Source organism: Eumetopias jubatus, unplaced genomic scaffold (assembly GCF_037043125.1).
Source record: "Eumetopias jubatus isolate StellerSeaLion01/CBP00866 unplaced genomic scaffold, mEumJub1_p1.0 scaffold_7, whole genome shotgun sequence".
Taxonomy (NCBI): domain Eukaryota; kingdom Metazoa; phylum Chordata; class Mammalia; order Carnivora; family Otariidae; genus Eumetopias; species Eumetopias jubatus.
Window position 1 is genome coordinate 98,243,342 of NW_028274813.1, and position 137,726 is coordinate 98,381,067.

The 137,726-nt window shown below is 46.0% G+C and overlaps 1 protein-coding gene across 2 annotated transcripts; it reads left to right on the plus strand.

Annotated features, from left to right (window-relative positions):
- Positions 1-10,899: 10,899 nt before the first annotated feature.
- CGNL1 (cingulin like 1) lies at positions 10,900-106,174 on the plus strand. 2 transcript variants are annotated; one of them, XM_028100325.2, is made up of 18 exons: positions 10,900-12,477; positions 13,233-13,327; positions 15,327-15,432; positions 18,264-18,365; positions 18,912-19,060; positions 20,434-20,569; positions 29,063-29,275; positions 76,713-76,919; positions 77,782-77,886; positions 83,677-83,829; positions 84,737-84,907; positions 88,126-88,287; positions 91,186-91,275; positions 102,579-102,662; positions 103,359-103,483; positions 104,412-104,520; positions 104,825-104,988; positions 106,042-106,174. In XM_028100325.2, exons 1-18 carry the CDS (start codon positions 10,900-10,902, stop codon positions 106,172-106,174), a joined length of 3,882 nt encoding a protein of 1,293 aa, XP_027956126.2. The 2 variants fall into 2 exon arrangements, with proteins under 2 accessions (XP_027956126.2, XP_027956127.2); XM_028100326.2 differs by having other exon boundaries at positions 10,900-12,469; positions 13,219-13,327.
- The last annotated feature ends 31,552 nt before the right edge of the window (positions 106,175-137,726 follow it).

The following is a 137,726-nucleotide window of genomic DNA, read 5'->3' on the forward strand; positions in this document are numbered from 1 at the left end:
CAGAAGGCGAAGAGCAGAAGGTGGAGATGGAGGTGGGGTGGGAGTGCTTCAGGGGGAAGGGTAGAGAGGACTTCAGAAATGCTCAGATTATCTAAAAGAACTTTCCGTTCTCCAGTTACCTAAGTAACCAGTGAGAGCAAGATGCAGCATGTTTGGCGTGACTTTGGGCCCTGGGATAGTTCCCCCTTCCCCTGCCGCCCGTTTATCGGACTTGTGGTGCCATCAGACGCTGGGGGTGATAACTGAATGAATAACAGACAACCTGTATTTACACATGTGGGAATCTGCTAGGTTTCTACTTTAGGTTTACTTTAATTTTATATTGTAAGATTTTTTGGGTGGCTACCCAGTGTTACCTTCTGTTTGTTTTTAGCAGTGTGGGACTCAGTAAGCTTCTGTGGGCAAATCCAGGTGCCTGTCATTTATAGCCTCATCTTTCTGGGTCCTGTGCAAACAACTGAGGGGTGCATTTAGGGCACTTGGTTGGTTTCTGAATTGATGGCTGCAGGGAGGTGGGGAGGCTGCATGCCACAGACCCTTCCTGGGTGCCTCTGGGTTTTGCAGTCATTTGGCAAGGTTTGCTCAGGATGCCGACTCCTACCATCTTTTCCCTGGTGAGGACAAAGATGGACAGATTGCCCTGGTTAATCTTACTTTGAGTGACCAAGAAGAGATACTTTGCAGAAGGCATTACATATATCCCAGGGGAGAATGTTTAGCTTTGGAATTCACTTTGCAGACATCGTGTTTGAGGAGGTTCTGGGAATCAGGCTTGTTACAGCGGGCATTGTTGGAATTCCAGTGTCCCTTTCACCTCCCTGAGGAGATGCTTGATAACCCAGGGCCCATTTTCTACTTTTGAAGTATGCACATCTTATAAACATAGCTGCTGGGGTGGGGAAAAAAGCCACAGCGATCTGATGATCAGGTTCTAGTGTTTAGAACGGTGACACAGGAGTACCTGGGTGGCTCGGTCGGTTAAGCGTCTTGCCTTCAGCTCGGGTCATGATCGTGAGCTCAGGGTCTTGGGATTGAGCCTGGAGTCAGGCTCCCTGCTCTGCAGGCGGTCTGCTTCTCCCTCTCCCTCTTCCTCTGCTACCCCTGCTCCCCGCTCATGTGCACTCTCTCTCTCTCTCTCAAATGAATAAATAAAATCTTTAAAAAAAAACCCACAACATTGACACACACGACAGCTGGAGGCAGGAGCACGCGTGAAGGTTGTTCAGATTTTAGAAGGCTACATGCATTGTGCATACTTTATTAATTAGTTCATTCACTTATTCATCTGGTGCCTGCTATGTGCAAGACACTGCCCTGGGTGCCAGAGGAAGGCCTCCTCGGAGAGTAACACTGCTCCTGACACCTGACAGTCCAGAGGCTGGCTTGCTGGATGCCAGTGCAGTGGGACATAGGGGCGCGTTTTCCACAGCCACCCGATGACCACACCAGTGTGATTGTGTCAGATGCTGTGGGAGGCAGAAAAATGAAAACGTGGTCCCTGCACCAGAAAGAGCTCAGGTCTTTGGGACAGAAGGTCTGGGCCTAAATCCATCACTGCCCCCAAGCCACGTGTGACGTTGGGGGAAATTACTGGCCCATCAAGCATCGACATATCTCTAAAAGGGAGAAAATAGGGGCTGCGAGGCTCTGAGCGACGAGATGGTACAAAGAAAGCCTCCCACACGGGCCCTGGCACGGCGCAACCACATTTGAAAAAGTTAAAATGCAGTTGTTGGGACAAAACCCATCAAGAGAAGAACCACTGTCGGAGATCCTGTATGGAGCTGCGTAAGGCAGACTGTCCTGAAATCCAGAGCAGGCAGGTGATGAGCCTGAAGAAGGAATAGGGTTTTTGTAGCAGAAGGGAGATCGTTTTTTACTGGAGCAAGAAAATGTTGAAAGTCGAGGTTGTAAGAACAGGGTGAGGATCGAAGCTTCTCTTGCTGGGTGCAAGGGTTCCCTTCCTCTTGGTGGCCTGGTAGAATATTTTAATGGCAATAAGGTGAATGTGAGCATAAAGTATGCACGGAGTTTGAGGAGCATCCCGGTGTTTAGAGTTGCCTATGATGTAGTTAGTGACAAGCCTGGAGAAATTTCTCTGGAAATGTAAGAAGACTCCCGTAGGTCTTAGGAGGTTAATTTCTTGGCTTCAGTGTAGATAGTTTTAGGTAAGTATCATGTGTCAGGATTGGCAAGTAGGTTTTATTTTATGTCTACACGGATTGTCAGTGACTAAGGGAGTGTGGTGTTGAGGATTTTGAGGCTAGATTTTGGCTTATAGAAAAAAGGCAGTGGTAGATAACCTTGTGTTTATGTGTTTGGGCTTACGCTCCATATAGGAAACTACGGGACAAATGTCATGGATCTCTCTGGTTAAGGTCTTTTCCGTGTGCCTGGCAACCTAAAGACATTCATTTATTCTTACAGCATTTATTTACTGAATTTCCACTAAGGACACAGCACTGTACTTTAGAATCTCAGCTGTTGTCTGGGTTCTTAATTAGTTAATTATTTCAGGATGTTGGTGGTTAATGCTGTTTGGTTAACCAGTGGGGTTTTTAGCATCTGCCTCATATTTAAAAACATTTTAGGATCAAAGTTAGCTTTCTTTTTTTTTAATTTTAATTTAAATTCTTTATTTTCTTTATTTTTAGAGAGGGAGTGGGAGGAGGGGCAGAGGGAGGTGGGGGGGGAGAGAGAGAGAGAGAGAGAGAAAATCTTGGCGTGGAATCCAACATGGGGCTCCATCTCACAACCCTGAGATCATGACCTGAGCTAAAATCAAGAGTCAGATGCTTAACTGATTGAGCCATCCAGGCGCCCCAAGAAGTTAGCTTTCTTGTGGCCATAAGCGCCATAATAAATTTTTTTCACTTACTGTTGTTATTTCCTTTAGCCTGCAATTTATGATTTAAATTCTCAATTACCTTATGCAGTAATCATCAGTAATCTGACTTTAGAGAGAGGGAAACACAGAGATGTTAAAGAACCTGTCCAGAGCCAGGATTTGACTTGAGTCGAATAGCAGACACGTTCCCCACCCCTGCACCTGGGTGCTGGGCTCTGTTACTTGTCGTCACAATCGCAGACTTCCATCTCTTAGCCCTGCATTGGTGGGAGAACTTTTTAGAAATCGTTTCAGGGTCAAGAGGTGAAAAAGGATGAATAATATATCTTCAACATTGTTTGGACATGAATTCTGTATTTTTTTTTCAGAGACCATGTAGAATATAAAAGGTCAGTCACCGAATTTTAGAATTAAAGTTAGGAAGGAAAGGTGCGCCTGGGTGGCTTTGTCGGTTAAGCATCTGCCTTGGGCTCAGGTCATGATCCCAGGGTCTTGGGATCGAGCCCTGCATCAGGCTCCTTGTTCAGCGGGGAGTCTGCTTCTCCCTCTGCCTGTCGCTCCCCCTGCTTGTGCTCACTCTCTCTCTGTCAAATAAATAAATAAACAAAATCTTAAAAAAATAAAGTTAGGAAGAAAAGAACATTATAAATTTATTGGTAACACACATGCTGACCAGGTAAGGAAAGAGGAGTGGGATCAAAATGGACAAAAATGGAACAGAGATGGATGTAGTGGGACCATCCATGGCAGACTTCCAGAGGAGACGTGGGGGCCCCTGGAAAGCCAGCTTGGCACCCGTGCTCCTGTCTGAGTGTGGTCAGATTGGTTAGTCCTAGATCCTTAGACTCCTGGCTGATTCTCCAAAGCATCCATCCTTTGCATAAAAGGAGCCTTTCTACAGGCTTTTTCCTCCCCCTTCTCTTTATCCACTTTACGTTTTGTGTGAGGTGGGTGGATTTAGGGGGAAGCCACAGCACTCAATATTAAAAATTTAATTTTTCCCCCCAAATGGAAAACTTTTGGTCGTCATTCTCATTTAAAGATGTTGGTTGTCATTCTCATCTTATTCAAACCATACTGAACTTTGTAGGTTAGCCAGCAAACTCTGCTGTCATTTTCAAACCTCAGAGCTTATTTTTGAAATTGTTTTCCCAGGGAGTTCCAAAGGCTTGACTATGTGAAGACATTTCCTTTGAAATCTTAAAAGTTTGTTCAGTTTCCTGTGTTGGCACCACAGAACTGATAGGTAGACAGGAAGGAAGAAAAGAAAGAATGTAAGGCTTAGTTTAGGTAAGACTGCCTCTCTCGGTCATGTTTGGGAATATGCACATTTAAAAAACCAGTATGCATTTTGCTACTCTTTGGCTTTTCACACTCTGATTTTTCACTTTCATCTAGTTGAAGTTCTACTACGGATATTACCCCTAAAATTCAGTCTTCCCACCTGTGCTACAAGCAAGTCTTAGGAGTGAACATTTTGTCCACTCTTTAGAAGTGTTAGCTTGTGTATCATCAGACTGGTAGTAGCTTCCCTCTGAGCGGGACAGCCACAGAATCCCATTCAGGGGAAATGACTTTTTGGTTTGGGACTCACTTCTTATTTCCTGGAATGAAGCTCAAGACCTGTGAGGAGGCTCATTAGCTCCCTACCCCTGTTTTAGATACTCTTTTAAATGACTTGTACGATAAAACAGGAGGAGTAACTCATTCCAAGCAAACATACACAGAATCCCTTTCCCATGCCAGGTGCCTTGCTGGGTGATTGGGCCAGCCTGGCCTCGCTCGTGGGGACTGTTAGCCTCAGGAGGGAGGGCAAGCCATGGTGGAGACGTTTCCGAATGCCTGACTCTGTTTCCACGGTAGTTGGCAGGGCCTTTGGAGGGTCTGGTGCATAGGCTTCCAGGTCTTAGGGGTGCCACAGGGAATTAGAGCAATGAGGTGGGGATGTGTGGCCCGGCATTGTGACTAATCTCTGTGCCCAGCTGATAACATGTGATGTCCCAGAGAGAGGAACTGTTTCTGTCTGGCATATGTTCATCGTTCTTTCAAGTGCTAAGCTCTTTGTTCTTACCCAGAAACACACTCATTGATCTCGCTAACTAAAGCAATTATCATCATTTAGTGGTCTTTTCCAAAGGCATTATTTCCACTCCAAAACACCACTTTTATTTGCCAAGTGCCACAATGTTACATCCTGGCAATTGGTCTGCATTTATTGCCAAATTATGTAAGTTCTTGGTTGGGCTTAGTCCCCAACCAAGCAAGTGTGTCCTGTGGAGCGTATTAGGATGGTGGTGTGGCTTGGTGTCTGAAAATGAACAGCTGTCCTTAAATTCATTCATTAATTCAGTGTTTACACTGTGATTGGGAAGGAAATCCACATTTGTTTAAAACACCAGTGCCCAGCTGAGAAATGTCATTCTGCAAAAATATTGGATTGAGGTTTGTTGTCAAGGAAATGTAAATTGTGGACATTTCATGAAATTCAAATATGCGGATTAATTTGCTAACAGGGAGCTAAGACTATAATAAACTGAGGTGGCCTTATTCAAAGATTGAAATGTAATTAGTGTTGACTATAGTAGCAGCAGCTAATGAAAAGGGCTGTAAAACCCTAGAAAAGAATTTTATTAATAAATATTAAGGAGAAATATTTTCATAGAAAACTGAAGAGTCAGCGCAGAAGAGATTATTGGTGAGTAAAATGTGACCCCATTTAGCAAATATCATAAACAAAGCATTGCAGTGAACACATTTGTTTGTTCAGAAACTCTTCTGTGAAAAAAGTATTTGTTATAAACTTTAACGAGTGCAAACACTTCTAGAGATCCAGAATAACACAAGCCAGTGTTGCTCCACACAGGATTGGGACACACCCAGGCATTCTGGTCTTGGCCTCTGTGCATTGCTTCCTCCGTCTAAGACACACTTGCTGTTCTTGGTCTAGTACTGAAGTGTTCTATAAATATTATTAGCCTTGTCAAGCTAGATCAGTTTACAAGCAGGGGATTTATCCCTTTTCAAAATCCCACTGAAAAGATAGTAAAGGCGCAAAAATGTTTCAAGCTACGAAGACAAAGAATGTCAGACCTCGTGGAGGAGAGCTTGCTCACAAATGGAAGAGAGACCATTGATTTGGTGGTGGTGGAGAAACGAGGTGACTTCCCTGCAGAGCCACTGGGAGGCTCAAAGATGGAAGGCATCGGTTGGTTGCCCTAGGAGGCAGGGATGAGGGACTGAAACCTAGGGAATTATGTGAGTGCCTTGAACAGCTAGCCCTCCAGGGCCCTCTCTACACCTTGGTATCTAGACACCCATCTGCCTCTGCTCCCCTCCCCACTGGAGGAGGTCAATCAGCAGACTGGAGGTCTGTTCCCTGGAGAAACTGAACTGGAGTAATCTTGGAAGGAGGTATGGATGGCTGAAAACAGGATTGAATGAGAGCTGGGACCTCCATGCCCTTCCCCTGCCCTGTCCCATAATGCCAGCAGCCAGGCTTGTGCAGCCCCAGCAATGGATTGGAAGATTCTTTCCTTGAGAAATCAAACCAATCCAGAAAAAAATGCCCCAGATACTGAAATGTGCGTGTCCCTCATTGGAAATCTTGGTATACCCCCATTCCTTGAAGCTCGTCAGCTAATAACTCCTCTTCCCACTTGCAGAGGCTCCAATCTGCTTTTAGTACTTTACTGTTAAATAGGATCAGGTAGCCAAGGATCTGAGTCCTAAGTCTTAGGAAAGGCTTCAACAGGAAAGAAAGGACCAAAACAAACCAGCAAAGAGAAACCTTACAGAAGATGGAGATACTGCAGAAAGCAGAAAAAAAATATTTTCTTTTGAAAAAAGTTATAGTCAGTGTCTTCAAAGAGAGAGAGAGAGAGAGAGAGAAGCTATTTCATGTCTAAAATGAGAATAGCATTTATGAAACAGGACCAGTTAGAGAACAAGAAGGAGATAATGGGGATTACAAATTAAATACTTGAATTTTAAAAGAAGTTGAGGATGTAGCTCTCAAAAAGTAAAATGAAAAGGACAGAGTTGAAAAGTAGATGAAGAAAAAAATCCAAAAAATTGAAACTCAGTCTAAAAGATGCAACATTACTAATATCTTAGATGCAAAAACCAAAACCAAAATAAAATGCTTCTTTGAACATTATCACAGAAATAATACCAGAACATTTCATAGCACTAATGACATGAATTTCCAAATTGAGGAAGTATATTAAGTGCCCATGTTTTATAAAACCCTCACTCAGATACTCATGGTGACATTTCAGCCACAGTAGGGACAAAGAAAAGGTCCTAAAAGCTGTCAGAGGAAAGTACACAGGGCACACACAGAGGAAAGGATGTCTTGATAGAAGAATTCTTAACGGCATCCCCGGAAGCTGCAAGATAATGGAGTAATACTTTAAAAAATCAGAGGGAAAATTATTTCTAACCTGGATTCTAAATCCAGCTAGACTATCAAAAGTAAGCATAGAATAAAGACATTTTTCAAAACACAAGGACTCAAAAAGTTTACTCCCTTGGACCTCTTAAAAAGCTACCGGAGGGCGCCTGGGTGACTCAGTCAGTTAAGCATCTGCCTTTGGCTCAGGTCCTGGGATTGAGTCCCACATAGGGCTGTGTGCTCGGTGGGGAGCCTGCTTCTCCCTCTCCCGCTCCCCCTGCTTGTGCTCTCTCTCCTCTCTCTCTCTCTGTCTGTCAAATAAATAAATAAAATCTTAAAAAAAAAAAAAAGCTACTGGAAGTGGGCTCCCTCAGACCAGTTGGGTAAATTAAGAAAGAGGAAACTTAGGAAACAATATGGCACAGAAGGAAGAGAGCAACCAGACCCTAATATAAGGCGGGAGGATGGAAGGCTGCAGAAGGGAGGGCACCAGGGGAAAAGATCACCACATTATCTGATAGTTTGGTTGTTTTGAAATTAGTACTGGTAAGCATCTAACCTGTGATGTCCCTGATGAAAAGATTTAAGGATAGGTATGTGTATTGAAAAGAAGACAAGTGAGAATAGCAATCAGATATTAACCCTAGAAAAGTTAAAGTTTTGTAAGGGAAGATGGCCAGAGTCTACAGTTTGGCTTTTTAATGAATAAATATTTCTATAGTCATAACAATATATATCAAAATAATATAAATAATGTATAATCATAATATAAATAATATTGAGAAGCTAACAGAATGAGAAATTTGCATGTATGGTGTGTCATCTCCCGTATGTAAAACTGATAAGTTAGGCAATTGCAGCTAGGCATATTACTGGGCAACATGAAGGTGAGTACCAGAGAAATAGCTACAATTTGCAATTAGTTTCCTCTGGGGAATGTGACTGGGTGGGGAAGGGAAGCTGGAGAGTCCAAGTTTTCATTATATCTTGTTTTACTTCGATTAAAAATGGAATTGCCGAATACTGTTAGGATAACTCTGAAAATACAAGTAGGCATCATGAAATCATTGGGGTTGGTGAGTTAATAATGGATTTGCAGATGAATGTCCTTCTCTAATTGTTCCCATTTGTAAAATTGGGGGTGATGATGTCTAACATGTTCTACATTTAGAAGAATAATCACCAAGCAGAAGTGACAGCACCAGGCTAGTAGGAGACAGATGTGTCCAGGCAGACCCAAGACAAATTGGAAAGACAAAATAAGTCAGGATGTACTATAGCTGAATAAATAATTAGTAAAGTTGTATGGATATATTTTGAATTCTATGCCTTAAAAAAGAGACTACACCCATGATCCTTTAAATGTTGACAAAAACTATCCATACGTTTGCCCACAAAGGAAACCTCAATACATTTAAAAAGGAAGGAGTAATAGAAACTTAATTTTTTGACTACAGTACACGTAGAAATTCACAACATACAGAAATAAGGACCCTCCAAGCCAAAACAACACAACAGCAAACATACTGGATATGAAAAGACTTTCTTGAAAACAACTCATGGGTCAAAGAAGAAATCAAATCCATAGATTGAGACTCTGTAGGAAATAATGATAGAAACATTACTGTGGTAGAAATTATTGGCTGCCTTCCCAGCGTTAACAGGACATTGATTTTGTTGAGAGTGTCAATGACCAGCTAAACATCCCTGTTTCTCAATCTGTCCTTGTAGATGGGGGTGGCCATATGATTAAGTTCTCACCAATGAGATAGATATAAAATAATAGTGGTGGGTGGGACTTCCAGGGAAGCTCCTTAAAAAGGTTGACTCAGCTGACCTAATAAACCTTTGGCATATGTGATGCTGGGTTAACCACTTTTTTTTTTTTTAAGATTCTTTTTTTTTTTTAAGATTTTATTTATTTATTCGAGAGAGAGAGAATGAGAGATAGAGAACACGAGAGGGAAGAGGATCAGAGGGAGAAGCAGACTCCCTGCTGAGCAAGGAGCCCGATGTGGGACTCGATCCCGGGACTCCAGGATCATGACCTGAGCCGAAGGCAGTCGCTTAACCAACTGAGCCACCCAGGCGCCCCTGGGTTAACCATTTTGTAATCCTAGGGTGTCTAATCCATGCTAAAAGTAGATGAGTGGAAAGATAAAAGAGGTATTCCTCAGAAATATACTGCCATCCATTCTGGCCTTGGACTTCCTGTCTCTGGGGAAAAAAAAAATCCTAACTCTAAAGTTGCTATTTTGGGTCTCTTTGTTAGTAGGAGCCAACACAGTTCCTAACTGACAGTCAGATATCAGAATTCATGGGATGTAATTAAAGAATAAAAATAAATAAATGAAGCATGCAAGTCAAGAAATTGGAAACCGAAGAAAACAAAGGAGAGCAGAAGGAAATAATAAAGATCAAGCTAGAACTCAATAAGAAAATTAAGAAAGAGAAATGATTGCAAAATCTCGAGAGCTACTCTTTAGGAGAACAATTATTTTTTAAAAATATATATAGATACACATTTTACTTGCTCAGTCAAGAATTAGGTGAAGAAGCACAAATACACACAACTGGATAGTGAGAAATTATAAAGGAGATGAAATGATTTATATTTTGTAGAATTCTGTGCAAATAAACTTGAAAATGTGGATCAGATAGATGATTTTCTTGGAAAATGTGCTACTAGACTGACTCCGGGATAGAAAGAAAACTGAAAAAGGCCCCTAGCAGTGAAAGAAATGAGACAGCTGTCATGTGTGACCAGTTGTTACTGCTCTTCCTGGGGCTTCTTTGCTGTTGGGATTCTCTAGTAGGGGTGGAAGTGAACTTCTGGTGGGAGGCCTCAGAGTGTGGGGCGAGTTGTGCGTCCTGCCTGGCGATCTGTGTTCTGTCTCTGACAACGGTGGCCATGCCCCAGAAAGGTGATGGCACTGATTCTTGGCATTAGGACACATCCCAAAATAAGGGGCCCCAATTCTTTAGTTTTTTGTAACATTTTTCAGATCCATGTATTACTGGAACCTTTTTGGTAAGAAAAAAATGATGAAAAACTATTTTTAATCATTTGTTCTCATTGGCAGTCTCAGGAACAAATTAAAACAATGTTCTGAACATCATATCCAAATAAATAGAAAGATTTCAAAGCAAGATTGTGCATAAAAAAGGTTGAAAGTGCTTTTCCAACAGGAAGATCAGTAGTACAGGAGAAAAGAGAAAATGGTGAACATCAGAGTGCCTTTGGACTTCATCGTTTCATGGAAAAGTACCTTGTTCTCAAATGCTAGTAACTGGAACATCCTATTGGTTAAAAATAAATAGCATAAGGTGTGAGGAAACCAACTAAGGAAAAAACAAAGCAACCAGAATGGCCTGTCAGCTAGAAACAGAATAAGGAGGTTATGCCAAAGGTGTCAGGTTCTTATGCCTGTCGTCCCCCCAGAGGCCAGGGTTCAAGCCCGGTGTTGACAACACCATGGTCAACGGAGGGCATCCAGAAAGGCCTGTTTGGATGAGCATTTGGTTGGAGTGTCCTTGCTGGTTAAAGTGTTCTGTTTTCTTGGAACTTTCCCCTCATCATCTTCATTTAAACAGCTGTAATTCTAACCTAATGTCCTCTTTTTACCCCATCTTTCTCTGGTAGAGGGAACAGTGAACCATGGAGCTGTATTTCGGTGAATATCAACATGTGCAGCAAGAATATGGCGTCCATCTGAGACTCGCAAGTGATGATAGCAAAAAATCAAGGAATTCCCAACACTCTAAGGCAGGCTCCTATGGTGTCAGTATCCGGGTGCAGGGAATTGATGGCCACCCCTACATAGTCCTGAATAACACGGAGCGGTGTCTGACAGGCACATCTTTTCCTGAAAATGGGCCACCGTTTCCATCTCCAATGATAAATAACCTGGCCCTGCATTCCAGCAATGGGTCTGTGCTGGAGGAGAGCAGCGCAGAAGAATTGCAGCTCCCAGAAAATCCTTATGCCCAGCCCAGCCCAGTAAGAAACCTGAAACAGTCCTCTCTCTTTGAGGGCAAGAATGGGGTTCTAGAATGCAAAGAGGGGCCAGTGAAACCATCCCACATGTTGAACTTTCAGAGGCATCCAGAGCTTTTGCAGCCCTATGACCCTGAAAAGAATGAATTGAACTTGCAAAATCATCAGCCTCCTGAGAGTAATTGGCTAAACACTTTAACAGAAGAAGGTTCCAACAATAAGAAGGCTTGGACTTGCTTCCCCAAACCTGGTAGTTCCCAGCCTACCAGCCCTCCTTTGGAAGATGTGGGCAAATCCAGCGTGACGGCCATTCGTTTGTGCAGCTCTGTGGTCATCGATGACCCCAAGAAGCAGACCTCAGTGTGCGTAAATGTTCAGAGCTGTGCCAAGGAGGGGCTTGTGGAGGAGGCCCTTTCCCCTAGTGGGAGGTCCCTGACGGCCCACAGCCCACACACCCATCCCGAAACCAAGAAAGCCAGGCCGGACGTGCTTCCCTTCCGGCGACAGGATTCAGCGGGACCTGTCCTGGATGGAGCTCGGTCCCGGAGGTCCTCTTCCTCATCGGCAACTCCCACTTCGGCCAACTCTTTGTACAGATTTTTACTTGATGATCAGGAATGTGCCATCCATGCTGACAATGTAAATCGTCATGAAAACAGGCGGTATATCCCCTTCTTGCCAGGAACTGGGCGGGATATTGATACAGGATCAATTCCTGGTGTGGATCAATTGATTGAAAAGTTTGACCAAAAACCTGGGCTCCAGAGGAGAGGAAGGTCTGGGAAGCGAAACAGAATCAACCCAGAAGACAGGAAGCGGTCCAGAAGCGTGGATAGCGCCTTTCCTTTTGGTCTCCAGGGGAATGCCGAGTACCTAAACGAATTTAGCCGGAACCTGGGCAAGTCCAGTGAACACCTCCTCCGCCCATCGCAGGTGTGCCCACAGAGGTCACCTGCTCAGGAGCACCGGCGGAGACAGAGCGTGGGCCGGGCCTTTGCCAAGCTGCAGGGGGCCCACCTCAGGCCTCCCCAGCAGAGCAAGGATGGGAAAGTTCCAGAAAACAAAGTTGGTCGGCAGAGTACAAACACGCATGCATCTTCCCTCCCAGCACAGAATAAAAAGGAGGAGGAAATCAAAACAGCCACTGCGACGCTGATGTTACAGAATCGGGCGCTAGCAACTTCGCCTGACTCCGGTGCCAAGAGGATTTCTGTGAAGACATTTACTTCTGGTACTCAGGTAATGCTCAGGTGGGCCTGAGGTAATGCTCAGGTAATGCTAGCTGTAGGAGGCTACAGGAATGCAGACCCTCCGTCTTGAATCACTAACTGCATATCTGATTTGTGTCAGTTTTCCCCTACTGCCAATTGTATGGTTTTCCAAGTTAACTCAGGTACAACTAGAATCCCATTGTGGTCCTGTCTGTCAAGTGACCTGTCAGACACTATATGCTTGATTTCTCTGTGTGTGTGTGACATCTGAAGGTGTGCAGAGTTTGTTGCCACACAGAGGTTCAGTGCTTAGGTTTGTGTAGATATACTGACTTTTCTCATGACATTGAGTGACTGGGTTAATATCTGGCCTGAGAAATTAGGTTAATTTTAATTTAGGTGGATCCTAAAGTGACGGAATTTACTTAAGTGGTATATTTAGTGTTTTGGTAGTACCAATAAAAAATAATGATAGTGGTAAAAATGATGATAAGGTTGGTAAGTGTCAGGCACTATTTGTTATAGATTCTAGGACTGCACCAACCCTATGAAGGTAGGTACTATTAATCTTCATTTACAGGTAAGAAAATTGAGGTGAGGCAAAGTTAAGTAACTTGCCCAAGGTTACAGAGCTACTAAGTGGTGGAGCCAGTTGTAATGAGGATCCTTACCTGAGGAATTGTTTTTGGAAAGTAGGAATGTGTTTGGAAGCTTCTGCATCAGGGTTTTGCCTTCTTCCTGGAAACTTCATCCTGTGGTCTAATAACAGGCTTTATGTTCCAGGCCACACCGGATCTGTTGAAAGGCCAGCAAGAGCTTACTCAACAAACCAATGAGGAGACGGCCAAGCAGATACTTTACAATTACCTCAAAGAGGGGTTAGTGATTTTCCTTAAAGGAGCAAAATCTTGTCCTTTCTGGGGGGGGCGGGCGGCTCTTAGTTTCCTTTTCTGAGACCTTGTGTTTTCCCCTCCCTTCCTGCCCTGTGCAAACTCTTTGAGGCTTAGGAGTCAATGGCTGAAGTTTGCATAACAGTATTTGAGTCATGGGTGGTGGGTGTGAAGAGCAGGGGGAAAATGAATATATATATATATATATATATATATATAATTTATTTATTTATTTATTTTTTTTAAAGATTTTATTTATTTATTTGAGAGAGAGAGAGAGAATGAGAGATAGAAAGCACGAGAGGGTAGAGGGTCAGAGGGTCAGAGGGAGAAGCAGACTCCCTGCTGAGTAGGAAGCCCGATGTGGGACTCGATCCCGGGACTCCAGAATCATGACCTGAGCCGAAGGCAGTCGCTTAACCAACTGAGCCACCCAGGTGCCCTATATAATTTATTTTTTTTGAGTAATCTCTGCATCCAATGTGGGGCTAGAACTCACGACCTCAAGATCAAGAGTCATGCTCTTACGACTGGGCCATCCACGGGCCCCTATTTTTCAAATGACTCCTTATTGTTTAAAAAGAAGTTCAAAGGTGGGAAGAATGTCTACTCTTCAGTTTTGACTTGAGTCTGCCACCTTGAGTTCTTCATGCATATAGTAGTTATCAATCGTCCCCTTATTAGCAGTTATAAATAAAACCACTTCTTCCCCTCCCTGGAGTTGACATTGGCCAGGAACCCCTGCTTCCATGATTTTTAAAGCATGTATGAGTCATTTAAAAGCACTGCTTTTCGCATACTTATCTTGGAGGTTGAGTTTGAGTAATCTGGTTTTCAGTCCTTGCTTAGATATTAGGTCAGGAATTCGCAGTTTCTGTTTCCATTGTCTCATCAGAAAGGATTAAAAAGGAAAAAAAGCTTTACAACCTGACGTGACTGCAAGTCACTTGGCAAGTACTCACTGGTATCAAAACACTTCCTATTTTTGCATCGTACCTTACACTTAAAGAGCTGACAAAATAGGTTCAGAATGTAAGAGAGGAGCCCTTTTTGGCGTGGGGGTGGGGGTGCGGAGTAACCAAGCAGATTCTTCTAGCTAAGAACTAGTTGTTGCTGTATTTTTTTGCTCATGCTGTATTGAGAGACTGGTGAAACAGACTTTAATAGAGGTGACTATTTGAGGAAACTTCTTTAAAATCTTTTTCCTAACTGCCAGGTATGTGTGATAGAAGGTGTGGTCGATGTTAGTAAAACTCTATCTGGGGGCACCTGGGTGGCTCATTTGGTTAAGCATCTGCCTTTGGCCTCAGGTCATGATCTCGGGGTCCTGGGATTGAGCCTTGTGTCGGGCTCCCTACTCAGTGGGGAGTCTGCTTCTCCCTTCCCTCTGTGCTCTCTCTCTCTCGCTCTCTCTCTCTCGCTTGCTTGTAAATAAATGAAATCTTTAAAAAACAAACACACAACAAACTTTACCTGTGAAAGTGTAGACGAAGAGCTGGGGTATTGACAATCTCCTCTTCGGCGATGTATTTTTTTAAACACGGGCTAAAAACCAGTTAAGAGTCACTGTAGATCATTCTTAGCATAAGATTTACAAGTGAAGTGTGGCTGTGGGTTGTGTGTGAGAGAGACACACACACAAGAAAGTCCTTGCTGGAATGAATGTAAAGTCAGTTGAGTCAAACAACAAATTACTGAATTTTCACTGTATGTTTTCTCCAGGCTTAGAATGTGGGTACATCTCTTTCACATGCTTGGAAATGGGACCCCTCGTCCCAAATTGAGTGTTAGCATAGAACAGTTTATTTGAAGAGAAGTACACCATCCATCTTGTTCTCACACTGGCTTTGCCTGCAGCCTTAATTAATTCATACCTCTTGCAGTTTATCTTCTTAAGCGGCTCTGTTGTTTGTATGTTGTGGCACCTAAAGTATCCTGGGGCCCCTGGGTGTACCCCTCACTGTTTTTTCTGCTGCCTCTTTTCCAGAAGCACCGATAATGATGATGCGACTAAACGGAAAGTCAACCTGGTCTTTGAGAAAATCCAGACTTTAAAGTCTCGAGCAGCAGGGAGCACACAAGGAAATAATCAAGTAAATTGGAGTTCTGTATTCTGCAGAGGGCATTTAACTTGGAATGTGGCAAACAAATTGCTCTTTCTTCAGCCTGTACATTCCTGTACATTTGGTTATTGCAGTAAGTGGGAAGTTACCTGAGTAGGGAGTAGGACCTAAGACGGAAGATCATGTTGTAAATATTATTGTGCACCTGCCTTTTTTTAGCAAGGTTTTTAAGAGATTTTATTTAAAAAAATATATAACATATAACACGATGAAACAAAAAGGTGGTGAGCTTTAGAAAGAGAAAATAAGGGCGCCTGGGTGGCTCAGTTGGTTAAGCGACTGCTTTTGGCTCAGGTCGTTGTCCTGGAGTCCCGGGATCGAGTCCCACATCGGGCTCCCTGCTCAGCAGGGAGTCTGCTTCTGCCTCTGACCCTCTCTCCTCTCGTGTTCTCTCTCTCATTCTCTCTCTCTCTCTCAGATAAATAAATAAAATCTGAAAAAAAAAAGAGAGAGAGAAAATAAGAATAGGAAGAATGAAATGGAATCATGGACGGAGAACCCTAACATATCCAAGGTATCGAAGGAAGCTCTAGAACTTCAGAAAATAAATAAGAGGATAAGAACAGGAGAATAAGGAATAGAGACTGGTGAAGCCAACCAGCATGGGTGGAAGAGAAAGGAAGAAGTGGAGTGGGGCCAAATTCTTTTAAAAAAACTGCCTGTTTCGTTTATTGTACTGAATTCCAGTTGGGATGTGGAGATTTTTTTGGTTGTTAAAGGAGTCATCTCATGTTTGATGAACATCTGCTACATGCCAGACACACCTTGTGCCCTGACAGGAAGCAACATTTGAGAGGGACGACTAAAAGCTTGTTCCTCAATCCTGCACCACCTTGAATTGGCACCCACTTCTACCTTGTGTGTCTTCTCTTTCCCTCCCGGGGAATTCTGCGTGGAAAGGAAAGAGTATACCAGAGACAGTTCACAGGAAGTTTGCCTATAGCTTCGTTGTAACTTTGGAAACATAGGTATACAGGATGTTCTTAGGCATCCGCTTCCTCTTTTCTCTACTGTTCAGCACTCAGCTAACCCATGACTGCTGCTGTGGCATCCAGTAGAACGATTAAACACACACACACACACACACACACACACACACTATTCCCATGGGGGAATCTTTAAATTATACACCTTGCTTCTAGGCAGGCTTAAGGGGCTCTACATAGTTCTTAAAATTGGTGTAGGAGTTTTGTGCTAAAACTCTTAAATCCAAATTATCACTGTGACTCTTGCTTTTCACTCACCTGCATATTTTTAGGGTGAACACATCCTTTGGCCTTGATGTTAAGATTGTCATTGTGGGTCACAGACTATGGGTATCCAGACCAAACTAGGGAAGTTAGGTTAAGCCCTCTGGAATCTGGGACACTAACAGTGTCTCAAAAGAGTAAAGAAGTCTCTGGGAGAAGAAGGGAAGATAGAGTGTTCTAGGTAGAGGGACCAGCGTGAACAAATACAAAGAGGTACGTGTTCGCTATGTTTAGGGGACTGGAGGTGATTTAGTGTAGCCGGAGCAGAGAGCCAGGGTGTGGAGAGGAAGTGCCAGATGGAAAGGACCTTGGAAATCACAGAAGTTTCCATTTTCGGCTGATGGTGATGGGCCATCACCGATGGGCTTTGAACAGGAATGAATAGTGTGGTGTTTGTAGAAATTCATTCACCATGACTGCTTAATTGCCCAGACTTTTCTACTCCTGTTCTCTCCCTGTTATTTTCTGAATCTGATTATCTGTGGGCAAAGGCTTTGGAGTTTTATCTTTTTGGTGTGAGTTGAGTGATTTCCTGTGAGAGAAGGAAAGACCATACTGGAAATAGCAGAGTAGGTAGAGTTTTCGTTTGGGCGAGAACAATGTACAATTTCCCTCATTCGGTTGAATTTAGATTTCCATAATGGATTATTCTCATTTTGCCTAAGAAAATAGGAAATCCTGTGTTTTGTTGATGGTTGGGTTCGGTTAACTTCACAGGAGTAGGTGAGGAAGTACCTCATTCCAAGTTCATCACACACAACTCACACCTGGATTCAGGCGCGTGAGAGCCAAGACATGGCTTTTTCTAGCTTTGATTCCTGCTTTTATCCCTTTTCCTCCCCCTTTGTGGTGTTCTAACCACTTTGCTGTAGGATTTTAGCCAAATCCTTTTGAGAGCATCATCCTGTTATTATATCCATGGAAGAAAAAAGATGAGATCATTAATATTCATACTCTGATCAGAGTCTGTTTTCTAATAGACTCTCTAATCAGACCCCTCTTTGTTATATCTCCCTTCATTACGGAAATGTAGCATCTAAAAGAAGAAAGCCAATTCAGCCAACTACATTTATTTACTACTTGTACACAGGCATATGCAGAGAGTGAGAAAATCTCAGGTTCTAGAACAATGATTCCCAGTGCAATGGAAGTTCTGTAATAGATGGATTGTACGAAGGGCCTTGGGAACACAGAAACATGGGCTTTGGTTGTAACCTTAGGCAGTGGAGGGATCTTCAACAAATACTTATTGTTTATCTTTTTACATTGTTTTATTGGGGTATGACTTATATACAGTAAATCGCACAACTCTTAACTGTCTAGTTCATTGAAGTTTTAGTATAGGTGTGTGTCCATGCACACACCACCCTGATCAAGATACAGAGCACTCCGATCACCCCCAGAAGCTTTCTTTGTGCCCCTTTCTCTAGAGGGGTTTACATTTGAATTGGGTCTTAAGATTTTGATGTTACTGCTCGCATTACATTTTGGGAGAAAGAAAATAAAGCATCTCGAACATGTACATTAGGGTATCTCTGCAATTAATTACAGGCTTCTAATTCTTCGCCTGAAGTCAGAAACCTGTTGGAACAGAAAAACAAGTTGACCACAGAAGTGGCTGAACTTCAGAGAAAGCTTCAACTAGAAGTCAAGGTATCTGGTTTTTCCTTTTATGTTATTTTTTAAATTTCTGTCTTGCAAAGAATATTTTAAGCAAATCTGGGTGCTCAAGTGAAGCGAAAGCCAGTTTTTTTTCCCCCCAAAAGAAACATTCCTCTCATCACTGAGTAAATTCCTGTATATTTGGCTCCTGCTGTCCAAAGAACTTTTTTTTTAATTTTTAATTTTTTTTAAAGTAATCGAAGCCCATAGACACCGTTTGCTTTGACAGAGTAAAACGCTGTTGGATTCAGGCAGGCCAGTAGGAAACTAAATGCATATCAAATATCCAAACTGAGTAATAGAAATAGCAGACTGAGGTTTAGCTGTCTTTGTATTTTTCTTAGAAGTATTACAACTCATTCAGTATTTAATGTTCTTTCTAGTTGCAAACTCCCAAGTCCTAGTCATACAGGTTGATTAAGTTGTTTAATAAATGAGTGCAAAGACATGGAGTCCATTAGAGTTTTGAGGTAGTCTTCTGTGGGATTGCATTAACGTTCAGTGGAGGTACTTGAAAATCACATGTATTCATCTTAGAATCAGCAGAACATGAAAGAAGAGAGAGAGAGAATGAGAACAAGCTTGGAAGAGCTCCAGGGCCGGCACGACAGTAAAGTGGAAGAGAATTCCGTGCTGCAGCAGCGCCTGGAAGAGAGTGAAGGGGAGCTCCGGAAGAACCTGGAGGAGTGAGTTCTGGGCCAAGAGCCTTAGTTCCTGCGTCCGATGTAGCCAGAATCTTTTTGTCTGTTTAATACTACCCAGCCTTCCGAATATTTAGAGGGGCTGCTGACCCTTCCTTTTCTCCCTCTTTCCTTGTAAAATTGAGAAGCTGGTGACACATGCAGACTGGTAAGCAGAAAGGTTCATAATTTCAAAATTCGTTGTGTACCTTGAAGGATGCCTTGTAAAGTTTTAGGCCCGAGAGTAGCTCCTGGAGCTGATATGCGAGAAGCAGGGAATACTGAGTGGTGATATCTATAGACAGAGATTTCAAGGAGCCTGGACCCAGCCTCCCAAACGCACATGTCCTATGACTTCTGTAATCTCCCAATTTGTGAATTTTATCCTGAATGCTGCTGACCAGTGCTTATGCCTCTGTTGAGTCTGCAGAGAGGGAAAGTCAAAGCCAAGATGGCCCTGCCATTGCATTATATTAAAATCTGTGAAAAAGGGATCTAAAGCCAAAGTCTGCAAACGTGCAGTGCTCTGAAGCTCTGCGGCCGTGGTGGAGGTCTTAAGTGAAGGTCTAAGCAGGAGTGAAATCCAGAAGGAAATTCAAGAAAAATATAATAAAATCATTTGATTGCCTTTGCAATTTTGATGATGTAGTTTTTGCTTTAAAAACATTCCTAGAGGTTAGTTTTAGAAAAATTGGTGGGAAAAAACCCAAAATTTAGGGTGTAGTAAAGACTTTACAAAATCAAAAGGTAAAATCGTGAGTTTGATTTAGAGCAGAGGTTGGCAAACTTTTTCTGTCAGGTAGTAAATACTTTATGGTTTATGGGCCATATGGTCTTTGTTGGACCCCTTAAGTTCTGCCATTGTATTGTGCAAATGACCATGTGTAATACATAAATGAATGAGCATAGCTCTATTCCGATAAAACTTTATTTATAAAAATTGGCCGTGGGCCAGATAGGCCAAGTAGGCCGTAATTTGCTGACTCTTCTGGGGCTGGGGGCGGGGTGGGGGTCGGGAGTGGGGTGGCTTTAGTGAAGGCATTATCAAAGAGGTTCTGCTTTTTTGGGTCAGTTTCTTATCAACTAAATTCTAGTACCCTACGGTCTCCTTTTGGGGAGAAACTGTCACTGCATAACTTTCCCCATTACATTGGTTTGAGTTCTCACTTGCCTTCTTGTTGGACAAATTAGACTGTAGACATGAGTGCCTACCAGTGCCTTTTCTGGTTTGTGATTCCTTGTTCAGTATAGAACGGAGAATGGGAGGCTCCTTGGGGCTGCAGAGGACTCTGCTTGACCCTCTGAAGGTTTGAAATCCGACTGGATGAAACAGTGCAAGGCTTAGCACAGTCTCTCTGATGGGTTTCCTCCCCTGCTAGACTGTTCCAGGTAAAGATGGAACGGGAGCAGCACCAGACCGAGATCAGGGATCTCCAGGACCAGCTCTCAGAAATGCATGATGAATTGGACAGCGCCAAACGAGCTGAGGACAGGGAAAAGGGAGCTCTGATTGAGGTAAGGGGGGGAGGGCGCGGGATCTTCCTGGAGAGGATGGGAGGGGTGGGGGCGGCGGGGTCTGGATACTGCGAGCCATGTTCCACGGTGCCTATGGCTAGATTCCATAAAAGCATCATCTGTAATAGTTTTAAAACTTTGTCTTAGGAAGAATTTCAACCATACAGAAAAGTAGAAAAAAGTAATTCATTAACTCCCATAGAGCCCCAACCCAAATCCAATGGTTGTCAACATTTTGTCATACCCCATTTCTTTATGTCCATTCATTTATCCTATTATTTTTTTCATCTGTCCATGTATTCATCTTTGCTGAACCATTTCAAAATAAATTACAGATAATACCACACTTCACCCCTAAATTCTTTGGCATGCATCTTTAAAAAATTAGGGAATTTTGTTATAAGCACAATACTATTATTATACCTAAAACAATGAATAATTCCTATAATATAACAATAATTATAATACCTGGTCCTTATTCAGAATTTGTAGTTGTCCCTCAAGTATATTTTACAGTTGTTTCCTCCACCCCCAAGCCAGGATCCAGTCAAGAATTCCATATTGCCTTCATTGTTCTCTTTCTCTGCCACCAATTTCTTATTCCCTGCTCTCTTTCTTCCATCCCGTTGATTTTCCAAAGAGACCAGACCAATGGCCCACATTCTGGATTTGTCTGATTCTTTCCTCATGGTGTCCATTAACTTGTGCCATTATCTCCTGCATTTCCGGTAAATGTGAAGTTAGATCTAAACACTAATAGTTTCAGGTTAAACTTTAGGTAAAAACACTTTGTAAGTAATGCTAGTAATGGGAAAGCATTTTAAAGATGCTCATGCCCATACAGCACTTATCACAGTTTTTTTTTAAGGCCCCCACAAGAGTGTAAGCTCCAGGAGGCAGGGTTGGTGATGGTTGGCTTAGTGTTTTCTCCTCATGAGCTGTTCCAGTGCCTGGGACATAGAGCACTTGGCAAATATTTGGTGGATGGTTGGATGGATTCATTATGAATAAATGAATGAGTGAATGAATGAATGAACGCTTTTGCTATGTACACAGGCTGTGTCCATCTGGCTTCTGCCCATATCGGTATATTCCCTATTGACTATTTAGTTCTTATCAGTCCACTAATCAGTGAATGAAGTTGACTCTTTCCTCTGCTTAGCATTTGTTAATTATTGTGTGGTTTCCTAAAGATAGTCATTATGTCTTCCCTGAATTAGACTGCCATCCTGTTAAGGTGGTAGATACATACATAGGCTGTGAACGTCTACATTTTTTTTTTGGTCAGAGATGGGTAAAGTTGAAGATCAGAAATAGAACTTGTATCTCTGTGTCCATTTAGATGTTTTGATATTGGCTCTAATTATCATAACCTGTATTTTTGGCATAGTTTTGAAGCTTATTACCTTATAAGCTTCGGTTTGTACCGGTGTGTACTTGATACACAATTTAGAACAATGCAAAAAAATAAAAAGAAGAAACGATTAAAAAAATAAAATAGTAAAGGTACTTTGTCAGCATTTACTTCTCATTTTCTATAGCTTTCCCCCTAACGGCCTGGATCTTTGTTCTGGTCTTAGAGTTCAAGTTTCTGGCTACCTCCAAGTCTCAGCCGTCAAGTGTTTTCTCACTTCCTTCCTTGTTTCGTTTTGGAGTAATTCCCTGGAGGGATTTTAGGTCTTGCTCTTTAGAACTTAGAGTCTCTTCCCTGTGACTTGGTGGTAGCAAAGAGCAGAGCGCTGGTGGCTACCCAGTTATAGGTGTTATCACAAATTCATTTACCATATGGGCAGAGGGGAATTGTTTCTCTTCTCCCACATGAGCGTCTATCTCTCTGTCTCCACTTAGACCTTTTCTCCTGAGAAAGCCTTGGACCTGTTCCACAGCACCTCTTTTTATCCAATGACCTTTATCTTAAAAACCAGCACATTCATGGTATTATATTGCTTCTCGTGGTTCCGCCTTCTTCTTGGGGCTGAGATACAAAGACAAGGTACATTAGAATGGGGCTTTGAAAATGGTGTATTTGTTGCTGAAATATTAAAACATCATAAAATGGGGGAGTCTGGGTGGCTCAGTCGGTGAAGTCCAACTCTTGATTTCAGCTCAGGTCATGATCTCAGGGTTGTGAGATGGAGCTCTGCATCAGGCTCTGTGCTGAGCATGGAGCCTGCTTAGGATTCTCCCTCTCCCTCTGCCCCTCTTCCCTTGCTCACGTGCTCTCTTTCTCTCTCTCAAAAAAAAAAAATTTTTTTTTTTAATTATAAAATGAAATTTTAAAATGGAGGGGTGGTAGAAACATTTTCCTAACATCTTAATGACTATTTTTATTTCTACATTTTCTATTTTTATATCTACATTTATTTCTTCACTGCCTCCCTATCCATTGTTAGCTTTCATCTACCCTTCTGTAATTTAGGGACAATTATAGTGTCCCTACAACTTTGATACCTGCCTTTAAAAATTCATTTGTCAAGGGGCATCTGGGTGCTATAGTCGGTTGAGCATCTGACTCTTGGTTTTGGCTCAGGTCGTGATCTTGGGGTCATAGGTCGAGCCCTGCTTCAGGCTCCGCACTCATTGTGGAGTCTTTTTAGGATTCTCTCTCCCTCTCCCTCTGCCCCTTCCTTGCACATGAGTGCTCTCACTCTTTCAAATAAATAAATAAATCTTTTAAAAAGTTCATTTGTCAGAAACGCTTTTCCTTATTATAATCTATAGTCTTCGTATTTCATTTTTTAGGGAGATAAACCATAATAAATTTCATCATCCTATATTGTTTCTCTCTCTCTTTTTTTCAATTACATAAAAATGTGTTGAATGTTTTTCACATGTATCCTTTTACTTCTTGAGAAAAATTTCCTAAGGATAAGTTCCCAGAAATGATGTCACTGAACAGTTTATGACTTCCAATAAAAATGTAGCTTCACAAACAAATTTAAATAGAAGACTTTGCCATATCCTGTGATACTTGTGTGGACACTTTATTGATTTGAAAAAGGGAAGGTGTTATCTTTGCTGTTGGGAAGTCTTTTAAGTTGCTGGATTTTCTCACTAACAGAAACCTCTAATTGTTAATTGTCCTTTCAGCTGAAATGCTGTTTCCTTATAGGTTCATTTTAGCGCATTTGAGCTTGCTCTATTTTATATCTGTCCATTTCTTCTACTAGCCAGTTAGTTCAAGAACATGTCGGCTTTGCTTCTTCCCCCATTTCATGCCTCACACAGTGCCAAGCAACAGAGCAAATGAATAAATAAATTTCAGTATTTAAATTATTTTAGAACTGTCACCATTTAAGAAAAGGGAATAATTCTGAATTGAGCCACATGCTTCTTTGCCTTTTTAAGCACAATGCACCGAGCATATATTATTGAATAAAATTTAATTAATTAAAATAGTCTGACTTATTTATAGTGGTAACTAGGATAAAGATATGAGCCTCAGTTTTGGTGATGTGTTTTCAGGCTGGTAATGAGAGACACAGAAAAGGAAACAGAGCACATCTGCTCTTAAAATAGCCGATATTGCTGGCTTTCTGATTATTTGCCTCTTTCCTGTAACAGGAGGAATATCATCTACTGCTGTCTTTCTGCAAGATGAGTTAGGGCACAGTTAGTTTCCCTTTGTCAGATTGGGTTTCTCTGGAGGTTCATCCTCACTGTTTCAATCAGGTTCCTTTGACTTGTCAGCAATAGTTAAAACATGATCTATGGTTTCTATAGCACTAATAAAATAGACCCTATCTCCTTGTCACATTCAATTTATTCTTCATATCTTAATAAAAAGTGGCCTGGGGGAATCTGATAACAGATTATAGTTATGGCCAAGTTTTCCATGGCATTTGGCTTAGAACAGGCTCTTAAACACAACGAGTATTAAGCACTCCTGCTTTTGAGTGTTTGAAAAAAGGTTGAAGGCTTTTTATTTTGGGAGGCTTGCCAAATGCACAAGATTTTTCATGAAATCTCTTTTAATTTTTTACATTTTGTTAAGTAACATTGGACACTAACACAAAATCAGTAAAGTAACAGTAAGAGAGAATAAAGTTAAAAAAAAGAAGAAAGGAGAGAGAGAGAGGAAAAAAAAGAGTAAAAAATACCATTCTCTTAGGATAAACCATATAATTGACCAAAAATAAGATGACTTTGTAATATGTTAAACAGTTGATGGTTCTGAACTTTTTTTTTTTTTAAATTCAAGTTACAAAAATGATTACAAAATAAGTTTTCAACCACTTCTTTGTTGGTAAATGCATTCCTATCCATTCTGGGGGTAATGGGTGAACATGAGACCTTGCTCTAAGTGCCATGACAGTGGAGTTTCTAATTACCAACCATCGTCTTTGATGGGAGCCTGCAGTGCTGATGGATGGGCCTCACTACTGCAGAGACTGGTAATGGCTTATCCCTGGCATTTGCCAAGATGCAAGTACTTAAAATATTCTGGTATTGAAATTGTATTGATCTGAGGATAAACTGTGCTCAGAAACGAAGTCTCTAATCGTAAAATACTGGTAGGATATGACTGCATATTTTACAAATTTTAATTAAAAAATAACTAAAAAATAATGTTTTTCATCAGCTGTGATATGCTTTCTAGGCCATTCTTCTGGGGGAAAAATTACATAATTCCCTATCAGCTACAGTTTTGGCATAAAACCTTTTATGTGTCCTTTCAGTGAGTGTGGGCTCTAGATAGAGACCCTATGACTTCTGGGAAACATGTACACAGAAGAGATCAGCATTTTTCTCAGTTTGGTATGGAATACCTGTGAATAGGTGGTGTGTGAAATGGGGCTTTCTATGGGCCAGTGAGTTGCTGGCCTGGATATTCTGGTGTGTGGGTCTCAGTGCACCTGCTATCAGGACAGCCACTCGCTGCTGCTAAGAACAGCCAGGTTCCAGAGTGTGCTTTCTTTTTCTTTCAGCTTTCCTTCTTTCCTTTCAGGTTCTGGGCTTGTCTCTTTTCTTTAAGGAGGTGGACATCCTCCTTATAGGCACTTCCAGCCAAACACAGTGTTCTGTTGCGTTTGCATCGAAGAGACTGAGCACGGTGTAATCGTTTGCCCCTAAGCTCCTCTTGAGTGTGTAGGCTTGTCGTCAGGCCTGCAATGGCTGTGTGATAAAGAGAAGGGGCAGTCGTATTCAGTCTGTGTCCCAGTCTTCCACCTATAAGCTGTGTCATCCTAGGCACGTTAGTGTCTCAGAGCTCCAGTTTTTTGTTTTTTTTTTTCATTTAGGAATGAGAATACTATTAATCTCCTTGAATATTCATCTCCTAGGATTTTTGGAAATGCTTAGCACAGTTCTTTTTACATACTGCGTACCAAGCACAGTGAAATTTGTAGTGCCTTCCTGCCCACATACACACAGACGTACTCACTAGATTTTTATCTCCTGGAGGCTTCTGTGTCTGCAGCTAGCCTGGATGCATAGAGGTTTTGAAAGTGCTGATTCTGATTGGCCAAGGCCTCCCTCTGTTTTCTCTGACTGGTGTCTCCAGAGAGGCATGCTCATCTCCGATGGATATTTACTTAGGTTTTGAAATTTATATATTTCCTCTGCTTTCTTTGGCTTGAGATGATTGGCAGTAAGGCTACTGAGGTGATGAAGTCAAGTTTTTGAAATCTCTCCTGCCTTTTGGTCTCTCCCCTGGACAACCTCCAAGTGCTGCTGAGCGATACGGCGTGGTACAATCTGATGGGATCTGTACAACACGGGCCACAACAGCATGTCCGTGTCAAAGGGACCATGAAAACCTAGGTTCTTGACATGCATTGGTGGCACTACACAAAAGGCGACACAAAGCACAGATATATCCTGGAAAAGATAAGTGTGGGAAGAGAAACTGCCTTATCATCACAACAACTGAGAAACAAATGTGTGAGAGTAAGAGCAGGGAACGGGGGTTGGAATCACAGAGACTCCCACAAACAGGCTGGCGGAAGGCCCAGGAAGACCTGCAGGGATAGCCGGTAGCAACAGTGATGGGCACGTCTCTGGTCCTCCCGAAGGAGGGACTGGCAGCCTCGGCACCAGGATGTCCCCCTTTTGACGAATCTCAGGATGGGCTCTATTTTCCTAAGATTCGCTCGTGTGTTCTGCGCTTGGTGCTTCGGAAGACCCCGAATTGCCATAGTTAGCTGGATGAATCTCTTGGCATTTCATCTGAACTTATCAGTGCCTGCTAGTGAGATTCTGGAAGGTGTGAAGTCTTGGTGCCTGCAGTGCAGCCCTACCCTGGGACTGCAGAGATTCCCCTGGTTTCAACGGATGTGCAGGTCCTAGAGAAAAGGAAAGAGATTCCATTGCCAGTTATATTTTCATCCCCTCATGAGTGACATACTTCTTGAATGGAAAGTAGTTTCTCATCTCTGAGGCCTTGGCTTCCCAGGTGGCAGTCATTCCTCTGATTCCCCAGGAGCTCCAAGAGCACAGCATGTGTATTTACTCAGAAGCCACCAGTGAAAAAGAGAGACTAGTTTAGAATTCTGTTATCTGCAGACTTCTGCTGTACTGCACATGTTAATTCATTTATGTTCAGAACAGACACATTCCCAATAATGTTGATCCATGCACCAAAAATGTGATCACATCGGTATCCTTCTTTCGAGGGGCTGACAGTCTGGCAGGGGAGAAAAGAAAATAGTCTGATGGACTGCAGGTAAAAGAATCACGTGCTCTGAGATGTATAGCTAAAGTGAGATGGGTATCAGGAGGGGTATTCAAGGGAGACTTCTTGGAGAAGGTCCTGCTGTATCTGTGTCTTCAGAGATTTTCTGAGAGGCAGAGAAAGAGGCGGGACTGAGAGGGAAGAAGGGCACTTGAGACAGGATGCATGTGGATAATGTCATAGGGGCCCCAGGTGAGCGACTGGATGCAGGGAGCAGTTGGGTGGCAGGAGAGCCTAAACCAGGGAGGTGAGGGAAGGGATCTAAGATGTTACAGAACTTTTGGAGGAGGAGAAGGAGGAAAGGAAGGAACATGATGCATTCACCAAAAAATATAAACCTACTGAATCTGAGGTGCCTGTGGGACATCCAGATGGTTGTGTCTGGCAGGTCACTGGAAGTGCAGGTCTGAACCCAGATAGGAGTTGGAGGTAAAGGTTTGGGAGTTACTTGCTTAGAATTAATAGATGGCGGGAAAAAATAGATGAGCTTGCCAAAAAAGAATAAAGAATGCAACTTTGCATTCTTGGGGATCATCTTAGCTTTTGGGAAGAGGGAGAGAAAAGCCAGAAAAGACTGTCTAGAAAAAGCAGCCTGAGGGAAGAAAACAGGCATGTACCGTCTCTGAACTGCAAGGCCAAAGAGAATTTCAAGGAGATGGGCGGGGAGGATCAAAGAAGGGTCCAGAAAAATTGAGGACTGGGAAGAAGCCTGGATGTGGTAATTAAGAGGTCACTATGACCTTGGAGGGCACAGTCTTAGTGCAATAGGATCCAAAGCCATATAGCAAGAGATTAAGGAGTGAATAGGTGGTTAAGAAGCACAGCCAACAGAAATTACACTTTCAGGAAGTTTCGTGGAGAAGCTTGTTTCTGTTTTGTTTTATTTTGTTGCCTTTGAGCCAGTGGATTCTTATGCCCTGAGGAAAAGGACATAGCTCCAAGGAAACGGAAGAGAAGAAAATGACAGAAGAAAGATCACTGATGGAGGAAAGGCTTGGAGCAGTCTGGCGAGGGGCAGCTGTATGTGTGTGAGGCAGCCGCGGGTGGGAGAAGGCTGGGCATGCGGAGGAGAGCCGGGGCGGAGAGGAAGCTGAGGCAGCCATGTCCGAGTCCCGCCAGCATGAAGTGAAGGCGTCCGGGCTTGACGAGAGAGCTCAGTCGGTCTGGGACAAAGATGGCGAAGTAAAAGGAATGCTGAGCTTTTGGCAGGACACACTTGGGTTTAGGGAATGCGATTTGTAGTGGAACTTGCTGCCCCGGTTTTGTGCCTTTCCTCAGGAACTCCTGGCAGTTAACGAGGAGAAGATGGGAGTGTTGTGCCTGCTCAGAGGGGCGAGCGGGACCCGAGGAGAAGGGGCGGAGTCAGCCAGTCCGGGGACCCTGGGTTACGGGTTTGTCCACGCGCCGCTGGGGTCCCAGGGGTGGTGTGACGTAAGTGAGGCCAGCCCGTCGGCATGTCCCGCAGTGAAGCAACAGCACGCAAAAGCCCGTTCATTGCAAGAGCGACAGACCTTTCATTGCACAGGAAGGAAAGGAGGTGGAAAAGGCAGACATGCCTCTTCAAAGCAATGAAAATGAAATCAGTTTCCCTTTTTCTTCCCTCAAATTAAATCAAACTCAGAAAAGCTGAGACGGACAAATCAAGGGGAATGATGGCGTCCAAGGAATGAAAAGAGAGATGGGGGGATGGTCTAAACTGGTGGGGGGTGTGGGGAGGAGAGAGTCGGAGGACAGCTCGGGAGTATGGCCGTTGGCCCCAACCGGGCGGCTGGGCGAAGGTGATTAATCCTCACCTCCCCTTTCATGATTCCTCTCTCTAGGAACTCTTACAGGCAAAACAGGATCTTCAAGATCTGCTCATTACCAAAGAGGAGCAGGAAGACCTCTTGAGGAAGCGAGAGCGTGAACTCACCGCCCTGAAGGGAGCCCTGAAGGAAGAGGTCTCCAGCCATGACCTGGAGATGGACAAGCTGAAGGAGCAGTATGACGCCGAGCTGCAGGCCCTGAGGGAGAGTGTAGAAGAAGCAACCAAGGTGAGTCACCGCGCCAGGTCTGACCAGACTCTAGGGCCCATCGGCCTGGGGTGCGAGAGTCCGGCTTGGGGACAGACGAGGGAGTGAGACCACCGCGCCCTCACCCGTGCCAGTCATTTTTCATTACAGAGTGAAGCTCCATTTCATCAGATCATGGAAATAGAGCTTGTTCACAAATAATGAGCTTGGCAGTGCCACTGTGGACCCTTTTGAGTCAGTAAATTTAAAACATTGTTAAGGACACGGGCACGCTTTCATTCAAGGTGAGATTTGGAGGCCCATGAGTGAGCCTCTTGCAGAGCAGAGAGCTGGGTCCCTCCAGGTGTGCCTAAAGGTCGGAGGCCAAGGGCATCGTGTAGCTTTGCTAACCGGGCAGGGTGGCCGACCAGACCCAGATTTCTGGAATCCTTCACCCCTGCCCCTGCCTTAGCCTGTTCCTTTTGACTCGTGACGCCTTCTGTTGAACAGTTCAGGTCCTTTTCTCAGCAGAGTTCCACGAGGGTTAATTGGCTGAATTGTCCAAACCCTTGCCAGATAATTTTTCTCTTAATTGAATTCTTGGCTCCTATAAATAGATTGGAAAATTATGTTGAGGTCTTTTGGTGCAGGCCTCATCTTGGCCATTGGAGAAGAGAAAAACAGTGTTTTGAAGGGGAAAATGCTCTGCAATATCATGCCATCTTTAGGGAATGAGAGGAATTACAGAGCATAAAGTTTTTAGCGTCTCTGCAATGCACAGGTTAAAGATAATGAGGAAAGAACTCTTGATATTGTTGTTTTATTCTGGGATGATTACAGAGACAGCTCAGAGCAAGTAGGCCCCCTCTCTCCCCTAAGCTGCATAGTGATTCACTGATTTTCAATTATGGCATGGTAATTGCAAATGACAAGAAGTGAAAGATGGTTTTGTTTGTTATAACAATAAAAAGTCTGGGAAATAGTCTGTTTGGGGTTGTTATAACTGAGACAATTTTTAAAGCTCTTCTCATTGATTTGCCTTAGTGGTTTTTTTTTGTTTTGTTTTGGTTTTTTTTTTTTTGAGATTTGGTTTCGTTTGAGGGAGAAAATGGAAACCGATTTCATTTTCTTTGCTTTGAGAGGACGTGTCTGTTTTTTCCATCTTATTTTCTTTCTGTGCAGTGCTCCAGGCTTTTCTGTGCTGTTGTTTCATGGAGGATGTGCCAGGAGGCTAGTGAGAAAGATGATTCTCCTTTGAATCCACCACATGTTCCTCACCTTCAGACCTTGCATCAGAACTTGAGTTAATGTGGTTGTTTCAATGAAGGGTATTTGAAGATGGTGTCTTGGGCATGTTTGTAGTGATTTAAACGTAAGGACAGTTAAGAAGCTTCTAGTCCGCTGACAAACACTGTGAGCAGGGAATGGAAACATGGTAGGTGAGTGGAACTGAGATAATCTGTAGAGACTTAGTCTGTTGCATTTTGACCCTTTCAGAGGTCAGTATTATATGTTAATTTACAGCATTTTCATTATGCCAGTTCAAGAGAGATAACTTCCTTGACCCGTGCCGGTCTGTGAAAGAAATAACAGGTGAGTTTGCCAAGATATCTATCATGGGCAGAGAACGTAGGGTTTCTGAGCACCTAGAAACTAACACAAAGGGGCTCGCCTTAGCATCCAAAGGGGTACATGCCAGCAAGCTTCTTTGCCCCAGGTCATATTCTATAGTGCTGTCAGCATCTTTCCCTGAAAGGACAAATCTGATCATGTCAGCTTCTGCTTAAAGGCTCTCTTGGCTCCCCATTGCTCCAGACATAAATTCAAAATTGTTAGCATGGTAGGTCCTTTCTCTGCCTAACCCTGTCTCCAGAAAACTCCATATTCTTTTAGTCCTTTCACCTCTGTGCACATGTGGACTGACTTCCTTCCACTTTTCTGCCTGACCACCCTCTTCTCAGCCCTCAAGACCGTCCCCAAATGTCCTCTCCCCTGTGATGATGACAGGGTACCTCCACTCCCCTCAGTGGATCCTTCCATAGGGTTTCTGTTGCTCCCTGGTTATTCCTCTACTGTAGTTTGTATCATACCATGTTGTAATTCATCATGTCTACCAACTTCATTAGACTCTGAGCTTCTTAAGTACAGGGGCCATTTTTATCTCTCCCCCCCGCCTTTTTTTTCCCCTAGAGTGGGAGTGACAAACCCAAGTACCTCAGGGCCTAGACAAGGGACATCAATGAGTGGACCTCTGGGTGTGTTGTTGGGGTGACAGTAGGGCATGGTGGAGACTGTGGCAAACTAGAAAGTGTGCCCTTTGCTGTAGGGTCAGTTGCTTCTCTGTTGCAGTTGAAAGTTGTCAGTGAAGGAATCCTGGGCCCATGTTGCAATCTCTCAAATTTTTTTTTTTTTTTTTTTTTTTAAGAAGCCAGATATCTCGGGGTGCCTGGGTGGCTCAGATGGTTGAGTGTCTGCCTTCGGCTCAGGTCACAATCCCAGCGTCCTGGGATTGAGCCCCGTGTCGGGTTCCCTGCTTGGCGGGGGGCCTGCTTCTCCCTCTCCTTCTAACCTTCCCCCTGCTGTGCTCTCTCGCCCTCTCTGTCAAATAAATAAATAAAATCTTTAAAAAAAAAAAAAGCCAGATATCTGGATGTTGATGTGAGATCTCCTGGCTTTTAAATTAGCAAGAAAAGAATGATAGAGACCAAACTCAACCTATCTGTACATTGACAGCGTGTGATCTTCGTCTCTTGAGTTTAACACAGTGTCTGGCACGCAGTTATGTCTATGTGATGTCTGATGAATGAAAGTAAGTGGAGGACAAATTCCCCTCTTAACTAGGTTTTCAGTCCCTGTGGCGTGGTTCCTGTTGGATTTTCTCCGATGGTGACGTGGGAGGTCTTTTAAGAAACCCTGCTATGACTCTGAATTTCTGTACCTTGCTTTTATGTTTCCCTGCAGTTTTTTCAAGAGCATCATGATTGTGTCTTTGCACCTGTTAGCTTTTGCTTCTGAAGGTGGTTGCCGAACAAATGTGACAGAATCTTATCTAATGGAAAAAATTATGTCAGTCTAGTGGACAGATGCTGCCTTTTTGTTAAATGATTTACATGTGGGTATTGTAGAATAGAATTTTAAGATTATTCTATTAACTACTTGGAGGACGGGGAATTAAATAGAACTTTTAAAATTTGGTAGTGTGTCTCTTAAATGTGTGTGTGCACTAGCCTTCAGCCTTTTCTAGCCCCAGGGGAAGGACTCCCCCATCACTGTGACTAAAAACTGACATTTCCTTGAGGAACTGTGTCGCAGTAAAAAGTTTATTTCCTTGGTAAGTCTTAGCAGGCAGCTCAATTGCCTGGCATCAGATTTTCTAATTTTCGCCACTGCCCTTAAACAGTGCTAAAGTGCTATCTTATCATTGTCCAATAACAAATATTTCATCCTGGCCTGAGCTTGAGCACTAGAAGTTTTTGTTTTTGTTTTTGTTTTTAGTGTTCCATGATTCATTGTTTGCGTATAACACCCAGTGCTCCATTCAATACGGAGCACTAACAGTTTTAAATTACTAGAACATTAGGTGAAAACTGTCAAGTTATGTTAAGAACATTTTACAGGTATTCCAAATAGATACCCTGTAAGAGTGGTTTTTGTAGACCTAAGCAGCTACACCTTTTTTTTTTTTAAAGATTTTATTTATTTATTTGAGAGAGAGAATGAGAGATAGAAAGCACGAGAAGGAAGAGGGTCAGAGGGAGAAGCAGACTCCCTGCCGAGCAGGGAGCCCGATGCGGGACTCGATCCCGGGACTCCAGGATCATGACCTTAGCCGAAGGCAGTCGCTTAACCAACTGAGCCACCCAGGCGCCCAAGCAGCTACACCTTTTTAAGAACAGGTTGACTGTTTCTCAGATGAGAACTCATGAGTGCTGTGGTTTTGGGGGATTTCCTCGTGCAGCAGAATGAAGCAGACCTTTCCCTCCAAGCCGTGGTGCTTTGGGTCACTGGGTGAGCCACTTGGGTTCCCTTCCCATAGAGAATTGGATCTTCATGATTGTTAGAAAGGGGGATTCTATCTATCAAACATTCTTTCAAAGGACCCTGAAGGACTTTGACACCGTATTTCATAACATACTTTTTTGTGTTGTGTCCTCTTAGACTCTTTCTAGTTTTGAAAAGGAAATGTCCTCTCTCTCCTTGAGTTTGTGGCCATGGCCGGGATCCAAGTGAAGAAACGGATAGTCAGTGGGGATGTGAGTGGCTGCTGTCTGGGAGAAAAATGAAGCCCGTCCACAGTGTTAGCTTCTCCTTCCCATCTGCAACTCCTTCTGCAAAAGAGAAGAGCAAATGGCTTAGTGTTTTGGGTTTATTTTTTTTTTTTTAAGATTTTACTTATTTATTTGACAGAGAGAGAGACAGCGAGAAAAGGAACACAAGCAGGGGGCGTGGCAGAGGGAGAAGCAGGCTTCCCGCTGAGCAGGGAGCCCGATGTGGGGCTCGATCCCAGGACCCTGGGATCATGACCTGAGCCGAAGGCAGACGCTTAACGACTGAGCCACCCAGGCGCCCGTGTTTTTGGGTTTTCCAGAGAGTGGGCTCAGCTCAAATTTCCAGCTCCTACAAGAAGGACCCTGATTGGACCCTGGTTGCTTCTTGGACCTTACTGTTTCCAGGGACCTGTGAATGCTGGAAAGTTTGTTCTAGGTTTTATCTCCCCTGTCATACTCAGGACTGTCATCATTTTCCACTTCGCATCCCTCGTGTGCTTGGCATTTAGTAGGAGGTCAGTAAATGTTCGTGAATTACAGGAATATAAATAGACATAAGAGAAGATGCCCTTTGAGTCCCAGCAGTCCTAAGACATTAGACTGTTTTGGGGTCTCATTGATGAATTAAAATGGTTTCTTGTGAAAATGACCAAATCTTGTCTGTTGAGAGCAATATCATAATGTTAGTGTTGATCTTCGAAGGGCCAATTTGTGTCTAAAAGACATAAGCATTTTGAGGATGTTAAAGGAGCCACTTTTATTTTTGTATTGTGTGATGGGACTTCTGGGCCACGAGGCTGTTGTACGGCCCCAACATGCAGCAGTTAAGCCGCAGATACCTCTTACATGAGTGGATGAGGGGTAAGTGGAGGGAGGATGAAGATATGTGAGAGGCTCTTGCCGTCCTTCGCTTCTCCATTGGTATCATTTGTAAATAGAGCGTTTACAGATTGACTTCCTGAACCATTGCCAAGTGCAAGGTATTACGAAGGTTATGAAGATAAATCAGATAAATGTACCTTCCAGAAGATTGAAGGGGAGAGAAGTAACACTCAAGCTGACTACAGAGTAGGAAAGAGTAAATGCCCCAGACATAAAATGCTGTAGGAGGTGGCTTGTGCTCAGGAGGGCAGTGTGTAGGGGAATGTCAGTGGTGTTTGAGCATGGTGGCCAGGTACATCTGAGGTACCGAGTCCAGCGTGTTCAGCACCTTGTAGGTGGGAAAATGCAGTGTGGGTCTGGGCTGGAGCCTTGTGGAACAATACAAGTTAATATGGTTACAGATTAAAAGAGACTTTTGAGAGGCAGAGTCCCAGATCCAACACGTGGACCATGTTTGGATCCCGGTTCAAACAAACCAACTGTAAATAAACACACACACACACACACACACACACACACACACACACACACACACACACACACTTGAAATCGTTGGGGACATTTAAACACTGTTTCTATATTTAAGGATATTAACAAATAAAGTAAGCAAAAGCTTTAGGGGTGACAATTGTGTCATTATTTTTAAGAGTCCTTTATCTTTTAAAGAAACTTACTGAAGAATTTTTAGGTGAAATGGTAGGCTATCTGGAATTTGCTTTAAAGTAATCCACCTGGGGGAGAAAGTGCGTGGGGGTGTGGATGAAGCAAGATTGGCCATGTGTTGATAGGTATTAAAGCTGCGTGATGGATAAGTATGAGTTAATTATACTATGTGCTCTACTTTTGCTAATATTTCAAATTTTTTATAACATGTGTTTTTTTATTTTTTTAAGAACACAGAAAGACTTAAGATAGAACAGGTGAGGCAGAGAGGATGGGAGGACTCATTGGGTATAATAATGCCATGACACATGAGTGGTTTTTAATTGCTGAGGGAACACTTACTTGGTGTTTGTTGTAGGGACCTGGGACATGCTTTCCTATCAGTGACCTGCAGGTCGGGGAAGTTAGCAGGTGGAAAAGTGGTTAGAAGTAAGGAGTGAGGAGGATGGAGCTGCAGGTTTGGGGGATGGTGGCCAGGAGAGGCGGGACTGGCAGGAGAGACCCCACGGGGGTGCCATGATTGGGGTGAGGGAGAAAGAAGAGACCGCTAAGCCGCAGGTCTTCCCTCAGGTGCCGAGGCCTCGCTGGGGGCGGGAAAGTTCCAGGTGGGCCTCCTAGGGGAAGCGGGGGCAGGGCAGCCCTGTTGGGTGGGATGGTGAGCCACTCCATGAGATGGGGGCTGCTCCTGGTAGACTGAGACAGCTTAGGGCAGGAGGGGAGGAAGGTGACGCAAGCGCAGAGAATTGAAGACAAGCAGCCAGGTCCAGCAACAGGGAAGCAGGCAGAAGAGCACTGAATTTGGCTTAATAAATGATATATTTGAGAAACTTCTAGAAGCAACTTGTTTTTGCATTACATATTTTTTTTTAAGATTTTATTTATTTATTGAACAGAGAGAGAGACACAGCGAGGGAGGGAACACAAGCAGGGGGAGTGGGAGAGGGAGAAGCAGACTCCCCACTGAGCAGGGAGCCCGATGCGGGGCTCGATCCCAGGACCCTGGGATCATGACCTGAGCCGAAGGCGGACGCTTAATGACTGAGCCACCCAGGCGCCCCTGCATTACATATTTATATACAAGTCTCAGTGCTTTCATCTTGTTTTGCTCTGTAGAGTATAAATTCTTTCTAACATTATGTCCATGTTTTAAATTCTGTAACACTTATATAGATTTTATTCAAATTCAGTAATGTTGCAACTTTTTCTTGCCTCCAAAACTGTTCTCAAATTATGGCTTCATGTTTGCATCTCACTGAACAATCTGGAAATGTCACTCAATCTTACGAAAATGATGTGCTTCAGTGCTCCTTTCCTGTGTCACTTCTAGATTTTCCTTCCCTCTTTTCTTACAGCCCACGAACTGTTTCTTTAAAAGCAAAAGTTGAGCAGAGGCTCAGATGGCAAAACCACTGCTAATCTCAGGATCAATGGAATTGCCTCCCTTAAAGACAGGGCTGATTCAGGGAAAAATCTCATTTCTTTTTTCTCCATGGGAACTAGGGTAGTGAGGAAACCTGTAAAAAATTCATATTTCCTTAGCTTGCTAACTTCAGATAATCCACTTACTCTGCATGACCACTGTTGAGAACAGGAGAAGTGGCACGGTTGCATGTGCTCAGGTAAAGGGAAGTATCTCTTTTCCACCGACTCCCGTGTGCCTGGGGTGGCCTAGAACTTTCCATCGGCGAAAGTAAAATGGGGAAGATTCAAGGTTAAACAAGGTCTCCTTTCATTTTTCTTCTATTTTTTTTTCCTCCAGAAATGACTCTTTTAGTAATTGCATTGCTCTTTTACATTCTGTATTGATTAAAGAGTAGCTAAATAGGAGGCATGGTGTGGTGTCCTAGCATGTTTGTTTGGGACCCACTGTCTAAGCCCTAGATATGCCCCCTCCCTGCTGTGACTCTGCTCCCAAGTGCAGGGGTCCTGATAAACCTCTTGGGGGCCTTGGTGAACAGGACATCTCTGCACTTCCCTCCTGGTGTTTTAGCTGAGCTGCCAAATTCACTTGCTGTGGTTTGTAAAAGACAGAATAAGAGTCCCAGAGACAGCCATTCCTTTCTTATCAAATGTTTGAGTGTGTTTTACTGGTGTCCGTCACTGCACTTCCCTCCTGGTGTTTTAGCTGAGCTGCCAAATTCACTTGCTGTGGTTTGTAAAAGACAGAATAAGAGTCCCAGAGACAGCCATTCCTTTCTTATCAAATGTTTGAGTGTGTTTTACTGGTGTCCGTCACTGAGGGCCCATAGGTGGGCGCACCATGGTCTCTAGCTTTGAAGATCTTTTACAGTCTTGTAGGAACAAAGACCTGCAGATTAGAGGATGTTGAAGTTTTGGTGCTGGGGTTGAGTCACAAGCAGGGTGGGAAGGGCTTACTGCTTTGGATGGCAAGATTCAGGAGAGAAGCAGGCTGCACATCCATTCTGTACCTGGACACCCTAAGTGTCTTCTACATACCAAATGCTTAAGAATTAGAAATGAAAACGATAACTTCCCTTTCCCAGGACCTCTCCAAGAGTTTCTGGACATTAGCACCCCTTGAACCTGCTGTCTTTGTACTCAACTCCTTTTCGTAAACTCACAGTTAACGGTTAGAAATCCTGGACGCTTAAATACACTAAATGCAAGACCAAGAAAGAGCATTGACTTGGGAGAGGAGCTAAAATCGATTTCATTTACTTAAGGAGACAATTGGATTCCAGTTCCAGTTAAGATTTCCAGAGGGTAGGACCTCTTAAGAGAGTTACAAGGAGGACCTCTATTTCCTGGTTAGGACCGCAGCAGTAAAGGGGCTCTCCTCTTGGGAGTCATGAGTGAATCTGCTGCTGTATTGTGGGGAGCATCACAGTGCAGGAGGAAGAACCGATGCTGGATCGCATTAGGAAGACTCCTCGCACAGGGATGGGTAGGACGTCGGCCAGGTTTTAATGACGGTACCTCGAGGCTTCGTGAGTGTGGTTAAGCAGGAGGGCATTTTCCCGCAGCTCCAATGGGAGGGGTGGCAGAAGGAGGGCTTTCAGGACACCCAGAGCACTCAGATGACCCAGAAAATCACAGTGAGTTCACTTGCAGTGTGAAGAGAAAGTGTGGAAACTTAATTGGGTGGGAAAGGAAGTAAAAAACCTTTCCCGGGCCTCAGGGAGGGCAACACAACAGCCTGGTCTACAAGTCATGCTGTCCCTGCCTTGCCTGACACAGGTTTTGAGTGGGTTGCGAGGAGGGAGGAGAGCTCTTGTCCGTTTCTCATCTGTGCTGAGGAATGACCGGAGGACGAGGCTTAAATAATGCAGGAGATTTGACGTTAGCATCAGTTCCTAACCTTGGGAATGGGTTGGGGATGGGTTGTTGATCCAGCCACCCAGGGGTCCCTCAGTTGCATTTTTTTTTTTTTAAGATTTTATTTATTTATATTTTTGACAGAAAGAGAGACGGCGAGAGCAGGAACACAAGCAGGGGGAGTGGGAGAGGGAGAAGCGGGCTTCCCGCGGAGCAGGGAGCCCGATGCGGGGCTCGATCCCAGGACCCCGGGATCATGGCCTGAGCGGGAGGCAGACGCTTAACCATCTGAGCCACCCAGGCGCCTCCCTCAGTTGCATTTTTAATGGGGTTCTTACTGCCCCTCTCTCTGCTGAGGGCCAAAAGGGAAGGGAGTAGGGCCGTGGGGGGCCTACTCTTTGAGTGAGGTTTTGCTCATTGCCAAGTACTGGCTGCCTGGGTTTGTAAACTGTGTCCAGGAGCAAGCGGATGAGGGTGGATAGGGACCTTGGAAGAAGGGAAAAGTTTGCTTCATGGTGGTGAGGTTTGTAGGAGGAAAGTTCTCATTTGTTACTTGTCTGCTAAGGTGGCTGCAGTGCGTCAGGGCCGGAAATGCCTTCATGCATTTGTAGAAGTAGTGAGAATGACCGAGTGGTATGCTTGCCTATCTCCCCAAATGGAATGAATGTTTTGAGATCTCTGAAGCATCAGGGACACCACCCAGAGTTCAGGTATGTGAGCAAGACAGGAGCGGTGTCCACACGCTGAGGGCCAGTAACCAGATGCGTGTCCGGGCGTGAATATGGTCAGCCCACAGAACTGGGCAGTGTAACGAGAGGGGCTCTTTTCGACAGCAGGGACCATCATAGCCACTAGAATATTGCAAATAGTTAAATCCTCAACATCTGAAAGGAAAAACACTTCAGTTTTATTACCAGAAATCCTACTTAATCTGTGTGACACTTTCCCTGATCCTCTATACTCTCTCTGACCCTCTAAACGCTGCCTGATGAATATTTTTCTAAAGAGTTGCCAAGATCATTAAGTAGATTTCTACTTGGTGGAAAAATTTGGCACTATTATTTGATCACGTTAAGCAGAAAATGGAACCTGTCATAAGTTTTAAGTCCATTAGATAAGGAGCAGTGTAGAAACAGAAATATGCACAACGTCAAAACAAATCCGGATATATAAGGCATTTGTGGTAGCTAGCCTCTGAGATGGCCCCCAGTGATCTGAGCTTCCTGGTACTCTTGCTTCTTTATAGTCCCCTCCATGTTGAATAGGGCTGATCTGGGTGACCAGTAGGAAATGGTAGAGTATGACTTCCAGTGCTAGGTCATAAAAGACATAAAAGTTTCTTCCTTGCTTCCTCTTGAACCCCTTGCTCTGGGGGAAGCCAGCTGCCGTGTTGTGAGGCCCCACAGGCAGCCTGTGGGAAGTCCTTTGTGATGAGGGAGAGGGCCCCTGTCAACAGCCATGTGAGTGTGCCATTGGAACTGGATCCTCGGGCCCCACTCAGGCCTTCAGATGACTGCAGTCTTGGCTGGCATCTTGACTACATTTTTCTCAGCGGATCTGAGCCAGGACTCCCCAACTAAGTCACTTCTAGATTCCTTACCTTCAGGAACTCTTTGAGATAATAAATAGTGTTATTTTAGGCTGCTGAGTTTGGGGACAATTTGGCATGTAGTAACAGATACCTAATACCATGGTTTGACAAAGCCATCTCTTCGGTGTCGCTTTTCCTGATAGCCACTGACTCCAGCAGAAATACAGCATCCTGCCACACTGCTGCCCTAGTTCTTGTTCTGTTCGACTGTTCCTGTTAGGTCCTATGTCATTCTCCTCAACTGGAAAGAGGGACCATCTTATCCTTTGTATCTGTGAGACTTTGCAGAGTGCTCACTAAGTAGTCTCCGTGTGAATGAACCAGAATGTACAACGGCAAAACAGAATACCAGAATACCAGCTTAAGGAGAGGTCGGGGTTCTCAATCTGGCTCTGCTATGAACTTCCCAGAAATTTCCTGGTCCTTGTTTTTATTTCCTTTATTGTAAATGGGTACCGTTTGTATTAATAAAAGCAAGCCCCAAGTGAATGCATATGCATATATGCTTGTGCACATATAGACAATCTCAGGAAGGGTGCAAAGCGATAAGTGGTGATTGCCTTTGGGGACAAGTAGGCAGATGGGGTGAGAGGAAAACTCTTTAAAAATCGTGTATAAGGGGCGCCTGGGTGGCTCAGTCGTTAAGCATCTGCCTTCGGCTCAGGTCATGATCCCGGGGTCCTGGGATCGAGCCCCGCATCGGGCTCCCTGCTCCGTGGGAAGCCCGCTTCTCCCTCTCCCACTCCCCCTGCTTGTGTTCCCTCTCTCGCTGTGTCTCTCTGTCAAAAAATCAGTAAAATCTTTTAAAAAAATTAAAAAAATAAAAATCGTGTATAAAACCCTTCATACCATTTGAATTTATCCCATGTACAATGAAATGGGGGTACTAATCTGTGCCTCCACTAGGTGGGCCAAGAGGAACCCGTGAGTTTAGTGAGGAATGTTTACTTTTTGTCCCTGGGATCTCTGTGTCTGCCTTGTCCTTCACCTTCTGTCTGCTGTCTGGGTCTGTGGCTTCTGTGCCATCGGCTCGTCTCCTTTCCTATGGCCGCTGCCCTAGTTCAGCCTCCTTAGCATCAGCCTGGATGCGCTCAGTAATGCTCTTCCTGTTTCCCCTCCTGATTTGGCCCCTTCCCACCACTCCCTCCTGCTGCAGGTGGGCTACCCTGCAGCTGCTCACCCCCCGCCGCCCCATGGCTTCCCTCTGGGTCAGAGTCCTGCGGAGGCTGCCTCTCAGCCTGCCTTTTCAGCCCTGGTTCTCACTGTTTTCTGTGATGAACCCAGCACCAGTCATACTGAAGAATCCCCGTTCCCTCCACAAAAATGTGTGTTTCTGCCCCCGCCCTCCCCGCTTGCCTCCTCTGGGCCTTTGCTTTGTGTTCCCCTCCAGCCTGGTCAGCGTGGGGCAGTAGACAGAGTTGGAGACATGGACCTGGTCTCCACTGCTTACTGGCAGGGAGATCCTTTTTTGGGGGTACCATATTTTATTTTGTAGAGTAACATTGCACATGATTTTTTTTTTTTAATTCAGTTTCTGTGCACCAATCACCAAAATACCCTCAATTTTTCTCCTCCTCCCAACCCTTGTAACTCCTTACCTCTCTGGGAGGTGGGCTGTGTTGGGGGTTCTTAGCTGGGCTGATTCTGCCCACTTGCCCCGGGGGACATTTGACAATGTCTGGAGACATTTTTGGTTGTCACAACCAGGGCAAAGCTACTGGCCTGTGGTGGGTGGAGGCCGAGGATGCTGCCTACATGCTACAATGCACAGGACAGCTGCTCCCCCCAACATGCTAAGAACCTGGAATCTATGCGTACGTGTACGTGTGTGTGCAAGCATGCACATATATGTTCTTTTCTTTTTACACAGATGACTGCTGTGTGACCTTAAGCAGAGTTGGTGAGCAATGACTGCATCCTTTGGCAAACCACATCTGTAATCCCCAGTATCCTCCTCTCTCTGTTGGGAAAATAGTGCTAACAGAGTCTGCTAAGTCTCTCTCCCAGAGTTGTACATATCTGGCCTCAGCCTGTCTTTTCTGATTTGCTTTCCCGTATCCTCCTCCTGGACCTTCCCCTGTGTCCACTTGACAACCCCCTGCCATCTTTCCTCTGTCTCGGGTCATGTTAGCTGTCTGTCTCCAATGTCCTTCCCACCCCGGGACCCCCGTCTCTGCCAGTTAGAACCCTGCCATCCCTTAGGGCTGAGCTCATATGCCCTCTTCCTGGGGTCTGGTAGCAGCTGCCCTTTCTCTTTGAGATCCCCAGAGCCTTTGTCCCTCTGGGAGCACTTATTGTGCTCTGCCCGTAGCCGTGTATTTGTTCAGCTCATGGAGCATCATGCGCAGTGACGGCATCCAGCATGTAAAGCAGAAACACAAAGGGGATGATTTTGTTCTGTGTAGGCGGGCCAGGAAAAGGGAATTCCCCAAGAGGGAATGAGGTGTGGATGGAGTCTGGGGAGCAGTGAAAGTTAGTGAGGTGGCTTAAAGGTCGGAGCTGGAGCATGGGACACTTTGGGGTTGTTGTCTTCTGAGACTTTTAGGGATAGCCATTTTCTTTAAACGTTTTGGTATCCTCTGTAGTCTTACCCTAGGCAGTTGGTAGATGTGTTTTTGTGTTCATGTCCTTACTCATTCAACAAAATATTTTTGAGTGCCTGCTATATCTACATAGTGGATTGAGGCATATTGTTGGTGGCAGATGGATTGCAGAAGAAAGCCATTTAGAGTAGTAGGTGTCCTCTGCAGTGATTAGATGTGGCTTAGTTCAGAGCTACCGATTAAGTCATGTGTTTGTGGGGACCACATGCTCGGATCCTGGAAATGTGTGTAAGTGCAAGTCAGAGACAGATGTAATGGAAAACTCCTCCTGCCCCAGTGATCACTAGGGAACAGAACTTGTTTGAGCCAGCATTGTTAGGTTGGTTTCATGAGAGACAAAATAAAGGGCAAGATGTTCGTTCCACAGGGTGATTGCAGCAGTTTTCACAGTAAAGAATAAAGTAATGTTGTTTTGTCAGCAGTGAGTAGGAGTTGGGTGGGAGAAGGGAAGGGGAGAGGTTGGTTCCTTTCCTAGGATATTCCAAAGTCGCAGATGGGCCTTATCCTTGGGGACTTAGAGACGAAGGGGAAAATATGGCCAAGTGCACATATTTCTCCTTTTAACACTTCTCCTCGTTTTCTTTCTTTTTATTAAAAAAATTTTGTTAAATTTCTGCACATGTTTCTCAAGTGTGTGGTCCAGAGAGAAGGAATACTGGCTTCGTCTGGATTTAGGGAAACTCTGAGTCCACTTATGGTTAGAAAAAAGGGCTGGATGTGCATCAGAGACTTTTTGGAACAAGACTGGGGATAAAGTCAAGCAAATAAATGGCCGAGCCCAGAAGAGGTGGCATTGAGAAGGATCTGAAAGTATTTGGGCAGATGTGGCATAGGAGGATGTGAAAACTTTGCTTTTCCATCTCTGAATTGCCCAAGAGCCTAAAGATGTCTGTCTTGCACCAGGAAAAGTGTGGCCCCCGGCAGGGAAGCCTCTGATGCCTGCAAATTTAGTTGGAAAGCGTGGAGTTCTTCATGGCTTTGGAGTAAGAGCCAAGACATTAAGAAGCTCAGGAAAATAAGCACTGCGGTTGTCCTCCGCAGTCCATATGGGGAAGTCTTTTGAGCCAGTTGGGTTTATAAATAATGACTGTGAACTTGAGTCCTGCACGTGCCAAGCCCGAAGGAGCAGTACATCATTAGAATCCGACATGCTCTCCGATCTACAGGGTCCTCTCTGCCTGGCCAGGTATTTTTCTTCGACGTCTCTCAGCCCCCGACCTTGTGTGAGAAGAAGATTCCCACTGCTTCTTTGGGACTTGGTTTCTTGAGACTTGGTTTCTTGAGACTCCAGGCTGCCAGGCGCCGACCTTGCCTTCTCAGCTTCCTTCTCCCCATCCTGTTACGACTAGTTTCCCTTACAGCCCCAGCTCGCTGCCCTTCCCTGTATCTGTTTCAGTGACCCTTCTGGGCAGAGGCAGACCTGTGGGCTGTGTACCGTGAACTTCCCGCTGCTGAACTGGGGAGAAAATGTGGCTGGCGGGTGGTGACCTCTGTAGCTGGTTTGGGCCCTGTGGAGAACCAGGGTTAATAATTTACTGTACCTCTCTGCAGCCACCGATGTTGACCTTGACAAAACTCTGGTGGAAATGAGCCAGAGCCTGGCCTGGCATTGAGCTAACAGGATAATATGACCCAGAAATAACTTATTGTTGAGAGGTTGCTGCTGTCTCCGCATTTACAGGGGACATTCATCTACATCAGTCCTGTCTGCATCCAGCAGGGGACAACTGTTTGCTTACCATATTCATGGCTTCCATGAGATAAAGGTGTCATCCCAGGTCAGGGGGCCTGGCTTCATATGGAGCCACTCCTCGGGGTAGAGAACAAGAGCCACATTGAGGGCTCCGTGGGTAAGGCAGGTGGAGAGGCTCCCTGCCAGCCCAGCCCACACAGCTTTCATTTTAAATTCATAGCCCCTTTTCCCTTTCTTTCTTTCTTTCTTTCTTTCTTTCTTTCTTTCTTTCTTTCTTTCTTTCTTTCTTTCTTTCTTTCTTTTTCTTTTCTTTTCTTTTTTCTTTTCTTTTCTTTTCTTTTTCTTTCCCTTTCTTTTCCTTCCTTCCTTCCTTCCTTCTCCCTCCCTTCCTTCCTTCTCCCTCCCTTCCTTCCTTCCCCCTCCCTTCCTTCCTTCCTTCCTTCTCCCTTCCTTCCTTCCTTCCTTCCTTTCTTTTTAAGATTCCATGTATCTATTTGTCAGAGACAGAGAGAGAGCGAGCACAAGCAGGGGGAGCGGCAGGCAGAGGGAGAAGCAGGCTCCCTGCCGAGCAGGGAGCCCGATGTGGGACTCGATCCCAGGACCCTGGGACCATGACCTGAGCCAAAGGCAGCCGCTTAACCGACTGAGCCACCCAGGCACCCCTCTCCCCTTTTCTTGAGCAAGTCTGAATCTTTTACCGCCAGTGCTAGGTGAAGGTTATACTGAGTAAACTTCCTAATGCAAAGTCAACAGCACTGCGGCTTCTAGAGGCACTTTATATGGAGGGGAGCTCTCACTGTAGAATTTGCTCTCTCCCCTCCCTGAAATGAAAGCAACCTCAGAGCAATAAAGAAAGCTGGATTAAAAGTTCTAGTTAACTCTTGGATAAGCCTAGGCTGCTAGCAAATACATGGTGATCCAAAGGTAGACTCACTTGTTAGGGAGTTGTCCAAATGACTATGTGTTAGGTGCACCGGGGGGGTTGCGCTCTTGCTCTCTGAAGTAGGAATGCAGTTATTTCCCTGTCGAGCTACGAAGTGCTGGGGCGCCTGGGTGGCTCAGTCGTTAAGCGTCTGCCTTCGGCTCAGGTCATGATCTCAGGGTCCTGGGATCAAGCCCCGCATCGGGCTCCCTGCTCCGCGGGAAGCCTGCTTCTCCCTCTCCCACTCCCCCGTTCCTTCTCTCGCTGTGTCTCTTTCTGTCAAATAAATAAATAAAATCTTAAAAAAAAACAAAAAGAAAAAAGAGCTACAAAGTGCTGTAGATGGCCAGCTGCCCTTCTCCTTCCCCTAGACCTCTAGGAAGGTGCCATGACTTGGTTAGAGATGGTTCCAGTACATAGTTTTTGGTTCCTGGTTGTACTTTTTCTAGTACGCAGGCCAGCACTTTTATGCAGCCAACAAATACGGACTCTGTAAATCCACATGTACTTTTGGGGAAGGCAGCTGGGCCAAGATGGGAGCGTGTGGAGGATGGGACTGAAAAACACAGCAAGCCAGAGAAAAGGAGAGGAGGAAGAGGAAGGAGAGGAGCTAGAAGAAGGGAGAGGACTGGGGACCAGCCGGTGCCCAGCTACAGGGAAAATCAGCATGAGAAACAGGCACGAAGGACAATTGTTAGTTGGAAGTGTGATGGGCGAGGTGAGGTGTGGTGGAGGCAGGAGGGATGAAGGATGGCAGGGGGAGGGTGAGAGGGGTGGAGATGGTGTGGACAGGAAGTGGGGGGCTGGGAGCATCAGAAGATGAGAGACAGAGGAATCAGGAGTTTGAGCCCACCGTCTAGAGGGTAAAGGGAGGAGAGATGGCTCTGAGAGACCCAAGTGGGGCAGCAGAGGATGGAGCCTAAGTGAGCTCTGGGTCAGGCCAGGCAGGATTTCTGCCCCGGGGGTATCGGCCCCCAGTGATCCTAGATACAGAGCAGTCGGCCTTGGTTTCATTGCACTGTTTAAAACATGTGGTTACTAAATAAAGGACTTTTAAAATAAAATGTGAGGTGTGAGAAGATAGAAGAGGATAAATGGACCTTTTGTCACCCAGGATGGATAATCTATGCCTCCTGATTGTAGGGACTCTCTGTCGATAGCATTGAGCATAGGTGTGAAAATAGGCATTGGATTTAGGGTTTAAAATAGTTCCAAGTGGCATTTATGTGTCTGACGAAAATAGGACTGTAGTCCAATAAGTTGTAGCTGTCGCTTTTGGTCTTTGAGCAGGAGTTTGCAGAGTCACCCCTGGAAAGATGTCAAAAGAAGAATTTAAATGACTCAGGTCCCATCCTTGAGAATTATAAGAGAAATACTCACTTTTTAAAAATTTATACTCTAGCCAAGAATTCATACAGCCTTTTAAAGAGGAGGGCAGACACATTCTTGGTTCCCAGTGGTCTGTTTGTGAGCTTGAGGCATTGCTTGGTGGATCTAGGACCTTGTTCCCACCAGCTGGCTTGGGGCCATCTCCCTTCCTCATGAAACCAACTTTCTTTGATATGTCATCGGAGATTTTCTCTTTCCTCCAAATCATTCCTTGATGAACAGTACTGTAACAGCTTCCCCTTTGTATCTAGACATTATCGGATACCAATAGTATCTTATTAGTTTTTACATTTTTTGGGGGGGGATGGATTCCTTGGAATGTTCTATATTGACAACCACATCTCTGCCAATAGGGATAGTTTTATTTCTTCCTTTTCGATCTGTATGCTTTTTACTTCTTTTTTACTATGCTGGCTAGAACTTCCAGTACTCTGTGGAGTAAGAGTGGTGAGCATGGGTATCTGCCTTATTCCTGATCTCAGGGGGAAAGCATTCAGTCTTTTATACTAAATCCAGTGTTAGTTATAAGTCTTTTGTAGGTGCTCTTTACCAAGTTTAGGATGTTCCCCTCTAGTCAGAGTTTTCTGGGAGTTTTTATTTTTATTTGTGTTTTTATGAATGGGTGTTGAATTGTGTCAAACGCTTTTTCTGCATCACTGATCTGATCATGTGATTTTTCCGGTGATTTGCAAACATTAAACCAGTCTTGCATCCCTGAAATAAACTCCACTTGGTCTTAGTGTTTAACTCTTTTTATATATTGCTGAATTCTACTTGCTATTATTTTGTTTCAGATTTTTGTGTCTATACTTGTAAGGGATATTGGTCTATAGTTATGGGTTTTTTTGTGTATGTTATTTTGGTACCATCTTGGTCTGGTTTTGGTTTCAGGGTAATATTGACCTCATCAAATGAATTAAGAGTGTTTCTTTCCCTTCTGTTTCCTGGAAGACATTGTGTAGAATTCATGTTTGTTCTTCTTTAAACACTTGGTAGAACTCTCCAGCGAAACCATGTAGACCTGGAGATTTCATTTTGAGAATTTTTAAATTATGAATTCAATTTCCTTATTAGGTATGGGACAAATAAATGATCTATTTCATCTTGGATAATCTGTGGTAATTTATGCTTTTCGAAGAATTGGCTCATTTCTTCTAAGTTGTCAAATTCATGTGTATAGGGTTGTTTGTAGTATTCCTGTGTTATCCTTTTGATGCTCACAAGGTCTGTGACAATACCCTGTTTCATTCCTGATATTGGTAATTTCTATTTTATCTTTTTTGTCAATTTTGCCAGAGGTTTGTCAATCTTACTGATCTTTTAAAAGAAACAGCTTTTTGTTTCATTTACTTTTTTTCCCTCTTGTTTGTATGTTTGAAGTTTTATTGAGTTCTGCTTTTATCTTTATTATTTCCTTCCTTCTATTTGCTTTGAATGTGTAATGCTCTTCCCTTTCTAGGTTCTTGAGGTGGCAGCTTAGATTATTGAACTCAGACTTTTCCTCCTTGAATTTCCCCCTCAGCACTGATTTAGCTGTGTTCTATAAATTTTGATATGTTGTATTTTAATTTTCACTCAGGTGAACGTATTCTTTTTTCTCTTCTTTCAGGCTCTTTCAACCTTTACATTATCTAGAAGTGGGTTAACTTCTAAGTGTTTAGGTATTTTCCAGTTGTCTTTTATTGATTCTAGTTGGATTCCATTGTGGTCAAAGAACACACTTGCATGATTTCAGTTCTTTTAAATTTGTTGAGATTTGTTTTATGGCCCAGGTTATGGTTTATTGTGGTATATATATTCCATGAGTTCTTGAAAAGAATGTATATTTTACTAGAAAAGGACTTTAAAGATTATTTATTTATTTATTAGAGAGAGTGAGTGAGCGAACATGAGTGGGGGTGGGGGGGCGGGCAGAGGGAAAGGGACAAGCAGACTCCCCACTGAGTAGGGAGCCTGACTTGGGGCTCTATCCCAGGACCCTGAGATCATGACCTGAGCTGAAGGCAGATGCTTAACCAACTGAGCCACCCAGGTGCCCCAGAAAAGGACTTTAAAATAGTAAATACAGATAAATCTCAGGGATAAAAATAAATGATTTCTTTTACCTGGGCAGTAGACAGATTGTTTCTAGTTGGACAAGCCACTTAATCACTCATAGCCTTAGTTATATCATCAACAGAATGAGAATGCATCCTTTCTGGTGGTTTACAAACACATCTGTATTTGCATGTTAAAATTAAGTGGTAGAGGATATGTAAAGTATTATATTTGCCATTTTTCCCATTCAGATAATAATTTTATGGAATTTTTCTGTTTTATAGTTGCTTTAGTAAAAGAAATGATAGAAAAAGCTTGCTTTAAAATAATTTGAATAATGCATAAGAGTATAAGATAGAAAAAAATAAATATATGTTTCAGATTATACTTTTGACAATACATATTTTCCTCTCACAATATATTTGGAGTGTCTTTAGGTGAACAAGTGTAGAACATCCGCATTTTCTTTACTGGCAGCAGCACAGCCCCCTGGACAGTGATTTAATAGGGGTTTAGCCACCTGCTACCTCTTCTGGTGCCCCAGCCTCACTGAGTTCTAGCCTAGCATTCTCCTTCTAGAGAAATCAAAGAGTCTGCCGAGGTAAGTCAGCAAACCAAGCCAGAGAGTCAGGAGAGCCAGAATTTGAGTTTATGAGCAGCTGAGTCAGGGGACTGGAATCAAGTGAGGGTGAGTCAAGAGCAGCACCTAGGCTACTTAGATAAGCTGATGTGATGACCTTGTTGGATCAGCTGCTGCCTTCTTCTTTTTTTTTTTTTTTTTAAAGATTTTATTTATTTATTTGACAGAGAGAGAGACAGTGAGAGAGGGAACACAAGCAGGGGAGTGGCAGAGGGAGAAGCAGGCTTCCCGCCGAGCAGGGAGCCCGATGTGGGGCTCGATCCCAGGACCCTGGGATCATGACCTGAGCCCAAGGCAGACGCTTAACGACTGAGCCACCCAGGCGCCCCTGGATCAGCTGCCTTCTTTTACTTCAGGACAGGGTTGGGCTCACTTGTGCTGAGGTCTGAAACTTTATCTCCCACAGGGCTTGGCTACCAGATGTGGCCAAAAAATTTGTCCCAGGTCAAGCTTCCCTACCTCTCCTGTGTTAAGTTACCTGTCAGAAAAATGTAAACCAAACCTTAGGGTCCCATGACTCTGTTTTTCTCTGTGGAAATGGGAATGGTATCATTGCAAGGGTCAGGGAGAAGGTGGGGAGGGAAGAAAGAAGGAGGTGAATAACTAAAAGTGAGTAAGAGAGAAACACAGGGTTGGAAAACAAGACAGACACTGGATGCTTCTGGAAGAAGTAAACTGTTACTATCATGAAGTATGCTAGCGTCTGCCTCTCAGGTAAATCTGCCCAATTCTTCTTTGCCTCATTTCTACCATCTGAGTCCTTAAACTGGAGTCCCTGCCCTCAACCATGGTTTGATTGAATGCGTGAGAACAGGTTGTCACGAGTGACCCTCAGACATTTATACCAAGTGACCAGATGAGTATTGGAGACACTGAAAATCCAGAGGAGTCGAGGTCTTAGCAGAGTCGTGTTTTGGTGAGGACTTCCATTTTATTTATATTGAGTATTACCGTGTTGAGTTTGAAGGGACATCCAAGGAAAGGTCTTTGGAACAAGAGAGAAGCTAGCTGGAGCTACCAGCTTTGGTTGGCCCCATTGAGCACTTGAAATAGTTAAATGTTCCTAAGGAAGAGGCTGTTTGAATTTGTCCTAGTTTTATATTCCCACTGAGAGGACGTATTCTAGAACTTCTTACTGATGTCACGGCAATTGTAGGCCTGGCCTTGCCTGCCATGCTTGAAGTACTGTGGAGATAATTGACTTCTTTGGCACTGTTTTTCCCAGTCCAGTTCAACTGCTTCCTGATGCAAGCCAAGATTTTAGCAGAGGAAAGCTTTTCAGTGGGCAGACTTAAAGGTCTTTGTACCAGGACAACCACACTAAACTCTAATTGCACAGCACGTAGGAAAGACTAAGATCAGATACTCTATATTGTGTGCATGTATTTTGGGGAGGTTGGGTTGAATTTGCAAATTCATATTTATTATGAAGATCCGAACCACCGCTCCTTGGGGGATGAGTTTTTCCAAGATGTTAAGTGAGTTCCAAAGAACAACTTTTCCTTTCTCTTTTTGAGTTTATTTAACCATCTTAGTTTACTTTCCCTTGAGTCAACATTACTTATTTTCAGGTATGCAAAGCCAAAAAAAAAAAGGTTGGTTTACTTTTGTTTTTATGGGCAAGAATGATGCTTAGTGGGAATATTTGGCATACTGGCTTAGAATACATATTTTTATACTAATGTTTTTAGGAATTTTAATGGGTTGGTGTTCTCTGATAATTGGTAATAATGTAAGTGTCACTGGGTGTAACCAAATAAATCTATATACTTGGATTTTTCTTTTTGTTCACATTAATTTATATTTTTAAGAGGGCCCAAGGTTGGGGCACCTGGGTGGCTCAGTTGGTTAAGCGTCTGCCTTTGGCTCAGGTCATGATCTCAGCATCCTGGGATCGAGCCCTGTGTGGGGCTCCCTGCTCAGTGGGGAGTCTCCTTCTCCTTCTCCCTCTGTCCCTCTCTGTCCAGCTCATGCACATGCTCTCTCTCTCTCTCTCTCTCTCTCAAATAAATAAATAAAATATTACAAAAAAAAAAGAAGGCCCAAGATTGAGGCAAATATCTATATGGGACTGGGTGATTAGAACTGTGTTTAGTTGCTAGCTTTGTAGATAGTGTGTTGCTAAGAATCTTGGCCATACTGGCTTCTTTACTTCTCTTAATGTGCAGGTCTAGAATTAGAGGTCATGTCTTCTGTCCAAATGAACTAGAGTTAGGTTCAAGTTCAGGTGCCCCCAGGTGTGAAAATAAAAGCCTTAAGATAGCCTTTCTTGAAAAGAGTCTCCAGTATTCTATAGTCTCTGCATATACTTACGGAGTAGATGAAGTGTACAAGTTTTTTTTAGCAACAGATGTTTTCATTTGTTTAGGGTATATATCTTAAGAGTAGCATCTTTGGGTCATATTTTCTGTGTTTAATTGTTTGAAGAATTGTCAAACTGATCTTCAAAGTGGTTGTGCCATTTTACATTCCCACCAGCAATGTGTGAGGGTTCCAATTTCCTCACATTCTCCCCAGCACTTATAATTATTTATCTTTTGGATTATAGCCAGTGTAATGGTGTAAAATGGCATCTTGTTGTGGTTTTGATTTGCATTTCCCTGATGACTAAAAATATTAAGCATCTTTTCATGTGCTGATTGGCCATTTAGATGTCTTTTTTGGAGAACTGTCCAGGTCCTTTGCCCATTTTTGAATTGGATTTTTTTTTTTTTATTATTGAGTTGTAATAGTTCTTCAGATATTTCAGATACCAGTCTCTTTTCCACATATGTAATTTGCAGATTTTTCTCTCATTCTTTGGATTGTCTCTTCACTTTCTTGATGCTGTCCTTTGAAGCACAAACATTTTAAATTTTCATGATGTCTAGTTAATGTATTTTTTTTGTTGTTACTTGTGTCATATCTAAGAAACCATTACCTAAACCAAGGTCATGATGCCTTACTCAGCTAAGAGTTTTATCATTTTAGTTTTATAGTTTTTATAGTTTTGGCTCTTACATTTAAGTCTGTGATCCATTTGGACTTAATCTTTGAGGATGGCGTGGGGTTAAGGTTCTAAAGTCATTTTTTTGCATGTAGATATCAGGTGTCCCCTCACCATTTGCCGAAGAGGCTATTCTTACCCTAATGAATGATCTTAGCCCTGTCTGCCCCCATTAAGGTGTTCTTCCCAGGCCCCTTACCACCTAAGTTGTTCCCCAGACTTCAGGTTTGGTGGTGAGGCCTGGACATTAGGCAATAGAGCGTTTCCCCAAAAGAGACTGTTGAAACCAGAAGGGACTGAGACAGCACTAACTGCTAAATTCAAGTTGTGGTTACTGCTGTCCCAAATGGGTGAGACATTGTCAGGAAAATTCAACTGGTTGTAAAAAATAAAGAGTGCCCTCTTCCCTGACTCTCTGAAGGTTCCAAAAGCACATTTTTGACCCTGCTCAGCCTGCAACCTTACTGAGAGCCCTTGGTTAGCTGGAGAGATTCAGTGATGGACACAGTTTCTCTGTTGTCAACTGGGCATTCACATATGGGCAATAGCAGGTAGTCAGAATAGTGGGAAAAAAAAGGGAAATGAGCTTAAGTAATAGAAAGCTGAGGTTCCTCAAAAGGGCTCTGTGTCCTCGGGCATTGAGGTGACCTCATGAGGGCACTAGATGAACAACCTCTGAGGTCCTCTCTTACATTAAAGCTCTCTGCTGCTGATGTATTTGAAGATGTTGTCAGCATGGTGAGACTTTGCTCTTTAGAAACCATGTTATAAAGACCGATCTGGCAGTGCCAGAAAGTAAGGAAACACTAGAAAGAAACACACACACGCCATACACACACACAGGCGCACGTGTGTGTACACGTATTGATGCAGGGATGGCAAAGGGACTCAGGAGCCAACTGAAAGAGCTCCTCGTGGCCAAGACTTGAACGCTTTTGAGCAATAAAATAAAGTAGTATTGGGTATAGAAAATAAATATCCACAGGTCCATACAAGTATCCATTTGTCCATAAACAAATGACTGAATACATAAATAAATGGGGAAGAATAGACAAATCTCCCTTTCAGAAGAATTCCAAATGATTTATATCGGTACTTTGCGTTCAGGCAGGTCGTTTAACTCCCCACCCCCTTAAGTGTGGGCTGCACATTGTGGCTTCCTTCCACAGAGGACAGTGTGGAAAGTGGGGGGAAAAGAGTAACTTTTTTGTTTTTGTTTTTGTCAGTGAAAAGATGTGACAAACACTGGTGATGGAGGTCAACATCAACAGTGACTGATCACATTGATAGCATGTACCCTTGGTCTGATGTGATGAGAATACACTTACTTCTGTGCTCTTCTTCCCCCAAACCCATAACCCTAGTCTAATTATGCAAAAAGCATCAGACAAATTCCAGTTGAGGGACATTCTGCAAAATATCTGACCTGTACTCTTTAAACCTGGACAGTCTTCAAAAACTAAGGAAAGTCTTTGGAACTGTCCCAACCAAGAGGACCTAAGGAGACAGGATGACCAAATGTTATGTGGTGTCCTAGGTGGAATCCTGGAATGGAAAAGGGGCATTAAGTAAAAACTAAGGAAAGCTAAATGAAGTATGGGCTTTTGTTAATAATAATGTATTGATACTGGTTCATTAATTGTGACAAATGTACCATATTAACATAAGATGCAATCATAGAGGAAACTGAGTATGGGGTATATGGGACCTTTATATTAGCTTAGCAATCTTCGCATGATCTAAAACTGTTCTGAAAAATAGATTTTATTTGACAAAGTAAACCTATCTAGTGAGATCGCCTAATACCCAGTTCAGCACCTGTTCCTTGAGGTCATCTTGAACCACCTCCTTTTGATGGCACAACTTTCTCCGTTGCACACCCTGTGCACCTCTGTTAGATCTCTTGCACATTGCACTGCGGCTAACGCACTCTTGTCTGCCCCACTGGACTGTGCCCTCCTAGTTCATCTTTGTGCACTGCCTCTGGTCCACAGCAGGCACTCACAGGTGTGTTGGCTGATGGAATGAAGGATTGAGTGTCAGAACAAATACTCCATGAATCTACTGTGTGCATGACCATTTGCTATAATTATGGTCCTTGTACCAGAGGTGCCCATCTTGTGGCCAAGAGGTAGAACAGGAATGGATACCGATGCCATGATGCAGTCAAGCCCAGCATAAAGTTCACAGTGAGATGCTGTTGGTAAAAGTGCTCTCAAAAAGGGGGTTCATCTCAAGTGGGGTTCCCATGGTACTGGTTGCACCAACAACCCCCTCCCCACCGCACTGCACCAGTTTCATGCCCAGGGATTTCTCGTTAAGAGGCTTTTGCTTTTTGACATCCACAGGTAGGAGGACATATCTGGAGGAGCCCACTTTATTTATCAACTGAAGACTTTGATTTGTCAGACTGATGAGGGCAGAACTGAGAAGACCAGGCAGGCAGGAAGATAGGCATCCCTTCATGGAGGGCTTAGAGGATCTGACCCGCTTAGTGGTCCCAGAATATGAAGTAGGTGTAATCTGAGTTACTTCCTCAGAGGCATCACACACATTTCAGAATAACACTCGCAATTTTATCAAATAGCACAGTGCAAATATTAAGGGCCGCCAGGCTCTCCTTTGGAAGGGAAATTTCCGTGGGCAATGGATTTGCAACTTTATTTACATCCTGATATTTTTTATAGGATGAATCTGACACCACTCACAAAAGCATGTATGATAAAATAAATTATGGGAAATAGAAATTCAAATAGAGTTAATCCTGGGAATGTAGGGGACAAAATAGAGCCCAACCATGTCATCCAAAGATCCTGAAGGTGAATTAGAAAAGTCGCCCTGGGATTCTGGTGGTCAGAGTGAAGAAAGAAACATGGTCAACCTCATGATGTTTGCTGTCCATAAGGGGGGGAAGAAAGTTCTTCAGGGGGAAGTAGAGCTTCTCTTGACATACAACTTTGAAAATTATACCCATGTTTCTCTCCTAGCCTGGAGATAGGGGGAGTCTGTGAGCACAGAGGGAGGACAGATGCTAAGACCCAGACATGCCTGCTGTCGTTTCCGCTTACTTTAGGCTCCCATATGACTGAGAGAGAAATAAGTCATTGCCCCGAGGCCTTGAATAGCCCTTGGGGTATGGGCAGTGTATTTCCAGATTTTACTTTCACATTGAGAATTATGGTAGCACATCTGTCCTTCTGCACTGGTGGGAAAAGGGGACTAGTCAAGCAGGCAAATGCGGGTATGAGTGTTTGTGATTCTGAGGTCTGGTTTAATATCAAGAATAAACAAGGAAAGAAAAGGAAGTATATTAGACTAGAACTAATGTTTTTAAGAATGAATTCATGATTTCAAATTTGCAGTGATGTTAATGGCAATAAAGGTCAATCGCGTTGACCCTCTTGTCCTCTGGAAAATACTAAATGTTTGAGTAAGAGCTGAAGAAAGAGGTAATCCCCGAAAGTCATCAAAAACTCACGGAAGTCATGTGCTTTTCCTTTTAACGGGGTTATTAGGCAAGGAAATTGGGGTTACAGAGAGATTTGGAAGGAGTTGCCTAGCGATAGATGACAGGATTCTTGGCCCTGTTCTGTGACCTTGTTTCCCGTGGCCGAAGACCCAGAGCAGGCAGTAGAGAGCCCAGCTACTAGATGGTGGGTTGGAGATTCAGAATGATCTCAACAGGCAGAAGCAAAGGATTAAAAGTCAACTTGATTAAACTGAAAAGAGATAAAATGACATCTCTTGTTTCCTTTTCTTTCATTTTCAGGGATTAAGTGTAGAATGGAGGGTCAAAGGCTCAGGAGGCCTTGTTGGATGGCCATAAGCTCTACTGAGTCAGCCCTGATGCGAACATAGCTAGCCTCACATGTGTTAAGTCAGCATGCTATCAAACTTAAGAATCCTCCAGAGTACCATTTGCTGGATGCCGTGACATTGCAAATTCTTGAATTCTCTTCTTTCCATCTGCTGTGGTTATAAGAGGCATTTAGTAATTTTCCCCACTCGGGGGTATTCAGCAAAAGGCAAATAGCTGTTGAGCTCCAGTTGTTAATAGGACACTGGTCCAGGCATTGTGGATGAGGAGATAAGTGAGACCTGGTCTCCATCTCCAAGAAACCCAGATTTCTCTCCTCAATCTGTGTGGGTGAGGCATGAAGTCACGGGCTGCTTGTTGGACCCCCCGGACTCCAAAGAGTAAGATAAACAGTAATAACTCAGAGATGTAAGAAGCACTGACTGGGGATACCAACCTGAAAATCACTTAAATCTTACAAGTCAGGGAGGGCTCCAAAGACCATCATTTTTATATGCCTGTGCTCTTGCCATTTACAAAGTTTACATTTATAGGACTTAATTGTTTTAAAGGCGTAGTCATCGCACGAGTATTTGTAACTGGATAGTGTGCAAGTGAGAAGGATCTGTGTTCCAAACTGGAGGCCAAAAAGCTTTATTTATGAGGGAAATACAAAGAATTCTCTTTCTTCTCTCCTCCTCTCTAGGCTCCTGCCATGGTTCTGTTGAAATCCAGGGCGTGAAAGAGCTTGTCTCGGCCACTGTCCTGTCTCTTGGTCCCTCTGCACCCGGATTCAGGATTTAACACCCCTCACTCATGAGTGGCTTATAATAACTACTCGTATATACGATTAGGCCGTTTAAAATAGAAATACAAAATTAAGAAGCATTAGGAAGGATGGATTTTATTTTGGGAAAGGCCCCAGTCCCACGAACTTTCCGTTCTTTCTGTTTGGGGCTAAATGGTCCCGATTCTTTATTTTAGACTAATTGTAGACTGGCGTGTATTATATTTTCCATCCCAGAATGACTGGATTACGTGTTTCTCTGTTCATTCCTGAACCCCAGCCACTTGTGATGGTGCACAGCGTTCAGCCGGTATCCCATCCAACAGATTTTGGCCAAGGGTGTTCCCTGGAAACTCGAGTGTCTAGGCATGAGCTCATGCACTGGCACCTTGGCCATTCCTCTGAATCTCTCCATATGCTTCTTGTAGAATACTGATTGTAAAGGCAGAAGGTAGCTCCTCTTCTCTGGATGCAATAGCTTTCTCTTTGCTCTTTTCTTAGGGATTTATCATCCATTTGTTGTATGAAAGGAGCTGTGAAGATGGTTGTTCATCACCTCGAAACTCTCTGAGGACAGGGTCTTATTTTTCTTTACATCCTTCCAGGGGCTTCGTAGGTTAGAGAATCAGCTTGGTGAGACCCCATGGGTCATGAAACCATGGACCTTTCCTGTAGTTTCTAGAGGAGGCTTTTCCTAGGAAGCCATGAACTAGCTTGCATGTGTAACCCAGAAACTGGTTGTCAGCGGCTCATTTGCATTATATCATTAATATTCCTCTTGCTTTGTCAGTCAGCTCATTAACCACTAGGCTTGCCTTGTGTGGGTCTCATTTCCAGCTTCCTTGTGGATTGTAAAATGCAGTGACTCTGAAACCTCTGCCAGGTCTCATACCTTGAGGATGTTTTGACCTGTCTTAATAGAAGGCCTTCCTTCCATGTCAAGAATTCCTCATGCCAATTACCTCCTGCTTTCTTTAAAACCAAATTTATCGTAAAACCTGAATTTCTGGTTTTATACCTTGAGGACTCTCAGAAACAGCTTTACTTTGCCCTTTTGACCTAGGAGCACCACCAAGGAGAGAAGGAAAGGATAGGGTGGACATCAGCCTTCGGAACTGTCTGTCTGGGAAAATACGAAAGTAGAGCCACCCTCCTCTTTCTCAGATTCTTCATGGTACAGCATCGATGAGCAGTTTTGGGGGAGGTGCTTATAAACACCAAGCAAGAGAGTTAAGCTAGTGCACATTGTCTTGGGGAGTGTTTAATGTCACTTGGATGATGACCAGCATTATTTTTCCTGGTATAGACTGACTTTAGTTTAAAGTCTTAAGGTCTCAGTTCCATTGCAGCTTTGATTAATGCCATGTAAAGGGTGAGGGAGTTTGGAAGGCATCTATTTTCCTAGGAAAGCATAACTTTGGAAGCTGATAAAGTAACTAATTGACAAGAAAAAAATGAAAGCATATTTCGGGAAGGCCAAGAATGTCTTAGCAATCCAGATAAATGTTGCTTGCAAAAGCAAAACTGATAATCAGGAGTGACCGTGGAGGGGAGCCTCATGAGCTCTGGGGAGCGGAGATAAGATAAATGGGTGAAAGACAAGAGGAGGAAATGTGTGTTTTTAGGGAAAATATTCACAGGGTTGATCTAAAGTGCAATTGGATGTGCTCACAAAGGCAATAAATATATTCAAAAAGAGAGACAAAACCCACACTGCCTATTTTCTTCTCTGTAGGGTCTTAAAAACAAAATGTGACTATTTCCAAGAAAATGGTTCTAATTATCAATGGAATTGTTCACTGAACCGACCAAGTGTTGTCCTCGACCCGATGTTTGGGTTTAATACAGTCTTCCACTCCCTAACAAGTCCCTTTGGTAGAGGAATTACCAAGGCGCTCAAGAAAGAGGTCGGTGGCCTGGGGCCTGTAGTCGGGTAGACCTGATCTGAACCCTGGCTCGGTATGATTCGGGGCATGTCACTTAACTAGTCTGTGCCCCGCTTTTGCCATCTGTCAAATGGGGACAGAAACAGAGCTGCAGAGCTGTGGTGAGGGTAACATTGAATTGTTGGCAGCACGGTCCCTGGCACTCTGCAGATGTGACAGATGGACACCTGTAGGTCAGGGAGGAGAGGAGAGGGGAGGCCTGGACAAGAACTGTCCAGCAGGGGAGCTGGCTGCACGTAATCACAATGGAGCCGCAGATACCCTAGCCCCGCATGCTACTCGGTTGGGTCCGCCAAGGGTGGCAGTGGAAATAGAAGGGCAAGGAGTGATATTCCCAGCAGCTGCAGGTCCCCGTGGGTGCCTGGCTCAGCTGGTGGCTTTAAACAAAGAGTGCTGGTGACCACATCAGCCCCACAGGAAGGACCGTCTTGGGCAGGAGGGCCTCTTTGTTTGCTCGTGTATATGCACCTCATCTGCCCTGGCAGGCGGAACTAGCTGTTTGTTTTTGTGGAACAAAGAACAGGCCTGGTTAGATTGGGGGCTGGGGAGTGGAGGGGCGGGAGTGGTTCCTTACAGGATTCCTGTTGGTTAAACTCTAGGAGGAGCGTCTGGTGTGTGTCTCCCTGTTGCAGATAGGGAGTAGACTAAAGACACGTACACACATGCTTAAACTTGGAAACAGCCAAGTCAAAGCCCACAGAAAAGGGTCATGTGTGACCTGACCCCTCTTAACCTAGGCTTCTTATTCTGCATCAGTAGGAAGATTACTGAGGACAATGGCCAGCCACAGAGTGGGATTAAAGAGAGGCCTGCAGTTTCCAGAAATGGGGTGGCTCCCCAGGAGCAGAGGGGTGAGGAAGGGCTGTAGGCATAGGGGCAGGCCCCGCAGAGTCTGCACACTGTGGCTTTCATCTCAGGGCCATGGTGAGCTGCGTGTGTGCGCCCGACGGCAAAGACGTGGGCTGGCCCACGTACACACGTGGGGGAGGGTGACCCCGAGGCTCCCCTGATGGAATTTAGCCCTGCTGACCTACAGGGAGAGGTTCACCTCTCACACTGGCGCACTAGGCTTTGTGCTAGAGAAGATAGTTTAAAAGACAGTCTCCTTTCCCTTGAGGATTGCAGCTGTAGGGCAGAATCCAGCAGAAAGCAGGCAGCCGTTGATGGCTTCCGTACCTTGGCACACACAGCCTTTCCTTCCCTTCTGTGTGTGGCACCGAGCACTCTGCAGCTTTACCCACTCACCCAGGTAGAGTTAAGGCTCCCCTGCCTCCTCTCCCAGAGCACTTGGCTTATATCTCCACTGTGGAATGTACTGTATTGTACTTTCTTTTTCACATCACTCGCTCATGCTTCAGATTGGTTCACCAATTGCGTGCACATGCGTGCGCGCGTGCGCGTGTGTGTAATTTTGAGTATTTACTTTGGGCCAGACACTGTATTAAGCCTCTTGAGCAAAAGTGGACATGTGCTTCTTGCCCTCAGAAAGTGTACAGCCCAGTGGGAGAGAATATATAAGGATAAAAAAAATCATATAAGTAAATGAAAATTGCACCTGTGTGACAAGTGACAAGGCTCATGGAGGGGAGGGGCTAGGATCTGACCTAGGCTGGAGGGTCAGGGACCATTTCCTTGAGGAGGTGATGATGAGGCTGAGCAGGAGCTAATGATATGGGGAGGCAGAGTCATCCAGGCAGAGTGCAAAGGCCCTGGAGTAGGAGCAGACATGGTTTAAAAAGGCCAGTGGAAGGATGGGGTGAGTGAGGAGGAGTGTGAGATGTGATGGGGCTGGGAAGGTAGGTAGACCATGGAAGCCCTGTGGACCAAGTTAAGAAGGCTTGCGGTTTGTTTTTGTCTTTCTTCTTAAAAGCACGGGAAAGCCATTGAAACATTTAAGCAGGGGATTAAAAATACTCTCTCCTGCCCCCGTGTGCGGGAAATAGATCGGAGAGGGCAAAAGAGGGGCTGTGGGCAGACCAACCAGGAGGTTTCTGCTGTTGTCCAGGAAGGAAATGGTGGTAGCCTGGACTGGCCTGGTGGCAGCGGGGATGGAGAGCATAAGATATATCTGAGACAAATTTGGGAACTCCTGAGATAAAGTTTTAAATGGCTTTTCTTATTACAGGACTTCTCAGAGCCTTTAATATATGGGCTATGGTTACCCAAGAAAGGATGTGTTTCTTTGCGCCCTTTCTCCTTGGTGACGGTCTCCTTGGTGGCAGGAGGCCGAAAGAGAATCTCTTCTGTGTTTTTCTGAGGCCAGATAGGCACAGGACTGTCTTGGAGTGCTTGGGTTTCCCGGCGGTGCTGAAGAGGCAGGTGTGTGTTCACCTTGTCCTTGTCAAGGGCAGGAGAGGTACTTACCAAGGTTAATAGATAATGCTGAGTCCACCAAGTTCCCACCATGGCGGAAATTCCACTGTGTGACTTTAAACACGTCACTTAACTTCTCCAGGTTCTGGAAAATGAATGGCTACAAGATGTCAGGCCCTTTCTAAGCTAAAACCTTTAGCCATCTCAAGGAACTGAAAATTCATTTTTTTCTTTAAAAACAAATTTTATATTCCAGTATAGTTAACATACAGTGTTATGTTAGTTTCAGAAATAAAATACAGTGATTCAACACTTCCATACAACACCTGGTGCTCATCACGACAGGTGCCCTCCTTAATCCCCATCACCTGTTTCACACCCCCTTCAACCACCCCCAGCCCACCTCCCCTCTGGTAACCATCAGTTTGTTCTCTATAGTTAAGAGTTTGGTTTTTTGGTTTGTCTCTTTTTTTCGTTTCTTAAATTCCACGTGTGAGTGGAATCATGTTCTGTTTGTCTTTCTGTGACTTAGTTCACTTAGCATTATACCTGTTAAATCCATTTAAAATTCAGTAATTAGGATAATCATTTATCAGGTTAAACAAGACACTGTGCCTCTCAGAATTTACAATTTTGTGAAAAAATTTGGATTGAGAATGGGGCCTTTGTAAAAACTGAGGAGTATCCAATTCACACATTCCTTTGAAATTCAGGCATCTTTCCTGAGGCAGAGGTGCAGTGAAGTGAAGCAGGCTTGAGTCAAGACAGAGCTCCTGGTAATGCAAAGGTAAATAGCACCCTAATGAAGGAATCTGCTAATTGGGGCCTTAATTTAGGAAAGGAAGGTGCTAGAAATTTATTTTTATAGAGGGTGTTTGGAAGTTGAAAGGATTTTCTCATGGCAACATTGTTATAAATGGGGGTTAGGTTTTCAGGTCAGATAACAAAAGTTGATGTAGCTCATGACAGCAGAGGTAGTGTATGTTCATGATTTAAAACAATATAAAATCAATGTGTACTGGGGTAATGTGTGTGTTGGTGACTGTCATTGGATACAAACGTACCTAGACACTGAAAAACAGAGATAGCCAGTTGATTCACTGAACTTGAATTTGAGTGCAGTGTGTGCCAGGCCCTGGGCTGGGCCCAGAGGGAGATGCAGGCCCTGCCCACCATGGGCTCACAGTTGAGTTTTCAGGATGTTGGGCTCTCAAGTCAGGTCACCTGGGATTATATCCTGGCTCTACTGCCTACTAGCCTTGAAACCATAAGCAGGTTACTTGACCTCTTAGTGTCTCCAACCTCTTAGTGTCTCCATTTCCTTGCTTATAAGCAAAGGATTAGACAGTCTCTTGCTCAGGAGGGGAGGGGTAACATAGGAGTTAAGTGAGATGCCCATGGAATGGCCTGGCACTTGCATAGAGCAAGCACTCAGTAGATGCTGTTGTGCCTGTCCGGCTGGGGGTCTTGTCCTGCAGGATGCAACCAGCAGCTCACTTGGGACTGGTGGGAAATTGGGCCTCTGGTCCAGTTCCCCAGGCCTAGCCCTGGAATGGGGTGGGTTGGAGGGTGTTGGCCATAAAGAGAGAGAAGTGCAGGAGGGAAAGGAGGCTAAGGGAAAGAGAGTCTTTTTTCCCCCCAGAAAACTTACAAGCAAAGAGGACAGTGTTGGGGAGTCAGCGTGAGCTCCGGCTATATGAGAAATATTGGCGAGCCAGAGGGGTGGTGGATGGAGGTGCCCTGGTGGTGGGGGAAGCGGAAAGGGACTAGGAGCCAAAGAAGGGATGGGAGCAGGAGTGGGGCTCCGGCAGTGACACCCTGACTGTCACCGTTGGTCCCAGCAGTGTTGCTCACAGGGGGGTCCTGGCCATGGTCTCATGGGTGTCTGTATGTTTCCAGGTCGCTGAAGCTGTGTTTGGCTTGTGGACTTGAGCAAGCACCCGTTTCATCTTCGGCCTCTGTGCAGACCTGTGTCTGGGAGGGATCTAGCTGTTTTATTTCCTGGAAGGCTTTGTTTCCGGAGCCTGGGGTAGCTGGTAATCAGGGGGATGGCAGGCCAGATTCTTCAGGGAGCATTGTTCTGGTTTGGGGCCCCACACTTGAAAGAGTACTTGATACCGCACTCCAGTGGGTGAGGGCGGACCTTTGAAAGTTTAGCCTGAAGAAGAAAGGGCGGGATAAGGTGGTGAGGGAGGTATGGGGGCTTCACGTGTTGAAACGGCTGTCGTTTGGAGGAAGGGCTGTATCCTTGGTTGGTCCTAGTGACGTTATAGGAACAGATATCATCAGCTCAGCATGAAGATGTTTCCATGGCTGAGAGCTGTCAGAAAACGGAAGAGCCCGATTTGATAGGCAGTATGTTTCCAGCCCCTGGAAGCCGAGGCTGGTGGCTGCTTATCTGCCCGAGATATGGTGGGGGCGGAGAGAGATGGGGGGATATTGGAAATTCAGATTGGGCTTTGAACCAGAGAAATTTGGTGTCTCAAAGAGTGCTGACATTGTACTACTTTATGAGTCAGATATGAAAGGATGAATAATATCCAGGTCTGTTTTAACTTATCTGGAGAAATGGAAACTTTGGTGGGCCAGAGGGAGGAAATAACCTTTATCTGCCCTGCAGGCACCATATTCTTAATCACAGAGACGGACACGGTCTTGGAGGCCATGAGACTGCCTCGCTCACAACCCTTTCTTCAGGCTGTGATTACTTATATTTCAATTGTGAACATGTTTAACTCATTTGTGGCACTTCAGACTCTAAAGAATGGCACTGTGCCCCATACGACTTGTATGGTTATCCAGTGTAGACCCTCAGTCATGCATACTTAAATTCTTAATTGGATTCCCTTGTGCCCAGACATTTGATGGCTGTGGAAAGGAGGCTCAGAGAGGTTGTGCCTTGCCTCAGGTCGAACAGCAGGTGAGGGGCTGCCTCGGGACCAGGCTGCTGGCTCCATCCTGCCTCTAGCATTCTTCCCACACAGGTCACTCCCCGAGCTTTGTGAGCATTTGGGATGTCGTCAGGACCTGTGATAGCATTTCATTAAGTCACTGTCCATGGGCACACAGCTCAGGACGCTCTGAGTGTTTGGCCAGGGCTCTGGTGGCAAATGGCAGATTTTCCTGGCTGTGTGGTCAGTTATCCTCAGAGCCTCGCCAGGGCGCTGTAACTACTAACGCTCGAGCTGGGAGGGTCTGCCAGGCTCGCTCTCCGAATCCTCAGTGGTAGATCAGTAGGAGCCCTGGTGAGCGACCTCCCCTGGCCAGGGGCCAGATCTTCGTGGATAATATTCAAGGGGGCTTCTCAAATTCACAGGTCACCTGGGCTGGTGGGGGAATCTCAGGGGCAGGTTGGTATGTGGGTCCCCAAGTTCAGAGTCCCTAACAGAAGCAGTGCTTATGGTCCAGTAAATGGCAACCAGTGAGTTGGCTGGGGCTGGGGGAGGAGGCTTCTGATCGGACGGGACCTGGAGAGCAATCGGGAGTCCAGGGCAGGCCAGTCAAGGACTGGGCCCTCTATGCACCTGGGGACGCAGCCTCCTTGGCCCTTGGTGCACTAGGGCTCCCTCAGGACAGGCTGGATAAAGTATGGGGTCTGGAGGAAAGTGGGGTATTCTCACTTTGTAAGCGCCTGCTACCGTGGCACGGGCATCCTGCTGCTTGCTCCTGCAGACACACTCACACCGAGCCCTTGCGACCACCCTGAGAGTGGGCACAGCCATACTCCCCCATTGTGCAGAGCATGGGGCAGAGGCTCCAGTCCACAGCTAGTAAGTGGTCAGAGTAGGGCGGAGATAATGGTGTGTGGGTCACTGCATTCTCTGTTGTTTCTTTCTTTCTTTCTTTTTAAAGATTTTATTTATTTATTTATTTGCCAGAGAGAGAGAGAGGGAGAGCACAAGCAGGGGGAGTGGCAGGCAGAGGGAGAAGCAGGCTCGATGTGGGACTCGATCCCAGGATCCTGAGATCATGACCTGAGCTGAAGGCAGACGCTTAACCATCTGAGCCACCCAGGCGCCCCTCTCTGCTGTTTCTTTAGTGCATAGTGCATGCCTGGCCACATGCTATGTACTTCACATTCATTACCTTTAATCTCCACCAGGACCTTGTGTGCTGGGTAATGTAATTGGCATTTCAAAGTTGAAAATATTTCAACTCAGTTCAGGGGTAATGGACTGGCTCAGAGTCCCATGGCCAGTAGGTGGCAGGGTCAAGATTTGAACCCAAGTCGGCCTGACTCCGGAAGCCCATGCTCTTTCCTTGTGACAGCCGCACAGGCTCTTTGGGATGAGGTTTGCACTACACTCAAAGTTTTGTTCTCAGGGGACTGGAGGCGGGTGGGCTGAACCTGTAAGTAGTAGGGCTTTCCATGACGTGATGGGCTATGTTGTCTCAATAACCACATCTCAGTGGCTTAACTAAGAAAAGACTATTTCTTGCTCACATTACATTCCTCATGGGGGTGTGGGTGGAGGTTGCTTTGCTCATCAGAGTTACTGGGGGACCCAGGCCCGTGATTGCTGCAGCAGTGGGAGGGGCGTATGTGGATCAGCAAGTGGCGCTTAGAGCTTAGACCTGGCCAGCTCCCTGACAGGAAAGGTGACATTTTGTCCTCTCTTTAGTCTGGGACCGAGTGAGAGTCGTGCCAGCAGCCAAGGCTCAGAAACAACTGGTCCAAGGGGAAGGAGGCCAGAAACTCACCACGCCTCCTTCAAGCCTCTGTCTCAAAGGCAATCTGTGATTTATGTTCTATAACTTCTGGGTGGTACATACTCATTCTTTCCTGGACACTGCTATTTATACAGTGACTAGTGTTTTGACACTTGGCCCCATTATTTTTCATTTTCCCTGATCTGTGCAGTGAATGGATCCGTAACAGCACCCCTTGCTTTTAAGAAAATCAAACTGTGATTCAGAGAAATTGTTACTGGAACCAAACCTCCCAAGTGGGCAGGTGACCCTACCTGGATTAGGCCATTTCTCTTTTTGGCCCTGCTCCCTCTGCTTGTCAGAGCTGGCTGCCAACCCCAGCAGGCTGGCCTGCAGCAAGGGGCCTGGGGACCCTGCGTGGGCTTTATAGGAGCTCAGTCTGCTCAGCTCTGTCCCAGGAAACAGCCAACATCTTTGAAGGAGGAAATCAATAAAGGTCATCCTTGTCATATGTCTTAATCCCGGCTGTTGTGGGAACCAGCCTCAAAGCTTGGGGAGAGTTTTGGTCCAGCCAGTCCTGCTTTTCTTTCTCCTGCCCCTGTTGGCTTTAGCCCTGCAGCCGCAGAAGTGGGAGACAAAGGGGACAATTCTCTGCATGGAAATTTGGTCTAGCTTGGGGGTGCAAAGAGGCACTAATGGGAATGGTCATTGGATTGAGAGTTCTTAGTCTAAGAATTTTTATTTAAAATTTTTAAATGGCGTGATTTCTACCACTTTCGGTTAATCCTTTCAGTATGTATAGAAAATACGGTAGCAGCAAAATGGGAAAGTTGAAGGCTCAGCTTTAACAGTAACAAGATTTCTGGGAAAGGAACAGTATAGAACTGTGAACTCAATTAGGACCTGTTGGCTTCCAGATTGAGCCTTTGGTTTATCTTGGAGGGGTCCCCATAACTCCTCCGTAGGCAATGCTCTGGAGAACCTGCTTGTTTATCTTCTCTCTTCAAAAATCCTGTTTAACCTGTTGGGCATGTGTGTGCTGACAACGAGCTGATTTTAACCATTTGGAAAGCTGTCAGGCCTATCGGTGGCAAAAGTAACTGGGCGTCTAACCCATGCTTTTTTCCTGCCCCTACCCCCCAATATTTTCCTGGTGACGCAGAACTCTAGATGCATGGTATTATCTGGGTGGAGTCCTGCCGGCCAGGCGGCCGCTGCTTGAAGGGCCAGCCACACCGCCGGAGGATGTTGGGTTCCATAAACAAGAACTGCTACATGCTGGTTACAAGTCAGCTTAGACAGCCGCCCTCAGGGTGAGGGGAGTGGCGTTTTACAAATACGACGTGAGGCTCCTTTTATCTCCTGAAAACTGAGAGGACCCAGGAACACTGGAGAAATTTTTGTAAGAACTGTTTAAGGAGTGGTGTAAAAGAAGAATAAAGGGAAAAGCATAATTAAAAATCCATAGCCTGGGGCACCTGGGTGGCTCAGTTGGTTAAGCATCTGCCTTTGGCTCAGGTCATGATCCCAGGGTCCTGGGATCCAGCCCCACATCCGGCTCCCTGCTCAGCGGGGAGCCTGCTTCTCCCTTTGCCCGTTCCTCCTGCTTGTGTTCTTGCTCTCTCTCTCAAATAAATAAATAAAATCTTAAAAAATAAATAAATAAAAGTCTGTAGCCTAAGGCTGTTTTAGAGAAGCCCTTGACTGTTTTCACGATATAAATGCATATTCCTTTCTCCTCCCCACCCCCTTTAAATCAGGGTGAGTGTGTGGACATCGCGAAACCCCCCAGTTGGCAGGTGTGGATCTTCCTTTTCCTTTCTCTGGCTGAATAAAGCTGCGGCTCTAGTCAGAAGAACCTAGAAGCAGGTAGCAGAAATCAGAGACAGGAATTCGGAGCTAGATATGAGTCCTGGTCGTGTGACTTTGGGCTACCTGACCTTAATATGCAGCTGTCATCGATCGAGTTCTTACCGTGCGCCCTGACCATTGCTCTGTGCTTGGTGCGATGTCCCCCTTCATGATTAGAACAACAGGAAAACCGAGGCTTTGAGAGGAACAAAAGGGGCTGATGCCACCGCCGGAACTCTTTTCTCATTTGTTTTTATTAAGGTATCAATCACCTAGCATAAAATTCCCCATTTTCACTCTTTTAGAATGTACAGTTCGTGGTGTTTATGTATTCACAAGGTTGGACAGGTGTCACTACTTTCCAACTCCAAAGCATGTCCGTCACCCTCAAATGATAGCACGCCCCTTACATCATCCGAATTTCCCCCTTCCCTGATCCCTTGGCAACCCCTAGTCTACTCTCTTTCTCTATGGATTTGCCTGTTCTGGACATTTTCATATCAATGGAATCATACCATATGTCAAAGCCTGAGCTGTTGAGCATGTAGCTTTTTGGGAAAAGCACTTGACCTATTTAGGGGCAGAGTATTTTTATCATAGGTGTTTTTGTCTTCATCTTGGGTATCTCTCTAGGTTTATTGTGTGGCTTAAATGAGAACCTATGTCAGATGCATTCTGTGAGCAAATGTGAGGTATTTTATTAGCATAACTTTTGCCTGGGACCTATGTCTGAATGACAGGCCACTCTGAGAGCAAATCTTGCAGGTTTCTTAACTATTTAAAGGGAGTTATATTGACTTACTTCACAAGAATATTGTGAAGAAAACCAGGGATATTTTTAACCTTTGTAATCACGGAGTTACATAGAGAAAACTAGGTAATTGAATCTGTTGAAAGGGAGTATCTTTCAGGTGGTTTGGTAAGCAGGAAAACTACCACCAGGGCAGAGAGAAAAATAGGATGTAAACAGCATCTTCTTTAAGTATAATACATTTAAACTCGGTGAGTCAAGGCAGTTAAGTGACACTTTGTTCTGCTTTTGTGGCCAGAAGTTGCCCACTTTTGGATAAGGGTCCTCACTTCCAGAAGCCAGGGTAGGGACACTGGTAAAAAGGATCTGAGATTAGCTGACAGCATTTGAAAAATGAAATTTGAGCATGATGTTAAAAGAGTAAAACCTCTGGAATTCTTTAATTCCATGATTGCCTGCTATTGCCCCAGTTTCTTCAAGTTCATTCTAGAATCCCAGACTGTGAGAGCCGGCAGGACACTGGAATGAGACCAGTTCATGAACAGAGGCGCCAACTGCAGGCCTGAAGTCCTCACACAGTGAATAATTAGCCGAGTCTGGTCCAGAATCCATATCTTCTAACCACTGTGCTTGGTGTCGGAATCAACTCTCCCCTGAAGATATTTGGGGTTTTGGTGATGAGCACCCTCTACTTCCTTGCTGATTCCTGTCTCACTCGTATGCTGCCCCCTTGCCAAAACGCAAACAAACAAAGCTCACGGGGAAGTCCAACTGTATAACCAATTCAGTTCTGAGCTGCAGATATGTTGGGAAGGAATGGTGTTGGCATTTGGGAAATGTAGTGAGAGAATTTCTGGAAATTCTGATGTAGAGTAGCGGTTTAAGAGATGATGTTTTTCAGTGGCTCAACCCCACTGTGACCAAAAAATGGTTACGTAGGCAGAGTCAGAAAGGAAGAAGGGAAACCCCATCACTTTACATGAGTGCAGGGATGTCAGCTTTTTCAAGCTTCTTTATCTCTTATGTTTTTTTGTTTTAATTTTCTGACCTATTCAGAGCTAACGTTACCTGTTACACTTCTTTAATGGTGTGAACTGTGAGCTCAGAGGGGTTAGAGGTTTGCATAGGTCCCAGTGTGGGCAGGCTGCAAAGCCTGCAGTCACGTCCAAGCCACCTGACACCTCACGCTGGGCACTGGAGTCAGGCCAGGAAGCATAAAGGACTTGAACAGTTTGGGCCTCTGCTGTGAGCCTCCACAGGTAGGCCCCGAGGTCACAACAGCCTCTTCTCTGTCTTGGCCTCACCATTCAGAGTGAGACCCACAGGCCAGCATCTTTGGCATCCACTGGGAGCTTGTTAGAAATGCAGAGTCCCAGGCTTCCCCCTGTCTGGGTGAGCATTTAACCAGACCCCCAGGTGAGTCCGAGGCTCAGTCAAGTGTGAGAAGTCCTGGCTTGGAGGCTTTATGCCAGTGAAATTCATAGACAACGAGGGAAAGAGATGAAGTGAGCGGCTTATGACTACAGCTTATGCTGTTTCTATTCCTAAATAGTTTACTGTTGCTCGGGTGAGGGGGAAGCTGAGGACACCACACACGGGACCTGGTTCTCTATACATTCAAAGTGAGAAAGGGACTCCTATTTGTGACCCATGTCCTCCCTGGGGAGGTGGAAGTGGCATCCACAGCTGTGCTGGTGAAAGCAGGAAGCTCCCAGCAGATGGCCTGACCCAGGGGCCACTCTGGGTAGCCGTCAGCTGAGGTCCTGCAGCTTCAACACCCGGGAGTGTGGGGGCGGCCAGTGACGTGGAACCGACAGACCCACATTCCATTGCCTGGACTCCCGGCCTCCACGCCTCAGCTGTTTTCACTCATTCAGCAAAACAGGGAGACAGAAAAGAAACAAAAGCTGGCTGTGGCAGAGGCCTTGTTAATTAGTAAAGCCAGATCTGGCCACGTGTTGGGTCTGTAGCCAAGCCAGGAGCGAACCTGTCCGAGGTGTCTGTGCTTCTGCAAGGAAAGTGCATCAGCGCCTTTGGATCAGAAAAAAACACACAGGCGTGGCTTTTTCTGCCGCAGTTTGGGAATTTTGTGCTCGTCATGGATAAAAGTTTCCTCTGGCTCCAGGGATCAATGTGATCATTTCTAAATGTGGGCATTAACTCATGAAAATGGGTCAACTTATAAGCAAGTCATTATTTTCAGTGAATGGTGGTACTTGGCAAAGACTGGGATTTTGCTTTTTTTTTTTGGTGATACAATTGTATATCCTCTCCTCCCCTTTTAATAGTAATTGGAGCATATGGTTAAAAGTCAACTTTTTGGAAGTAATGGAAATTTAGCACGTTGAAACATGCTGTTTGTCTATTTTGGAAAAATTTCCTTAGTTGCCATCAGTTTAGCAGACCATGCTTGATTGGGAAATGAGATTTAAACTTTTAGTGAATTAGCCAACCAAGAAACCTGATTTGCCCTTGGAATGAGATGGGGGTCATCTAATTTGTGCAGTGCAGTTGTCCTGGGAAGACCATTGGAAGATCTCGGGTCTCTCTTTGGAGAAATGTAGGCTTGACATTTAGCTGCCCAAAATGTGCAGGTTGTGGTCTGAAGCCAAGTTGGAGGATTTAGAACCACAGTAGTGAACTGTGCCAAGTCCTGCCTTTGGGGAAACATATGTGGGTTTCGTTGGCTTGGTAATTCTTGGTAATGGTGAGGACTCCTGCCTAGGTATTGACAACAGTGTACCAGAAAGGGAACTTCATCCACCTTTTCCAAGTGAGGGAAGTAAAGTTCTATGAGGCCAAAAGACACTTTCCAGCAAAAGATACTGAAAATGGGCACAGTCTGGATTTGAGTCTGATCTGGTTGACTGACTGGAGAGCCCTCTGCTCCCGCCTGAGAATTCCATTCTTGAGATGATTTACATCTGCATTACGTGGGTTGAGATAGGCGTGCATGTACGGGGTCCTGGGTAGCTGAGGAGGAGCGTGCTTGGCACAGCTGCAGGGGAGAAGTGGTCCCTTTTCCAGAGCACCAGCGGTACCATATCTTAATATAAAAAGAGACACGGAGTAGAATGAAAAATATCATGGTGTCAAATGCAAAATATATACGTGCAGTTTTGTTGGAAAAACCCAAACCTTGAAAAGCAGTTCTCCACAGCCCCTTGGATGTCTCTCAACAGCCCACATTGGACTTCTCTGCCTTTGGGTTGCCGGGTGGAAATTTTGGAGACATGCTCCCATAAGTGCAAGTTCTGGGCCATCTGGGCCTTTTTGCACTCTCCCAGCTATATGTGGTGAAAAGGAATTTCTTAGCTATGTAAGCCCGCGTGGGAGATCTCATTGGCACTAGGCTGTTTGTACAGCTGCACCCCAGGGCTCCGGCTCTGCTATCTTTCATGGCTCAGAAGCATCTGCAAATGTGCTGGGGAAGGGTTCCTAGTGGCTGGAGGAGGCGAGAGCTGGGCTGGGGAGGTGGTTGTCCCCCAAGTGCCTGTGGGCATTGATAGTCTTTTCAAAGAAAATGTGTATTTATTTAAAAAAAATGTATCTCTTGAATTTCCATAGTTCAAGAGTTACAGGAAGGTTTGCCATGGAAAACGACCCTCTCCTCCTTTCCATAACCCTGCTTCCCTTCCTCACAGCCAGCCAGTGTTACCTGTTTCTCAGGTAGTCAGGTAGGTAATGACCTATCTCCCGTTGCCTTCCTTTTATACAGACCTCCCTTCTATGGGTACCATTCTGTCCCTTGCATTTTCCTTGCTTTCTTGTTCCTCTAGTTTTTCGGCCACACAAGTTATCACTGAACTCATGTATCTTGTTTAACAAATGCCCCACTGGTTGCATTTTGTTCACTTCAATCTTTTGCTATTATAATGCTGCAGTTAATCATCTTATTTATCCTACATATTGCACACATGTAGGATAAGTGCAAGAAGAGAAGGTGTGGGGTCACAGGGAATGGACATTATAATTTTGATTGATACTACCACATTGCTCCCCAGGACCTCATACCAGTTTCCAGCACCACCCCCCAGCAGTGGCGGGGGGGCGGATCCTGTGATCCCTTACACCTTACCCACCTGCCTTCTGACCTTGGCCACCTGAAAGGTGAAGAAATGATCTCAGTGCAATTTTAAGGGATGGTCCAGTCTTGACAAACAACAGAACATAGCACATCTGCTACTTTTGCCCTTGTGGTGATGACTGCAAGGTGCTTCCAACCTTTTGGAGCAGCACAGGAATTAGAGCTGGTTTTTGTTGATGCTGTGTGACTGCTTGCAGGAATGAATAGTAGTTAAAATATTGAGAAGTAAATCCATACAGTTCTTTTAAAAGTAGATATTACATTGGTGATGTGATACAGCTAAACGAATCTTTAGAGACCATGTGCTCCTTAGTTTTATTGATGCTTTAACAGCCTCTGCAATCTTATTATGACAGACAGGACTTAAGATCAAAGGATCAGAGAAACATAGTTCCAGTAACTTCAGCAAAGTCAGCAGTACTGTCTCCAGTGACCTCTAAGTCGGTCCTTACCAGCTCTGGGCCCCGTAGAGTTCTGCTGCCCTTCACCACATTCCTGAGATACAAGCGTAAGCATTTGGAAAAGATGATGCTTAGGTCAAGGTTCAGAGTTGGAAGGGGGGGATTTGAAGGTCCTCGAGAACAGTTTGGTTTTCTTCGCTGGGAAGTCAGGTAGGACTTGCCTTGAACAAAGGGATATGCTGGGAATCGGTTATGATTGCAGGAAAAGGAAGTTTGGCCTATGGACCTGATATAAAATAGGGGCTTGGGTGTGTGTGGGGGGGGTGCAGTTCAGAGACGGGGAGGGGTTCTGGAAAAGTGTGCCAACGGTTAAGGTCAATTTATTTATAAACATAATGTGGTCTGCCACCCTATGAAGACACAGAGAAAAATATACTATCATTTATAGATAGTCAAAACAGGACTCGGCATCTCCACCCATGCAGGCTCTCTGGAGTCACACCCAGCCTGTGTTACTAAAGCTAGCGAGGCCGCGGAGCCCTGCCAGCCCCCAGCTCAGCCATTCACTTGCCTGGCCGATCCTCCAGGCATGTAATCCCTCAGGACTCAGGAGGTGCCTCTGCGACTTGCAAACGGAGAGTATACCAAGTCCTAGACATCAAAACACAGTGCAAGGTCCTTTATCTAGTGTGTCAGGGGTCCAGTTACGCCCAAATTCAGGTTAAACCAGATGTGGTTTTCAGCGGCCTTGTTCTTCCTGAGATTTCTGGGTGAACAAAAGAGCAGTGCCGGCACATGTGTGTTCTTCACTTCACCAGAGCATGTAGGCAGGTATCTGTAGCCTGCTTTTCTTCTCCCTGGTGCCTCGGCCGACCTCAGACCACTGAGGTCAACGCCTCACCTCTCCCCTCTGCCCCGACTCGGCGTCCCAGTTTCCTTTGTCTTCTCTTGGCTGTAGTGAGACATAATTTGTGTGACATACAATTCACCTGTTTAAGTGCACAATCCCGTGGTTTTTAGTATGTTCCTGGAGTTGCACAGCCATTACCACTGTCAGTTTCAGAACATTTCCATCACCCTCAGCCCCATGCCCTCCCTGATCTACTTTCTGTCTCTATAGATTTGCCCAGTTTGGACATTTCGTATAAATGGCAACATGTGGTCTTTTGTGACTGGCTTCTTTCACTTAAGCATAACATTTTCAAGATTCATCCATGTTGTAGCATGGATCAGGACCTCATTCTGTTTTAGAGCCAAATAATCCATTGCATGGATGTATCACATTTGTTTGCCCATTCATCCGTCGATGGATAGTTGGGTTATTTCCATTCTTTGGCTATCAGGAATAATGCTGCTATGAGGTTTTGTGCAAGTTTTTGTGTGGCTGTATGTTTTCCTTTCCCTTAGGTATATACTGAAGAGTGGAATTGCTGGGTCATGTGACTCTTTAACTTTGTGAGGAACTGCCAAACTGTTTTCCAAAGTGGGGACACCGTTTCGCATTCACACCAACAGTGTGTAAGGGTTCTGAGTTTTCTACAGCATCCTCAACCGTTGCTATTATCTTCCCGATTATAATCATCCTAGTGAGTGCAAAGTGGTTTTGATTTGCATTTCATTATGGTTTTGATTTGCATTTCCTTGATAACTAATGATATTGAGCATCTTTTCATGTGCCTGTAGGGCTTTTGTAGATCTTCTTTGGAAAGGGGTCTACTCAGATCCTTTGCCCCGCCCCCCTTATTTTGAGAGAGACTGCATGTGCGAGTGGGAGCGGGGGGGTGGGGAGCATAGGCGGTAGAGAGAGAGAATCTTAAGCAGGCTCCACGCCCAGCACAGAGCGTGACACAGGGCTTAATTTCATGACCTGAATCGAAATCAGGAGTCTGACGCTTAACCAACTGAGCCACCCAGGCGCCCCTCTTTGCCCGTTTTTTAATTGGGGTTTCTTTTTATTACTGAATTTTTTATATATTCTAGATATGGGTCCTTTGTCAGATATAGGATTTATAACTATTATCTCTCATTCTTTGATCCATTTTGAGTTAGTTTTGTGTATGGTGTTAAGGAAGGGGGCTGATTTCATCTTTTTGCCTCTGCATATCCAGTTGTCCTAACACTCTTTGCTGAAGACTCTTCTTTGCCCATCGAATTTTCCTGGCGCCCTTGTTGAAAATCAATCGACTATAAATGTTGGATTTGCTTGGGGGCTCTCAGTTCTGTCCAACTGAATTGTATGTGTATCCTCACACCAGTGCCACAGTCTTATAACTCTAGCTTTGTAGTCTCATATTTTAATGAGAAAGGACAGGATTGGGCAATCTAGACTTTAATTTTTCTTTCCCTGGTCTGACCAGTTATTGGATTCTTTGGATCCTTACTCATGCTTTCAACCACACTTTATTTCTCCTTGTTCATCTTGCTGGTTTCGGTAGGAGAGGATACCCAAGTGGGTCCTGAGGAGTCCTGGTGGTTGGCACTTTAGTTTTCTCCTTCGCAATGCCAGCTAACCGTGTTCTGACCCAGTAGCTTGACGTGATGGGTGTTCCCAGATGTATAGAATTAAACATTTGGGTTTGAAAAGATGCTCTGTTTTCTGAAACTCTTTAATCGGTTAAGTTCAGGATAATACATATTATTGTACTGTTAAGAGATTTAAAGATCTTGGGGCGCCTGGGTGGCTCAGTTGGTTAAGCGACTGCCTTCGGCTCAGGTCATGATCCTGGAGTCCTGGGATCGAGTCCCACATCGGGCTCCCTGCTCAGCAGGGGGTCTGCCTCTCCCTCTGACCCTCTTCCCTCTCATGCTCTCTGTCTCTCATTCTCTCTCTCACAAATAAATAAATAAAATCTTTAAAAAAAAAAAGAGAGATTTAAAGATCTTTCTGTAAGGCTACGCAAGCAAACAAGCAGTTCCGGCAGTTAGTTCTCCCATGGGGCCATGACATAACTTTCAAAGCCAAAGCTTGCCCTCCCTGGGCCTTCCCTTCCTTGCAGGCATCTGGAGGGTTGTTCCGTGAGCATCCGATTTGCTGACATTGGCATCTTTGTAGTAGTGGAGCAATGGAAGGGGAGAGATCTTCTGGGAGAAGTGGAATTCTGGACAAGGCCACTTATCATCACGTTGCTGAGCCAAAAAAAAAAAAAAAGCTCCCATGGTACATCGGGAATTAGCAATAACCACACTGTAATTGTCACCATGCCTTTCTGTTAGGAATTTTGTGCAGCATGGAGCTCATTTTCAGAAGATGGCGCCCAGAGCTTGCACTAGGAACTCTATCATAATTTAAGTGAATTTTAATTTCTGCTTTGTATTGGACATTAAAAAAATCTGTAAACAGGAACTGTCCTTCATCCAGAACTTCCATTAAGGGGCCCTGCGCATGGCGAGGAGTCAGGGATGTGGACTCGGGCCGAAGACAGTGCTTACAAGAACAGGTTCTGGAGTCCGTCTGCCCAAATGCACTTGTTCCTAAGTGACCTTGGACAAGTTCCTTATCTACCCAAGTCTCAGTCTCTTTGTCTTTAAAACAGTGATAAGAATAGTACCCACCTCTAAGAGTCGTTAAAAGCTTGAAATCCCATGTTAAAGATTTAGTACAGGCAAGGGATGACAACGTTTTTCTGGGAAAAGCTAGGGAGTGAATATTCTAGGCTTTGCAGCACGGTGGGGGGGGGGCCTTCCCTCACAGGCATCGGCCACTCCCCGCTCCGCTATGTAGCTCGAAAGCTGGTGTGCTCACCAGCGCGCGTGGCGATGCTCCCTGAACACCTTTTTTAATAATAGGTGGCGTGCTGGACTTGGCCTCCAGGCTATAGCATGTCCATCCCTGGCTTCACATGGTGCCTGGCACATCGCGGGTTTTTAATAAAGGTCAGCCATGCTCGAAGCTGGGGGCGGCCCCTCGACAGCAGCTCCCATGCTCGCCCGCTCCGTGTTTTTAACAGAATGTCGAGGTCCTGGCCAGTCGGAGCAACACTTCAGAGCAGAGCCAGCTGGGAGCTGAAATGCACGTGAAGGCGCTGCAGGAGGAGAATGAGAAGCTGCGGGAAAGCATCGCAGAGCTGGAGCAGAGCGTCGCTCGGCTTCAGAGGCAGATTGCTGACATGAAAGGCGATGAGGCCAAAGCAAAGGAAATGCTCAAGAAGGGCGAGGTAAGGCTCGCTGGGCCCCCAGCCCAGGCCTGGCAGCTGCGGATCCTTCTTTTTTCCTGTGTCTGTGGCTTTGGAAGCGGAAGGGGATTTACTATCATAATTTAGCAGGAAAGCTGGAGGCAATGGTGACTATAACCTCTCCACCAACCATTTCTGCTGTTCCTCTATGAAGGTGTAAAGGGGAGATGAGCTTGTCAGGAAGGTGGGAACGGGGCCGATGAAGTCAGGGTGGGAAACACAGGCGTCCCCGCTCACCCAGACGTCAGGCACCCTCAGCTTTTTGACACCGGGCAGAGGCCACCTTAATACCACCATCAGACCCATTCTCACGCATGGTGATTTTTTTCTTCTTTAACACATAGTTGACGGATTTTGAAGCCGCACCAGTTTTAACCGATTATCTAGTTTGCCAGATCTCTAGAAGCGGGAGGCTGTTAGCAAGAGACACGCACGTGTAGGGGGCAGTGAGAGCTCACACTGACAATAGAAGAGGGGACAGAAGCATTGTAAAGGGAGATGTGTTCCAACAGGGCTTCCCAAAATGCTCCTTGATCAGAATCACCTGGAAACCTTTCCCAAAACTCCGTATGCCTGAGTCCGTTCCATACCTGCTCTTTCCGAAGCTGCAGTGGGGAGGCTGGATATGTGTTTTCGGTCATGCCGGATGATTCGCACTTTCACATCTGGCTAAATAGGGAACTGCAGACAGGCACACGTGTCTAAGAGCATACTGCTCTGTCCCACCTTGGGTCCACTGCTGGCTGTGTCCTTGGATGCCTCCCGCCTTCCCTTCATGCCCCCGAGCCCGCTTCCTAGGCACAACACGCATCCGCGTGCACTCTGACCTTGTGTGTCATTGTAGAGAGAGAGCCGGCAATTAGAGGAGGCCCTTGTGCAGTCAAGAAAGGAAGAAAGAGAAGCCACATCGGCCAGAAGGACCCTGGAGAGTGAGCTGGAAGACGTGCAGGTAAACAGAGCTGTTGTCTTTACTCCTCATAAAAGAAGCCTGAGAAGCCAAATTGGAGAGACGTGGACAGATCGCGCCTGGTCCTCTCCTTCCAGGGAGTTCCTTGTATAGTAAGAACCACGCTGGGCTGCAGACCCTCCATCTAGACCACCAGTGGTTCTTAACTGGGGGACATCTGGCAATGTCTGGTGACATTTTTGGTTGTCACAGCCAGGGACATGCTCCTGGCATCGAGTGGGCAGAGGCCAGGGATGCTGCTCAATGTGCTACAAACACAGGACAGCCCCCGCAGCAATGAATTATCTGACCCCAAATGGCAGTGCTGCCGAGGTAGAGAAATCCTCATGTCGACAGTAAAGAGCTTGACAGCTTTCCAAAGATAAAATATGAATTGTGTGAGAAAGCTGGCAGGATCGGTCCCCGAGGCAGTGTGGAGTCAGCTCTCTGGCAGAAGCCAATTTCCTTTCTCCTCTGGGCAAATATACTCCGCAGAGTGCAGTCCTTCAGGACGGCTATTAAAAGCAGGAGGAAGTCGGGTTTTTTTTTTTTTTTTTTGAAACTAGATAGCTATCTGTATTCGAAATCAGTAGATTCTTAGAAAATTAGGTTTTCCCATTTGAAGGTTAGAAAGATTGTAGGAAGTACATTCTTAAAAAAAAAAAAATGTCTGCCGTGAAGCTCTAAAATGAGTTTGCACAGCGACCTCAGTGGGATCTAGGTATGTCCTTCCTTCTACCTGCTCTGGGTTTTAAAGAACCAGCACCAAGCATTCCTCAGGCCGTTTCGGAGGAGGCCGAAGGCAGTGATTTTGAGCAGCTGTCAAAGAGGTCATTGTTAATGATTTCCGTGAGGACCGTTGGGTGGGGACGGGACATATGAAACATGTTAGGGGCTGACAAAGCAGCCAGGGTTCAGATTTGTAAATCTGCCTTATGCCTAATTGCAGCTTTCCTCTCAGTATACAGCTTCCCCTCCTCCGGGGCAGAGAGAGCCTGCTTGTGCTAGGATTCACTTCAGGTCAGCCGTAGCCAGGGGCCATCACCCCCAGAGCGGAGGTCTGTGCCTTCTCTCCAGCTTTGGACAAAGACCTTGTTTTTGCAGACAGTAAAGCCCTCTTTTCTCCTAAGTTCGGTGTCTGATTGTCCTCACTTTGGACTTCTTTCCCTCTTTCTCTCCCCTCCCTACCTCCCTCCCTTCCATCCTTCCTTTCTTCCTCTTTGTTACACACTGGTTTGGTTAGTTCGGCATGGACAGCAGGCTCAGTGTGCTGCTCTTGAAGCCTCGTGCTGATGATGGCCGGCTGCTGAGGTGCAGGGTTCCGCCGGGAGAGCTAGCTGGGGGCAGGAAGAGAGGGAAAGCATTTCTACTCTACAGGGACAAAAGTCTGCAGCTTCGTGTCATGTCCACACCAAGTGCTGGGCACAGCTATTACAGGCTGTCTGTCTTTATCTTTAGGTCAAACCAGAACGTTTCACACAGAAGGAAGTAGTTTACCAGCTGTGGATCTGCAGCTCAGGGTTGCTTCCACAGAGAGAGAGTGGGTGACAGCCTCAAGGCCTAAAGATATATATATATATATATATATATAAAGATTTTATTTATTTATTTGATAGAGAGAGACACAGCGAGAGCAGGAACACAAGCAGGGGGAGTGGGAGAGGGAGAAGCAGGCTTCCTGCTGAGCAGGGAGCCCAATGCGGGGTTCGATCCCAGGACTCTGGGATCATGACCTGAGCCGAAGGCAGACGCTTAACGACTGAGCCACCCAGGCGCCCCATCAAGGCCGGAAGATCTTAATGTAATCCCCACCCCACCCCCACCTCCGGGTTGCTAGCCTCGCCCCGCCTTGGAAATGATCCCTGACCTGTTGCGGGCGTTTGGGCCTGTTTGCCCCATGGTGCTGGACTGGCTGGCGCACGAAGGCCTGGGACGGTGCGTGGCCTTGCGAACCACTGCCAGCGCTCTCGAAGACGCTCAAGAAGGCCTGGCAACCCCCCCGCGGTTCTCTCAGGTCGCCGGTCTCAGAAGGAGTCCCCTGCAGAATGCACCGTGGCTCTCAGATGCTGCGTCTTCTGTCAAATCGGGAACCAGAGAGCCGGTTCGATGACTTTCTGCATGCCTCCCTTCCCAAAGCTGGCAACTGAAAGCCAACTTAACCCTTTGAGGAGGAGGAAAGAGTAACTTGTTTTTGTTTTTTATTCCCCACACAGCATTTTATATTTCAGAGTCTTTGTGCCTTTAGCGATCTGTGACATCTTCATGCATGATAACTTTTCCTTGACACAGTAGCCGAAGGCCACGGGAACTTAGGTCTGATTTATTAGGACTTAGAAAGTGGCAGTGGGATAGAACGATGCCATTTTTGGTTTGCTCGGCCCCTGCTGCTCGGGTTAGGATGGCACTGCTGAGTAGATCCACTGGAACTGCCTTCAGGCAGAGATGTGTCGGATTCCCTTGAGAAATGGCTTCTGCAGATGGGGAAGTGAAGAAACTCTTTCTGGAGAAGCCACCGTTCTCTCTTTCGGGGAGGAATAATGTGTAAGTTCTGTAAGCCTTCCCCTCCCACCCTGTCGGACTTCCGTGTCATGAAATGACAGAAGAAGAGAGCCCCAGAGCTTCCCCCCAGGCAGCCCTGGTACTGTGGCAGGGTACTGCCTGGGACCCACGCGGTCTTGTGTCCCCACAGAGGCTGCGTAAGGGGAGCGTGTTTTCGTTCATGAGCTGTTCCCACATGCTGTAACTTGGGTATCTGGACAACACTCCTGAGAAGTGTTCTCAGGAGTTCAGGTTTGTTAATGCTTCATTGCAGCTTGCCTTTCACTATATAGCTTCTCCTCCTCGGGGGCAGAGAGGAGCCTGTTTGTGCTAGGATTCATTTGGGTCAGCCATAGCTTAGGGCCATCCCCCCCAACTTCTGTCTGATCAAGCCTCTCATTTCTGTAAGTCCGCGGGCTCACCTGCCACTCGGCTGTTGTTAACGGACTAACAGGGGCCTTCCTCAGTCATACAGTAAAAGGCTCTGCATCCATCTACGGACAATGTGGTCTTCAAGCTCAAGGGTACTCAGTATACATTCAATAACTGTGTTTTGCATTCTCTGGACTGATCATTTTTGCCCCGATTTTTGTCCCAGTATTTTGGTCAATGGGCTTATATTGCTGGTCTTTGAAATATAGTCACTGTAACAACAGCATTTCGCTCCTGACTCCCAGCTGCAAAATGGGGAGTTTGCTTCTTTTTGTGTGAGTTTGGAACATGTTTTCTCAGCAATGGTGTATTGGAATACATTTCTGGAGGAACTGAGGAGGCAGAACATTATTCTAGACAGCATCTCTAAAATTTAAAGTATGTTAGAATTTTCTGGGTAACTTTTAAGTCTAAATTTGAGGGCCCCAGTCTAAGGAAAATTGTGATTCCATCACAAAGGGCTAGAATCTGCATTTCAGGTAAGGAATACCCCATCCTTACTTGGCGACTCTGACATACAAAGTCTTGAGACCACTTTTGGGGATAGGTATTAATTTCCAGCCACTGAGTTTTTATCATATGCCTCATCATGAATCTGGGCTATGAGACATACCCAGATGGAAAATCTCTCCCTCTCCTTGATAGATCTTACTACCTTGCAATAGAGGCAAGCTACAAGAAATATTTTTTAAATAATTTAGCAACACTGTTCTTCCAGGCAAATGTGTGAGTGTTGGGGTGGGGTGTGTGGGGTTTTGGTGGGGCCCCAGGCCCAGAGTGGGTGAGTCTCGTGTCTCCGGTGGCACGGGAGACCAGGGCCAGGCAGGGAGCCCTGCCTGAGCCAAGGGGGAAGCAGAGATGCACACACCATATGGAGGTTGATTGGAGCCAAGGCTGGCTTGTCTGCTGGCCTACAGCCTCCAGGATTGGGATCCAGGAGGAGAAAAAGAGAGGCTGGGGGGTGGGGGGTGTCTCTAGGGGCACGGGTTGAGTTGGATCCTATAGGAAGCCATTCATGTCCCTCTGTATTTTGTTGTTTTTCGGGAATTTACATTTTGAGATACGTTACTGAGAGTTTTCTCCCACACATGGAACCAGACCTTGCTTGCCTTACCATGCATCCTCCCCTTTGCCCCCAATACCACTAAATCAACCACAAACACAGATCCCAGGAGGTGACCGTTTCTGGTATGTGCTCAGCTGGACTGTGGTGGGACACACTCCTGCTAATTGCCTCCACACTGAACTTCTAATTACCTTCCTTTTACCACCTTCTTTTCCCCCAACAGCTTTTGTTGACCTTGGTTTCCCGCAGAAATTAACTTCAGCAGCCCAGCTGTGTTGGCTGGTTCTGTGAGTGCAGTCAGCCTGGCAGAGTAGAGGGGCCAGAAGGCCTCCACGGGTGGCTTTTTGGCCCCAGGTCACAGGGTCGGCCAGCAGCATGGCTGGCTGTGCTTTGCAAACCAGGAGTGCCCCAAGTGGTTTGGGAGTGTTTTCAAGATGCCTGAGTTGGTGCATGTGATAGCAGCTTGTAAACTGTTAAGCACAGTACAGATAGAGACCATTGTCCTTGTAATAGCAGCTGCGGGGACATAGGACACAAATCCTAAGCAGTACCTGTAGCAACTCACATGCAGCCCTCAGTACCTGAGACCGTTTTCTTTTTTCTTTTTTTTTTTTTTTTAAGATTTTTATTTATTTGACAGAGAGAGACACAGCTAGAGAGGGAACACAAGCAGGAGGAGTGGGAGAGGGAGAAGCAGGCTTCCTGCTGAGCAGGGAGCCCGACACGGGGCTCGATCCCAGGAGCCTGGGACCACGAGCTGAAGGCAGATGCTTAACGACTGAGCCACCCAGGCGCCCCCTGAGACCATTTTCTAGATGACCCAGCCCATGTCTGGGTCATGCTGCCTCTTTCTGAGCTCTGCCCCTTCTTGGTATCTTTATGCCAGCGGCTGCAGCACTCAGCCATTTAAAGAGGCCACCATAATCTTTCTAAGATACTTTAGGATTTTTTTTAGAATTGCATGTTTTTACATGAAGAATATCGGGCTCTGTGACTGGGTGAGGTGAGAGCTTCAGGGGATCCCGGGGAAAATAGTGCACTCAAGATAGTTTCATTTTATGGTAAGTACTAGGATTTGGTGCTGAATCACTAAATAACACTCATTTGCACTTTTCTAACTAGTGTCTTTTCCATTTCACACCTTTTACTTATCAGGTTTATCCACCTGTGGATTGCCAGATTCCTTTTTCTTCTATGAGTCCAACCATGATTTTGTTGGTTACAACTCCCTCTACCCAAGTGGACTCTTGACCTCTGGGTCAGTGTTCTCTTTCCTCATAGATTCATTGTTAGCTATTTTAACTGTAGGAAGTGTCTGCAGAGCAGAGGAAATTCTGGAACATGAGGTGTCATGCTGTATAGCACAGGATGTAAATTGCCACATTGGTTCAGGTTTGTCTCAGGTATATCTTTACCTCAATTTTTAAGCATGAACTTGAAAATTTCATGTTTTCAGACACTGTCCTTAGTCACTGCCCCGAGCAGCCTTGGCCATTTTCTGTAGTTCTGTAATAAATCCTTTGCCCCTTTATTCTCATGTGTTTTTTTGGCTGAGTCAACTTTGCATTTGGGTCCTTGAATTTCAGAACCGGCAATGTCCTTGTGTCTTGTGATGGTTTTGTTTTGATCCTTTTCCTTACCACTGATGTAGCAGGTCTGATTGCTTTGTGGTGTGGCTGCAGAATTCCCTCTGCCCCCTGTTCCGGGGCTGACCTGATAGGTAGGTGACCATGCGGTCCCTTCCCTGCCACCTGCAGAGAAACCTGAGTCGGGCCACCCAGGAGCAGAAGCAGTTGTCTGAGAAGCTCAAAGATGAGACAGAGCAGAAGGAGCAGTTAAGGAGACTGAAGAACGAGATGGAGAACGAGCGATGGCACCTGGACAAGACCATCGAGAAACTGCAGAAGGAGGTGAGGGGTGGGGGAGCAAGAGGTGTGGGGGGAACACCTGGGCTGGGGCCCAGCGCCCTCTGAGGGCCTGGTGAGAGCTGAGGAAACCTGCACTTATGTCTAAGCACACATGTGTCAGAGTCCCAGGTCCCCTGAAGCAGCTCTTTGGACTTGTTGAGAATCCCAGTTAAAGGGAAGCTGGTCTAGAAAATGCCAGTACCTTCTGGATTCTGGGCCCAGCTCCTCTCAACAATCACCCAAAGAAGCCTGGCACATAAGGGCAGACTTAACAAATGTTACCTGAATCAGAACCGTGTGTAACGTCTGCATTCACACCCATCTTTCTTGTCCAGGAATGTGAAAGGCAGTTTCAAAGTCTAGTAGTTGCTACTTCTCTTTGCTCATCTCTGCCCTAAAATACCCAGAAGGGGGAGAGACACAAAGCTGACGGGCTCCCTGCATTCTAGGAGCCAACAGGAATGCCTGCCATCTTCTGATACCTACTATGTAACCAGTCACTGTACTAGCTATTTTGTAACTGCCATTCTATCCCTTATGTATTAATTCTGACAACACCCCTGTAAGGTAGATATGATGATTCCAGTATTTCTGATGCGGACACTACAGAGGCCCAGTGAGGTTTAAGGGCATGGCCCAGTTATGTAGCTGCAAGTGGCAAAGCAAGGGCATGACCCATGTCTGTGTTTCCAGCCACAAAAGGTGTGCTTGTTCACTCCTCCTTGCTGCTTCCAAGTTAGAGGTGACTAAGCCTGGACAGCCCATGACCGGGTGCTTTGCAAAGTCTTTGGGGAGGTTGTAGAAGAAAGAGGAGGAGATGTGTTCTGTGTTTCGATGGGACCCAAACCTAGCTCTCGGGCCCCAACTGGAATATCACAGGGTGGGCTCACACCCATGTCACTCCTTCCAGATGGCTGACATTGTTGAGGTGTCCCGCATATCAACCCTGGAGCTCCAGAACCAGCTGGATGAGTACAAGGAGAAAAATCGCAGGGAGCTTGCAGAAATGCAAAGGCAGTTGAAGGAGAAAACCTCAGAGGCCGAAAAGTCACGTCTGACTGCCATGAAACTGCAGGATGAGGTAATGCCTGGCCAGATCCTTTCCTGGTTTACCCGCCCCCACCCCCGTTCAAAGTATCCTGTACTAGAAACTGCCACTCTTCTAGGAGAGACTCAGGGTACGTCGGAAGACAGCGTTTGGGCTTGATTCTTCAGTGTTAACCCTTAGGATGGTCACATGGGGCAAATGGCATTCTAAGACACAAAGTCCCAGGGCCTCTGGGGTGAAATTGACACAACTTTAAAGTGACCATTTTCTCGATTCATTCAAGAGTTTCTGCCTAAAATGTTTAGCTGACATTTATGGAGCACCACTGGTATACCCAGCTGTGTCTTAGTGATTCATGCGTATTAGTGTTTTAATTTAACCCTAGAACACAGATTATAGTAAACAATTGCTTTTTGACATTCATTTACAAAATATAGACTTTTATGAGAGCAGGTGTGGTGGACATGAGCTCCAGAACAATGATAATGGAGACAAAAAGAAATCTTCAGGAATGTATGAGTACTGAAATTATTAAAACATATTTTTTAGTTTTATATTTGGGAATAGGTAGAGCAAAGTAACTCAAATGTTAGCTCTCTTCAGTCTTGACTTGTAAAGAGCTGAGAAAAATAAAAGGAATGTTTTTGATTATTGTAATGGAAAGCTGAAGGTTCTAAAACACAAGTATGCTGATTTCTCATTATGCCTCTTGCCAGCTGGATGACCTTGAGCAACTTACCCCAATTTTCGGAGCATCTGTTTTTACCTCTTTAAAAACACCCAAATAACGATGATTTAATTATGAAATGAGATAACGTGTGAGGCTAGAGAGCTGAGGGTTTGTATATCCTGGACACCAATGTTAAGGGTTTTTTTTTAGAGTCCAAGGCTTGCTTTTTTTCATAAGCAGTGCCAAGAGTGTCAAGATTCCACAGGAAAACAAGTTTTTCTTTAAAAAAAACAAACTTTTAATATCTTTGATGATCAAAGAAATATTGCCCATGAGTCAGTGCTGGAACTGTGTGAAAGAACAATGGAGATTTACTATAGACTTCTAGAACATTTCTGAAAGGATCCTGATAACAGGTCCCCTCTGCTGCAGGGTCATATGATGCAGGACCCCAATAACTGAAATTAGCATAGTGACATCACAGTTCTGTCTGGCATTAAAAGAAAGTCATTTGCATTTCTACGGCAAATGGGAGGGGAGATTCGGATATTTGCCAGAGCACCAACAAACACATGGTGCGCTGCTTTGATTTCAGAGAAATCACAGTGTCACGATGACCCCTGCAAAGTGCTTCCTGTTGATTTTTGTGTGATGGTTATCATTCTGCTAGAATCTTCAGATTGGAAGGAACTTTAGAGATCCTCTAGTTGGATGAGGAAACTGAGATCCAGAGAGATTAGTTAAGGCCAGAAGGAGACCAGTATTGTTCATAAAAGAGCAGTCATTCAAAACAAGATCCCTTAACGGTGAAAACAAAAGATGGCCCTTCCTAGATTTTTCTCAGTGGTGCAGCCCTCTGAGACACAGTTTCCGTCTGAATGGCAGAAATGGACACCTCATCATTCTGGAAGGAAACTGCAGGCAGATACTGTCCTGTATCCAGCTATGGAAGTCAGTGGAGTTGTTGAAAACAAAAGTGAATTGACAAGCCAGGGTCACCCTGGATCCTTGAAGAACTCAAGCTCACCTCTGTTCACGGCCCCCAACCCTGTGTTTTCGTTGAGCTGAGATAAAGCTTGTCTATTAACATAAAAGGGGCAGGAGGTCTATCCTCAGGGGCAAAGCACTGCCTTCTTTGCTTTAAGAGAAATAGACATTTGACATGTCTTGCCTTTGGTGTGGAGCTAGAGAAGTTCTGATGAAGGTTATCTCTAGAGAATGAAGACTTGGAGTTCACTGTCGGTTTATTGTCTGAATCCCACTTAACGAAGGGCAGTTCTGACTACTTCAAGGGAGCACTAGTGTAGCTAGCAGGGCTTGGGATCCCAGACACTATCCGTGTTCTGTGGGGCATGGCTTCATTGAGTATTCTTTTTGACAGAGCCCTTGACTCAGTTACCACCACACCAGATGAGGGTCTTTATCTGGAGAGGTCTTTTCTTCAAGGTTGTGCTGTTCTCATTGAAAGGCCAGGGGTTCCTGTCAGCTTCCAGGAACCCATTTCCTAAAGTTTTGCCACTGGGTTTCTGAAACTAGCCTAACCTGGTGCACCGCCCCCCCCCCCCCCCCACCAGACTATCTTTGAGGCTTCCCCAACTTCTCTGTGAAAATCACCCCCAAAAGATGCTGTTCTCTAATGGAGTTTGCCACTCACTGTCATACACTCTCTGAAGGAACTAAACCCCTGGTGTAGTTAGTTATTCCTAAGACAGCGCCTTCACCCAGTACCTGGTACCAGCTCCAAGAGGGAAGGAGGTTTTGAACAAAACAGATAGTCTTGGTCTTCACTGAATCAATCCACACAGGTGTATGAGGAGCACCTACAGTGGTGCTGAGGTGGCTGGTCCCCTCGGGGAGATTCCAGCGAAGTAGAAAACAGGGACAACCCCTTGTGGACCAATCTCTTTGTTGCACTTTCTTCAAAGCTGTTAGTTCAGTGCCACCTTGTGGATGAAAAGAACACTGTGGATGACAACAGCTGATTTAGGATTTTCTTCTAGAGAGCAGATGGTTTCACCTAATATGCATGTTTATATTATTAGATTTTGTGCTTGCGAGTTGTTTTGGGGTCATTCATTTTGTTTTTATTTTCCCCTCATTATGACCCTCCCACTGAGGTGATGCTGGTACAGGTGGGTCATAAATCGCACTGTAGGAAGCACTTACCTAGTTTGGTGGCTTTCAAGTGTTTTTGGCCATGACCTATATAGTAAGAACTACGTTTCTCATTGCAACCCAGTAATATGTACATCCATACAAATGTGTGAGTGTCTAGTACAGAGGTTTCACAAAACAATATCTGCTTGTATTCTACTCTGATATTTTGTTACATTAAATTTCAAAATGCTGGCTGACATCTACTAAATTGAATTTATAACTCAGTGGGTTGCTACCTGTAGCTAGGAAGCTGGTGCTTTTTATAGGAGAGGAAACTGAGGCCCGCAGGGAGCTGGAACTGGCTCAGGGTCTTCTGGACTGTGCTATGTGGGCATCCCCCAATCATCTTTGGGATCAGCCTCTGCACTGTCTGTCCAGGTGCTCTCCTGATGCAGCTCAGGTAACCACCCGCTCCTCCTTCTAGATGCGCCTGATGGAGGAGGAGTTACGGGACTACCAGAGAGCTCAGGATGAAGCGCTCACAAAAAGGCAACTTCTGGAGCAGACGCTGAAGGACCTGGAGTACGAGCTGGAGGCCAAGAGTCACCTCAAAGACGACCGAAGCCGACTCATCAAGCAGATGGAGGTCTGTAGGCTATGCGAGTGTGAGCCGGGGCCTGTGCAGGGCAAGCATGGGACACAAGAGAAGTGACCTCTCTGTGCACACTTAAGCCTTTGGGATGCCTTCGGTTTTTATTCTCTGGAACAGCCAGACATTAGTAAAGTCATTTCTTGATTTGAGGAAGAAGCTGAAAGTTCATAGACTCATAAGTTTTCAGAGCCAAAAGGAATGATGGAGACAGTTTAGCACAGTGCCCTCATTGTCTTAAAGAGGAAGCAAAACAGAGCCGCAAAGAGGCCAGGTGATTTTACGTAAGGGCACATAGTGCATTTTTTGTTGGTTGCTTTGGGAGGTGCTTCCAACTACAGAGGAGACAAGACGGCTGCAAATCTAGAGGGCTGAGCTGTGTCTTGGACCCGAACCACCTAACTCCTGGGGACGCCCAGCTCTCATTTGTCACACCGCATGCTCTGTTCTTGTCTCCTAATTCTGGCCCTTTTTTTTTTTCTGTCAGATGATCCAGCTTCGCCAAAGCTAGCAGCAAACTGTGGCTCAGTTCATTTTTGGATACACCATATATACATAGTCTAAGACAGTATGTCAGAATGTGCTCACTGGGGTCACCAGCTGGGGGTGACCTGTTCACAGGATGAAAATACAACATCGTAGAAAAATATGAATCAAGTAATAGAATCGAAACATGTACAAGCTCCTGAGCAGGACAGGAGGAATCTTAACATCAGTCCATCTGAGCTTATACAAAAGAATAATCCTCAAGAACAAAACCAGCCCCAAACCAGAACACCCCCCCCCGAACACACACATACCCCACATCCCAGTGGAATTTAGTGAGGGAGAGAATCAGCCCCAGACCTATGGGAGAAGTTAAAATTGTCAAGGTTTTGGTAAAAAGACAGTGCTCAAGGACAGGGAGAGATGGTTTGAATTTAAAGTCAATGGAATTTCTGATTCAATTTTGCAAATAAATAAAAATAACTTTTAAAACCTCCAGGGGACTTAGTAGCAATTTCCATCTAGGGAGTGATGTTTCAACTATTAAAGATTTTATTAGATGGGCCCCTTTTAGACACTAGAATAACCTGGTTACAGTCTTATTGTCCTTTTGTGGGATTGCTGTGTATTTTGCTATTGTTTCTGCTTCTGATCTCATTAGAGGGGTCATTTTAAGGCAAGCTAAGGTCAACCCAGTTAACTAGGAAGCGATTTTTCAAGGACCCAAACAGTCTGGTTCAAAGCAAGCTAAAGCTGTGTTGGGCAGTGGTGTGAGAACCTTTGGTGTAGAACCCTGACCTGGGCCCCTGAATGCTCTTGGTGGGTTTTGAATAGTACAGATTTTAGACAGGAAGAGAGGCCTGTGAGGAGGTGCTTTTAGCTAAACATTGGGTTGTCATCTTCTTCTAGAATATTCTGACTAAAAAGAACATTTCCTTTTACCAAATCAAGGTCTAGAAGCGGTGATATGACTGAGCTTCCCTTGCCCCCTGGCATTATTTTAGATATTTCTCCACTGATGACAAAATGAATAGCTCTCAAGACCCTACCAGAGCAGCTCGCTGGAGGAACGCTTCCTCCCCTCAGAGGTAGCTGGCAGGACTAGCTTGCTGTGACAAATATCTTGCCGGTTCCTTCACTAGCACTTAACAAATTAGTTCTCAGGACTCAAGAGCTCTCTCAACAATGGGCATTTTCTGTAGGATCAGAAACTCAGGTGGCTGTTTTGCGTAAATGAAGCACTTGTGGACCCTCGGTGATTTCTGCCATGAACAGAACTGGCCTTGGAGGCGTCAGGGACCAGGGAGCAAAGAGGAGGGTCGGTGCAGAACCCGGTGCTCTGTTCCAAGTTGGTCTTCGAGCCTCTCAGCTCACGGGAGAGAGCTTTCTGGGTTCCCTGTAGATTTCATTCACCAGCAGGGAAGGCATTCACAGACATTTACTCATTCACGTGAGTAACTCTGATTTTTGACCTTTACAGAAGCGTCCAGAGCTTGTCAGCCAGCCCACTTCGACAATTGCAGAGACAGTGTTTACGTGCAGATGCTGCACACTCGTGTTTCAAAACTCACGATGCCGATTGCTTTTTATCGAGTATGGCACTGAGTTAATGCAGACATATGACACATTGGCGAGTGACAGGAGAAACATGTGCATAGACCTCACAAGCCCCTATTTCTAGGTAGGGTGGTTTGTGTTAGAAGCCTCTTTTTTCATACATGCAGCTACTTTGACATGCTTTTCTCTTAGCACTCAGTGGTGTTAAATGAGGAGCCAGCAAGGAAGACAGAAATGACCATTCTTCTGTAATGACTGGGCCACCGCTGTCTCTGGGTTATTCAGGTGCAGATATGGGACTGATTGCATAATGCACGAAGTGTGTGAGGTGTCCTAGAAAAGCAGGTGGGGGCAATAGTAAGTCATAGCCTTTACTCCTGCAAGGCTCTTGGAAACTCTGAGCAGGAGGGAGGGAAAGTGTTGTCCAGAGCTTGGAATTTTTAGAGAAATGTGTCTTGGATGATGTCTGAGCTCCCACATTGCCTTTTAACAGGTAACTTGGGGACCTTAGGCTTAGGTAGATCTTTGTAAAGTTACTGATTCATAAGGGGGACAAAAGATATGAAGGAAACAGGCTAAAATATCCACAGCGCTTATGTTAGGGCTCGGGGTAATATTTTGTCTCCTTTCATGTATTTTTGAAACGCACAATTACATCTTACATTATGAAAGCAATACAGCACGGTTTTTTGGGCAGTATGAGAAGGAGATGCATCCTTTCCCCAAACTCTAGTGATACTCAGCTCTGATCTGCCTTCGAGGTTTGCATTCCCCAGGGCGGGCCATCTTTGCACTGTACCTGGGTCAGTGTGAGTTTAATAGGGCTATGTTTGTGTCTTCTTTCTTTCTTAGGACAAGGTGTCTCAGCTGGAGATGGAACTGGAAGAAGAAAGAAATAACTCGGATTTGCTGTCTGAGAGGATCACTCGGAGCAGGGAACAGGTGCAGTATGTAGTTGAATGATGAATGGATTGTCCTTCATGGAGAAGGAAATGTGAGAAGTGAAACCCAAGGATTCAGCTAGAGGAGGGAAGAAAGTTCTTGCCTTATAGAAATGATGGAAGGCTGGGTAGTGTTCACCATAGTAAGCCATGAAGAGGGAGGTGTAATATATAACATAAAGCACACAAAGTGGAAGTTTCCAGAGTGGTTATGGGTAACAGTCTATTAGCTTTAATAGGCAAACTGCTCTGCTTAGGGCAGAGGCTCTAAGAATCATTAGTCCAACAAGCAATTGTGTGAAATTGAGTTGCCATAGAAAGTGGAGGACATGATGCAGATTTTTCCTTTAAGAACTTTACAAGCTAAATAGCCATACAGACGCCTATGAAGCATTCACAGTACAGTAGCAACCTCTTCCAAGTGAATGCTTTTTGCAGTTTTCAAAGGTGAGGAATTCCACTTACCTTCGATCTGTACAGCAACACTGGGAGGCAGCCAGGGACCGTGTTCGCTGTCCTCACACTGTAGATAACAGAACTAATTTTCTAAATGACACTCCATGTAATCTGAGGGTTTTTGAATTTTGTTTCCATTTTTTAATTAAAAAAAAAAAAGTTTAGAGCAGCTGAGTTCTGTCCTGGGGATAGGGAGTCTTATCACTGGGAAGCGGTGGTTCCCTTCACTGGTTGCCTTGCCCAAACCATTTGACAGATCACATGGGGAAGCATTATGGGACGATATTCAGAATACGTAGTGACAGTTTTGAAAAGAACCTATATTCAGTAATCTGAAAATGGTACCAGAGAAACCGTACATAGACATTCAGAAAGTTCTTCACCTCTTGATTTGTTTTGGGCACTTTCTTAATTAAACAGTGCAGACAAAACCTAAAAGCCTTGGATGAGGCTGAGTACAAATGAGGAAGTTTTATCTATATAAAGGATTAAAATTAAAAATCTGAAATGCAAGTTAATTTGGGCAAAATCTTCTTTATCCAAAGAAGCTCTTTCCTCTGGTCACACTTCGACTTCGGCACATGCCCCACCTTTCCACCACCTCCAGACAACAAAGAACTGGAGGTTCTAATGCTTGGGGACGATGCCATTCCAAAATGGTAGCCCCTCTTCAAAGTTGAAGGGAAATCACTGGCTTCTTTTCCATTGTTTCCTTGTTGACCAATTCTTTGCAAACAAGTAAGACAGTTGTGCTGTTTTGCTTCTGAGAGTGGAGAAATTCCAATCTGAACCTCCGTCCTCAGGTTCAGTTCTGTCTACGTGTTCCAAAGCCGTGCTAGTAGTGTCCTGCTCAAGGGGGGGCAGCCCAGCCAACCGGAGCTGCAGAAGCTTAGGGAAAGGCTTTTATGGAAACCTCAAATCCAGACGAATCACCCAACCTTGACACTTGAGCCCTTGTACGTTCTTACTAGTGTCAGCATTTTGTTAGGCAAGAGCCTGGTATAAAAGTTGCTTGGGGACGCCTGGGTGGCTCAGTCAGTTAAGCGGCTGCCTTTGGCCCGGGTCATGATCCCAGGGTCCTGGGATCGAGTCCCACATCGGGCTCCTTGCTCAGCAGGGAGCCTGCTTCTCCCTCTCTCTCCCTCTGCTTGTGCTCTCTCTGTCAAATAAAATAAAATCTTTAAAAAAAAAAAAGTTGCTTGGTGATGCGTTCCTGCCAGTGTGGCTTAGCCCCCACAGTGCCATGAGGCATTTCAGGATCTGCTAAGCATTCATGATAACAGAAGTGGCCATGAATTTGTTTTGCTAATGCTGCTGGTGGCTTAGGCAGGGAGGAACAGTGGCAAAGTCTGTCACCCTGTCAATAACCAGGCAGGCAAAACAGACTTCCCAAGCCCCATGTTTTACACCAAAAACAAAACACAGACACACTGAACCAGAAAGCGGTTGCCTTGCTTGGCTCAGCTGATGGCCCAACCTGAAGAAAACTGATCACTCAGACCCCTTCTTTTGCCTCTCACCTGAGCACGTGATTCACTCCTTGATGTGGCCACGGCTGAAGATACTTTGAGCCAAGAACACAAAGTAAGCCCAGGGAGGAGGTTAAGGGAACGGACTTGATCTACTGGAAAGAGCGTGGGCTTGCGAGTGCCGGGCCTGACTCCTGCACCAGCCCCATGGAGTCCCAGGAAGGTGCCAGCCTCTCTGAGCACATTCTTTAGGGGATGTTCCTGTTAAGGAGGCGTCACAGGTCAGTGTTGGGGCGGGGGAGAGGTGTCATCATTATCACAGACTATTATTATAGTCCGTGAAAGGGCAGCTCTTCTCCAAATTCCAACATTGAGCCGCTCTGACAAGGCTGCGTCTAGCCAAGTGTCATGAGTCCCTCGAACCCCCATCCTTCCCTGTGTCTGTGCTCGAAGGGAGGGTTCCACAGCCTCCAGCCTGTTTGCCCTGTTCGTTCTGTTTTCCCCTTCTATTTCCTTTCTTGTCCCTTCCCTCCCTGAGGTGGGGCGTTGAGGGGTAAAGCTTGGTGCCTGTCATGGTAAAGGAATGGAGCGTCATGTTCACCTTGTTGTAGGAATTGCTAAAACAACAACAAAACAAAACTCCTGAGGTAAGGCCTCTCTTCTGGCCTTTGCTGTCTCTGGATGTGTGAGGAAGGGTAGCATAGAGAACTGGGTTGACCAAATACCTGCCTCACAGGACAGCATTTAATTCTTATTCAATGCTGGGGTCCATCTGAGACTTCTTTTTTGCCTCTTAAAGTAAAGGTTCCAAGGAAGGGCCCTGGGTATAGATAGTTGGGCCCTAATTTTGGTCCGCTTAGGTTAACTTGCAGGGCCATGAGCCTGCTGCCTTCCTGCCAGAATCAGAGAAAGGGGAAACTTCCAAACCTAAGACCCTTCTCTTCTCCCCGCCGCAAACACTGACCTGTGACGCCTCCTTAACAGGGACATCCCCTAAAGAACAGGAAATGGTGCCTGTCTGATATCTCCAACCCGATTTATAGCATCAGCAAACTGCTTCCAGGCACTGAAAAGGGAAGGCGTGGGGAATTAGACTTTTTGGATCTTGCTCTCCTTAAATTGAAAAGGAAAAAGGTTACAGCTCTTACTTAAACTCTGCATTCTTATAAGCTCCCCTTCTGAATTTTGCTTTCCCCAAACATCTCTCATTTTTTCCCCTAGTCTTAGCGGCAGGGCTTAGGTAGAAAAGCTAGGGGGATTAAAAAAAAAAAAGGTTTTCCAGCAATATGAGCAAATGGCCAGCCCCTTTCACAGACTCTTAGATCTGGCAAGGACCTCCAAGTTCCTCTCCCCAGACTTCTGGTGCAGTGCACAAGAGATCTGAGGCCCAGCCCCATTGCCCCCCCGCCCCCCCACCCCCCGATCTGGCCAGCTCACACAGGTGGTCAGTTGCAGAGCTGGCCTCAAATCTCCTGACTCCCCAAACAGAGTTCTACCAGTGCTCGGTGCTCATAAGGTATGCTGGATACCTGCTGTGTGCATAGATAGCATTGTGGTGAGGCTGTAGAGATGATCAAAAGTGGCCCCTGTCCTTGAGTGCTGTGTTTGAAGAGATGGAGGATGCCCCCCAAAATGGATAATTAATAAGAAAAAGCAACAGATACTAAATGCCAAGTGCAGGATTCAGGCAGCTCGCGAAGGAAAGGCTATCATAGCAAGGGGTGACGGTGGGAGTTCTTTGAGGAAGGTGAACCTGGAGCTAGTTTTGAAGAAAGGGTAAGATTTAGACAAACTAAGGAGTGGGAAGGGAATCCTAGACAGAATGGAGTGTGAATTAGGATTGGGAAGTAGGGTATTTGCAGCGTCTGGGGGACAATGAATGGACTACTGTGATAGGTTTCTGGTTTCCATAAGGGAATAGTAGGAGATAAGTTCAGAGAGGCAGGTTGAGGGTGTTGAATGGACCTTATCCTGAAGGCAGTGGGGAACCACTGAAGGTTGTAGAGCAGACAGTGAAGCATACAGGGTATTTTAAAAGATTAATGTGGGGGGGTTGGGAGTAAGGACAGCAGAAGGGGAGACCAGAAGGAAGCTCAACTGGGCTGTTCCCGGGGACAGAGAATAGAAAAGGCAGTTATGAGATCAAACATCCTATCCTTTGTATGTCCCCCCCCCCCTTTCTTATACATACATTTGACACTCAGTAAATGCTGGGCGCATTATTTGTGAGTTCCCAGCCGTTCTTTTCCGTACATGCTCAGGATGTAATTTTTCAGACTGATGGGTTCAGAAATCCTAACAAATTTTTTTTTCCCCAAACTTTTTGGATGCTTGAATTTTGTTTCCAAATCTGGCTAACATGAAGGAAAAGGGATGAATTTAGACTTGATAAAGTCATGTCTTATCTACTCTGTAAAACAGAGGTGAGGAGTATTTGTTTTCTCACCCAAGTATGGTTGCACCTGATTCAGGAAGGGTTCTGACTTGTAAGGTGAAGGCAAATTGATTTAAATAGTGGGTATTTCACCAGCTTTGGTCTGCTTAAATACAGAGAAATCCTTTTTTCTCTCCTTCCTCCAAAACCGTGTCTCCATTTACAATTGCTATCTTTACGGAGGATTTGCTAAGTGCTGGGCTCCTTGTGCCCTGCTGTGCATGCTTTGTGTCATTGTTTTCGGCTTGTAAGTGACCACCTAGGGTCATGAAGCTTGGAGGCCAAGCCGGGATTTGACTCCAGAGCCTACTGCCTCCCGCCTGTTCCCATCATTCCAGCATCAGACTTAAGACTGGTAAAGACCTCCCCAGGTACATTTGGGGCCTCTCTTCACAAGTTAAAAATAAGGCCATGGTGTCTCTTAATATGGATGAAGATTTATGATCTTCTCTTGACTGTCCAGTGAGTCCAGGATTTACATAGTAAAAGAGTAGGCCCAGCATTGGTGTGTTTTAAACTTGTCATCCAGGCTGATGTTCTAGGTCACTGGGCGCTGCTGTGCTGTTCCTGGTGGTTGAGGACAAACAGTCAACACTTGGGCTGGGCCTCAGTGGAGAGGCGTTTTCTTGGCCATGGAAGCTACAATGACCCAGTTCACTGGAAAGATGATTCTTCTAATGTAGGCAGAACAAGAGGAAAAATTACCAACTCCAGAGCTTTGGGTGGCTTTATGATCCTTCCAGGGGCTGAGTAAGGCTTCCCTGTTGCCTTGGCAACAACAGAATAAATCCCAGTGGATGAAGTTGCAGACCTCTGCATTTCTTTTTGGAACTGCTCCCAGGTGGTTGGCTCACACCTGCTCCTCAGTCTGCACCAGGGTGTTGCATCCAGTAGGATATGGTATTGGGAAGTAAGGCTCCTTTGCAGTCAGTGACTGAATGATCAATTATGGGGCTGCTTTTCTTTCAATTGAAATGCTCCTTAGTCTCAGACCTGGCTCCGACTGTATGGGCGGCTTAAAACCCAGTGTGTATAGTTGGTTAATAATGGTTTTCCTCTCTTATGATTGAGGATCTTCCTGGTGTTTTTAATACCAGCCAGGAGTGTAGGTCCCAAGGCCCTCTACAGCCCAATGGTAAACACAGGTGATGGGGCAAAGTATTGTTATTAGCGATCATAGATATCTCTGGCTTCTCATTAACCCAGAAGGCTGCTGCCTCTCATCCTGAGAGCTGGCTCAGGTCATGGGTGCCTCTGACATAAAACCCACTGGAATCTGATACTGTTCTTTCCGATCAAGATGCTCAGGGTTTAGCATTCCTTCAATCCAGCTCTGATAAACTGTTGCCTTCAGCTCCTGTTCTGTTTTTAGTTTGACTGGAAAAGTTTTTGTTTGGTTTATTTAGTATAGTTGAAGGGTAAACAACATGTAACGCACTAAGCTTATATAAAAGAAATGTTTTCCCAGCCACAGATTTATTTACTTCTCTGGTCCGCAGGAGGAAGCTGGCCAAGCCAGAGGCTCTCCTCTCTTCCCTTCTCTCTCTGCCCCTCCCCTCCCCTCCCCGCCCCTCCTCCCCCCCTCCCCTCCACTCCCCTCCCTTCTCCTCTCTTCTCCCAGTGTGGGCTCAAGTCACTGCTCCAGTCCTAGGGATCACTGTGTTGACAGAGCTAAAGCACGTCTGGTTTATGGTAAAAACCAGCCTTGGGAGCATTGTCCGTCACTTCACAATGTATTCCTTGTATAAGGCTCCATGTAGTGGACTTATTTTGGAATTTTCTGTCAGGTTGTCCTTTTTGAAGAATTGAAGGAAGCCTCGCATGCCTGCTAAAGGCCTGGTTTGCGAAAGAGTAAGAAAAAGTGGACAGCCCTGTCACAGTAACTGTTAAGTTTTATGGTTGCACATTTGTTCCTTCCTGTTCTTCACTCTGATTTATTTTGCACTTCCATTTTAATAGCCATCTTTTGAAGGGATGTAGGGGAGTATAAATAATGACTTTTGTTTTTTGGGATTTTTTTTTTTTTTTTTTTTTGGAGCATCACCATTTGCCTGGGGCTCTCCAAGGAGTTCTTTTTTTTAGCAATGAGATTTTTTTTTTAAGATTTTATTTACTTATTTGTCAGAGAGAGAGAGAGAGAGAGAGAGAGCACAAGCAGGGGGAGCGGCAGGCAGAGGGAGAAGCAGACTCTCTGCTGAGCAGGGAGCCCAACATGGGGCTCGATCCCAGGACTCCGGGATCATGACCTGAGCCGAAGGCTGCCGCTTAACTGACTGAGCCACCCAGGCGCCCCTCCAGGGAGGTCTTGAACCTGAGGAGACCTCTGGGATGCTCCCCCCTGAGCCCTCCTGTGCACTGGGAGGCCCGTGTCCTGGCAGGACCCGGATTTTCCAGTCAGTGGCACTGAGGGAGCTAGACTTGGCCACTGGTTGCTGCTTGGAGTCACAGGGATTTTCCTGAACTCCCGTCTGGGCCCAGTGCTGCATGGCCCCTTGGTGGTGCTGGAGCCCCTCCCTGCAGCTTGTCTGCCTCGCTCCACTGTGGAAGTCCCCACCCGAACGCTCTCGCCTTTTACGATTTGCACTTCACTGAGAGACCTGGGTCTTCCACGTTTGCCGAGAGGGAGAAAAGGAGTAAATGATTTTCAGCCAGAAAGCCTGGGCTAGAATAGAATCTAAAGCTGCTTCCAACACTCCTGAAGCTCCCACCTGGAAAATGGGGTGATAACATCTGCTTCAGAGAGTGGCAGGAGGATTGATGGGCCCAGATGTGCCCAGGACACTCACAGTCGCCCTGGGCATGTCACCAGGGGCTTTGGATTCTTATGTTTTCCCTCCTTGGTCCTCAGGCCTGGGGCAGAGCTGCAGGAACACCACCTGACCCCCTAAAGGCAGACGCCCTACAACCACACCCTTGTCTCCGCTCTGCTGGCCTTTTATTGTCTTTTGGTATTTTTCAGCCTAATGCCTCACAGCAACTAAATTTCTAAATTTCTTTCTCTCTCTACAAGCCCACAGTTCTTCCTTAGCCCCCACTTTTGGAAAAATAATTTCCCTTCCCTTCCCTCCTTTCCCTCCCTCCCATGCCTCTGAGCTGCAGGAGCCTGCCCCCCTTCAGTCCTGCATTATGCTCTCTCTCAGAGGCTCAGAGAACATTCCCTCCCACTGCATGCTTCCCCGGCCCCGGGCCTGCACCCTGTCCCTCCCCATACACAGTCCGTCTCCCTGTTCAGCTCCCTTCTCTTTCCTGTCCAGCGGCTGTCACTTTTCCCTTCTCCGTGATTCTCACCCTCGCCTGCTAATAGGTGCGGGGCGCCTCTAGTACAGCCCTCTTTGGGGCCCTCACACCCCCAGCCCTCCAGTTGTAGCTGTCATCTCGTCACCGCTGGGGTTCGAGGAAAGGCGTGTTCCCACCTCATCGTGCCCGGCACCTTCCCAGTTTCTGCACTTGGGTTCCCCTCTCTGCCGAGCCTTCCAGAGCCGACTTCTTGTCCCGCTCAGGTGTTTTTTCCCAGGCTTCCTTCTGCCTGACCTTCCTCAGTCCTCACCCTTCTTGGCTTATGGGACGGGGCAGTATCCTGGTTTCGTCCCGGTCTCCCCTAGGGGGAGTGCTCCCCAGGGCACAGCTCTGGGGCCTCCTCATCCTTCCTACAGTTCTCCTCGAGGAGCTCATCAGGCCGTGGCTTCAGCTGGTGCCACCCAGTCTCTGCACCTGTCTGCAGTCTCTCCGGGACTCTAGGGGTAGATGGGGCGGGTACCGGACCTACCTCCTCCGGGGGGGTGGGGGAATGGAGGACTAAAGGAACAGCACTGTAAAAATGCTTAAGATTTCCTTTAGCAAGTGCAATCCAAGCTCCCTGGTCACCATGTAGTAACAGGCCCCATGGGACTGCTCCCTGTCCCCTCTCTCTTAACCTGCCTGTTCCCCGCCCCTGCGCGTCTAGTCCAGTGCTTTCCGTTTCTCGAGCACCCAGTCTTCTTGCTTACCTCCCGCTCTGACTCACCGGTGGCCCTGGTCTGGGAAGCTGTGTTCCCTCTCCTGCCCCTTTCTCTACCCTGCCTGAGCCTGGCCTCTCAGGTGGGTCACAGCTGAGGGGCCCTTTCTCTGGCCTTCTGTGCTTGGGCTGTGACCACTGCCATGTGCCACACATACGGGACTTACTCGTTTGTCCCCCACGAGGCTACAGTTAGGGCAGGTCCTGTGTTGGTCTTTGTCAGTGTCCTAGGGCTGTGCTAACGTTGGAGGAGCGAACCCAACCTGTCACCCGTCCCATCATTCCAAGACCAGCTGTCCCCCAGCATGCAAGTACATGCACGTCCTTTCTGGGGACACTCCTCAGTGTCTGGAGAGATGGGACCGCTACTCCGGCCGGAGGATGGGGGCAGGGTCCTCTGGCTTCCTCGCGGGGAGAGCCACACCGCACCCACCAGAATGTGCTTTCACTGTGTGACCGGCCACCTCGAAGGGCCTTCACAGGCTGTCTCGTTCAAGTGCCTTGTGTTAGAAACGAGTCTGCATCCCAGAGGTGAGGTGGCTGAGGTCACACACAAGTGAACTCAGAGCCAGAGGAGAAGCCGGGCCTCCACTGCTCAGCTGTGGACTGACTTCCCATCACAGTGACAGTTTAACCGTGTTCCGGTGAACAGAACACTCTCCCCCGGGAGGCACATGGCAGTCCCGTGGCCCAGCCGTGCTGACGTCCTCCATGCTCCGTGTGCTGCGTCGGCCAGTTTGGAGGCCGTGCTCGGAGTGGGGCTGTGAGCCCGCATTCGTTAGCTGTGGACTTTGTGCTCATGTGGCAGTTACAGGAATATTCCAGCACCTTTGTAACAGGTGATTCTCGAGGGCTCTAGGGCCAGGCAGGGTGGGAGCTGGGCCATGGACGGAATTCTCCGTGCTCTGCCGGCTGACCCTTAGCATTGCTGACATTTTTTTCCCTGCAGTGCACAACGGTGCCCTAAGGAGATTGCCTTCTTCCCAGGTCTTGGTTTTTACATGACCGCTGTATTTGAACCCTAGATCCGTGTGAGGCCTTTGCACCAAGATGGTCCAGAGAGCCAGGGCAGGCGGAGTAGTGGGCTGTGAGTAGGCTTGGCCTGGGTTCTAGTTCTGCTCTCTCTAGTCACATGTATCACTGCCCTGGGCATCAGTATCCCCCTGCTGTAGAATTCTGAATTCCCTTGACTTAGAAGCCTACTGGCCAGAAATGCAAAGATGTGAACATTTTTTTGTTTTGACCACACAGGTACTACCTCACCTGTGGGCAGAGTCCCAGCCTCCTCCAGGTCCAGGTCCTGCCCATCACCAGCTTCATTCCTCAGCCCTCCCTGTCACCCACTCTGGGCCACCCACACCATGCTGCTTGTCATTCCCTGCATGCACTGTGGCAAGGACAGTGGGAGATGGGAGCAGATGCAAGCCTGTCCCAGCGTTTCCTCTTATTATTCCTCGCTCAGCCCCCAAGGTCTTGCTCTCTAGGCAGAGGGTGGGGGAGGGGTAGGCTTTTCCTTTACTGAGGTGCTTGTGCAGGTGGTGAAAATGCAAGTGGAGACCAGGCCGGTGAGACTGTTACAGGTGTACCCGGGGCATCCAGGGACTTGTTGGTGCACCTCTTACCCAGGCTGAACCTTATGAAGGAAGGGGTGGTTTTATTTTACTGGTTCACGCCGTCAGTTCTCCCGGCTTCTTCAGGCTGCCCTCTGCTGGACAGTCGTGGGAACAGGGTCTGGGGTTCGTGTCACTGCTGCTGAAAGCCCTCTGGGGATTGGGGAACAGAGGCAGGCCACGGGATTTCTTTCTGGGTACTGCTCCACTAGGCTCATTTCCTATTAACATAGACGAAATCCTCAGTAATGTTTAGCCTTTGCCAGGTCACCAAGAGCTGCCCAGTATTCTTGCTGACTTTTGTTTTTGTTACACGAAGGGAGAAATCTAGCAGCGTCTGAGATATGCTAAGTGTAGACGCCTTTCCCGAAGTTTGAACTTAACCCTGCAGCAGTCAGGAACTCAGATGAGTGCTCGCTCTCCCTCTTACTAGTTGTGTAGATCTCAGGCAAGTTGGATCACTGATTCATCCCCGGACGAATGATGCTCGGATGCTCAGTTTTAGCATCAGAAGTCCTGTGCCCCAAGAACATCCTCCGAGTTGGGCGAGCTGGCCGGGATGGTTGGGCACTATGCAAGTTGAGGAGCTTCTCTACGCCCCAGTGCCCTCTGCAGAGATAGGATTACCTACTTCCTGGGGCTGTGGGGACAGTAATAGTGCTTGTGTAGTGCTAAGCAGGTGATTCCGTTTTCTGGAGCTGCCATAAATGGGGTGGCCTAGGACAGAAATTTATTATCTCGCAACTCCGGAGCCCCAAAGTCTGAAATCAAAGTGTCAGCAGAGCCTTGCTCTCTTTGGACCTGTAGGAGAATTCTCTGTTGCTTCTTCCGGGCTTCCGGCAGCTTTCTGGCTCTTCGGCATTCCCTGACCATAGGTGCCTCCCTCCGGTCCTCCGTCCTCACGTGGCATTGCCTCTGTTTTTCTCTTCACGTGGCTGTCTCTTCTGGCTGCATGTCTGTCCCTGAGTCCGAATTTCCCCTTTTTATAAGGCCACCAGTCATATTGGATTAGGGCCTACCTTTATGACCTTATTTGAGCTTGGTTACCTCTGTAAAAACCCTATTTCCAAATAAGGTCATATCTTAGGTGCCAGGAGGTAGGACTTCAGTGTATCTCTTTAGGGGGCCGACCATTCAGCCCATAAGAGCGGGGTGTGCTATGACCGTTACCGTCGTTGGTATTGTTGTCTTTGCAATCATCACGAAACCATCTCCAAGAGGAGATGGCATGATGAAGAGAAGCTGGCTTGGTGGTTGGAATTCAGTACCCAGGGACCATATCCTCACGAAGGATACAGAGACAGCACCTCTAACTGCTGGGCTTTGTTCTCCTGGGTGCAGATGGAGCAGATGAGGAGTGAGCTCCTGCAGGAGAGAGCTGTCAAGCAGGACTTGGAGTGTGACAAGATTTCTCTGGAGAGGCAGGTGAGGCTGGTCTTGGATTAGACCCCCTCAGCGGGGGCTCCTGTGCATGACACCCCAAGAACTCTGGGGCCTGACTCACCTGAGAGGTGGAGGTGTTCTGAAGGCCTTTTCCGGAGAGGTTTTCCCAATAATATTAAATCTGCTTGGAGGTTGAACAGCTAGGGGAGGAGGAATTGTGGGTGGCGTCTTCTAGATCCTAAGAGGGCTAAATTCTGACATAAAGGGAATGAAAAAGAGCCACGAGTTGCCAGCAGAGCTTATTGGAATCGTTTCTTTTTGTTTTGTTTTGTTTTGGAATCGTTTCTTTTACATGCTATTCATGTAAATTCTTCACTGAATATCCTATATGATCTTGGCAAAGGAGACTGTTTCTCCTGCCATCCCTACCCGCCCCCCCCGCCAATAGTTTTATACAAAAACAAGGCCACGCCTGTTTGCCTGACATCCAGGAGTCCTATGATGGCCAAAGATTTCGCTTGGGCTCAGGAGGGAATGTGGTAGAATCTCTTCTCAGCGTGCCAGGAGTGGAGTGCAAGGCCTTTCCCTAGAGACATGCCCGCTTCCCCCGGTCCCCCGGGGCCATGCATCCTGTGTGGAGGGTGGGCTCATCGCAGTTGCTGACCACGTGCTGGCTCCACCCTGCACAGAGAGCACAGCAGACGCACAACCCCTCACAGCATCCCTGTCTGATTCTAGAACAAGGACTTAAAGAGCCGGATTATCCACCTGGAAGGCTCCTACAGGTCCAGCAAAGAGGGGCTGGTGGTGCAGATGGAGGCCAGGATCGCTGAGCTGGAGGACCGTCTGGAGAGCGAGGAGAGGTGAGCCTGGCCAGCCGAGGTGCAAAGGCCCTGTGAGTAGTGGCGTCCACACTGCAGAGCATGTTCCCATTTGTGCCCCTTCCTGTCCTTATGAGCCTTCCCGTGAGGAAGGTGGAGCAAGTGCAATAGGTGAGAAAAGCAAGACCGGTGCCAGTAAGTACTGGGGAAGGTAGCCGGGCTGAATATTGGCCAGCGGACTATAGCGCAGGCATCCCACACCTGAGCCCACAGCTTCCACGCTGTGCTGGCTGCTCCTTTCCACTCCTCGTATGACAGGCTGCCTCATCAGCTACTGAGTCTAAGCTGGATTAGAGGCAGGGGGTCCACTCTGCCCCAGGGGCCAGAAGTGTTGGAGCAGAGAGGCCCAGTGCTGGCTCAGAAATGGGCAGGACCCCCACAAGTGGGTGGAAGACACTTGGGATCAGAGGGCCCCCCTCCTCTCTAGCAGATTCTCTGCAACTGGCTCCGAGATCATAGCCCGAGGGCCAGCCAGCACCCGGTTGAGCCTGACTGGCCTCTGTTCTTACTCCTGGCCCCTCAGGGGTGAGGTATGTGTGCATATAGCACTGTACATTATCCATTCCTAGTAGGACTTTGGGGCTGGGCTAGAGCAGCCTGGAGTAGACCCATGCCACTCATACTCGGGCAGTCGGGGACCCTCTGCCTTACAAAGTAAAGCTTGGGACTGGAAGAACGCAGGGCAGCTCCAGTCCCAACTCTGCCTGTCACTGGCTCTGTGGCCTCGGGCAAGTCGCTCCCCTTCATGGAGCCCCCGTTTCCTCCCGGACTGACCGCTGTGTGTCTCCAACCCTAAGTCACGAGTTGACCAGGCCGCTTGGCAGGAGCTTCCTTGCCTCCACAGCCTGGCCAGGGCCTCCTGTGGGGCTGGATGAGAGGGTCCTTGGTTCTGTTCCCCCTGCCCCTCTAGGGACCGGGCCAGCCTCCAGCTCAGCAACCGCCGGCTGGAGCGGAAGGTGAAGGAGCTGGTGATGCAGGTGGATGATGAGCACCTGTCACTGACTGATCAGAAGGACCAGGTGAGGGACCCTTATTCTCAGATTTTTCCGCCCCAGGCGGGCGGGTGATAGAGTTGTAGAGACTGAGTCCTGTCTTCCCCTCTCCCCAGGTACATTGTAGACCAATGGGGCCTTTCTAGCCTCCTTTAGCAGGAGGTTCAGCAACCCTCAGCCCTGAAGCTGAGACCAGTTGCTCCCTTTGCCACTTCTTGGTCGCCTGGGGAGACGGCGGCTGGACTGCAGGCCTCTCTGTGCTGGACTTTTCTCCATCCCCGCTGGGCTGGGTGACCAGCTGGCGCTCAACCTGCCTTCTCTCCCAATGCAGCTGAGCTTGCGCTTGAAAGCCATGAAGCGACAAGTGGAGGAGGCCGAGGAGGAGATCGACAGACTAGAAAGTTCTAAAAAGAAGCTGCAGAGGGAGCTGGAGGAGCAGATGGATGTGAACGAGCAGCTGCAGGGACAGCTCAATGCCATGAAGAAGGACCTAAGGTGGGCGAGTGTGGCGGCCCCACGGGCACCGTGATCCCCCTAACATTTGAGGAGAGCTCGACACTGTCAGGGCATGCTCACTGCTGGTGTCTGACGCCAGTTCCTTGTCGCCTCTCGGGGTTATCCCATCCTAGAGTTGAGAGTGGCCACATCCACTTCGGCCACCCGACATGTGTCATCCCTATACCAATCCCCTGCTGTCAGCCAGACAGATTTCATCCCTCTTGTCCATAAGGGGAAACTGAGGCTCAGAGCAGGAGACCTAGCTCATACCACCCTGGAGGGGGCAGCCCCTAGACCAGCCCTTAGGAGTCCTGCTTTTAGGGAGAAATAAGATAAGGTTTGGCTTCATATCCCCATGAAGACTAGACTCTCTTGGGCCTGGTCTCAGGAGAGAGCTGCCTCTAAAGCCCCCCTGCCGTGAGTAGAAGGGGCCTGGGATGGGGCACACTTTCCCTGCCCCAGGGTCACTTGGGTACAGGGTGAGATTAAGTTCATGCTCATCCATAGAGCTGAGCCTTTCTCAGAGGCTATGCAGGTAGCACAGGTGGTTCTCTTGTAAATGGACAGAAGACCCCAGCCCGTTGAGAATCCTATAAATAGGGCCTGTCTATTAAGAGCCTGGCCCCAGGGCTGGCATTAGGGTGCACCATTTTAGGGAGCACCAAAAATCTTAGTAATCAAGATAGATAATTCACGCACTATTATATAAAGTGAATGCAAACAACCCATGGTAAACAAGATATCAAAATTTTTAATTAAGATGGGATCAATAACAGCACCCTGATGAGACGTATCGTAGCTTGAGGCAAAAGGAAAAATCAGCACTGCTGAACTTGTCCCAAACCCCGTCCAGCCCTCCCCGGCAACACCGGCCGCCTGCAGGCAGTTTGCTCCCTTTTGCTGAAGGAACTGTCAGGTGCAGACCGGTTCACGTGCTTCTGTGGCAGCCAGAGGGTGGAGAGATGGGAACCCCAGACCCTTCCTTCATCCCCCGATCAGAGACAAACAGCAGCCCAGGGCCAGGACACATGCCCCCTGTTGTTTCGGCAGACTTAAGAAGCTGCCAAGCAAGGTGCTGGACGACACAGATGATGATGACCTCAGTACGGATGGGGGGAGCCTCCACGAGGTGCCGCTGAGCCACATCTTCCCCAAGGACAGCGCTGCCACCAGCCAGATGTGAGGCCCCTTCCGGGGCTGCAGTGACGGCCCATCATGCCTCGCAGGGCCCAGCAGCCAGCCACCCACAGCGGAGAGCAGGAGAGGCAGCGTCTATGCGGAGCCAAGACCCAAGACCCGTGCGCCTCCTCCTCACAGAACAGGCCGACTCCTCCACGTTGCATTCCTCCCGGCGTCTCTGAGTTGGTAGCGCACCTCTCCTCGCTCAGACAGGTAGCAGTTTAAATGTTGGCGCCTGCGGCATAGGAACCACCACTCACTGTGGGTTTGGAGGCTCTATTTCAGCAGGAGGAAGCCCGGATTCTGCATAGCTGTCTGCCGCACCGTTGGCAATGGTGCCCCTGCCCCCTCCTCCCTCCCTGGCCAAGGAAAAGGGTCCAAAAGGCTAGTTGTTATTTAATAGCCATTGTGCAGGGGAGGAGATGATGCATAGACTGTACATATTTGGATCCAGATTCTCCTGGGCTGCAGCTGTTCCGTTGTGGAATGTTACAGAAGCTTCTTAGGATGGCTTGTTTGTAAACTCCACACATCTGTCTTATTATTTTTTAAAACATGGAGCTACAAGGTTTTAAGTATGAAGACATAGAGATGAGAGAGAGAGAGGGTAGAATACAGACTACTTTTGACATCAGAGTTGGAAAAAAGGAATTGTGGTGGTGAAAAGGCACAGTTAATCCTGAGAAGAGAAATTCAAGTGGTCTTGGTGAACAACTTATGGGGGAGAGAAAGTCAGAAGGTCACAGGTATCTGTGGCCCTGCCTACTTATTTTATCTAGAATGTTGTTACAATTTCTGAACCATGCTGAGACAAATTCCCAGTCACCAACTGCAATTTCGTTTCCACAGTTGGGGTGGGGAGACTTGTAAATAAGGTTTTCGACAAATCATGTGGTTTCTGGAGGGTTGGGGTCCTCCTGTCGTTTCTTACTGGTCCTTTCCTCTGTCCATCCATGTCAGGCCTCCAGGTAGCCTCCTCTGGCCGATGGTTGCTGGGTAGGGAGTGGGAGGGTGTGAGGAAGAGGCGGGCAGTGTCCAGGAAGGTCATGGGGGGAGGCGGGAGAGGGGTAAGCGGGCCCGTGTGGGTGTGGGGGGAAGGAAGAGAGAGGGAAGTTCGTGAAAGCCGGGGGATGTGTAGACAAGGGGTATGTTGAGCTGGATCTCGAGTTTATGTCAGGAAAGTGAGGGGAAAAAAGTCAGGAGGTGCAGACTGGAAGGCTCCTCCTGGCTTCCTGGGACGGAGGGACGTGGGCTGGCACCAGGCATGAAGTAAGCGGAATTGGGCGAGGGCACATTGCTGGGGCAGCATTACAGGGAGTGTGGAATTGGGAACTTGCAGTCTTGTAGTATCCCAGTACTTCCTTCTGGCCTTCCTGGTGTCACCTCCCACTGCGACTGGTCCCATGGATGGCCAGAGGCCAAGTCCAGGCACAGCCAGACCCCCACAGGTCAGGGCCAGAGTAGGCAGCTCAGTACGGCCACGGATGTGTCTATACACGGGGGTGGAGAGGATCGTGTTCAGTTGGGTTGGGGACCAGGGTCAGAGAGGATTGTGTTCAGTTGGGTTGGCGTGTCCCCAGGTATCCTAAGAGACGGGAAGCCCGTGGACCAGAGAACTCCATGACAGTTACCGTGAGGAGCAGGGAGCTTCAGTGCCCTAGCTATACCAGGGCACAGAGCCCACTGAACAGGATTCAGAGTGATCAGCCTGCTTTAAGGGCAGGTGTCACCCCACCCCTGCCTCCGCAACAGGTGAGGCTCCTGGAGGCAGGACAGCCCCACCTCTGCTGGCTTAGAGTGCTTCTCGCCTCTGCTTATTCATTTAAGGTGCAGAGAGATTGCTCCCTTTCACCATTCATTCATTAAGCCAATATTGATTGGGTGTCCACCATGTGTCAGACATGGTCCTTGGCACTGGGAATACAGCAGTGAATAAAACAGACCCAAATCCCCTCCTGGAGTGCAGGACAATAGTCCTACAAATGGACACTGAGGCCTAGCCCCTCTGTACTCAGCCCTGGAGTGCCTCTGTCCTCTTGGGGACACAACAAGCCTGATTCACTGGAATTCCCTGGGGGTTCTCTGAGGGAGAACCCTGCTGCTTCCACTCACTGTCATTAGCTGTATGCCAAGAAGTTTGCCCACGAATGCCTCAGCCCACTCATAACTACACGTGGGACAGGAGAAGGTCAGAGGTGCAAGAACTTGGCAGGAGTGGGGGTGGCGAGTGTCTGTCTGGGGTTTGTGAGAAAGTCACTGTTTCTGGCAGTTCCTTGTGGTCACCAGGAGGCTGGCTGCAAGAGGCGAACGTGCCCATGGAAAGAGAACAGAGATCCCTGTTCAGAGGGTTGCAACCTCATGGTGAAAGATGGGCTGTTGTAAATGTTAACAAAGGCATCAGCCTACACGGGCTTGGTGCTGGAGGTGAGGTGTGCCGGGGAGCAGGGTGGGAAGAGCATCAGGCTGGGCCTTGAGAAATGTTTTCAAGTCCTCACTCTTCTTGCCCCAGTGACCTTGACGGGGGTGACCTTGATGGGGCGGGGGGGTGTGTGCTCTCAGAGCGCAAGATTGCCTGGAATACATGAGGACCATGGCTCAAGGTCCTTTCCAGCTCTGACATGCTATCATTCTTTGATTTTATTATATACTCATTTTCTTTCCTCTTTATTACTTTAAGAACTAACCCTACTCAAGAATATTTTCTTTAGCTAGCTTAAAAAAAAAGAAAATATTTTATTTAATAAACCAATATGTGGCCTAATGCAATGCCAAGGAGACAATCATCATATATCTTTATAATTTTTTTTTTTCCTGCTTCGGAGTGTCCTTTGACAAACGCAAGAAGCTTTATTCTGTTGTGCTTTGGCTTTGGGGATGTTTGATTGCTTTGGTTTGTCATGGGGAAGAGATGTTGTGGGCAGCTACCTCCATGTATGTGAACTGGATAAAGCAGGATTGCCTTTCAATAAATGGTGTCATCCGACAGGAATCTTGACTGTGCCATTATTTTAACTCCCTTGTTTTCTCCAGAGCTTGGTTCCGTGTCCAGCAAGAAACAGCCAAGGTGAATGGCTGGAGGCTGCTTGAGGAAGTGGAACGCGGTGGCCTTTCATGCCCAGAACCAGTTTCTGAAATTAGAAGGATGGGAGCGGGTCTGTGGTAAACACTGGGAGAATTAACATGCCTGCAGATGGTGATGTTCTGAGAAATCCAGCCTGCCCATTTGCAGAAAAAGGCAACATGGGAAGTGCGTTCATAACTGAGGATAAACAGACACGCTCTGTTTATTCCTTGTTCCTAAACTAAAATCGGTTCTCCTACCATCAGAGTTGACACATGATCTCTCTTGATCGATAGCCGGCTGACAGCAAGTACCAGGGTCCCCATTTTACAGGAAAGGGTTCCTTCTCCACAAAGGGACCTACACAGCTGGTTCTTCGTCCTCAGATATAGTCTCTGCCCTGTCCTCTGGAGGCCGATCCCTGCCGGCCCTGGGGTCCCTCCATGACCTATGGCTGCTCTGTTGGGGGTCAGCCAGGAGCAGCAGGTAGGGGTTGGATATTTCTCTGTTATCTTTCTCATTTTTGGCGGTGGCTCCTACGGGGGGACGGGGTTCCCTCGTGACTCCAGCTTCCACAGGACTTGGGTGACCCTACCTCCCCCTTGTGCCTCTGGTCCTAAAGGTGGTCCTGGCTTCCTGTCGCTGTTCGTCTGGGTCCCTCAGCGGCCGTGGCGGGTTCCCACAACACTGTCTACCCTCCAGTGCGGCTTTTAACTAAACTCTTTGGGCCCCTGCAAGGGGGTGCTGTTTACTGCCCTGAGCTCTACCCACTGCCCCCTCACCCCCACTGATGTAAATATCCCGCCCACCCAGCTATGCTGCAGCCTTAGGCTCCTCTTATTCTGACTAAAGGGAGCATCTCAGATATAAATGAGATTCTCTTTTTTTTTTTTTAAGATTTTATTTATTTATTTGACAGAGAGAGACAGCGAGAGCAGGAACACAAGCAGGGGGAGTGGGAGAGGGAGAAGCACGCTTCCCGCGGAGCAGGGAGCCCAACGTGGGACTCGATCCCAGGACCCTGGGATCATGACCTGAGCCGAAGGCAGACGCTTAACGACTGAACCACCCAGGCGCCCCATAAATGAGATTTTTAAATTTTAATAAGTCATCAAAGGCTTTGCATAAATGCTGTTTGCTTTTTTCTTTAAGGTCGGGTTTACCGAAGTATCATTTTGTCATTTCTGGTAAAAGGTGCCCTGTCTGGTATTATCTCCTTTTGAAACTATATCTAGGCCCCTTTACTTCGTTCCCCCCGCCAGGGTCCTCTTGGTGGGGATAGGAGACCCAAGGGGAGCCCAGAGCCAAAGGGAAAAGTCCTTTGGCACCCTTGTCTGCATTCTTGACATTCCTTCCTTGAATTTGTTGATAGCAGCTGTGATCCTGTCTTTGTTGCTAGATAGTCATTAACCAGAAAATTTTCTAAATTTTCATATGGCAGGGGGAAATGACCTGACAGCCAGTTCCTGCCAGGGGCTGAACAACCCCACAGGCAGGTGGGGTGCCTGGCTCTGTCGAGGGATCCGCATGCCTTGACCGTACTCTCAGACCTGTCGAATACCAGGCGCTGAAAATCACCACGGGCATTCATGCCTGTCTCCGTGAGCAAAGCAAGGTTTGAGCGTGTGCCCCTTACCAGCGGTCCCAAAAGACACTCAACAATACTGCCTATTGTGCGGGGGTTGTTTGCAAGTTTCCCACCACACGGAATCCCACTTGCTCTCACAGCAGATTGTCAGTGACTCCTTGGGTGTGGGGAGCATGATTCCAGAGGTCTTCTGGGTGCACAGAATTAAACAATTTCATGAGAAAGCAGAAATTTCGACAGGTAAGGAATCGGAGGCTGTAAGTCACATCTGGAGTGGGGATCCCCCCTGGGAGGAGAACCTGCCACCCCGGGCCAGGTGCTGTAGCAGATACAAGGTTTAAGCCACAGTCTGGCACCCGTAGGAGCTTACAGTGCAATTATCAAAATGGGGATTATTAAACTAAGTGGAAATTAGATTTAAGTATTAAATCTTCCCTATGTTTATGGCATGCCAAATTTGTCTCTTCCCATTTATAGTCCCTGACCTTCCCCAGGGCACACCGTTGGAGGTGGAGGTGCAGGACCAGAGTCTGGGTCTGGTTCTGGGGCTCACACTCTGCCCCCAGGAAGCTCGGCTGCCCCTCCCCCCACACTCACTGCCCTGGAGGGCAGAGGTCTTTCATTTGATCCCGAATTAGAGACCCTCAGGCCTCCTGATCTTTCCTCTTTCAGATCCCCCTCAGGTGTGAATTTCTTTGCAGCTCCACCACCTTTGCCGGCCTGCACTCAGTGCTGCAATCAGAGGCAGGTAGAAATCAAATTAGCCTTTGAAGCCACAGAGCTCACGGACAAGGTGAGTCACAGATTTTTAGCTGCTCATCTAACCCAACCGTCTCTGGTTCCACTTGCTGCTGGATCTCTCATGTTACCTTCAACGACCTCTTGGTGCTGTGCTCACCTTTCCTGTCTGGGGTGGGATGGCTGCTCAAGGTGGTCGCTGGGCCTTGCCACTCCCTCGTTGCATGGAAGGTGGTCTTTCAGAAACATCAGCAAGTCCTGGAATTTGGATGGTTCCCAGGGAACATTCATCTTCCCAACCCCAGACTGCTCTCTGGTGAGATCCTTCTAGAGCCGTATATAACAATACTCTTCATTGTGTAGTGTCCCTTTCATGTTAGTTTTACATTCAAAACTGCACTTGCGATCTGAAATCAGCAGATTGTTCTCAACAGAACACTCTCCACTGAGGTCACTAAGAAAACCCCTCACCCGAGAATCGCTCATTGAAGAGTACCAGGTGGTTGGGCTGGAGTCTGAAACCCCTGGGCTTGATAGTGGGCTGCCTTCCCGGAGGTGACAGCATAGTTTCTGCGAGTGTGGGAGGAGCAGTCCCAGTGGGAATGGGCTCTGGATCCTTACAAGTGGGCGGAGGCCACCTTGTGTCTAGGGAAGGGGGGGAGAGTCCCTAAATAAATAAATAAACGTAAAAAAAAGATCTTATGGAGAAAAATGATAGCATAAACTCCAATACAGTTAACATAGAGTGTTATGTTAGTATCAGGTGTACAATATAGTAATTCAACAATTCTATACATTACTATTTATCATGGCAATTGTGCTTTTAATCACCTTCACCTGTTTTACCCATCCCCCCCCATCGACCTCTCCTGGTAACTATCAGTTTGTTCTCTAGAGTTAAGAGTCTATTTTTGGTTTGTCTCCTTTTTTTTTTTTGTTCATTTCTTTTGTTTCTTAAATTCCACATATGAGTAAAATCATATGGTGTTTGTCTTTCCCTGAATGACTTATTTCGCTTAGTGTTACACTCTCTAGATTCATCCATGCTGTTGCAAATGGCAAGATTTCATTTTTTTATGGCTGAATAATATTGCATTCTCTCTCTATATATCACATCTTTATCCATGCATCTATCGATGGACACTTGAGCTGTTTCCATAATTTGGCTATTATAAATAATGCTGCAGTAAACATAGGGGTGTATGTATCTTTGAATTGGTGTTTTCATATTCTTTGGGAAAATACCCAGTTGTGGAATTATTGGATCTTTTGGTAATACTATTTTTAATTCTGGGGGGATCTTCTTCTACAATGGCTCTACCAGTCGGCATTCCCACCAACAGTGCATGAGAGTTCCTTTTTCTCCACATCCTCGCCAACACTTATTTCTTGTGTTTTTTATTTTAGTCATTCTGACAGGTATGAGATGATACCTCATTGTGATTTTGATTTGCATTTCCCTGATGATGAGTGATGTTGAATATCTTTTCCTGTGTCTGTTGGCCATCTGTATGTCTTCTCTGGAGAAATGTCTGTTCATGTCTTCTGCCGTGTTGTGTAAGTTCTTTATAAATTTTGAATACCAACCCTTTATCAGATATGTCATCTGCAAATATCTTCTCTCATTCAGTAGATTGTCTTTTAGTTTTGTTGATTGTTTCCTTCGCTGTGCAGGAGCTTTTTATTTTGATGTAGTTCCAGTAGTTTTTGCTTTTGTTTCCCTTGCCTCAGGAGACAAATCTAGAAAAATGTTGCTATGGCTGATGTCAGTGAAATTCCTGTCCTGCTCTCTTCTAGGATTTTTATGGTTTCAGGTCTCACATTTAGGCCTTAATCCATTTTGAGTTTATTTTTGTGTATGGTGAAAGAAAGCAGTCCAGTTTCATTCTTTTTCATGTAGCTGTCCGGTTTTCCCAACACCATTTGTTGAAGAGACTTTTTCCCATTGGCTGTTCTTACCTCCTTTGTCAAAGATTCATTGACCATATAATCATGGATTTATTTCTGGGCTTTCTATTCTGTTCTATTCATGTGTGTGTCTGTTTTTGTGCCAGTACCACACTGTTTTGATTACTATAGCTTTAAGTCTGGATTTGTGATACCTCCAGTTTTGTTTTTCTTCTTTAAGTTTGCTTTGGCTAATCTCTCATTCTCTCTCTCTCTCTCAAATAAATAAATAAAATCTTTAAAAAAAAAAGATTGCTTTGGCTATTCAGGTTTTGTGGTTCCATACAAATTTTAGGATTCTTTGTTCTATCTAGTTCTGTGAAAAATAGTGTTGGTGGTTTTTTTTTTTTTTAAGTAGGCTCCATGCCCAGTGTGGAGCCCAACATGGGACTCAAACTCATGACCCCAAGATCAAGACCTGAGCTGAAATCAAGAGTTGGACACTCAACTGACTGAGACACCCAGGTGTCCTGCTGTTGGTATTTTGATAGGGACTGCATTAAATCTCTAGGTTGCTTAGGGTAGTATGGACATTTTAAATAATATTTGTTTTTCTAATCCATGAGCATGGACTATGTTTCCATTTGTTTGTCTTCAATTTCCTTCATCAATTGTTTATAGTTTCTAGAGTATAAGTCTTTTACCTTATTGGTTAAAGTTTAATTTTAGGTATTTATTATTTTTGGTGCAATTGTAAATGGGACTGTATTCTTAATTTCTTTCTACTATTTCATTATTAGTGCATAGAAATGCAGCAGATTTCTGTGTATTGATTTTGTATTCTGTGACTTTAGTGAATTCATTTATCAGTTCTAGTAGTGTTTTGGTGGAACCTTTAGGGTTTTCTATATATAGTATGTCTTCTGCAAATAGTGAAAGTTTTACTTCTTCCCCACCGATTTGGGTGCCTTATGTCTTTTTTTTTTTTTTTCCCTGATTGCTGTGGCTAGGACTTTCAGTACTCTGTTGAATAAAAGTGGTAAGAGTGGACATCCTTGTCTTGTTCCTGACCTTAGGGGAAAAGTTCTGTTTTTTACCATTGAGTATGATGTTAACTGTGGGCTTTATTATGTTGAGGTGTGTTCTCTCTAAACCTACTTTGTTGAGGGTTTTTTTATCATGAATGTATGTTATGCTCTGTCAAATGTTTTTTTTCTGCATCTATTGAAATGATCATATGGCTTTTATCATCTCTCTTGTTGATGTGACGTATCACGTTGATTGATTTGCAAATATTGAGCCACTCTTGCATCCCAGGAATAAATCCACTTGATCGTGGTGAATGATTTTTTTTTTTTAATGTACAGGAATGATTCTTTGTGAACATCTGAAATCCCTTAATAGGGTGGAAGCTGCAATTGGGCAGACACCCATGGGCCAGGAATCTTTGCACTTTATCTGATTTAATGTGTGCCTTGTGAGGGGGTAGTGTTACCCCTTTCACATTTGGGGAACATGTGCAGAAAGAGAGATAATGTGTCCAAAGTCACGAGCTGTAAATAGTGGAGCTGGAAGAAAGCCCCTGGTCAGCTGACCTTGCAACCCAGAGCTTCCCCGTACCTTGGCCATTCTCCCTTGCTGCCCCTCTGAAACAGTCACCACTGATGTCCCTAGACTTCCCTAGCTGAGGCCATTAGGCCCAAAGTCTGGGTGGTTTATCTGAGGTCACAGAGCCCCAACCTCTGGACTGCAAGTCTGCACATGGAGCATAAGGCCTGCCCGCTCCTTTCTGCACGCCCCCATCCTGCCATTTGCAGGCTGCCAGCCTGGCCAACCTCAGGGCCCTGTGGTCCTTTCAGGATGTGCTTGTTTTCCAGGAAAGGACTTGGAGATTAAGAAAAACAAGGTGTCTCCGGTTAAATGCCCCTTGGCCTTTGGAAGGGCCTGACTGATAAGCCTGTGGTCCGGCTCCTTGGTTTGCCTAGTTCCATCTCTGGGGCTGGGGCTGCCTGGCCTTTCATCGGGTGCCAGGGGTTCCCCACAGTTCCCAGCCTATCAGTGGTCATGAATCCGGGGCTCTTGGAGTTCTGTACAGGGCTCCCTGAAGAGCTAGGCAAGGGAAATTGGATCTGTAAAAGGTAACAGGCACCCTCGGGCTCCTGGCTCCTCTCGAAGGAGATAGGCCATGTCGCAGTCCAGTCTCTCTGGGGAGATTCTCTTGGCATTTAGATGATGAAGGACTAGAAAACAGAACTGGCTTCCACTCAACCTGCCTGCCACCTCCTCTTCTGACCAGCTATGATCCAAAGCCCCGACTCCCAAGCAGCGTTCGTTCCTGATGCACACGTGGCTTCCCAAACCAGCTTCGTTTTCTGAAATGAGTAACGGTCGCTACTGTCTCCTCCCCTCAAGGCCATTTTTTTCCTTTGTGTGTTTCATTGCTGCTGGATTCTTTTTTTTTTTTTAAGATTTTATTTATTTATTTGACAGAGAGAGACACAGCGAGAGAGGGAACACAAGCCAGGGGGAGCAGGAGAGGGAGAAGCAGACTTCCCGCGGAGCAGGGAGCTGGACCTGGGGCTTGGTCCCAGGACCCTGGGATCATGACCTGAGTGGAAGGCAGACACTTAACGACTGAGCCACCCAGGCGCCCCTTGCTGCTGGATTCTAAAATTCAAGTACAGAGTGCTTGTGCGCTCACTAAAATTAGTTGGCCTTCCCAAGCCCCATGGAAAGGTTAGGTGTGCCCAAGATAAGCTGGACTCGTTCAGCCCTGTGATGGTCAGAGGCGTGCAGCCCCGGGGGCCGAGGGGATATTTCTGAGAAGTGCTGGTGTGCGTCCAGAGCTTGCTCCCCAGCTGTTAGGAGGTCAGCTGTGGAGTTAGTCCTTGTGGCTTTGCTACCAACATCAGCAAAAAAGACATTTAGGAAGCATCAAATATGAAGGAGACCGAAATGCACAAGGGTAACACGACATCAGATCTCTGCGAGTTCTAGTTGAGTTTGGGTGTGTTCTTTGTTTGTTTGTTTGTTTGTTTGTTTAAGGAATTTGTGTTCCCACCACCGAGAATTAACAGTGGCTAACATTGGGTCATATCTGCTTCCCATATATAAATAAAATGTTACGGAGAAAGTTGAAGATTTCTCCCTTTGTCCCTCACTCCCTGCTCTTTCTTTTTCTCCCTCCAAAGGCAACCACTATTGAGAGAATCAGCCGGTTGTGTCAGTGTCCAGGATCAGTGAAGCGAGGGACGAGTGGAGGTGAGAGCCCTAGAGAGAGATGGAAGCTGCACTGGGGAGTGGGGAGAACCCTTCCCCCCAAGGGGCATACTTGACTAATGGCGTGGTGGTTAAGCTGCCTTCTAATGGTGAACCCAGATGAGCAGGGCCCTGGTTTGACTGAATTGGAATGTCCACATTTGGGATGTTGCCCCAGAGATATTCCTTCTCCTTCCTTACCCCTCTGTCTCTCAAATATGGTGGACAGATATTAAAGAAAATGGATTTGAAGGGACACCCAGTGATTTGCCTGTTTGGGAAGTGGCGTTTTCAGCTTGCCTGTGGTGCCCACAAGCCTAGTTCCAGGCTCACAAAGACCAAGGTCTCACTGGCTATCTGCCCTAGGGAACAAAGAGTGGTGGCATCCTCTGTCATCCCTGGACACACCCAGCCTTGGCTGCTGCCTCGACGGGCCCTGGTGCTTGCAACCTTTCTTGGATGGTCAGACGGGTGAAGAGGGCACCATGCACATCACTCAGGGCCGGCTGGGGGCTGGCTGCCATGTTTCTTTTGCTGTGTTCCATTTGGACCCTCAAAGATCAGAATGTGAGCTTCATTTGGTAGACTTCCCTTTTAGCAGCAACATAGTAGCTGGAATCCTTCCATCCCAGGAATAGCTCTTCTAACAGTATGGCAATGGAGGCAGGCATTATGGTGTTCTTCCTTCAGCAGGCATTTTCCAGCCTGAAGTTTCTGGAAATAGGATCACCCCTCAGTTTGCCAAGAGGCCTCATGGATGCTCCCGCTTGGCAGTTAGAGGGACTGAAAGACCTCATTTCTTTCTCTATGTGTTTATTTTTCCGTATAATATAAGACAACTATATTACCAAAAATTGGAAAATAACCCCACCAGCCTGATGCCACCATCATGAGCATTTAGCACATTTTCTCCCAGTCTTTTTTCTTATGCAATTTCTTTGAACATTGAACATAACCACAACCACAGTGTTTATGTGATTTTATATATGCGGTGTGGTCCCTTAACAATCGAATAAGCCTGTTTCCCGATATTGGATAATCTGTATCACTTTTTAAAATGCTGTGAAACAAGCCATTGAGTGAATTACCATCACCATATTATTGGGTGTCTAGGATTCTAAATTTTGCTTTCCTACCATTAATAGTTTTATAGCTGTAGGGTTTTTTTTTCCCCATATTTCAAATTATTTGCTTCGGTAGAGGTCAGAAGTGGAATTACTGGGTGTCAGGTGAAAAATCTTTAAGTCTCTGTAAGTGCCACCAGATTGCTTTTCAGAAGGGTTTACCAATTTACACAGACACCAATAATACACAAACGTGGTAGTTCCTCCAGCTTTGCTAATTTGCATCTCTTCCTGAAGAACAGGATAACCTCTTTCATCAGGTTAATCTCCTTTTGTGTTGTCAGTGGGGTTTATGTCACAAGATGTACTTTTGAGATGTCTGTTGTTGTTCTTTTAATTTTTCTTGGTTAAGGTTAGTGTGTTTTTTAAGTAGCATAGAATAGAAAATGCAAATCATATAATAGAGTAAAATAGTTAAAAAAAAAAATGAGTCCTCCATCCCTGACCCGTTTCTCCAATCTCTACCCCAGTTTCTCCAATCTCTCCAATCTTCAGTTAAGCAACCACTCTTTCTAGTTTCTTTTATTTCTTCCAAGCCACCTTCTTGATTTTCATCCAGGCCCCAGAATTTGTAAGCGTCCCACTGGGCACATTCATAGAAAAGTAAATGAAAGCAACTTGAGGGGATTTAAAAGATGGTGAGGTGGCTGTGGGCCCTGGGACTCCCTGCCGCTTGGCTACCTCCTCCCCTACCTTCCTCACAACAAAGGAAACCTGCCTTTGGACTGCTCACCAGCAGGGCAACATTCAGGACTGGAGCTCATGACCCAGTGAGGTGATCCTGAAGGAAGGCTGACCACAAGGCTTTTCTTCAGTAACTATAGTGTCAAATACATGAGGGGGCTTCACCACAAGAGGCGAAAATCTGTCTGAAGAGGTCTAGGCCTTCAGAAGGGATCCAGGCACCCAAATCCCTGTGCCTGGACATGACGAGGACTCTGTGCTCATGGCCGTGTCAGCCCCGGATTACTTCATGGACTGTCCTTTCCCACCTGCCCACTCAGGCATCACATCCCTTGGTCCCTGTTTTGGCGACTATCTTCTGCTTCTCACACATTCTTTTGGCCGGGGTGGGGTGGGGGGAGGAAGGGATGTCCTGGATTCCTTACTCTCTGATTTCCCACTGGCTTTCAGGTTCTCTTTCAAGGATACCGTTTGTCCCAGTTCCTCTGCCCCACCCTTTGTCAGACCCAGTGGGTGTCTCTCTTTTAGCAGGTCCACATGGTCAAAATCTTAAATATAGGGACATTTATTGGTAAAGGCAGCGAGTATGGGGACCACTGGGGCAAATGGCCTGGGAGAAGAGAAATTACAGGGTCAACCCCATTTTCCTGAGATGGCAATAGGAGATTTGGACCAAAGGCTCAGGGTCTGTGGGAGGTGGCATTCCTAACCAGGTATAAATGGTGGCTGCAGGTGTGAAGTTTTCCAAAGGCTCCTGGGTTCTCCAGTGGTTCCTTAAGGGGCTAAGAGACTGATGGGATGGAAGGCTTCACGGGGCTGGCTACCTGCCTTGAGTTCTGGTGCAACCGCTGTAGTGGCCAGCAGGGGGAGCTGTGGTCACTCCTGGCCTTGATGGTGGATTAGTGGGCACTGCATATCCAGAGTCCAGCCCATCAGTGGTGGAGTCCCAGAAGGGACTTTGAACAATACCAATGTTTGTCTTCCCAACCTAGCCCAGGTCATCTGGGGCTCCTAAGTTACAGCTATGTTGCAATGTTTGCATGCCACTGATTTTATTTCCAACATTTGTTGTGAGCTATTTCGTGAGACAAAAGTTCTTCATTTACACCTTTCAGAGGGCATTTGCTGTGCACCTACTCTACACTGGCCTATGTTGAGATAAGTACGACTCAGTCCCTGGACTCAAAGGGATAAGAAATGACCACTAAGAAATAAAAAACGAGGGGCAGAGTGTAAAGCGCTAAAAGAGAGACACGGGAAGTGTGATGCGGTTCATGAGAGGAAAGATCGCTATTGGCTGGGGCAACTGGGGAAGGCTTTGTGGAGGAAGTTTTAAACAGATGGTGCCTCTTTGGTGGACAGACCAGGATGAATGCATGGATGTAGCTTGGATTCAGAGAATCAGCCAGTTGTGTTAGAGTCAAGGATAAAGTGGTGGAATGATTGGATGTGAGGCTGGAAAATGGGTTTGGGACTATATTTTTGGAAGATTTAAAAAAAATTATTTAAATTGTAGTTAGTTAACATACAGTGCAATGTTGGTTTCTGGAGTAGAATTCAGTGATTCATCACTTATATACAATACCCAGTGCTCATCACAAGTGCCTTCCTTAATACCCATCACCCATCTAGCCCCTTCCCCACCCACCTCCCTCCATCACTCCTCAGTTTGTTCTCTATCGTTAAGAGTGTCTTGTGGGTTTTTTTTTCCCCCTCTCTTTTCTTTCTCCCTCCCATATGTTCATCTGTTTTGTTTCTTAAATTCCACATACGAATAAGATCATATGGTATTTGTCTTTCTCTGACTGACTTATTTCACTTAGCATAATACACTCTAGCTCCATCCCCATTGTGGCAAATGGTAAGATTTCATTCTTGATGTCTGAGTGATATTCCATTGCATATATACATATATACATATATACACACCACATCTTCCATATCCATTCATCAGTCAGTGGACATTTGGGTTCTTTCCATAGTTTGGCTATTGTTGATACTGCTGCTATAAACATTGGGGTGCATGTACCCCTTTGAGTCTGTATTTTTGTATCCTTTGAGTAAATACCTAGTACTGCAATCGCTGGATCATAAGGCAGTTCTATTTTTAACTTTTTGAGGAATCTCCATCCTGTTTTCCAGAGTGGCTGCACCAGTTTGCATTCCCGCCAGCAGTACAAGAGGGTTCCCCTTTCTCCGCATCCTCGCCAACATCTGTTGTTTCTTGTGTTGTTGATTTTAGCCATTCTGACAGGTGTGAGGTAGTGTCTCATTTTGGTTTTGATTTGTATTTCCCTGATGATGCTGATGTTGAGTATCTTTTCATGTATCTATCTGTTAGCCATCTGGATGTCTTCTTTGGAAAAGTGTCTATTCATGTCTTCTGTCCATGTCTTAAAACTGGATTATTTGTTTTTTGGGTGTTGAGTTTGATAAGTTCTTTATAGATTTTAGATACTAACCCGTTATCAGATTCACCACTTGCAAATATCTTCTCCCATTCTGTAGGCTACCTTTTAGTTTTGTTGATTATTTCCTTTACTGTGAAGATGCTTTTTATCTTGATGACATACCAGTAATTTGTTTTTTCTTTGTTTTCCTTGCCTACAGCTACTTGTCTAGTAAGAAGTTGGCTACAGCTGAGGTCAGAGACGTTGCTGCCTGTGTTCTCCTCTAGGATTTTGATAGCTTCCTGCTTCACGTTTAGATCTTTCATCCATTTTGAATTTGTTTTTGAATTTATTTTGTGTATGAAAGCGGACCAGTTTCATTCTTCTGCATATTGCTGTCCAGTTTTCCCAACACCATTTGTTGAAGAGACTGTCTTCTTTCCATTAGATATTCTTTCCTGCTTTGTCAAAGATTAGCTGACCATAGAGTTGTGGGTCCATTTCTGGGGCTTCTATTCTGTTCTATTGATCTATGTTTTTGTGCCAGTACCATACTGTCTTGATCACTACAGCTTTGTAATATAGCTTGAAATCTGGAATAGTGATGCCTCCAGCTTTGCTTTTCTTTTTTCAAAATTGCTTTGGCTATTCAGGGTCTTTTGTGGTTCCCTACAAATTTTAGGATTGTTTATTCTAATTCTATGAAAAATGGTGGTGGTATTTTGGTAGGGATTACATTAAATGTATAGATTGCTTTGGGTTATATAGACATTGTAACAATATTTGTTTTTCCAGTCCATGAGCATGGACTCTTTAATTTCTCTCATAAGTGATCTATAGTTTTTAGAGTACAGATCTCTTACTCCTTTAGTTAGGTTTATTCTTAGGCATCTTACTGTTTCTGGTGCATTGCAAATGGGATCGAGTCCTTGATTTCTTCTGCTGCTGCTTCCTTATTGGTGTATAGAAATGCAACAGATTTCTGTACGTTGATTTAAAATCCTGCTACTTTACTGAATTCATGTATTAGTTCTAGCAATTTTTCAGTGGAGTCTTCTGGGTTTTCTACAGAGTATCCTGTTGTCTGCACATAGTGAAAATTTGACTTCTTCCTTGCCAATTTGGATGCTTTTTATTTCTTTTTGTTGTCTGATTGCTGAGGCTAAGACTAACAGTACTATGTTAAATAGTAATGGAGAGAGTAGACATCCTTATCTTGTTCCTGACCTTAGGGGAAAAGCTCTCAGTTTTTCCCCATTGTGGGTGGATAATAGCTGTGCATCTTTTGGCCTTTATGATGTTGAGGTATGTTCCATCTTATCCCTATTTTGTTGATGGAAGACTCCCAGAAACAGGGAAGCAGTAATGTTTATAAGTAAGAGATTCTGGATAAAAAAAACAGAGTGTTGAGTTTTATGCCTTCTTGTCCTTTCTGAGAAGGAGATGAATAATTTTTTTAAGTGGCTGGTAACATTTAGTATGATCCTTGATTATCAGTAAGGAGAACCAGCTTCCCCTAACTGAGAATTCTCTAATTACCCATTTTAAACATCCCAGAGTGCAAATCACTACTTAGTTTAAATCAGTGCTTTTTGAACTCGAGTGTGCATCACAGTAGCCTGGAGGGCTTGTTAAAACTTTGACTGCTGGCCTTCCTCCCAGAGTTTCCAGAACAGCCAAGAATTTGATGCACGCAGAGAACCTTGGGATTACGTTTCCTACCTGACCTTTCACAATGTATCCACTGGGTGGCAGCAGAGAGCACCACATTCACCACACTGGCCAAACCTGGAGTCCTGGGACAGAGGCTGTGGGGGCTGTTTCTGTAAGCCTTCATTGCAGGGATTTGCTACGGAATGACTCTGCAAACCAACCTCAGCATTAAGCTGTCAAGCATGCAAGGACACATTGTAGAAGGAAGTGCTTAGTGACTGGGATCTCGTTCCTCCTCCTGGATGTCCCCACTCCTGACTCCACCCTAACCACCATCTGCTTGGCCCTCAGAATTCTCCTCATCTAATCCCTCCCTGAGGAGTGGAGTAGATTTGATAACTTTGAAGGTTTCTTCCAGCATGGTTTTTGTCTGAGTGTAATGTGAACTAGAACTTGGAATGGGAACTATGGGGTCCAGAATGGACGGGCTAGCCTGTGGCCATGGGGACCTCCTTCAAGCAGACCTCATGGTCAGCAGAGACCAGCCCTGATCCAGACACAGGCTGGAATTAGGTGCCCCCCTGAGTGAGATGGCATCCTGCCATGTCCCCCCAGATGTCTGCAATGTCCACTCCTTCATGCAGGGATTGTCCCTGTCGGCAGCTCCAAGGGCCATTTGGTTGACATTGATCCTTTTACAAACCAACACAGAGCCCTGAGAGTGATCACTTACACACTGCCTGTTGTTCAATGAAGGACATCATCCCTGCTTGGGTTCTGACTGTTCAACCCACCAGTTGCCAAAACTGTACCCATGCTTAGTGCCAAAGTCCCATATGTAGCCTTCCCTGACCCTTCAGATCCAAATTGCTCCCTTCTCTGGGCTCCCCTGGTTCTAGTTCTAATGTCACCCTTCCCCAGCTGTGGTTGGCCGGTTGTAGTTGTCCCCTCACCATTAGGTGGTGAGCTCCTCCACGGCAAAGACTCACTACTCATCTTCGTAGGAGGGGCCTCGGCAATGTTGGAATTGAAACGACTTTCGTCTCACATTTTGATCAGTGATCAGGGCTATATTTACCTAAACTTTATGATTTTGTAAATTGAAAGCGTATTTCCTCTGGGTCTTTCTCCTCCTAGACCAAATAGATGTGATGATTTTAGTCCTACATCCAGTGTACCGTTCACTGATGGAAGAACTGATGTTCTAATAAGTCTAGCAGTTTCTTTCTTTTTCTTTCTTTCTTTCTTTCTTTTTCTGTCTTTCTTTCTTTCTTTCTTTCTTTTCTTTTCTTTTCTTTTCTTTTCCTTCCTTCCTTCCTTCCTTCCTTCCTTCCTTCCTTCCTTCCTTCTTAAGATTTTATTTATTTAGTTTTGAGAGAGCGCAAGAGCATGAGCAGGGGGAGTGGCAGGCAGAGGCAGAGGGAGAAGCAGACTCTCCCCGCTGAGCAAGGAGCCAGATGTGGTGCTCGATCCCAGGACCCTGAGACCATGACCTGAGCTAAAGGCAGACACTTAACCGACTGAGCCACCCAGGTGCCTCAAGTCTAGAAGTTTCTAAGTTAATTTGTGAATCACTGAGAAAGAATGTACCCTGTCCGTTCAAAAGGTGACAAATGGAGTTGACTAATCAACAAAGGACAGAGAGTCAAACATGCTAATATTCTGCTAATGATGATTTTCCCTGTTAATGTTGTTTTCTAATTCTTTCTAGTTTAACTTGCTTATGATATTTAATCTTTTTTGTTATATGCTTGAGATCAATGTTTTGACTCTAGCTTACTTAATATTAGTAATATTTTCTAATATTTTAAAGCATCATTCTAATGTTTTAGAACATCCTGAACATCTTTTAAAATCCGTATATTATTCTATAATGTATAGAAAATATACTTTACCTAATTTTTATAGGCAATATTTCCTTTGGTATTTGGGATTATTTCTTGGAATAGTTTCCCAAAATTGGAATTATTATCTCAAATACTTTTTTAAAAAATCCAAATGGAATATTTATTAAGTTTTTTTACTTGTTCAAATAATTTGTACTCATTGTTAATAAATACAGATAGATTAATAATTATATGACTATGAATGAGAAGGAGAAGAGGAGGGGAAGCAGGCTTCGCTATCTAGAAAGAACTATTAATATTTTCGTGTATATTTGTCTAGAATTTTTTCTCCCTCTGCATGTTTATTTTATAAAATTTGGAATCATACTGTTTGTACTATTACATAACCTATCTTCAAATTACCATGAATTTTTCCATGTATAAAATATATTTCCTCAGCATAGTTTTAACAGCTGCAGTGTTCCGTGGAATAATAATGATAGTTGACACTCATTTTGTCCTTACTGTGTGCTAGGAGGTTACATACGTGAGCTCGTAGATCCTTGTGATAAGCCTACGAGATAAGTACCATTATTCTCTCCATTTTAGCAAAAAGAAAAATTCAGGCATAGAAAGATTAAGTAACTTGCTTAATTATAATGTATACGAACCGAGTCTTTTGTACAACATTGAAGTTGGTTTTTGTTTGTTTGTTTGCTGACGTAAGTGCTGTTGCTTTTAATTCATGAAACACATCTTTATTGAACTCCCACATATGCTGGGTGTTTTGCTGGAAGCTGTGTATACAGAAGTACAGTTGTTAGCAGAAGATAAAATTGGTTGAGGAAGAGACCCATCTGAAAGGCTCCTGGCATGGGACTGAGTGTTCTCCGTTCTGTTTCCTCCCATGTCCGGCTGCATGTCCTTCTGTCTCTTCCATCAGTGTCAGTATTTCCCAGCTCCTCTTCCTGTTCCGCAGACCTGCCAGGGTAGGGCCTTGTGGAGTCGGCCTTCTGCCTTCCTGAAACAGGCAACCAAAGCCAAAGGTGTGTCCTGGGGTGGGGGTGGGAGGCTGGTCCCACACCTCTGATTCTGCTGTTTTGTCTTTGTAGTGTTTTCACAGATAATGAAAGTGTCTAGCCATGTTCACTGTCAGTTATTAAAGAAAAATGCACCTAGTTGCTTCACATGGAATAGCTTCCCACCGGGTTTTTCCACTCTGCTCGATCCCCACCCTTTCTTGTAGGCTAGTTGCTGATGTATATTTGGTGTATTTGAAAGGAGGCTAAGACTTTTCTGGGCATCGGAAAGGAAAAATTAAGCATCCTGGGGGTTTTCACGTATTTTATTTTAATAAGTTTTATTGAGGTATAATTTGCATAACATATAATTTACCCATTTAAAGTGTACAGTTCGTTGTTATTGTTTTTTTAAGATTGTATCTATTGATTTGACAGAGAGAGCCAGAGGAAGCACAAGTGGGGGGGGGGCAAGGCAGAGGGAGAGGGAGAAGCAGGCTCTCCGCTGAGCAGGGAGCCTGATGCAGGACTCGATCCCAGGACCCTGGGGTCATGACCTGAGCCGAAGGCAGACGCTTAACTGACTGAACCACCCAGGTGCCCCCAGTTCATTGTTTTTTAGTACTCACTGTTGTGCAACTATCAATACTATCTAATTTCAGAACATTTTCATCACCCCCACAAGAAACCCCGTATCCGTTACCAGTCACTCCTCACTCCCCCCCCCCGCCCCAGCCCCCCACCTCATCCTCCTGGCCCTGGCAACCGCTAATGAAGCTTTTTGTCTCTATGGATTTGCCTATTCTGGACATTATATATATATATATGAGATCATACAGTATATACGCTTTTGTGTTTGAACTTAGCCTGGTGTTTTCAAGGGTTCATCCATGTGGCATGTATTGATAATTCATTCTTTTTTATGGCAGATGAAATTCCATTGTGTGACTAGACCACATTTTGTTTGTCCAGTTATCTGTTGATGGATATTTGAGCTGTTTCCACTGTTTGACTATTATGAATAATGCTGCTATGAACTTAAGTGTACAAGTTTTTATGAACATATGCTTTCAGTTCCCTGGGGTATACACCTAGGAGTGGAATTGCTGGGTCATAAGGTAACTCTCTGCCTAACCTTTTGAGGAACTGCCAAGCTATTGTCCAAAGTGCCTGCATAAGTGTATGATTATGCTAGCCTTGTAGGGGGATTTCGTGATTTTTCACTGCAGCTACCATGACAGTCTCTAAAAGCTAGGCAGTCACAGGCCAACTGGCCCAATGGCTCCCCTACCCACAATCCCACAGTGCAGAGGACATTCTCGATTAGCTGTGATCCTCTTATCTTTCTCCAAGACATGTTGACAGGTATATTGGGTCTTCATGTCTCATGTTTGCATATATTGTTTAGACAGTCATTCCTAGTGACTCATAGTTTTCCTACTGATACCTGCCTTCAGTGAGGAGGCTCCGTCACACTTTTACCTAGAATCCCATGCCTAGGACCAATAATAACACACTCTTTGTACGGTTCTTTGCAGTTTACACTGTACTTTGCACTGTACTACTTCCCCCTTTTTTTTTTTTTTAAGATTTTAATTATTTATTTGACAGAGAGAGACACAGTGAGAGAGGGGACACAAGCAGGGGGAGTGGGAGAGGGAGAAGCAGGCTTCCGACCCAGCAGGGAGCCCGATGCGGGGCTCGATCCTAGGACCCTGAGATCATGACCTGAGCCGAAGGCAGACGCTTGATGACTGAGCCACCCAGGCACCTCCTACTTCCCTTTCCTTTGGGGCCGTGTGCTCTGCTTTTAAAGGTGTTGGCCTTATTAGAGCAAAGTAATCCCTGCTAAGGTGTGTTAAAGCCAATGAGGTGTTGGCCTTTCACGAGGGAACTTGCTGAGTCCCAGTATTTGCCTAGTGTGAACACATCTCTGATGGGGCAGGTGTAGACCCACAACAGAGTAGATTAGTTTTTGAGGTCCTCTCAAATCTGGCCCTAGGGGATCCTTCTTTATGCATAGGCCATAAGCTCAGCATTGTTGTAGGAACATAGTAACATGTTCAAGCCACAAGATTTTTCTAGATCTTTCCTCTTATTCAAAGACCATTTGTGAAAAAGCTAAGACTGGTGGCAGGATTTCAAGGAATTTTTCTTTTTACTTATTTTCATTTTCCTAAACATTGAAGATGCAATCACTAAAAATGTTCAAAAGAAACAAAAGAATGGTCCAAAGCCCAGGATCCAGAAGCCTCCAGGATTTAGAGTTCTTCTCCGACAGCAATTCTTATTCACAAATGCTCCTTCCTTCTTGCCCGTTCGCCAGTTCTCTGTGCCTGAGAGAACATTCCTCACAACCATGGCTTCTTTAAAAAGAGAGTCTTTGCCAAAGACTCTTGTCAAATGTTTTTTCATAATCTATAAATTACAACTGCTTTCCCCCAACATTAGCATCACTGTGTATGCTGACTTCCTCTGAAAATGGTCAGGCATGATCACTCCTCAGAGAAGCTATGTCCCCCCACACCCCACCTCAGAGAAGCTATGTCCCCCCCACACCCCACCAAAGTTTATGTATTCCCAAATATTCTTTGCATGAGCTTTTTATTATATCAACTCACCCTGGGTAAAAGGATACCAGATTCTGTAGATAAACCTCCTTTAAAACCCAGCTTCTAGGGGGAGATGTGTGTTTCCCAAATCTGAGCATCCAGAATCCTACTGAGAAGGCCCTGTGGTCAATCCAAGCGCTGGATGGTCCTTGTTTAAATTCAGATTTATTTTCTAGCTCTAATGCAAATACAATTTGCAGGACTACCCTACACCATTACTGATATAACCCACCTGTATATTTCTAATTACTCAGAGATAGTTCTAATATTCCAATAAGCTACCACCTGGAAATAAAGCAATTCAAATTTCCAGCAACAATGAGCTGCCCTATTTCCATAGCCCTGTCTCCCTGTGATATTTACTCATCAGAGACGCACTGATTCTTTGTGATTTCAGAGCCATATCACTCAGTTCCTCCTTCCAGAGAGCACGTGTCTAAAGTAACCATCACATTCTGTCTGCCCATCATAGTCTTCAGATTTCATGGGTGTGGAAAGATGATATCTTCAGCAAATGATGACTTCCAGGATCTATTTTTTTTTTAAAGATTTTATTTATTTATTTGACAGAGAGAGACACAGCGAGAGAGGTAACACAAGCAGGGGGAGTGGGAGAGGGAGAAGCAGGCTTCCCGCCGAGCAGGGAGCCTGATGCGGGGCTGGATCCCAGGAGCCTGGGACCACGAGCCGAAGGCAGATGCTTAACGACTGAGCCACTCAGGCGCCCCTGGGATCTAATTTTTATTTAGGAAGTTCTACTTGAACAGAAGCTGCATATTTCTTTGCTGCATTGCGGGCCACTGTCTCAGAGTGGATCTGGTAACTGAAAACAGGAACTGTGATGCGTTGAGTACATAGTATATGCCTCTTAGTTACTGTTACAATGCTTTATAAATGGTACCTCATTTGATTCCTAGAAATAGCCCTGGGAGGTAAGTATCAATTGGCAGCATTTTCCAGAGAAGGGAAAAGAGGTCTAGAGACACGAAGTAACTCACCAAGATGACACAGATTCTTGGTGAAGCGGCAGGTTGAACTCACTCGCTTATCATTGCTCCTTCTTGAAACCCTACTAAAATAGCACTCAGCTCTTTTAAGACCATAAAACAACACTAGTGAAAGAGAAGAGGACAGTAAACGACAGCAATAAAATCTGGGAAACTGAAAAGAGATGGACAAGTGTCAGTTTAATAGACTAGAGAATGGGGGAACCTAGGGCAGAATGTGGATAGTGAGGGCAGCTTGAAGCCGTATCCTCTGAAAATGGGATGTGGGTGGGGCTACAAATAGCATTTGTACATGATACAGCCCTCCTAGATCCTGTCCCCCATCCTCGCAGAAGACTAGACATTGGTTCCCTGAAGCTGCGGGCTTTGGGCAGTAGCACGGCTGAGGATGGGGCATTGGATGCTGGTAGCTGGTACTCTTACCAGTGGGACCACTGCCACTCTGCTACCCAGCTCCAGGAGCACCGGCAGCCAGCTTGCTATCTGCCAGAGGGGAGCCTGGAGGATTCCTTCCTGGGAAAGATGGAGGGCTCAGGGCGTAGAACTTGGATGTCCCCCGGGGAAAGTGGCCAATCACGTACTCTGGCGAACCCCACAGTGCGTGGATCCTGTCCTCACACACAGGGCTGCCATCTGCTACTCAGTACTCGACTCTCAAAAATGAGTCCTCAGGCATTGAGAGAAATCACTAATATCAAAGAGTCAAAAGCAAAGAAAGAACTAAGAGGAACTTGGGAATTAACAGGCAGTCTAGGTGGCAGAAGGAACAACCATCATGGCAACGGCAAGGTCTTGTGATTGATCCCCTGGGGATGTACAGTCAAGCACAGGAAGCTGTCATAAGAGAACAGCAGAAATAGCCTTTGGAACTTCAAAGTTTGAGAGTAGAAGGAAAAATTAAATAAAACAGAAAACGAAAGGAAATCATTCAGAAAGTAGAACAGTAACATAAATGAGATGGAAAATAGGAGAGAAAACATAATAAAATTATGGGATCTGTCCAGGTGGTCTAACATCCAAATAATAGGAGTTCCATAGAGGTGGAACAGAGAACAGGGAAGGAAGAAAAGTGTCAAAGACACAATTCAAGAAATGTCCCCGTATCTGAAGGACATGGATGTACAGATGGAGAAGGTCAACAGAGTGCCAAGTGCAGTGCATGCAAATAGATCCACAACAAAGAATGTAATCGTGACATTTCAGACCATTAGGGGCCAAGAGGAGACCCTGAGAGCTTCTGGGAGAGAGAAGTGTCTATCAGGAGTCAGCATGGCATGAGACTTTTCCAAAAAAGCCACACTAAATGCTAGAAAACCATGGAGCAAGGCTTCAAAATTCTGAGAGAGAATGATTTCTCTATACCAGAATTCTGTACACACCCAAATCATCAATCAAGGCAGTTTCAAAACTGCAAGTCCTGAAACCTTAGTTCCTGGTTATCTTTAGGTGTATTCCTCCAAAATGAAGGCATTCTCCAAGAAAGAGGAAGATGGAAGAAAAGCAGGCGTGATCCATCCCAGGAGCTACATTCTGAGAATCCCCAGGATGGAAAGGGATGCCCCCGGGGGGCGCTGTGGAGCTGGCCAGTCTGGAGGGCTCTGCCAGGACGTGGGGTTGGGCCCGTCTCCAGGAAAAGATGCCAAAGGACCCAGTGCGTTTTGTTGTACTGAGAGATTGCTACTTCTGCAGGAAAGTTAGCAATGAGTTAGTAATGAGTACATAGTAGCTAAGTAAATGAAAAAAAAGAACACAATAATTGTTAACTCCAGGAAAAAGAAAAAATGTTGTAAGAAAGAAAATATTACTATATAGTGCACTTCATGGCCTAATAATCACACGGCAATGGGGTGTAAGCACTGAAGATTGATTTAGGCAAAATTATGACATACTTCTATTTGGAGAATGGAGGAGTTGGAGGTGGAGAGGGAGATTTAAGAGAGCAAAACCTCAGCTTCCATGTGGAAAGTTGATAAGATCAAAAATCTAAATAAAATCTAGGTATAGCCATATAAATGAATCATTTGAATATATAGAGATAAATACCATGGAAGAAATAGCTAAAAGAGTTCAAAGTGGTTGTGTCTAGAGAGTGGAAATAAGGGTATGGAGCAGGAGAATGCTCATTTCTATATAAAGCTGGGAGAACTTTTGCACTTTCTAAATCATAAATATGTGAAACTTTATTTCTTTTCAATAAAGTCAATAGCTAGTCGTTGCAGAATCAGTATTTGAACCCGATTTGCTCTAAAGTCCAACCTCTATTATCTCAATTTTGCCTCTCAAAATAAATGTTAATAATTATTTGCCCTAAGACTCTGATCTTCTTTTGAGTCTGGTTCGTGCAATTCACCCAACAGTCTTCGGATTGTCCAAGCGTGTGGTCTGTGCTTATGTCGCTGACTGCGGTCGTCCTGGTGCCCAGAGGCCCACTTGGAATAAGTGGGCTCTCACAAAACATCGGCTTGGCATTAGATCCAGTTTCTCCATCTCTGAAGGTATTGGTTTCAACTCTTGAAGTCTGCGTCCCTCATTTAAGGCTGTTTCTGTCTTGCCTACAGACAGGAGCATCGCAGTAAGATGCATGTGCAGAAACAAATTGGAATTGCACGATCCCCTAGGAAACACGGGGTCTGAAGGATGGGCCTCACTGCCCAAATACCGGTGGCTTCCTAGAAAAAGATGTCATTTTGACCTCCCCTTGGCTGGCGAGGTCCTGCTGGAGCCAAGTCTGGTCCAGAATTTAATGTGATGAGATCTTATCTTGTACTTGAAATGACTGGCGTACAGATGCTTCTTGTCCGCTGTCCTTCCCTTTCTTGGCCCTGTCCTTCCTGCCCTCGGTGAACATGTACGGAGCACCTACTATTCATGGGCACAGGGAGGGAGGGACGTGGGAGGGGAGAAATCTGGGAAGATGTGAGTAAAAGATGAATGCCCTCCTTGTCATCAAAGAGCTCACAACCAAGTAAGCGTGTTGGGCATGCGGTCAGCTTCCCGACTAGAGCAAGGCAGAAGGAAGCGAAGAGCTAAGCTCGGACCCGTGAGGGGCATGGGAATGCAGAGCAAGGAGCATCCGACACCAGCTGGGGATCCGGGGAGACTTGGAGGGCAGCGTGGGGCTTGCAGGAGACACAAGGCTCCGGGTGGACAGGAACAGGCCTACAGAGGCCTCGAGTCCTTCGTGGCAGCACCGAGGAGATAGCAGAGCACGAGTCCAGCGCGTCCCATAGACCCTCCGAGCGGGCTCAAGCTCCTTCTTTGCCCTTCTCCTGAGATGGGCTTGGGATTCGAGCTTACAAAATCCCCAGGGACGCTGAGGGGCTGTGGGGAGCATCTGGAGTGACCTCTTAGAATAGGAGCCAGAGTGCAGGCTGTGAGTCCCGGAGCCTTTGGCTCCAGCCAGACAGCAATGTGTCCTGGGGCCTCTACGGGTAGTGAGGCTGGTAGGCTCCTTTGGTGACAAATGTCCGAAGCCCCCGGGATTCCCATACGTGACGAGGAAAACTTGTCCCGAGGGGCCTGCTGGTCCCCGTCTGTCCCTGCTGACGCCAGGCTGCGTCAGCAGGCAGCCCTGCCCTGGCGGAGGAGCTGGCCTGGCCGATCCTTGAGGGCACCTTCAGAGGAGGGCTTTCCTGGGGTTGGCACAAGCAGGACTTCCACGGCAGGGGCAGGGGCAGCACCGTCCAGGGTCCGAGGAAGGCATCCCGGTGCCGGGTAGCCGTGGCCCCGTGAGACTGTTGAGCCCTTGGAGTGTAGCTAGTCTAAATTGAAAAGTGCTGAGATTGTAAAACATACACCGGATTTTGAGCACCCAGTACCCCTGATGTATCCAATATCTCATTACTATTTTGCTATTATAAATAGTAACATTACTAATTAATGTTGAAATGATATTTTAGATATATTGACTTAAAAGACATTATTAACATTAATTTTATCTGTTTTACTTTTTTGAAATGTGGCTCTTGGAAAAATTAAAAATTACAAAACTGGCTGGCTTTGTATTTTGGACATCACAATTTAGACTCTCGACCTTTACTGAAAGGCACGAAATCACACAGACTTGGCATTATCCTAAAAAGTTGGGAAGAGGTATTTATGCAACCTTGATGCCTTAGGCTTCATTCAGTATTAATTAAGCAGCACCTTGTCCTCCAGAGTCCCGAGCCCTGGCCCAATCCACAGCTGCCCCAACCCTCCACATGCCTGTCACAAACCAGCCCGAACCATAGGAGACAAGGCAAGGTCAAGGTTGCTGACATAGGCCTGTGCCCCCTCCCTCAGGGGCCTGCAGATGTTCTCAGGGGGAACTGCAGGCCATTCCACTACTCTGGAAAGCTTGACAGAAAAAAAATTCTACAGCTTCCCAAGTATTGCCACCTCAGCTGATGAGATCCGTGGTTCCTGGCCCGTGGCTTCTAGCACCCCAGCCAGCAAGGTTGGTGGTCTCCGTTGGTCGGAAGCTCTAACTGGCAACTGTAAATCTCTCTGGTTAATGAAAATGTTGAAAACGAATTAGTCATAAGATGTGATCGGAGAGTCAAAATCTCTCCCAATGCGCTGTTCTTAGAGGCCATCCCTGAAACCTGCCCTTCATGATGGCAAGTCCGGGGGCTTCTGGTGAAGGTAACAGATTCCCTCCGAGTCCTGGTTCTCAGGGGTTTGGTCCCCACATTCGGCTGCTAAGTGACAGTTTCCCCCAGGGATAATATGTCCCTGCCATGTGCATCCCTCCAAAATGCATCGAATTTCGAGATTTGGAAAACTTCGGTCATTTCACCATCCGGGATGAGGAGCAGCCTGTCATCGCTGCCCAAGCCCCATGACTAATCGCCATGCTCTCTGTTCAGCCTCACCGACTCCATGCCTTGGAACGTGGCAAGCTTTACATTGTCCCGTCTCCAAGGACTAAGCCAGAGTTGTAACCACAAGTTCCTTAGTTTACGCCGCAGCTCTGCATGCCGCTGTCCTGTCGTGCTCACAGAACCAGCTCTTCACCCTTATGGAGACCACAGGCACCTGGGCCCTCCCAGTGCGCTGCCCTCCCCCTCTCCTTGACCTCCACCTGCGCCTCCAGACTTCACCCTTCGGGAAGGCCACCACACCAGGGCTAAGGGCATGTGCTCAGGCGCAGGCTGCCTGGGCTTCGTCCCCGCACCTTCCTTGTTATGGCCTGTGAGACCATAGGCAGGTTACTTCCTCTTCCTGGAACTCAGTTTCCTTACCTGTACACTGGGGTTGATGAGAGCACCTACCTCATAGGGAAGGATGGGATGAATAATTATATATGTGTATATGTACATATCATGAGATAATGTGGGTAAAACTTTCTATGGTCCCTGGATCCTAGATGCTTTCAGCAAGTATTAGCTATCCTTAGTTGTGACTGACTGTCTTTCCACCTTCTTTCTTCCCTCAGCCGTTGGGGCTGCTCAGAGAAAGCTGGAGAATCGGACTGCTTGCCTCTGGTGCAGTCACCATACTCTCACACTGGACCTGCCCACAGCCTGGCCCTCCGTGTGTGTGAGCTGTGTGTGTGTGCACGCACCAGGCGCGTGTGTGTGTACGTAAACTTTTTAGTCACACATATGTGGTCAGTGTGTCTTTTTTTTTTTAGGATTTTATTTATTTGAGAGAGAGAGAGCGCACGCACGAGAAGTGGGGAGGGGCAGAGGGAGAGGGAGGAGCAGGTTCCCCACTGAGCAGGGAGCCTGATGTGGGACTCGATCCCAGGACCCTGGGATCACAACCTGAGCCGAAGGCAGACGCCCAACTGACTGAGCCACCCAGGCGCCCCTCGAGGCTTTCTTTTATTCAAGTGTTTATAACAGATAGTGATGAGTTAAGGGTTTTTTTTTTCTTTAAATTTTTTATTGTTATGTTAATCACCATACATTCCATCATTAGTTTTGGTTGTAGAGTTCCATGATTCATTGTTTGTGCATAACATCCAGTGCTCCACACAGAATGTGCCCTCTTTAATACCCATCACCAGGCTAACCCATCCCCCCACCCCCCTCCCCTCTAGAACCCTCTGTTTTTCAGAGTCCATCGTCTCTCATGGTTCGTCTCCCCCTCCAGTTTCCCCCCTTTCATTCTTCCCCTCCTGCTATCTACAAACTGAGGGTTGCTGGTGTGGTGGGGGGTGGGACGGACGGGGTGGCTGCGTGATAGACATTGGGGAGGGTATGTGCTATGGTGAGCGCTGTGAATTGTGCAAGACTGTGAATCACAGATCTGTACCTCTGAAACAAATAATGCAATATATGTTAAAAAAAAAAGAGTTAAGGGGTTTTAACTCATGGCAAGTTCAGATTTGTTTGTACCCTGTAGGGTTTTCAGAAAAATGAAATAAAATGATAGAACAGAAAACACCCATAATCTGAATATAAACATGTTGAACAGAGCCATGTTGGGGAGGCTGTGTGGACCTGTGGAAGGAACACTGGAACGTTGGAAGTGTCCAGTCATGTTGTAATTTCCCCTTTTGTCCTCATCTAGGCGGGACAAAGGTCTCTCTCCACCCAAGATGGGGGGGAAGTGTTTTCCTTCTGGATGGTTTTGTTGAGGGAGGGGATGGTGAGGACGGAAGTGGGCTTCTCGTGGAGTATCCGGCCAGGCCTGGCCCTGGGGGAGACAGGATGCAGGCGAGCCAGCACCCCCCGAGCCCCCTCTCATCAGGCTGTTTCCTATTTTCAGAGGTATATGTGGTGGCCCGTGTGATGCAACAGTCATAAATGCATTGTCCTCAAATCTAAACTGGGGCAGGAGGAAATGCCTGGCATTTATGATATGTCTGTCTTCTTATTCGCTGAGACTGTTGTTTGGAGGAGATAACAAACACGGTGGAAATAGCGTTTTCAGCGATCTTTGTGGGAATAACGTCCTGATGAGGGGCCAAGGCACTGACAGCATCTGCAGCAGGACGTAGCTCTCAGACAGCCTCAGCTTGCCCCCGGCTCTTCTCCTCTGCTTCCCTCCTTCCCTCTCAGGGTCCTCTCAGTCGTCCACAGGCTCCCTGGGATTGCGCTTGACTCCTCCCCAGGGGACTGATCAATGGGTGGGTGCAGGGCCTCAGTTGGGCCCAGCTCTGAAGGGCCTTCCCGGCTCCAGGGCGCCCCAGGGGACCAACCAGAGCCTCTGGTGTGCCTGCACCACAAGACCGACCCTCCCTCTCCCAGCCCTGCTTCCCCCACTCCAGGACAGGTAGGTCTCCTCAGGGCACCCCTGAAACTGCCCTGCGCACATGCCTGCCTCAGAGCGTGGGTCCCAGGGAACCCAAGACACGTGGAGGCATGGAGGGGTAAAGGTACAGAACGTGTTCCAGAAAGTCAAAATAGTCCAAGGCTGGCAGGCTGGAGGACGTGGGGCGTGCAGGACATACTGCGCCGGCAGCTACTCCTGCGGTTTGAACTGAATGTCCAGAGAAGGACCTGTGCCTAGTTTTCTCCAGAACCTAGCCTGCAGGGCCGCCCCGGCCCACAGAGGCCTCACCTATTATAAACTGTTTATGACGTAGAGAAAATGGCGGTTTATAACCTGAGTGAATCACAACCCAGAGATGCTGGGGAATCATTCTGTTTATCAAGGCCTTTGGAATGTCAAAGCTACAAAGCAGCCTGAGAGCACATCCCATCCAAAGGCCCTCAGTTATCGTGTGGAGGTGTGAGGCCCCAGAGAGGAAACATGACTTCAGGTCAACACAGATCCTGTCAGAGCTGCCCCGGGAAGCCAGTGCATTAGTCTGCCCACCACTCCTCAGGTCAGTCTACACTTCATACCTAATTAGAGCCCGGACGTACGCCCTTTGTCCTCTTTGTTCTGTGACAGTGGCTCGTCCAAAGGAGTGCAAAATGCCCTTGAAGGTGACTGCCATCCAGCTTCCCCCAAGGCCGTGGTCAGGACAAATACGGAAGCCATAGAAACCACAAGTGGGGGGACCTCTGCCTACGTGCTTTTATTTAGAAGGGACCTCATGTGCTATAGTCACTTCGTTTATATTCTATCCTCTCATTCAAGCCTCACAAAGACTCTAAGAGGTGGTAGGGTGAGCTCCCATTTCACAGGTGAGAAGACTGAGGTTTGGGAAGTAGAAATGACTTGTCCAGGACCTCCCAGCTAATATGTGGCAGAGCCTGAATGTAAACGCAGGTTCGCTTGGTTCCAAAGCCTGCGTTCTCTATTAAATTGTGTTTCTCGAAGGGGAACCCTCCTGCACTGTTGGTGGGAATGCAAGCTGGTGCAACCACTCTGGAAAACAGTATGGAGGTTTCTCAAACAGTTGAAAATAGAGCTACCATACGATCCAGCAATTGCACTACTGGGTATTTACCACAAAGATACAAATGTAGGGATCCGAAGGGGTACATGCACCCCGATGTTTATAGCAGCAATGTCCACAGTAGCCAAACTGTGGAAAGAGCCAAGATGTCCATCGACAGATGAATGGATAAAGAAGGTGTGGTATATATACACAATGGAATATTATGCAGCCATCAAAAGGAATGAGATCTTGCCATTTGCAACGACGTGGATGGAACTGGAGGGTGTTATGCTGAGTGAAATAAGTCAATCAGAGAAAGACATGTATCATATGACCTCACTGATATGAGGAATTCTTAATCTCAGGAAACAAACTGAGGGTTGCTGGAGTGGTGTGGGTTGGGAGGGATGGGGTGGCTGGGTGATAGACATTGGGGAGGGTATGTG

Bases quoted from the DNA above. Each gene is read 5' to 3' on its own strand.
- CGNL1 (XM_028100326.2), top strand. From the start codon at position 10,900: ATGGAGCTGTATTTCGGTGAATATCAACATGTGCAGCAAGAATATGGC. The intron at 13,328-15,326 runs GTTAGTGATTTT...CCTCTTTTCCAG, and splicing joins TACAATTACCTCAAAGAGGG to AAGCACCGATAATGATGATG. The intron at 77,887-83,676 runs GTAAACAGAGCT...TGCCACCTGCAG, and splicing joins GTGAGCTGGAAGACGTGCAG to AGAAACCTGAGTCGGGCCAC.